Source organism: Miscanthus floridulus, chromosome 13 (genome assembly GCF_019320115.1).
Source record: "Miscanthus floridulus cultivar M001 chromosome 13, ASM1932011v1, whole genome shotgun sequence".
NCBI classification, from domain to species: domain Eukaryota; kingdom Viridiplantae; phylum Streptophyta; class Magnoliopsida; order Poales; family Poaceae; genus Miscanthus; species Miscanthus floridulus.
This window is the reverse complement of record NC_089592.1, coordinates 75313702-75438498: the sequence shown is the minus strand read 5'-3', so window position 1 is coordinate 75438498 and position 124797 is coordinate 75313702. Positions and strand designations below refer to the sequence as shown.

The window sequence follows — 124797 nt, the reverse complement described above, 5'->3', positions numbered from 1 at the left end:
GGCGAAAGTGATCAAGAAGTTCAAGGCGCGCGCGGAGGCGGAGAGCAGCAAGAAGCTACGCGAGCTGCGGACTGATCACGACGGCGAATTAACTTCGGTGCAATTTGCTACGTACTGCGCGGATCAGGGCATGGTGCGACACCGCGCCGTGCCGTACTCGCCACAACAGAATGGCATGGTGGAGCAGCAGAACCAAACGGTGGTCGGCATGGCTCGATCCATGATGAAGGCTAAGAAGATGCCGGTGGAGTTCTGGGGAGAGGCGGTGACCACGGTGATGTTTATCCTCAACCGCGCGCCCACCAAGGCCCTAAAGGGCAAGACGCCGTTCGAGGCTTAGCATGGACGCAAGCCAAATGTGTCCTTCCTCAGGACATTTGGCTGCGTCGGCCATGTGAAGAACACCAAGCCTCACCTCGGCAAGCTGGAAGACAGGAGCACACCGATGGTGCTCCTGGGCTACGAGAAGGGCAGCAAGACCTATCGGCTTTATGATCCCAAGAGAGGAAATGTGGTGATCACTAGGGATGTGGTGTTCGATGAGAAGACGGCCTAGGACTGGGACAGTCCGAGCATGGGGGAAGCTAGTGGCTTCACCAGCACCTTCATCGTCGAGCGCATGATCATTCACGGTGGTGGAGACGTTGGAGAGGAGGTGCCGACCACTCCAGCAACAGAGCCAAGCACTCCTAGGGTAGTGCCGAGCAATGCAGAGGGGGTGTCGAGCACTTCAGCAGCAGTGCAGAGTGCTACAGCAGTGGAATCGACCACTCCAGGAGTGGTGTCGACCGTTCCAGCAGTGGATCCAACCACTCCAACAATGGTGCCGAGCGGTCCAGCAGCGATGCAGACCACTCCGGCAGTGGTGGCGAGCGGTCTAGCAGCGATGCCGACCACTCCGGTAGAATAGGGAAGCCAGGGACCACCGATCGAGTTCACCTCCCCTCCAAGCGACATCAGCGAGTCCGTGGATGCCTTCCATGACGGCAAGGAGGTCCGGTTCCACAGGCTGGACAACATCGTCGGCAATGCAGGGGCCACAGGCCTGGTGAGTTAGCTGCTCAATGATCCAGAGCTGCTCCTTGTTAGTGTCGAGGAGCCACCGACGTTCGCAGTGGCTGAACGCGACGCCAATTGACGACGGGCGATGTTGGAAGAGATGAAGGTAGATCCACCAGTGGGCTGCAGGCCGATCGGCTTGAAATGGGTCTACAAGGTGAAGCGGGATGAGCATGGTGCCATTATCAAGTACAAGGCTTGCCTCGTCGCTCGTGGCTTCCTGCAGCGTGAGGGCATCGACTTCGAGAAAGTCTTTGCTCCGATGGCGCGAATAGAGTCCGTTCGCTTGCTGTTGGCCATGGCAGTAGCGAAGGATTGGCGTGTCCACCACCTCGACATCAAGTCTGCGTTCCTCAATGGCGAGCTCGCGGAGACAGTCCTCGTCAAGCAAGCTCCAGGCTTCGCCGTCAAGGGTGCTGAGCACATGGTGCTCAAGCTGCGCAAGGCACTCTACGGGCTACGGCAGGCCCCTCAGGCGTGGAACACCGAGCTTGGGTTCACTTGCTGTGCTACAGAGCACGCATTCTACACGCAACGGCGGGGAAGCAGGAGCTCATCGTCGGCGTGTACGGGGATGACTTAATCATCACGGGACCACGAGCAGAGGACATCGACGGTGTAGGGGACCGTGACGCCTAAGAGAGGGGGGGGGGTGAATTAGGCAACTTAAAAATCTAACTCTAAACTATGGCATCTTTTTCTAACCCTAGCAAAACCTATGCAATAGATAAACTATCTAAATGTGCAACTACGGTATTTCTAGTGTGTTGCTATCTCTACCGCAAGAAGGAGTAATACAATCAATGTAAATGTGGAAGCTAAAGAGCAAGGTAGACATATGCAAACTCCCATCGACGACTCTGGTATTTTTACCGAGGTATTGAGAAGCGCGCAAGCTTCCCCCTAGTCCTCGTTAGAACCCCTTGTAAGGAACCCCTCACAAGGGCCAAGCTCCTGGTCGGGTAACTCCGTGGATAGCCTTAGGCCTTCCCCACGCACAAGTAGGTCTCCGACGTGCCTTTCGGCAAGCCTCTCCCGGATGCTCCCCGCCGTCTTCACTCTCAAGCTTCTAGCCGAAACGCCGCAGGCCTTGTTCCCTCTGGTACACGGTGGAGGCCACACCACAAACGCGGTTGGTGTGATCTCGCAAGACTACAAGCCCCTCCGATATACAACAAAGGTGCGCGCAAGCACCGAGTGGTAAGAGGTATGCAAACCTCACTAAACACTAGGCCTAAACCTAGAGTAAGCGCATAAGCGATGGTCTAATCAACCTAAACACTTTGCAAAGCGCCTATGCTAATCACCTAATGAGTCACTAAGCACTATGCAAGTGGAGATTACTAAAATGGTGAGTCAACATCCTTGGTATGTTTTCTTAGCTCCACTCACTTCAAATGGCCAGTTGGAGGGTCTATTTATAAGCCCCACTGAGAAAGTAGCCATTGGGGATGAAATCCCGCTTTTCTGCTACTGACCGGATGCTGATCACGTCCTGACTAGACGCTTTTGGTCGTCTCGACCATTAGAGCCACGATCAACTGATCGGACGCTGCCAGCGTCCGGTCACATTCCACCAGACGCGTCCGGTCGCAATTTCGCCGCTCTGGAACCTTTCTGTACTCAATCGGACACTGCTGTTCTACGTCCGATCGATTTGTTGCCAGCGTCCGGTCAATGCTGAATGTGTTGCTGGGATGATGAACAGTGCCATTGGTGCGTTTGGTCATTTTACTTATTCAGCGTCCGGTCGCTGCTGCTGATGCCTGCTGTAGCCGAGTCACTGATTGCAACATTCGGTCGATCACCTTCCAGCGTCCGGTCATCTCTGGAGCTCGTATCTTCGCGATCTTACATCCGGCTTAGTTCATATCTTCATGCTTGGACTTTGCTTGATATCTTGAGTCTTCTCTTGTGCTTCTAGGGTCTAGCTTAAGGTGTTGATCATCGGATCATCACGTCGCCTTCGTCCAAGTCACGTCTTGCACCATATTGAACTACAAAATAATCACTTGCAAATTCATTAGTCTAATTTGGTTGTGTTGGTCATCAAACACTAAAATCCAAAGTAAATGGGCCTAGGGTCCATTTTCCTTACAATCTCCTCATTTTTTGTGATTGATGGCAACACGACCAAAGCAAGCAAATAATAGAATTTTAAAATTTGAAAAAACTACCTACTTGCTAGGATGCAATGCAAGGGGCAAGGTTATATGATGCTGAAAGATACTACTTATAAAACTAAAAGATACCACATAAAAACTTATCTTGTCCTTACAAATATCCCCATGTGGCATTATGGATTTAAGCCTTGTTTTCTACAATTTTCCCATTACATAGACTAATCCATAATCCACTATCATCCCTTTGTCGGACCATTACCACTTGTAGACTATTACCACTTATAATACTTGCTTTTGGTCCTCTAAATTCTCTTCCGTTGGAATCAAACACCAAAAAGGAAGACATTAGTAGCACAAGGGGGGTCAAACTTTGTGATCCTTTATGTAGAGTGCAATATGTCGCAAAATTTGACTCTCACATTAAATAGATTAAGCTCCCCCCTAAATATATGCATACATATGGTAGAAGGCAAAGCATATGCATAAATGTCAAATTATTGCTCAAGAGAATTTAATCTATATAATGCATGAAGAAAACATATAAATACTAAAATGAAATTAACATGATGATATCGGTTTAGAAATACCACATGTGGAAACCAATTTGATTTCTACCACTTGCAATAGATGGTGGATATTTGAAGTATGATGCTTAATTCTGGGGACTCCATTTTCCTTGCAATGAGACTACTACACATATGATAAGCTTGAAAAGGTATTAGTCTCAAAGCATCCAACTTGTAGAGTATCCTCCCCCTAAATTTGTGCACACAAGTATGGAATACTTATAGAAAACATGCACATTGATTTTAGAATAAAAAATGCCACTTGAAAGATGATATTACATGAATGTGAGAGTCATTTTCGAAGGCGATATTTGGGAGAAATTATCTATAATTTGGACTTTGGCACATATTGGATAAATAATCAAAAGACAAGCTATGTGTCGTGCTCCTAAATAATTTTAAACCATGTAGGGTTGCTCCAAGGGATAAGAATGAAACCGAGCAAGCCTACCATAAGATATACCTAGTGTATGCATGACAAAAGATATAAGCATACAAATGTAAACCTAGGCATGAAGAGTAACTAGATGCTTAAAGATGCCACTTGAAGGAGATTAAATCTAGTATCACTTGAAGCAAATTGAATCTAGTTACCTAACATGGGAAGGGGAATTCGGGTCCATAGTATTCACTAACCCACTTGGCAATGATTTTGTCCATCATGATGCATCCCATGAAATGCATCCATACTTTGCCAAGTCTCCAAATTCCTCGAAGTCCATCGGACTTCTCACTTTCCTTTCGGGATCCAAACCTTCTTGGTGCTCTTTATGTTGGAAATGATCTCCTTTGGCACCCAAAAGCATTTGATCCTATTGTTGGCTTGCTTGTTCACCTTGATGGCCACCACCTTGTTATTTTTCTTCTTCTTCAAGAGATAAGGTGTGGAGGCTTTCTTGTCCACCTTGTTGGTGTAGGTGTTGGAGAGCTTGCTTGCTTGCTTTTTCTCTTTCTTTTTCGCTCCTCCCCCATTTTTCACCTTGCACTCATAGGACTTGTGACCTTCGTTGTGACACATGTAGCAAACCACGGTTTGTCCTTCATCAAGCTTCTTCACTCCCTTGATGGTGTTATTTTGATGAAGTTGGGCTTGCTTCGTCTTGCCTTTCTCTTGAGTCAAGTCCTTGGTGAGGCGAGCTACTTCTTGCTTGAGTTGCTCATTCTCCTCTGCAACCTCTTGTGTGCGTGTATCTACAATAACTTTCTTAACACAAACTTGGTTGCACAAAGATGAGTCTAAACATAAATCATTACAAGAAGTACATGCATCCTTTTTAGACATGTTAAAGATAGAACTTTTCCTTTTAGATGCCTTGGTGGTGGTTGTACTAACGGCTTCAAGATTAGCAACTTTATTAATTAGCTCATCACAATGTTTGCACATGATTTCCATTTTAGCAAGCAAACTTTTATAAGCATCTTGTGAGCTAGCTAACTTTTCTTTTAATTTTTCATTTTTCTTTATAAGTTATTCATCATTGATTGTGCATGCATTTGTTGTTGCACTAGCCTCAAGTTGCTCAATTTTAGTAGATAGTTCAACATTGAGATTATTAAAGTTCTCATATTGTTCGAGCAAAGTTTTTTATGCTTCTTGTGAACTATCTAGCTTTTCTTTTAATTTTTCGAGCTTCTTTTGTTGACTAGTGCAAACGTTAGCATAATTAAGATTTTGTTGCACAATTTCATCATAAGAAGGCATTTCATCATCACTATCACTCTTACTAGAAGATGAGCTTTCGTTACCTCATGCCATAAGGCATATACGAGAAGAGCTTGATGATGAGTGCTTGCGCTCTCGCCTCTTGTGATGGTGTTCTTCTTCACTTAAAGAATCATCCCATAACCTTATTAATGTGAGGGCTTGGTTCTTGCATGCCTTCTTCTTTGTCTTGGGTGTGGCTTTTTTGGACAAACATCCATAAAGTGCCCCAACTCGCCGTATCCATAGCATCCTCTCTTTCTTTGCTAATTTTTTTGATAGGTGAAAATGATATCTTGGATTTGGATAGGCACACCCTTGACATTGAGCCTTTGGATCATCTTCTCCACTTTGTTGATTAGTTTGATTGATTCTTCATCAAGGTCGGAGGTGGAGGAGAAAGATTGATCATCTTCACTTGAATCTTCAACATCATCCTCATCTTCTTCTTTATCTTCACTTGAGGAGCTTGAGCTTGAGCTTGTCTCAACTTGCTTGCCCTTCATCTTATTTTTCTCGCTACATATGAGAGCTTTACCTTTGCTCAATGAAGAGGCTTTGTCTTGACCCATCTTACATGACATTTCAAATGCCACTATCTTGCCAATGACTATGCCCAGGGTCATGGTGCTCAGGTTCTTCATGTTGTGAAGGATGGTGATGATGCTTGCATAGTTCTTTTGTGGTAGCACGGAGATTATCTTCCTCACGATGTCCGCATCATCTAGCTTTGTTAATCCTATTGAATGGAGCCCATTGATAATTAGATTCAAAAGAGAATACATATCACGAACAAGCTCATCATCATTCATTGTAAAGGAATCATAATTTTGTTTAGCTAGACAATATTTTTTGCTCACAGACATTAGATGTGCCGTCATGGAGCTCTTGAAGTTTTAACCAAATTTCATGTGCCATATTGAAAGTGAACACTTGGTTAAACACATCCATACTAAATGATTCAAACAAGGAACTTTTAGCTCTAGCATTGAAATGAATTTTTTTTCTTCACTCTTCGTGGGTTTAGCGAAATTCTTAATGAGTTTCATTCCGTCACGAGTGACTCTCCAAACACCCAAATCAACCGCCTTAAGGTGGCAAGCTATTCTAGCTTTATAATAGGGGAAGTTAGTGCCATCAAAGTATGGAGGCCTAGAGGTATCCATCCCAACCACTCTAAAAAGCGTCGACTCAACGACGGTGAAGCCAAAAGTTTAAATTGAGCCAACCTGGCTCTGATACCACTTGTAGGAGACCGTGACGCCTAAGAGGGGAAGTGAATTAGATAACTTAAAAATCAAACTCTAAACTATGGCCTCTTTTTCTAATCCTAGCAAAACCTATACAATAGATAAACTATCTAAATGTGCAACTACAATTTTGCTAGTGTGTTGCTATCTCTACCGCAAGGAGTAATACAATCAATATAAATGCGGAAGCTAAAGAACAAGGTAAAGATATGCAAACTCACATCAATGACTCTGGTATTTTTACTGAGGTGTCGAGAAGCACACAAGCTTCCCCCTAGTCCTTGTTGGAGTCCCTCGTAAGGGCCAAGCTTCTGGTCGGGTAATTTCGTGGATAGCCGCAGGCCTTCCCCACGCGCAAGTGGGTCTCCGACGTGCCTTCCGGCAAGCCTCTCCTGGATGCTCCCCACCGTCTTCACTATCAAGCTTCTAGCCAAAACGTCGTGGGCCTTGTTTCCTCTGGTACACGGTGGCGGCCACACCACAAACGCGGTTGGTGTGATCTCGCAAGACTACAAGCCCCTCCGATATACAACAAAGGTGCACGCAAGCACCGAGTGGTAAGAGGTATGCAAACCTCACTAAACACTAGGCCTAAACCTAGAGTAAGCGCATAAGCGGTGGTCTAATCAACCTAAGCACTTCACAAAGCACCTATGCTAATCACCTAATGAATCACTAAGCACTATACAAGTGGAGATTACTAAAATAATGTGTCAACACCCTTGGTATGTTTTCTCAGCTCCACTCACTTCAAATGGTCGGTTGGGGGGTCTATTTATAAGCCCTAGTGAGAAAGTAGCCATTGGGGATGAAATCTCGTTTTTCTGCTACTGACCGAATGCTGATCACGTCCTGACCGGACGTGTCCGGTCGTCCCAACCGTTAGAGCCGTGATCAACTGATTGGATGCTGCCAGTGTCCGGTCACATTCCACCAGACATGTCTAGTCATAATTTTACCGCTCTGGAACCTTTCTGTACTCGATCAGACGCTGTTATTTTGCGTCCGATCGATTTGCCGCTAGCGTCCGGTCAATGTTGAATGTGTTGTCGGGATGATGAACAATGACATTGATGCGTCCGGTCATTTTACTTGTTCAGCGTTCGGTCACCGCTGCTGACGCCTGCTGTAGCCGAGTCACTGATCGAAGCATCCGGCCGATCACCTTCCAGCGTCCGGTCATCTCTGTGAGCTCGTATCTTCACGATCTTGCATCCGGCTTGGTTCCTATCTTCATGCTTAGACTTTGCTTGATATCTTGAGTCTTCTCTTGTGCTTCTAGGGTCTAGCTTAAGGTGTTGATCATCGGATCATCACGTCGCCTTCATCCAAGTCACGTCTTGCACCCTATTGAACTACAAAATAACCACTTGTAAATTCATTAGTCCAATTTGATTGTGTTGGTCATCAAACACCAAAATCTAAAGTAAATAGGCCTAGGATCCATTTTCCTTACAAACGGTTTCAAGCGTGAGATGGTAGCTCATTTCAAGATGAGCGATCTCGACGTGCTCTCCTACTACCTCGGCATTGAGGTGTGGCAGGGGAAGCAGAGCATCTCCCTGGGTTAGCGTGCCTACGTGGAGAAGCTACTAGAGCACGGCGGCATGGCGGAGTGCAAGCCGTGCGCAACTCCGATGGAGGAGCAGCTGAAGCTGAGCAAGCACAACACTGCTACAAAGGTGGACGTGATGTGCTATCGAGTATCATTGGTGGGCCACGCTACCTCACTCATACCCGACCGGACATTGCGTTTGTGGTTTGGTACGTCAGCCGTTTCATGGAGGACCCACGCGAAGATCACTGGTCAACAGTGAAAAGGTTGCTGTGCTACGTCAAGGGGATGCTCAATCAAGCGATCATCTTCCGCAAGAGTGGCAACAAGGGAGGGTTGCGGCTCACGGTGTTCAATGAGGCACCCCAAGGCAAAGGAAGGTGAGCCAGAGCTCACTGTTTTCAGCGATGCGGACATGGGCGACGGAGCACCTCTAACGTGCTTGTCTTCTTTGGAGCGGCCCCCATTGTTTGGCAGTTGCTGAAGCAAAAGATCATGCGCTATCGATGTGTGAGGCGGAGTTTGTCATAGCTGAAAGCATCTAGGCCCCTAGTTAGGTTTCGATGATTAATGATAATACGTGATTACTATGACTAACGTGTGTTTTGCAGAGGCAATTAAGTTAGGTCATGGTAATGGAGATTGATTGGGCAATCATGGTTGTCATGCCCCTACAATGAAAATCGTTTCAGTTTTCAAAGGATGGCCGACAAGGTCAAGGATGGACTAGTTCTAAGTGTCGTTTAGAGTTAGAGAGACACTTAGAGTAGTTTAGGACTTTGTTTTTTTTTCCTTTGTCTATACTATTAAGGGGGGTATAGATGGGTAGCTTAACCTAGGTGAGTCTAGTGGGTTAGGTGTGGTGCATACTTGCTAAATCTAGCACTAGGTAGCTCCTAAAAAGCCCTTAGATCAATTAGAGCGAACTTCATTCACATATGATTACGAGTTGGAAGTAAATGGAGGGTCAATGCTGACCGGACGCTGGTTTCGGTATGACCGAACGCTAGCGTAGAGTTTGGTTAGTTCATTTGATCAAGGTGAAATCATCTGGCGCGACCGGACGCTGAGAGGTGAGTGATCGGACGCTGGGTGCCAGCGTCCGGTCGACTCTAGTAAGGTTCTAGAGTCCGATCAGTGCTAACCAAACGCTGTCCAGCGTTCGGTTACAACTTAAACACTAGGTTTCGGAGAGAACTGACCTGAGCGTCCGGTCAACTTGACTGGAGCGTCCGGTCACCCCGTAGAGGCACATAGCTGTTCGTTTTGAATACGGCTGTATAAATACTTTCTCCATTCGTGTGAGAGGGTACTTTTGCTCATTCCAACAACTGAGAAACACCCTTGAGAGTGCCAAGAAGAGTAAGATCCTAATGAGGTGATTGAGATTTGATAATCTAAGAGTGAGCCCTCATTAGTGAAAGCAAGAGTAGCAAAGTGTGCATTCACCCTTCTTATTAGGCTTGTCATGGTCAAGTGAGAGTTCGTGCTTATTACTCTTGGTGATCGCCATCACCTAGATGGCTTGGTGGTGATTAGGAGCTTGGTAATCATCCGACAGAGCTTGTGAATGATCCAACTCAAGTTGTGAGCGGTTGTGGGCGATTCACCGCGATAGAGTGTCAAAGAATCAACCCATAGAGAGCACTTGATCCTTACGCAGATCAAGGGGGAGCTACACCCATGTGCGGATGCTCCAACGAGGACTAGTGGGGAGTAACGACTCTCTGATACCTCGAAAAATATCGCCGCGTTCCTCCTTCTCTCTTTACTTTGAGCATTTACTTTAAGCAATTCAATTCTTGTCTTTATATTCATAGAATTACCATGCTAGAGTAGAATTGGAACTTAGGTTGTAAGACTTTTTGTGCGGTAGGACATTAAAAATATTTTCTAGGCACAAGGGGTGAAGTTGGGCTAACCATAAGGTTTAATTATTGCAAAGAAATTTAGAATTAGCCTAATTCACCGCCCCTCTTGGGCATCTTGATCCTTTCAGCAGCGGCCACGGTGGTGTGCCAGTCTGTCTGGCTGCACCGGCTGCTGGGCGAGCTGACCGGCGAGGAAGCTCACCCGCCAGCTTTGATGGTGGACAACCAGCCCGCCATCGCCCTCGCTAAGAACCCTGCCCTCTACGACCAGAGCAAGCACATCGACATCAAGTTTCACTTCCTCCGGGACTGCATCGATGGAGGACAGATCATCATCGAGTTTGTTAAGACCGGCAGATAGCTCGCTGACATCCCCACCAAGTCACTCGGACACCTACAGTTCATGAAGCTGAGGAAGATGATTGGTATGGATGAGGTCAAGGCATCGGGCTAGCAGCAGGATTATGGAAAAAATTGTTAGACATAATCTGGTGCTCCCCATTCTCTCCTTGGTTGGAGACTGGTCAGCTCGACCGACCACTCCCTGTTGGGAGTTGGGACTGATCGGCTCTGCCGACCCGTTCCTGTAGCTATAGCAGTATTGTAATAGGCCACCTCTAGTATATTAGTTGGTAGCTATTACATCAGCCATGTCTTGGTAGTGGGCTGAGGTAAGCTTTGTACTGTTAGAAGTAGTTGGTATACCCTGTACCTTAGGAGTAGGTAGTTGGTGTACCCTGTACCTTAGGAGTAGGTAGTTGGTGTACTCTTGTATTTAGGAGTAGGTAGTTGGCCAACAACTATGTACCCGGTAGAGATACAACTAGAATTGTATATATTTCATTCATAGGGTAATTGAATACTTAATTCAGTTGCCATAAACCAAAGGGCAAAGCTTCGGCTAAAGTTGGTGCTCGTGCTAAGTGTGTGTACTGTTTTTAATCTCTTCTTCTACCTTTAGTCATAATTTATGAGTATGTGTGCTGGTAAACTAGCTGCTTAGACGTGCAGGACATGGATCAATAGCCCCTTCGTGCCTTGTGAATTCGTAACGGCCTTGGTTTCTCCTGGCATTTCATCGAAGTTGGAAGAGAAACGTCAGCATTACGTGACTATAAACGTACGCCGTACGGATGGTTGGTTCACTGAACCCTTCTTTAAGGTCTTGCATCTTTGTCAAGGACATGGACGACAACGGAATAGGGACACCTTTGGCCTCTGAACGTTCATTTAATGGAAACTGGACTGATATGCGACTGCTTAAGCTTAGGGCGCGTTTAGTTCCGAAAATTTTTGGCTTTTAGCTAATGTAGCACTTTCGTTTGTATTTGACAAAAATTATTCAATTATGGACTATTTAGGCTTAAAAGATTCGTCTCACGATTTCTCGGCCAACTGTGTAGTTAGTTTTTTTTTCGTCTACATTTAGTACTCCTTGCACGTGCCGCAAGATTCGATGTGACGGGGAATTTTGAAAATTTTTGGTTTTTAGGTTGGAATTAAACGGGGCCTTACCCAAGAATAAACTAGACGTTGGCTTATACCTCGCTAAAAATCAGTACACATTATGCACATCAAAATTCAGAGCCTGTGCGATGAGTCTGATGTTGGAAGGACGGTGAGTTGACTGTTGGAAGGATGTCGAGTCACTAACATAACATGTTCTGAACTCTGTAATTGCTCCACAGTTGCCAGGGACAGCAACAGGGAGACATCAGAGATATACCTCGCTGCTGCACTGCTCAAAGCACAGCCTTGCACAGAAAATAGGCTATTTTATTCACTGCAACCTGCTGAGCATGACCCCGCGTGTCACATACGTAATACCGTTCATAGGATGCCTTGCATGATTCGAGCATTTGTATCTAGTTCTTCAGCTTCTCATACCGAGAAACATTAGGCTTCTACCAATACAAACCCCTTACTTTTAAGGGCAAGGTATCACTATTCTAGGGTCTAAATATGCCCCAAGCCTATCTCTTTTTTCACAATCTTATTCGTGTAAGTACTGTATCTATTTTCTATACTAGGAGCTGTGCAGTGCGCTCAAACTTACAGTCTGTCTTCCTCCTTATTTTGATTGGCAGTCTTTCCCCGATCTTTAGAAGTTTGATCCATTTGAGGCGTGGAACATTGAATTGTTGACTGAGTTCGAGCTGCACATGCCAAAGTCTTGGTAGTCCAGCAGCCAGTCTGTTGTTCCATCCCATGGCAACATCCCCTCGACATTGCCAAGTTCATCGTTACTGCTCATAAAATTCAGCCATGGCTCATCCATCGACAGGTCTGTCTCTGACAGCCAATTCACCAGCAGTTCAGGGTCTTGATCACAGCCGTTGGTGCCTGACTTTGGCCAGCTGGACTGCTCCGATGAATCAGTGGACAGCGGAACCTCCCTATGGCTGTCATCCTTCAAGCTCAGCTCCTCTCTGAAGTCGCTGGATTTAGCAGATTCATCTGTAACTGTGGACTGTGAGGAAGCTGCCTTGGAATTGGCTAGAGGCTGGTGCGTGGCCGGGTCGATGCCCATCTTGATGAGCTTCTTCTTGATGTGCGTGTTCCAGTGGTTCTTGATCTCATTGTCTGTTCTCCCAGGTAACTTGGCAGCAATCTTGGACCATCTGCATAGGTTTAAGTCATTAGGAGCGCACAAAGCGGTTGTAATATTTTGTTTCTGGGGAACGAAGCACATGAGCAGAAAGGAGCAGCTAACCCTTTTTACTAAGGTTTCAGCCAGCTGAATTTGAAGCAATTGCATAAATTTACAAAGTTTCATTATTTCCACAATTGTGTGCTTCATGGTTTAGAACTGGAGTTTGTGCTACAAGTGAAGAGGTTGAGAATGACCTGAGCGCGAGTGGTCCTATTACTACTGGCCTTCAATTCTAGTGTGCTCTTTAACTCACATGCAGGCATGAAGTCCACATCGGTGTATCAGTAATAACTATCAATTCAAAGTGCAACAACTAAGAAAAGGTAGCCATTATATTTTGTTGTTTTTTAGATAACTTGCCATTTGCAAGAGCACTGAAAGCATGAAACAACAAAGAGGTTACTGCAGAGTGCTAAACTAGGGACAAGGTAAAAAATTATACCATTTATAGGGTTATAATATGTAAGGTGCAATAAACTCAATAACCATGAAAACCACTTTTCAAACTCTAGGTAAACTTGATTAACTGATCCTGGTATTGCAGGATTTATTTCTTTCTCAAAACTATACATTTCGATTGAACTTGGCCTTTGTGGATAGATGTGGAGCACGAGGGGGTTTGACAACAATACCACGTGCATGTAACTTTGTTACTATTAATTGCACGAATTCAGTTGGTTCTAAACTTTGTGGCATCATTTTACAGTAAGAAGCAGCTAGCGCTGCTACACTTCGTGTAGACTTACAACACATATAAGAATAAGCTAGCTACTCTTAGCCAAGTATTCCATCAACATGTTCTGCAGTTTCCTTGGCACTTCAAAGCTTAACCAGGGGAATATTCACCCATGCCAAGGAACCGATGCAAATATAGCTTATTCTACCATAGCACAATAAAGAAGATGGATTAACATACAAAATGGAGTATATGCATCCATGCACACTTGTTATATATACCATGCAAGCTAGTATACCTATTTCCGAGCTTGGCATGGAGGTCAATGACGAGCTGTTCCTCGGCAGTGCTGAGGAGGCCACGCTTGAGGTCAGGGCGGAGGTAGTTAGTCCACCGCAGACGGCAACTCTTGCCACAACGAAGCAGCCCTGCCAGTTTAGGCACTGCCCGCCAGCAGCATCGACCATGTGTCAGGATGAAGCTAATGAGCTTCTTGTCCTCCTCCGCTGTCCAAGGCCCTCGCTTCACCCCCTGCTTGTCACAGCATGGCTGTCTCCCCATTGATCAATTTACTATGAGCTGGCAGCTTGTACTAGATTACACACTAAGTGAACAAGGCTATCAGTAAGCTTCTATTGCATTTTATATATGCTGTGAGCCACCAAACTCCGCAGACAAACATCAGACAAAAGGGCTGTGAAAGCTCCATTGCAACTGCAATGGATGTCTGCCTGCATATATGTATATCTCCGTGCAATTTCACTAAAAAAATGTCCTGTGCTTTCCATGCTTTTCTATTTGCTGATGTAGAAAGCGATGGTGATTTGGTTACTTTAGAGTAATCTGGAAGTAAGAGTTTAAGTCTGACCTATAAACTGTACCATGTTAAGCCCTTGTTAAAAGACAGTTACCAATCGCACTGCAGCATCATGGGGTACTACTACTAGAGTCGATAATCTAAAATGAGATGTGTCAACATCCTTGACCAAGCTGATTATTGTACTTCAATATTCCAATATGGTACAGAGTGATAATATGATCTTAATTAACTAGCATACTGAAATGAACAACACCCTATTTGCAGATAGATTAGCTCAAATTTTTAGTTAGCTATCCTTTTCTAAACACGGCAATTTGTTTGCAAATGATGCAACAGGAACTAAAGTATGATTATCTCTAAGTATTGATGCTTCCATTCCCACAGGGGTATATAAATGTGTGCCGCCCCAGTTGCCATCTTAAGCAACTATATCTCACCAACCATTTTATCATTGGTGGTGCACTGTAACAAATAAAACCATGAGGAACAACTAGCATATGCTCTGCAAGCTGCATATCTAACATATATGCATGGGCCAATGATGACATTGTGCACCATGATGTAAATGTTGCATTCTAATTTGTGAGAAAGCTGAGACATTCAGACAGTCAGCATCCTAGCTCACTGAGACTGGTGATATCAACATGATGATCAACAGGTGAGCTTAGCCTCTGAAGAGTTTGATTTACATATCGAGCTAGTACAACAGATGAGAAAAGACAGCAATTAATTAATTAGACATAGAAATCGGTGCATCGCCTTGGTTCTTTTCTTTAATGCAAAGACGTGCAGCTCAGTTTCATTTCATGTTTGCTAAAAAAAAGCACAAAGCTTACTTTTGCTAATAAAAAAGCTCAGTTGCAAAGATGAAACTCTAATTCTGTAAGCAAAATGGTTATTCTGCAACTAGATGCAAAGAAAGGATAAGAATTAGAGTTTCTTAATCCACCGAACTCCCAAGAAAGTGAATATGAGAAAGGATCCATCTTACAACTTACTTTAGCTTAGAAATGACAACAAGGGACAGCTTAAGAATTTGTGGGTATTCAAGACATCTGCCGACATGAGGAAGAAATGACTGCACTCTGACGCTCTGTAACCACAAAAATAATGTCAACTCAGTTATACATATCTGGAGTGTTGATATAAGAAGGAGCATCATCAATCAATCAACAGACAAACGTTTTGCTATTCAGATACTGTGCTGGGGAGCTAGGCAACAATGGACATATATTTTGGACAACTAAAGCCTACAGGGGCTAATTTATGCCGTGTCTGCAAGAAAAATGCTAGTAACTGCTGATAGAATAGCAGCAATCTTCTGATACACAATGCTAACTCATTCTTTTGCTGAATCTGCATATGCAACAAACTTCAATCTGTGAAAGGCTGTGCGCTAAAACTAGAGCATCTTATTATTTAAATAAATAAGTATAACACAAAAAGATAGAAACTTTAGCAGATTATTCTAGACAAACACAATTCAATCCATGGAAGCTAATGTGTATCTCAGGTATTCTGCCACAAAAGAGACTAAGAGAGACTTTGGGTTGAAAAAATGATTTATCTCATTTCATCTAGAATATAGGCATCTTGTATAAAAAAAATAAGAGAAAAAATGTCCATGCAAACAAAATGGCCACACCATAACAATTGCATCTGTTAAATTGTTACTCTCAGAGTTTGTGCACTGTTGCTATCCCAGGTAGTGATGTGTGTTCTGTGCTGAAAAGTAAAAGAAGTAAACAGAAGTTTCTTTTCAAAGAGAAGTGGCAGATGAAAACAATATGTTCCTAGGTCATAGGTCTATTCCATCCAACCTTCCAATATTTATGCAATAAGCTATAAGTTGTGATGTGCATTTCCAGGAGACATCTAATGCGGATCATACACTAGCTATCATGACAAATACTATCATTTTGTTATTAAAACACAATATGAAAACTTCTAAAACAACTGTAAATGTAGTACTCAGAGATCTACCATCATACGAATTTTCAGTTTCACATTGCAATTCAGTTGAGTAGAGAAAAAACCAAGGAGAAAAGTGTGTCAATCCTAAGTCCTAACTTCTGTTTGTAGCCTTTTCTTCTATTTATTTGCTAACATAGATCTCACTCCCCTTAGAATTCATCAATAGATGGTGGTTAATTACATCAAGACAGCCACTTGCTTAATAACATTTGGCGGCAGTTTGTATATGCTCCTGAATGATTCCCTACACTTTTCCTAGCAAAAAGACTTGGTCTTCCTGAATCTTCTGCAAACATGATTACTGCTCACATTACGAAGAAGGCTAACTTTAGGAGATGACATTAGAAGAGAATGGGCCAGGTATCGCTACATCCCATCAGACTAATTCACTGAATGACAGCCTGGATTACCAACCTTCCAGCTACAAAACGGTGCAACTGATGTAGATTGACAAGAAAAAAGCCTTGACTAGGAGGAGACATTCTAAATATTTAGGCCTTGAAATATGATCTCCTAGACACTTTAATTTTGAATTATCCGGTCCTCAGTACCACATCCCACAAGCTTTTAGCACAAGGGTTGAAAATTGACCAGGCTTCCAAAAAAGATTGCACCTACCTCTTCAAAGAGAGACCAATTTTAAAACTTGCTAGTAAATGTAGCTTCTCTGAGCCTCCATTATTGGTTACCCAATTTTGCAGATAGCTAACGAGTAAGGTATTCCATTTGAAGAATTCAATGGAGCCGGCTATACTGACGTCTTCATGAAGAATGGATACCGACAACATCTGGTCACAATATTTGAGTTGGAATGTTCCTGTCATGCATTCATTCGTGCAGTATTTGAGGAAGCAACTGGTACAGTGGTATTACATGCTTTGATTCAATCTCCCATCTGAATGCAGCACATGCTGGATTATCTGAGCACAGAGGTACAGGTTTTGCAATGAATCAGCAGCACCACCAAAGGGTCAGGACCGTCCTATTACCTACTGGATCACTCTCTGTTACCAAATGCCATGACTTTGAGCAAGCTAGTCCGAACGAACTCTCATTCCAAAACGTGGTACGTACAACCCTTTTGCAGAACAAACACCTGACATGTCAGGACGTTGTTTTAACCACAGCAACAGATAAAAGATGGGGATCCCCCAGCTGACACCTCTGAGCGTAAAAGATGCGGATCCCCCAGCTAAGCATTGCAGGGGATTTTGGATCAAAAGCCACCGTACACCCAAAAAAGCACAAGGAAGGCGCACATGACCTCAATTCGCAGCGATTACCGTGTCGGCCATACACGAACTGCGGAAGCGGAACTCCTATGGATCACCGACCCTTCTGCTAGGCATGACATCAGGTCTCGCTCGTCCCCACGAAGATTTGCAAGGACTCGAAAAAGCTAGGCTGGATATCGCAGCCCGCAATCGTGTGGCTGCAAGTAAATCCGGCGAGGAGACACAGAATCTTACGAAGGAACTCACATTGACGACACGGCGCGGGGAGACGGTGACCTCGCACCCTTCCCCCAATCCCCATCTTGCACGGAGCCACGGACGGCCTCAGGTGAGTGGGACCCGGGTGCACGGACTGTACCGACCCCGCCTTCTGGTTCCTGCTCACTCCGATGGCGATGCCCGGAGGCCGCGGAGGGCAGCCGAGCGGCGGCCGGCCAGGGGGAGGGAGGATTCCGTGGGTCCCATCCCATGGCAACGGGAGATGCGACAGATGGACGTCTCCTGCGATTGGAGAGGAATCGCTACGGCCCAGCCCAGATACCAGCGACTTGGGCCTTGGCAAATTGCAGAGCCGACGTCGAATATTGGAGGAACCATCAGTACAGCCCAGCGTTGGGTTAGTAGCAGCATGACCCGATCGGCCGACGGACTCCCAGCCCATCCGTCCCAGATCGCACGCGTCCAGCCCAGCGTGAGACTGGCCCGCCCGGCCGCCGAGTAGAGCACCAGCTCGGCCGGCACCGCACGCGGCACGAGCACGACTCCAGCCGATGGGAAATCGACGGATTTGCGCTGTTTTCTTCGTGCCCTGCGCCGCGTCCACCCCGAGCAGCACGGCGGGCGTTTGCGCGTCCCGCGTTCCCGACTCCCGTTCGCCGTGCCGTGGCCCTGTTTACACGAGATCGCAGTCGCACGGCAGCGCGGGAAGAATTCCGCGCCGTGCGCGGGGCGGCGGTCCCAGCTCAGGACGGTCGCCGTCTTCCGCGTGGATCGTGCCGTGCAACGGTGCAAGTCGTCGTCGTTGTCTTCGTGGTGGCGCCCATCTTCCACTGTCCACTCCACGAGGCGCATTAACACCCCGCACCGAATCAACACACGGGTAGGTGCCCTACCCACATCGGCTCGAGATCGCCACTGCTCGCTGGCTTGCACGCCGCCTGTCCTCGAACCAAACCACAACGCTGTCTGTGTGCTCGGTCTGTCCCACGGCTTCCACGAGACCACGACGACGTGTCGCAAGGATCGAGAGAGCAACCTCAAGCAGCCGTCGAGCAATGCCCATGAGATCGATTGTTTAGGCATTAGGGCACGTACAACGCGCTGCGGAAGGCCGTCTGTATAACGCTGATTTTGCAGATATACCATCCATACGACCAGCGGCGGATCCACAGGGGGCTGGGGGGCTCCAGCCTCCCTAATTTTTGATTTCAAGCCTAATCACTGTAGCAAAAGCTTGATTTCACCATTAAATTTTCATGCAAATCAACATCTCCATTGTTTTAGCCCCCCTTATCCCGCATCGTGCATCCGCCACTGCATACGACGTATTCAATATGGAGAGAGAGCGTGTCCGTCGTCTCACGAGACAGACGCCGTCTCGTGCTCCAGGCAAATCGACGGCTTCGTCTACCGCTGTACCAGCCGATGGTAGCGAGCGACTCCATGGCTGGATCGAGTGTGCGAGGCATGTTGTATATGCACTGTATTGTTTATGAATGAATGCAACTCTGTCACTGAATATCTCATTTGTATAAAAAATAAAATAATTTACGAAGACCTTAAATAGGTTCAAACAGAATCCATCATATTATATTATAATATATAAATATACTATATATATTGATGCTTCCAAAAAAAATGTTATAACCATGATCATCTTATTATTTTTCGTTTGATCTATTTTGTATCGATAAGCATCACAATGGTTTACACCAATAATATTCACACTCGATCTTAACTACATGCCAGCATTAGATAAACAATAGACAGCCAAACAGACAACCCGTTGTACACTCGATCTATTTAGCCGTCTGTTTGTCATGTGACATCATCATACAAACAGCACCCTGCCTGTAGGTTGTACATGCCCTTATCGACGACGGCTAATAATTATCTCTTCTGAATCCGCTGCGTACAGATAATAGATTAGTTAATTGTTAGCTGGAACTCTAGATAACAATTATATCCCACTAGTTATATCAAATATAATAACAGCGTGGAGAAATAACAACTATCTCATCAATTAGTTATGTATCAAGCACCCTCCTAGCTAATACTAATACTAGTAGCTAGTTAATTGTTCGCCGGCTAATATAGCTAACTACTAATGTATCAGCCAATAGATCAAACAGGGCCTTAGGTGTCGCTGATAATTGGCTTCCTATTTTTAACCTTGGACCATAATCTGACACGCGTATCAGAAGCCATTTTTCTAAGCATTTCTCCTTGAGTTATGCCAATTGGCGTGTCTATAAAACACTTAACGAAGAAGCAAAAGATTACAGGAAAATTATCCATTTTTTCTAGTCTTCTTTAAATTTAATAAATACTACATGGAGCACAAAAAAATTAGCCCGTATTTAGTTACCAGGCCAAATTCCAAAAAAGTGCTACAGTACCCATCACATCGAATCTTGCGATACGTGCATGGAGCATTAAATGTAGACGAAAAAAAACTAATTACATAGTTTGATTGAAAATCGTGAGACGAATATTTTAAACCTAATTAAACCATGATTAAACACGAATTACCAAATATAAACAAAAGTGCTACAATAGCCTAAAATCCAAAATTCACCCGACTTAACACCCAGCTGCCAAAGGGGCGCGGGCCCACAGGCGCAGACCATGAACGCCACGAATCGAAACAGCTGCAACAACCCGACCGGACCCGTCCATAACTCCACCACCCCCTCCGCCTCGCCCGTCCCAGGCCCCACCCCAGCTCAGGTCCTCAGACTCCTCACGCCGCGCACGAGCCGGAGCCGCCGAGGGCGCGCCCATCCGGACCCAGACAGAGCTCGCCTGCGCCTCCACCGATCGGCAAGCGGGGGGAGATGAGGGGTTCGTCGCGGAGGCCGGTGGCCGTGGTGATGGCCTGGGTGCGGCGCCAGCCGCCCAAGGTCAAGGCCTTCCTCGCCGTCGTCGCGGGGATGGCCGCGCTCGTCTTCATCCGCTTCATCGTCCACGACCACGACAACCTCTTCGTCGCCGCCGAGGCCGCGCACGCACTCGGGATCGCCGTGCTCATCTACAAGCTCACCAAGGAGAAGACCTGCGCCGGTTCGTCCCCCCGGTTCCGCCACCCCCTTCCCTCTTACCTTACTGCTAAGAAATTGCATCCCGGCGGCGCTATCTGCTCGATCCGTTGGGCTCGCTGATTTTCGATCCAGATTGCTGAAGTCATGCGTTTGTTTTTCCTTTCCTCGCGTCTATGGACTACGGTGACCGAGCATCCGGTGGTCCTCCGTTTATCAGTACTAAAGCATAGTCTCGTATTTAGTGCGAGTCGTGTTGCCTGTTTCGGTGGATTTTGTGTGGATTTCGGCCTGATTCGTTCAAGGCAGTAGATAATTTCTCTGCTGTTTCGCTTAGGGTGTATGCATCGACAGGTCACGCTCGAGGTAATTGTTAATTTCTTAAACTGAATACTGCATGCGACTTGTGCTGTGGTGGGCACTGCAGTGGAAGGAGTTTGGTATGTGCTTGCTTTCTGGGGAGGATGTTTTTTTATGGCGGTATTCACTGGGTGAGCGTTCATTCTAACTGTTCCATGGTGGGTGAGCCCAAGAGGAGGGTACGAGCTTGTGCCTGCTTGATGCAATGGGTTCCTTTGCTTAAAGTCAACCATGTTCGTCTGTTCAGGAGTTGTTTGGTTTTTGGAACCACCTCGTTCTAGATGAGGCAACGTCGATCCCATGATTTTTGTGGAATGACCCCGGCACCCCGCTCCTCATCCTCTTACTAATTCTGAGAGATGAGGCTGTGATGAATCAAACCATTACATTCCACAAACCAAACAAAAAGGTGATGAGTTAGAAGTAATGGACCCCTTTTCCAACCAAATTAGTAGCCGATTCGGGCTACTTATACTTTGTTTCCAATTATGGAAATGCAATAGCATTATTGGATTTGTATGGCATATGGTTGGGAAATTCTGTGACCTGCTCTTGTCTGTGCAAATTTGGGAAGAAGCATCAGCTAGGAGGATGCCACCATCATCCCCTGGTCCACTCATGCAGAGAGTGTGGTGGCTTTAATTTCTTTTGGTACCTACATTTGTCTCATTTATGGGATTGTGGCGTTCAACACCTTTCCTGATTCACTTTTCGAAAGGATTATGTGCCTAAATGCTTTGTTAATGCAAAATCAAGGATTCATTCAGGTGTGTAAGTCTAGAAATCGTGGCATATAAAAGTAGGCAATGGACAATATTAGTGGTATGGTCATACACATCATCATCATCATCATCTTGTAATTACTATATTACTTTGTATATAATGGTTGTCCTGCCGTAACAATATGTGGATGGCCTAAGAATCTATCTCCTTACATACTTTTGACATTTATGTTTAGACAAAAGACTAGATTTGAGAATATGCACTAAACTGGCATATATCAATTTATGTTGAAAATTGGTCATAAGCTCGATATTTTTATTAGTTTGTTTTCATGGTTCATGATGTTTAAATTTCTACTCATACTCTAATTCTGTACAAATTATGTATCTCTTTCAGGATTGTCACTCAAGTCTCAGGATTTGACCGCATTATTTCTGGCTGTTAGGTTGTATTGTAGTTTTGTTATGGAGTATGACATCCATACAATTCTGGATACAGCTACACTTGCAGCTACTCTTTTTGTTATTTACATGATTCGGTTCAAACTGAGGTCAACATATATGCTGGACAAAGACAACTTTGCCTTGTACTATGTGGTAAGAACAATATTAATCTCTTAACTTCAAAGCAATGAGCATCTAGGGACCTTATACTATCTTTTGCTCTGTACAGCATAACCTGTATTGTGAATATGGATCCAGAAGTTGTAGTTTCAAAATGGCTATGTGTTGTTTCACACTGCTCTGCTTGACCCAGACTTTGTACCACCAGCAAGAGCATTTCTGGTTATATACTTTAGTCCGACATGATCAATATCGCTGCTTTGATTATATAACTTGTAGAAAGAATTTTACCTCAGATCAGAAATTGCATCTGTGCCGGCTATTTTTTGGGCATTTTACCGTTTGCCTTTTTTTCTTGAAAGGAAAATGGCAAGGGAGGCCCCTGATGTGTTGTCTAAGTGTCTCCTATGGGCCACACATAGTATCTAACTACATTTCCTTTCCAGGTATTGCCTTGTGCTGTGCTAGCGCTACTTGTTCATCCTTCAACATCGCACAACATAGTGAACAGAATCTGCTGGGCCTTCTGTGTTTATTTGGAAGCAGTTTCAGTGCTGCCCCAGTTGCACTTGATGCAAAACACCAAGGTAAATATCTAAGCATGCATGGCGTTTGAAACAATATCCAAATATCCAATAACTGTATTTATCTGATATTGTATTTCTATTCTTTTCTGCAGATTGTTGAGCCATTCACAGCTCATTATGTGTTTGCACTGGGTGTTGCAAGGTTTCTTAGCTGTGCACACTGGGTCCTTCAGGTTCTTTTCTTTCTGTCTCCCTTCCCTTTATATTTTCTTTTAAAAGAACTACCATGCTAGTTTCATCCTTTCTTACCAAAGAGTCAATTGGCCATCTATTTCTGAGGCCTAATGTTAGTAGAGTATGAACAAATGTCTTCCCCATCAATTAGACTATGGACCATATTGTTGCAGGACTTCCAAGATATCCTAGGCTAAAAATACAGTATGGAAGCACAATTATACAAAACAGTTCAGCACATCATAGGGTATAGACGAGCAGTGATTAATGAAACAGCAAAGCATTCTTTTTTAATATAGGTGTGATTTCCTTGTTATTGATATCATCACCTGTGTGTCCAATGCAAAATATGCTGGGAAGTACTATACTTTGTTCTACCTCATCCCATGACGTATGGTATTTTTCTCAGTATCCGCGGTTTCAGCTGAAATTTGTTACCTAGTATTTTACTGGGCGTTGGGTCCTTATTACTAGTATAAATTTAGGTTCGAAGAATGCTTGGATTGACATTCCTTATGAATATTTATGTACAGTATCTCCAGTTCAAGCTCTACTACTTCCTCCATTCCAAATTATAGGATGTTTTGGCTTTTCTAGATATATATAGCTTTTTCTATGCACTATATCTAGATACATAGCAAAAACAGAGCCAAAACGTCTTATAATTTGGAATAGAGGGAGTAGGAAACTTGTGGTGTTCATGAATGGAGGAACTATCCTCCTTACACGTGTTTTTTAGATGAATCATGAATGAAAACTTTAATTTGTGTTTTTGCAGAGTTCAAGTTTTTTCTGAGTTCAGTCCATCTGATATCAGTTTCGATTACTCTGCTTTGTAGGTTTTGGATACCCGCGGCCGTTTGTTGACTGCTCTGGGCTATGGTTTGTGGCCTTCAATGGTGCTTCTCTCCGAAATTGTTCAGACATTCATCCTTGCAGATTTCTGCTACTACTATGTGAAGAGGTACATATGGTCTACTATTTCTTATCACTTGCGCGAAAGCATTGAGCCATTGACTAACAACCTACTTCTGGTGGCACACGCAGTGTTTTTGGTGGGCAACTGGTGCTGCGGCTTCCGTCCGGGGTGGTGTGAAAACTGCAGCGAGATAGAAAAGCACACCGTTCGTTTCTTCTCTCTTCATCATACAAAGCAACCGTCACTATGCTCCCAGTGCCCAAACTTTTCAATCCTGAAGTGAATTAGCGGAGCCCTGTTCGCTCTAACTTTTTTTTAAGTTGTAAACTGTTTACGTGAAAGCTGTACCGATACCGTGAAATGTAGGCTGTCCATCTGACTTTTTCGTCCAGGCTAGAGTTGAAGCACGTAGGTGCTTCCACACCCGACATGTCGCATTTGCAGAATAGAGGCCAGATTCTCCCATTTCAATGACTTTCGTTCTCGGTTTTCTGGGTGTTGTAGAAATAGGCGGGGTGAGTAGCAGTTATGGGTGTGTTTGGTTTCATGCCTTTCTTCTAGCCTGGCTAGCTTAAGCCTACCTCTAGCAAGTCAAGATGGACTTGTTTGGTTGCATACACAGCTAAGCGTGGCTAGTAAACTAGTGTGTTTGGTCGGTTGGTCTGGCATGGATAGAGCTACCTTTTCTTTGTGCAGGGGAACTTCACCGCTTTGAGGCAATTCCTCGAACACCTGATGAGCAGGTCCATGGCCATCGCAGGCAGCACAACCTGGACGACGACCGGTGCTGCTGCGGGATCATCCATGACTGGACCGCCGGGACACATGCTATCTGCTGGTGCTATCAACTATCAAGCTCCCACTCGATGCAACGCCTGGAACGTTTCCAGGCTTCAGCATGTACAGAACGCAGGATATGCAACAGATCCGATTTGACAATCCAAGAATTGGAAGAAGTCTACAGAGATACACAATCAAAATCTGAATTGCCAACGGAAAGCAGATACTATGATTTGTTTTGGGGCGTCTTAAATTGGACGTTAAGAATTCAGACCACGGGAGTTCAGAGTATTACAGAGAAACTGAAATTGCTTTCGAAAAATAAGAAGACAGGAATTGCAATACTCGTGCTTCTAATTGCACATTGGGATGTGACAATTTTGAGGCGTCGTCAAACCTTGCGGAGCAGAAGCGAGGGACTGGTGATCCAGGAGGTGGAAGATCTTGAGGCACAGCTGTCTAGGCAACCCATCCATGACTGGACCGCCGGGAGGAGCCGCAGCCGCGCGTCATGCTCCCCATCCCCGAGCACGTGCTCTGGTTCTTCATGCCGCTGTGCCGGAAGGTTAGGCCGCGGTCGCCGTTGTTCCGCTCGCCCAACAGCACATCGACTTCCCCCTCCCCATCCCCGAGCTCGTGCTCTAGCATTCTAGCGGGCGGACCGCCGGCGAGCTCTAGCATGGCGCCCCGCAAGGGTGGGGGCAAGCATGGTGGTGCGCCGGAGGGAGGGAAGACGACTCGGAATCGGGAGTAGTGTTTCGAGGGGCGGGAGGTGCTCAGGTGGCGGGAGCAGGGGACGGGTGCGGGCGTTGGCGGTGAGCGCACTCGTCAACGTTGAGTTCGCCGCCACAACGCAGGCTTTCTCGGCCCGAGTTCCTGCCACATCGGGCGTTGAGGCGAATGTGGCACAGATGCTGGCTCGGGCTAGGCTCCACAGGAACGACTAGATCGGGCGTTCTTCCAGGGCGAGGCTACGGTGGTACGGTTGGCCAGAGTTAGGCAGGCTTTAGCCCACCCACAAGCAACTAATGTCCGAGACTGAAAATGCTGTTAGCTGATTTATTATAAGATAAAAATAATATTTGTTGGCTAAAAAAGTACAACTTATAAGCCAAACAAACATGGCATAAATAGACAAAAAATGGCTCCAGAGAACAGGCGGGTAGGCTGTCCGCACCGCACAGCTCCAAACTGCCCTGAACTGCAAATATGTAGTCTAGACCCCCGCACCGCACAACTCTATTTGCTCCACAATCCTTTCGTTCGCTACAGGGAATCTGCAAACCCAGCGTCCGTCCTCTCCACCGCAGCAACCGCTCCTCTCGCGGCAGCCCTGCGAAGTGTCCACATCTTCCCCGATGGCAGCCTGGGGAAGCCGGCGGTCTCCCTCAAATCCGAGGGCATTGGGGACAAAGGGGAGGAGGAGGCAGTGCCCGCCGGAGAGTGCAGGGGCGGGTCATCAAAGGGGTCCAGGAAGCGTCACTCACCCTGTCGTCGACGGCGGAGAGAGTTGAGGCGGGCGCGGACGGACTCGGAGGAGAGCTCTATAGTGCGGTCGCCCATTCGCCATCGACGGAGAAGGTAATCCCTATCCCTATAGTCTGTGCAGCCTCTAGATATGGAGGCGCTCGCCCGCCGTGGCCGCTGCGACCCGCCGCAGTGGCCCCGCCGGCCCCGCCGCGATCGGCTTGCCGTCCCCGCTGCGAGCCGCCACACTCGCCCCCAGCACCGCCATGGCGCTCGGGCTCCAACACTGCCACCTCGCTCGCCCCCGGCACGTCTGTGTGATACTTTCTCCATGTATTCAGCCTCAGAACATGGGAGTTTGGATTCTTGGGGAATTAAATTGGCCATGTTCTGATGAGCAGCAAATCGGTAATTTAGATATTTCATCCCACGGGAGTTCTAATCCCAAGTCGAATTTTAAATGGTTTGCCATCAATTCGGTTGATTCTGGTCTAGTGCTAAGTAATTCTTCTTCTAGTTATCTGAAACATCATAAGCTTTGATGGATTTTGTTCCTCTTGCTTGTAACATTTATTTGTATAAAATTGTTCCATGATATGCTTATAGATTTAGAATCTTGCAGTCTTTTCTTCATGTTTTAAAATAGAGCAAGAGTTCTACCATTCATTAAGATAAAGGGAGCAAAGATGCTATGCTAATTTAGAAATGCTAGGACCAGCACACCCGCTGCTTAAAGAATTTGGATGTTCTTCTGCTATACTCATTGTACCATTTACTTCATGTTATTGCAGGATGAATCATAATAATTGTGATGAAGCTGGTGATGACATTACCAGTTTCGACCGGGGTCTTCCAATGCCTGGCTTCTATGGAGGGTGGAACCCAGGGCTGCAACCATCTGCTCAGCAGCACCCATTTTTCCAGGGAGGGTGGACCGCAGCTCTGAACCGAGGGTTCATGCCACTCCCAACTCCAGCATCATCTCATGCACCCCATGCTCAAAATCAGCCTATCACTGCAACGGTCGAGAGTGTTGAACAAGCAGTAATGAAAGAGAGTCAGGGTGATGGGGAAGGAGCATCGGTGGTAGTTAGTCGACGACGCAAGGTCGTACCTAGTCGTTGCAAGTTATCCAACTTCTCCCCAAAAGAAGACGTGTTCCTTGTGAAGTCATGGTTGGAAATTAGTTGTGACCCGAATGAGGGGTTCTAGGCTAGGATTACAAGCGAGTACAATAAAAAGAGGGGTTCCTTTCCTAAGAGAAGTTTTAGATCGCTGCAGAGTCGTTGGGAAACTATCAAGGCTGAAGCGAGTAAATTTGCAGGGCGCATGGCAAATGTTCTTCAAGACAATCCGAGTGGGATGAGTGATGCAGATAAGGTGAGGGAGACAATCTGTTATTGGTATTTGGTTTCAACTACAGTTTGCTTTATAATTCTAACATTGTGTACCCTTTTTGTAGACCTCTTTAGCTCTAGCTAACTTTGCAGACATCGAACCATACCTGTTTTTTACATGCATTGCTGGGATTTGCTAAAGGACGAGCCTAAGTGGATGGAGCTCAACATCAGAGAGGCACGACCTGGAGACAACGATGCAATAGCCGATCACATTCCCACAGCCGCCACCAACATCGATCATGACCCAGAGACACCGTCTTCTCAGTACTCAGGGAGCAAGAGGCCTATGGGGGGGATGCAGCTAAAAGAGAAGCTAAGAAATCAGCTTCTTCCTCCCCGTTAGATTCATCTCAGTATGTTTCAAAGTTGCAGTCGATACAAAAGATTTCAATATGGCAAGAAGAAAATGCAAAGAAAGGCTCTCGCTATGAGCAAATGGTAGCAATCGAGTCATAGAGGTACGATGAGGTGCACCAACACAATCACCACATGGTAGCAATTGAGGAAGAGAAACTGTGGATCATGCGTAACAAAGATGACATACTACAAACACACGAGGAAGAGCGCATCCTCAGGATTGATCTGGACAAGTGTGCTCCACGCCTCCGCAAGTACTATGAAAAGAAACAACAAGAGATACTAAAGAACATTGGTGCCGATGTAGACGACAGTGTAGACCCTTAAACTACTGTTGTAATGTGTTGCATTGAGGATTGTCCTAGTTGAGGCTACCTTGCAGTGGTTGTGTTGTACTACTAATAATTGTGAACCCATGTTGTTGTGATGTACCGAGTTGCTCTTTGCTAATTGAAAGGATCTAACAATGCCTAGAGGGGGGTGAATAGGCGTATCTAAAAATTAACTGCAAATGCTAAGTTCAAATTTGTCAGTCAATGTCGGAAGTTCCGATAGTTTGGGTCGGAACTCCCGACGTCGTTAGAAGTCCTGACGCCTACGTGAACTACAAAAGTAGTGCCAAATTTAACTTTGCGGATAAATAATCTTACAACACCACTTTCTAGTGGTTTGGTGAAGATGTTGGCTCACTCCCTTGATGCCGAAATGCCTCTAAACCATAGATCGAGTCCAAACCCTAAAATGAAGTTTGGGAGAGAGAGACAAGCAAATACAAGTAATCTCGAGCAAACACAACAGCAAGCACACGGGACACAAAGATTTATCCTGAGGTTCGGCAACCCCACAAAGGAGCTCCTACGTCCTCATTGTTGAGGTGACCACAAAGGTCGGAGTCTCTTTCACCTCCTTGCCTCTCTCAAAGCAACCACAAAGGTCACTTGAGCTTTCCACTAAGAAATCAAGGGTAATACAAACTTCCCAAGACTCTTCCACAAGATGGAAGCTCTTAGGCAACGCCTAGCCGGCTAGGGGCAAAGCCCCAAGAGTAATAGACATAAATCCAACTGGCTTGACGAAGAAATCAAGTGCTCAAGCTTGCCAAAGTGATTCTCTCACTTAACCCACTCTCCTTTCACTCAAAACCCTAGGGGAATCGAAGATTGGAGCAAAGGAGGGAGGAGAGATGTGCCTTTGTTGCTTGGGAGCTGTTGAACATGAAGGTTGGTGAGCTGTGAATAAGTCTGTAATGGTTAGAAGTGAAGAGAGGGCTATTTATACTCATAGTAGAAATCTAACTATTTAGATCTACGTCGGAAGTTCTGACGTAGATCTCGGGACTTCCGACCTTAATAGAAACACTGTTCATGTAGGGTCAAAGTCCGCACGAGCAAGTCAAGGTCGGAACTCCCGACAAACGTCAAGACTTTTGATGTGTGTAGACAGCCAACCAGTAAAACCCTAGGTGTCAGGACTTTTGACGGGCGCAGACAGTCGGCCAGCAAAACCCCAGGTGTCGGGACTCCCGACTTGGGTTGGGACTTCCGACTGTCGGGAATTTCGGCTCACGTTGGGAGTTCCAACAGACACAGTCACTGTGCAGGCTAAATGACAGGGCGTCAGGACTTCCGACATGAGTCGTGACTTTCGACGATCGGGAGTTCCGGCTTACGTTGGGACTTCCGACACCAACAGTCACTAAAAAATATTCTATGTGCTCGTGGAGTGCTAGAGTGTCTCTCTTTTGATTTTATTTTTATGCTTGAGCACTCTATCTTCCTTAGACCGACTAAGTTTGCATCCCTCTTTATAGTGCGGCGGATCCTAAACTCAAAAACAAAAATAAAACCTTTGGAGAGCGCTTTGAGTTCGTCCGCCTTTACAACTTCAAGAATTGAGGGATACCATTTCATCTTTATCAACTCTTTGAATCTTTTATGGGACTAATAGTTGTGACATATCTCATTAAGATCACATCAGTCCCTAATTTGGATGTCATCAATACACCAAAACCCACATAGGGGGCAAATGCACTTTCAGTCTCCCACTTTTTGGTAATTGATGACAACCAACTTAGGCTTTTATAAGAATGAAAGAATTTAAAGCTTTTGAAGCCCAAAATTTATGAAGAGCTCCCCCTTGATGTATGCATGAATTTAAATTTCAATTAGAATCATCTATACATGATTTGCATACATCAAGACAAAAGCTTCCCCTAAATTTTGCAATCCGTGGGGTGCAACAAGTGTGTGTGAACAAATATATATCCATGAAAAGAGATGCAATATGACATGTTATTTCACACAACAAATAAAAGAGAATATGATGGCCATGATTTCAAAGTAGAAACTTGAAGCAACACATGGCCATCCAAAATACATCCACCATCACAAGTAGAGACAAGCACAAGCTAATAAGGTAGATAGATAACCATTACTTGTCCTATAATCATGCATCACAAACACATATATATAGTTGTCCATCACATACTAGCCACCACACGACATAGTTCATACAAGCTAAAGGTTTTAAAGTCTCAAAACTAAATAACCAACTAACTTATTACAAGATAAATCAAAGCCTAACACTCCCCCTTTGTCAACAAGTGCCAAAAGGGGTAGGCCGTGTGAACAACCGACTACTCATCCTCGTAGTCCTCATCATCATCTTGGTCACCATTATCACCACCATCGTTGTTGTCGTCATCCTCCTCCTCCATTTAGTCCTCATCTTATCAGTAGCCTTGCTCTTGCCATGAGGGCGAGAAGCAGCCTCATCCTCATATGTCGCACAAGCCTCATCATAGAGTGGCAAAGGATCACGGGGAGGCACAAACGGCGGTGGAGGAGAAGACACAATACATGTCTACTGTTCCAAATGATAGAGTCTCTCTTGCATATCATGCTCATGTTGAGCACTAGCACAACATTATCCAAACATGTAGGTCATGAGGAACTTGAACTTGTTGGGCTTCTTACTAGAGGAGGAAGAAGAGAGTGGCTCGGCACTAGAAGAGTGAGCAACAGTAGCAGGTGGTGAAGCACCACGACGAGAGCGAGAACCCAAAGCACCTTTGCCTTTGGCTGGGGCTTCAGTAGCTTTCTTCCTCAGTTCTTTTGCAGTTGTGATAGATGTCTTGTTGGAGATCTTGAGGAGATTGTGCTGAGTATCTCTAGGGAACCAAATGTTGGACACTTGCTCAATCACATGCATGATGTAGGGGGCATAGGGAAGATGCCTCATAGGATCCTCAATAGCATAATGTATCTTGTTCCAAATGTATCGGCTGATGGAAAATAGCTGAAAATCATCACCAAAGCAATGAAGCACCTTCTGAGAATCATCACGAAGGAAAGTGGAGTCATCTCGCTTCGGATACAAGATCTATCGCAGAATGTTATTGAGGACATAATAGTAGGGCTTTAGATACACAGTCTATTCATCAGCTAGATGTCCATCAAGATACATATGCTGGTACTCCTCCAAAGCCACATCCTCGTACTCAGTGAGTTCAGGTGCAGTGTAGTCGGCATGACTTAAACTAAGAAGGTAAGAGAAAGTAATGAAATCCACCTTATAGTGCTTGCCTTCAGTGGTTCAATGGAGAATATCAATGGCACTAGTCGGGTCTCTCTTATGGTGATAGGAAGCATAAAACTGACAGATAATCTCATTGTTCCAATGCTTCCTAAATTCCAGCAAGTAGGATAGCCCCATTGAGCGTATATCATGAACCATCTACTCCAGCTCAGGCTCCTTGAACAAACCAAGAGAATAGGCATTAATGCATTTCATCTGAAGAACCGGTGTCTCCCTCTTCTTCAGAAACTTCCGATAGATGATGGAATCATAAAAATCAAAGTGAAACAGGTGCCAGAAGCGATACTCAAGCCGGAGATCCTTCTCTTCCTCAGCATAAAGATTTCTGCCTCTCATGGACCTGATGTCCCTAACCCGATGATGGTAGTCAACTAGTAGAGGAGGTGTCCATCCACCAGCAGATTAGGAGCCAGGGCAGGCTCTCGCATGATTGGCAAAACTCCCAGGAAAGGAACAAGCTTGATGAAACCCAGGCCACGAGTCAGGGTGCGAATAGGTGGAGCAGCAATTATGCGGCCAGCACGCTTAAGAGCTTCTTCTTCTGCATCAACAATAGGAACATCCCCAACAGAGGCATGAGTAGGAGGAGGAGCAACAGCAGAAGATCCTCGATCATCACGGTGATGGGCAGCACGGGAACCACCAGCACCAACATGTGGACATGCCGCTTTGGTGCGGCCAGATAGCCTAGGGACAGCAGCATGTTCTTGATTCTTCTTAGACCTCTTCTCCTTGCGACGTGAGGGACTGCCACCATCCATGGCTGTGAAAAATATGAAGGGGAACTAAGAAATAAGACAATAAGAAGCGAACGAATATCGAGAAGTGAAGAACCATGAATGGAGTGGTGACCATTGGGTCGGGAGTCCCGATCGAAGTCGGGAGTTCCGATAGCTGGGAGTTCCGACGATCGGAACCTCTGACGGTCGTCGGGACTTCTGACGCACATGGTGACGATCCCATTCATGGGGCTTCAAATCATGACACACATTCATACAAGGAGGATAGAGGAGTAGAGAGGGAGAAAGAATAGAGGCAAATCGCAAGGTACATTGTCATTAGGGTTAAGGCGGCATGGTAGTACCTTGAACGAGGAAAGGAGATGGAGGAAAACGAAATCCATAGGCCATGAACAAATCGACGAGCACTAGCACCTCCATGAATAGAATCTCCACCACCGAGTCGAGGAAGAAGACCAAAACATGGGTGATGGAAAGGGGGCAGAGAGAATGGGAGTGCCGGTAGGACCCCCGGTGGTGCAACCGGAAGGGATGGGGGCCAGAGCTCCCGATGGCCCAGAGCAGGCCAGAGCCACGGGCGGGGCACGACGCGGCAGCGCGAGGAGGAGCGAGGGTGGCATGAGGGGCGGCATGAGGAGAGGGATGTGGGGCGACGGGAGTGTGGGGAGGAAGAGAATAACCGCAGTAATATGGGCCATGCCGGTTATAAATGAGATTTTAACCTAGATCCAACGACGCGGTGCGGTCAAAATGAACAACCTAGATCTACGCCAGGACTCCCGACGTTGGGCCGGGACTTCCAATGGTTGGGAGTTCTGGCGCGAGCCATGACTTTCGATCGTTGGGAGTTCCGACCTATGTTGGGACTTCTAACATAGGGAAACTGAAAAACACCTAAACTTGAACTCACTATACCATGTGGGTCAAAAATATGATGGACGCTAATATTTTCACAAGTGACTAGATTTCATACAACCAACACAAAGCAATAGTCACTCATGAAAATTATAAAATAGATTTTGAGAGTGTCACACAATATTTTCTTAATTCTTTTCTCCTAACTAGATCAAACAAAGTGTGTGCAAGACATCAAGCCACGTTACGAGAATCAATGATATTTTTCAGTCCTCAAAGCACGAAATCTTGACTCATCTAGGGGCTTTGAAGATATCAGCTAGTTGCTTTTTCGGTGCTCATATGGTGAATGGCGATATCTCCTTTGGCTTCATGGTCTCTCAAAAAGTGATGCTGGATGCCTATGTGCTTTGTTCGAGAGTGGTTTATAAGGTTGTTGGCCAACTTAATGGCACTCTCATTGTCACACAAAAGTGGAATCTTGATTAACTCACATCCAAAGTCCTTGAGGGTTTGCTTCATCCAAAGTAGTTAGGCACAGCAAGCACTAGCTGCCATATACTCGGCTTCGGCGGTGGACAAAGCAACGGAGTTTTGCTTCTTAGAACTCCAAGACACCAAAGATCAGCCAATAAATTGGCAAGTCCCAGTAGTACTCTTTCGGGTTACTTTGCAATCGGTATAATCCAAATCGGAATAGCCAAGTAACTCAAAAGTGAAGCCCTTAGGATACAACAAGCCAAGATTAGGAGTGTGCACTAAATACCAAAAAATTCTCTTAATGGCCATCAAATGACATTCTTTTGGATTAGCTTGAAATCTTGCACATATGCACACGCTAAGCATAATATTGGGCCTAGATGCATAAAGGTAAAGAAGGGATCCAATCATGGAGCGATATACCTTTTAATCGATGTCCTTTCCTCCTTGATCAAGGTTAAGATGTCCATTGGTTGGCATTGGTGTCTTGATGGGCTTGGCCTTGTCCATGTTAAACTTCTTCAACATGTCGTTGGTGTACTTGGTTTGACTTATGAACGTGCCATCCTTGAGTTGCTTGATTTGAAATCCAAGGAAGAATTTCAACTCTCCCATCATGGACATCTCGAACCTATTTGTCATAATCCTACTAAATTTCTCACAAAAAGCCACATTAGTACTACCAAATATTATGTCATCGACATATATTTGGCAAATAAAGATATCATTATTGACTTTGCGAGTAAACAAAGTAGCATCGACCTTTCCTATCTCAAAACCTTGTTTGAGTAGGAAATCATTCAAGTAATCATACCAAGCTCTAAGGGCTTGTTTGAGCCCATAGAGCGCCTTGTCAAGCTTGTAGACATGGTTTGGATACTTGGGGTCTTCAAAGCCCGGTGGTTGCTCTAGATACACCAACTCGGATAGGGGGGCATTGAGAAATGCACTCTTCACGTCCATTTGATATAGCTTGAAATCATGATGAGCGGCATAGGCAAGTAGAATACGAATTGATTCTAGCCTAGCCACTAGTGCATAGGTCTCCCCAAAATCCAAGCCTTTAATTTGAGTGAATCCTTGAGCCACCAACCTTGCCTTGTTCCTTGTTATCACACCATGCTCATCTTGCTTGTTGTAGAAGACCCACTTGGTTCCAATCATATTTTGCTTGGGCCTTTCCACCAAGGACCAAACTTCATTTTGAGTGAAGTTGTTCAACTCCTCTTGCATGGCTATCATCCAATCTAGATCATCAAGTGCCTCTTCCACCCTACGAGGTTCCAAAGGAGAAATAAAAGAGTAATGTTCACAAAAACTTGCTAAACGAGAACATGTAGTTACCCCTCGTCGAATGCTCCCCAATATGTTATTAACGGGATGATCCCATTGAATGGATTGATGCACTCTAGGATGTGACACTTGAGTTGATCTTTGGATGGGGCCATCATCGTCATCATCATGGTCATGATCGATTGGAGGATCACAACCATGAGCTTGTGGAGGGTTGACTTCACTTCTTTCTTCATTGTTGAGTTGAGGTTGAGCTTGCTCATTGTTGACACCATCTTCATGAGAATGACCTTGTGCTTCATTTGATCTCCCATCTTGATTATTTCTTGTTGCGGAAGCTTCACCATGTTTATTGGATGAAACATGATGAATGATTGGATCAAGATCAATATGCACAACATGGTCTTCATCTTCGTCTTCGACGGGCTTTACTTCACCAATGGCAAGCTTTTTTATTGCTTTGTGTGGAGCTTCTTCATTACCTACAATCTCAACATTGACTTGCTCCTTTGAGAGCCGTCGGTTTCATCAAAAGTCACGTCTACCCTGATTTCAATTAAACCGGTGGTTTTATTGAAAACACGATATCTATGTTCGTTAGTACCATAACCAAGCATGAAACCTTCATCAACCTTTGGTGCAAACTTAGAGCTTTTGGATTTCTTGTTAAGTATGAAACACTTGGATCTAAAAACTCTAAAGTAGTGCACCTTAGGCTTTTTACCGGTTAGAAGTTCGTAGGCGGTCTTTTCTCTTTTCTTGTGAAGATATAAGCGGTTGATGGCTTGACATGCCGTGTTGACTGCTTCCGCCCAATAGTTGGTTGAAGTCTTGTACTCATCCAACATTGCTCTTACGACTTCTATGAGCATTCGGTTCTTCCTCTCCACAACACCATTTTGTTGTAGAGTGTATGGAACCAAAAACTCATGCTTGATTCCTTCTTCATCAAGAAACTCTTCAATATTGGTATTCTTGAACTCCGTCTCATTGTCACTTCTAACTCTCTTGATTTTGACATCAAACTCATTTTGGGCTCTTCTTGCAAACTTCTTAAAGATACCTTGGACTTCACTATTTTCACTCAAAAAGAATACCCAAGTAAAGCGAGAATAATCATCAACAATTACAAAACCATATTTGTTACCACCATTACTTATATAAGCGATGGGTCCAAATATGTCCATGTGAAGCAACTCTAATGGCCTTTCGGTTGTCATAACATTCTTGACGAGATGTTTAGCTCCAACTTGTTTTCCCGCTTGGCATGTACTACAAATCCTATCTTTCTCAAAAGAAACATTTGTTAGTCCAAGGATGTGTTTGGCTTTTTGAAGTTTGGCCAAGTTCCTCATCCCAACATGGGCAAGTTGGCGATCCCATAACCAACCCATGCTATATTTTTTTCTATTAAGCAAGTCTTAGGATTTACTCTATTTGATGTGAAATCAACTAGATAGAGTTTCCCTTTTAAATGACTTGTAAATGCAATAGAGGAATCCTCCCTTCTATAGACTTCCACACACTTATCCATAAAGAGACAATTATAACCCATCTCATAAAGTTGTGAGACGGATAATAAATTGTATCTCAACGAATTCACAAGTAAAACATTTAAAATGGAATTATCATTTGATATAGCAATTTTACCCAAACCAAGAACTTCTCCTTTTCTATTGTCACCAAACACAATATTCCCACTTTAATCATGACTTGGTTGGAATAACGTGAACATGTCCTTCTCTCTGGTCATATGATTGGTGCATCCACTATCCAACACCCAACTTGTTCCACCGGAGGAATATTCCTACAAAGATAAATCAAGCTTTTGTTTTAGGTACCCAAAAGGATTTGGGTCCTAGGGGGTTAGTCACATAAAACTTGGGCACCCAAACACTCCTCATAATTTTCTTCCTCTTTTGGGCACCAACATACTTAACCATAATCTTTCCATTCTTGCCCCCAACAACACATATAGTCACTAGCATAGCACCGTGGAAGTGGTGCTTGTGGCTTGGGGGCCTCGGATTGCTTCATCTTGATTGTCCTATCACTTGTAGGTTGGATCTTTGGAATGTAGACCTTGTTGTTGGCCTTGCATATAAGCTCATCAAGAGCAACGCCCTTGTTGAACTTCACACAAGGCACACCATTGATTATGAATCTCCTTGTCTTTCTTCTCTAACTCAACAAGGTTAGTTGTATATGTATTCACATCAATTTTATAGCATCTTTCACAACCATTACTAGTGGAGACATTAGAGTCTTTGGTTGCCTTAGGAGAAGTTGAAGTGCTAGCCCAAAGAGTACTAAGTTTAGCTCAAGATTTTGGTATTTTTCTTCCAAGCTTGTGAGGCTTTCTTGAGCTATACTCTTCTCATTCTTGAGGCTAGCTACTTGATCATTAACCGAGGAATGTTCCTTAGTCAATTTCTCAATTGAGTCATTGGCTAAAGACAATTCTACGGTTAACTTCTGAACCTTCATCTTTTCCTCGGCGATAGATGCTTCAAGTGCAAGATTTTTCTCTCTTGAGTGATTATATCTCCTTGCATCTCTAAGCATCTATCCCTCTTCTCTAATTTTTTCATTAGCGTTTTTATTTTAGTGAAGGCCTTTTTACCAAAAAAATTCTTTATCATGGTTGCTTCAATTTCTTCTATGTTCTCATCACAACTATCATACTTATCACTAGAGGGATCGGGTGTAACATGTACCTTCTCCCCTTTAGCCATGAGGCAAGTTGGAGTGTAGTAGTCATTGTCGATGAGGTTGGAGAAGAGCTTCGGTGGTGAAGATAGGTTGGGGAAGAGTTTTGGTGGTAAAGTTGAGTTGAGGAAGATCATGGTCGGTGAAGAAGAATGGTGGATGGCAATGTTTGTGGCTCCCTTCTTCTCATCATCACTTGAGTCACTATCATTTGACTCCCACTCTTCCTCAAGATGAGCTTCACCTCTCTTCTTGCCTTTGTTCTTCTTGTCTTCATCTTTGTCGTGCTTGTGCTTCTTCTTCTCATTAGGACAATCGGCTATGAAATGACCGGTTTGACCACATCCATAGCAAAACCTCTTTTTGAATCTTCTCTTTCCATCACCATAAGTCTTATAGTTGCTCTTCTTCTTCATAAACTTTCTAAGATTTCTAATCACAAATGCAACCTCCGCATCAAAATCTTCTTCTCCACTTGAGGAATCATCCTTCACTTTCTTCTTCTTCTCTTGACTTAAACCTTGACCTTCATATTGTTGAGTTGCTTTAAGGCCCGCACTCTTGTTGTATCCCATTGCATTAGTATTTTGATTGTGAGCATTGATTGCATCTTCATCTCGACACTCATGATTCTTGAGTTTTGAAAGAACTTCTTGGGGTGTCATCTCATCATAACCAGGCCTTTCCATGATCATGGACGCTAGCATGTTGTTCTTGGCTCTATAGGTTCTCAACATCTTTCTAGCAACCTTGTTGTCATCCCATCTGGTGCTTCCAAGAGCTCTTATGCGATTGACCAATGACATAAGCCTATCAAACATGGATTGTGTTGTTTCATTTTGCAAGAACACAAATATTTCCAATTCACCTTGAAGTAACTCAATGTTGCCTTTTCTCACACTTCTATCTCCTTCAAATGACACTTTCAAAGTATCCCAAATTTGTTTTGCACTCTCTATTCCATTCACTTTTCTAAACTCATCCAGAGCTAGGCTTGACACAAGCAATGCTACAGCTTGTGCATTTTGATGGAGATTGTGCACTTCTTTCGGAGTTATCTCTCTATCTTCATCGATAGGAATCATCACACCAACATCCACAACTTCCCAAAGTTTTGTGGCAATGAGATGCATCTTCATCTTGTAAGACCAATCAGTGTATCTTGTTCCATCAAAGTGAGGTGGCTTGCCAATGTTGATGGAAGGAGTACATAGAGGTGAACCTTTAATGAGTTGTCCATAGTCAAAGCTCATGTTTGAATATATTCTCTTTCCATGAGCATGCTCACCAGCTCCAATATCACTAGCGACATTTTTGTTTGCTTCATTCTTGTCACTTGTTGTATCATTCTTACCACTTATTGCATCATCAACCTTCTTGCTCAATTCTTCCTTCATCTTGATCATCTCATCTTCATCTTCTTCATTTCATCTTGGAAGAACTTAACTTGAGTAGCCATCAACTCTTTAGCTATTTTCTTGGTCATCTCGGCGGCAATAGCTTGCATCTTGTCGGACTTCGGCATTGTTTCTTCTCACACGGTGAAGCGCTAAAAGAAGACCTTGCTCTGATACTAATTGAAAGGATCTAATAATGCATAAAGGGGGGTGAATAGGTGTATCTAAAAATTAACTACAAATACTAAGTTCAAATTTGTCAGTCAATGTCGAAAGTCCCAACATTTTGGGTTGGAACTCCTGACGTCGTCAGAAGTTCCAGCACAAACGCTAGAAAATCCTGACGCCTACATGAACTACAAAAGCAGTGCCAAATTTAACTTTGCGGATAAATAATCTTACAACACCACCTTCTAGTGGTTTGGTGAAGATGTTGGCTCACTCCCTTGACACCAAAATGCCTCCAAACCATAGATCGAGTCCAAACCCTAAAATGAAGTTCGGGAGAGAGAGACAAGCAAATACAAGTAATCTTGAGTAAACACAACAACAAGCACACGGGATACAAAGATTTATCCTGAGGTTCGGCAATTCCACAAAAGAGCTCCTACGTCCTCATTGTTGAGGTGACCACAAAGGTCAGAGTCTCTTTCACCTCCTTACCTCTCTCAAAGCAACCACAAAGGTCACTTGAGCTTTTCACTAAGAAATCAAGGGTAATACAAACTTTCCAAGACTCTTCCACAAGATGGAAGCTCTTGGTCAACGCCTAGCCGACTAGGGGCAAAGCCCCAAGAGTAATAGATGCAAATCCAACCGGCTTGACGAAGAAACCAAGTGCTCAAGCTTGTCAAAGTGATTCTCTCACTTAATCCACTCTCCTTTCACTCAAAACCCTAGGGGAATCGAAGAGTGGAGCAAAGGAGGGAGGAGAGATGTGCCTTTGTTGCTTGAGAGCTATTGAACACGAAGGTTGGTGAGTTGTGAATAAGTTCGTAATGGTTAGAAGTGAAGAGAGGGCTATTTATACTCATAGTAGAAATCTAACTATTTAGATCTACGTTGGAAGTTCCGACGCAGATCTCAGGACTTCCGACCTTAACAGAAAACACTGTTCACACAGGGTCAAAGTCCGCATGAGCAAGTCAATGTCGGAACTCCCAACAAACGTCGGGACTTCCGACTATCAGGACTCCCGACGTACGTTGGGACTTCCGACATGCGCAGACAGCCAACCAGCAAAACCCCAGGTGTCGGGACTCCCGACATGGGTTGGGACTTCCGACTATCGGGAGTTGCAAAGTACGTTGGGACTTTCGACAGGCGCAGACAGCGGCCAGCAAACCCCCAGGTGTCGGGACTCCCGACTTGGGTCGGGACTTCCGACTCACGTCGGGACTTTCGACGGCCACTGTCATTGCGCAGGCTAAGTGATAGGGCGTCAGGACTTCTGGCATGAGTCGTGACTTCCGACGGTCGGGAGTTTCAGCTTACGTCGTGACTTCCGACACCAACAGTCACTGAAAAATATTCTACGTGCTCGTGGAGTGCTAGAGTGTCTCTCTTTTGATTTTATTTTTATGCTTGAGCACTCTATCTTCCTTAGACCAACTAAGTTTGCATCCCTCTTTATAGTGCGACGGATCCTAAATTCAAAAACAAAAATAAAACCTTTGGAGAGCGCTTTGAGTTCGTTCACCTTTACAACTTTAAGAATTGAGGGATACCATTTCATCTTTATCAACTCTTTGAATCTTTCATAGGACTAATAGCTGCGACATATCTCATTAAGATCACATTAGTCCCTAATTTGGATGTCATCAATACACCAAAACCCACATAGGGGGCAAATGCACTTTCACTAATTGAACTCATGTTTTAGTACTGTGTTGCATTGAGGATTGTTGCAGTTAAGGCTAGCTTGTGTCTGTGTTGTATGGACTTGTTGTCGTGATAATAAGCTCCATACATAACATGATTACAATATTTATGACTCCCTACATAACAGGATTTCAATGTTCATGACTCCACACATAACAGGATTACAATATTTATGACTCCAAAAGAACCATATGCAGGTAGAGTAGCCACTTGTGCTGGACCATCTTAGAACCTAGATTAGGATGAACCATGCAACATCCATTGGTGTTCGATAAGATCCATCTGTAACTGGCTATGGATGGTGGTATTCTTCAACTTATGATGTTTATTAATATACTCCACTCTCTTGGGTTATGGTCTGGTATGGAGTAGCAGGAACCCCAACATTGTCATAGTCCGTGTTCTCCGCAAGTTTCCCTTCATCCTCGATAATCATATTATGCATAAGTATGCACGCTGTCATAATATCCCTAATCTGTTCACGATTCCAACCAGATGCAGGGCCTCGAACAATAGCCCACCTAGACTGAAGGACACCAAAAGCGCGCTCGATATCTTTACGAACTTTTTCCTGCTCCTTAGCAAAGTGTGCTGCCTTCATATCTAGGGGATGGGAAATGGTCTTCACAAAAGCCGGGCAATTGGGGTATATACCATCAATAAGATAATAACCCATGTCATACGTGTGACCATTAACGGTGAATGATATCGGAGCTGCTTGGCCTTTCAAATATGTGGAGAAGACGGATGACTTTTGAAGGACATTAATATCATTGCAGCTGCCTGGCATGCCAAAATAGGCATGCCATATCCAAAGGTCATGCGAAGCTACCGCCTCAAGTATCATGGATGGATGCTTCCCACGCTTTGTGAACATGCCTTTATATGCTGAGGGGCAATTGCGCCACTCCCAGTGCATACAATCAATGCTTCCAACATTCCCGGAAATCCACGTTGCTCTCCAATTCTGAGAAGCTGTGCTACATCTTTCGCGTTCGGAGTGCGTAGGTAGTACTCCCCGAATACAGAAATGATAGCCCGACAAAAATGGTGGAGAGCCTTACGAGCAGTTGACTCACCAATACGGACATACTCATCTACAACATCAGTAGGTAGACCATTTGCAAGAATGCGAATAGCAGCAACTGCCTTTTGCAAACCACTGAGCCCAAGACGGCCAATGGCATCCTCCTTTTGCTTGAAGTAGGAGTCTGCACCTTCAATCGCTTCGACAAGGCGCTCAAACACATGGACGCGCATTCGAAACCTACACACAAAGATAAGGTCTATCAATGTACTGCAAAGTAACACATGACGGAATCCATGACTACCAGATTATAGAAACACACCGTCGACGGAACTGGAACGCCGAGTAAACAGGATTGGGACCAAAGTAGTCAGCACGGATCCTCGCATCCCCGACCGCATGATCCCTCTGTCGTATCTGCTTTGGTGGACCATCGGAACGACGTCTACGACGAGAGGGTCCAACATTCTCGAGCTCGAACGACTCCAGTACCTCCAAGTCATCGTCATCAACAATCAAATGAAAATCATCTTCGTCCTCCTCTTCCTCTATCACCCACGTTCTACACATGGAAGAACCAAAGCAGCCTGCCATGGCCGTGGAGGGAACAAGCGACGGGGGTGGACAGAACAAGACCTCGATGGAGTGGAGGGAACAGGCGACGAACCCTAGCACTCTAGCAGCCAGCCATGCCGAGATCAAATCTGGCTATTTGGGCTGCCAGGTGGGGCATATGATAGCTCAAATGGATGCTTCTAGGCCATGGCCACTCGTAGCTACAAGGAATCGACGAGGAGCTCATCGGACAGGAAGGAGACGGCGGCACAGTCCACGCTCAGTGGCGGCAGCGGCAGGTTCGTTTGTTCGTTGAGTTGGGGATCGAAATACAGGCGGCTGGCGGCAGGGCCGATGGGCCATGCCCTGTTTACAGGCTGCTTTAGCGGAGGAGCGGTGCGCTTAGCCTAAGGGTTGAGCACCTGCCCAAATACACCCTATGGCTCCAGATGTCTGGATGGATGCTTTGCTTCCGCATCATAATTGGTTCTTGGCTCTGGACTCTGCCGGAATGTGAAGCTGCAAGTTCAGCGATGCTTACGATTTGGGGCCTGAGATGACTTATTTCCTCCATCATTTGGGCACCGGCTGGTTGGAGCCGATCTGTTATCGGCGTACAAGCGCATAGCGTAAGCAGAGGTTATCAACCCAGTGCCTGCACCTTCAGACGCCTCAAGAATATCCATGGCGCATCCGTGCAAGAAACCAGTTGGCGCTCGCATGCTGATGCCGGGCCCGTGCAGGCATGGTCTACCTGCCGTGAGCCCACGGCCTGCTGCTCGCTAACTTCGCCGGCAAGGTAGAAGTCGACCACAAGTTTCAAACTTTCAATTGAACTTGTCTTCCGTTGTGCTCCATTCCGTGACCGTCACCTATTCGATGCGTATTCTGACTAGGTGGACCCTCTGTGGCCGACATGAAGGGCCCACCACCCACCGTTATATGAAACGCTGCAACACGCCACGCATCACAGGCGGTGTGCCGTTGTCTTCGTCTCTCGTTCTCAACCGGATCCTCCCTGTTTTAAATCGGAACGCGACACCACAATCCCACCGGCCACAACCCAGATCACGCCGCCGCCACCGCGCTGCTCGCCGCTTTCCCAACGTTTTAACCCCCACGCGCAGACCGAAGCACACGACACCGCCTCCCATCTCCTCCGTCGCTCTCGAATCCCACCGCCGTGCTCAGCGCGATGGACGGCTCATCCAAGCGGATCGGCGGTGGCGGCGCCGACAAGCCCAGCCCCGACCACGACCAGAACCAGAACGCCAGCCCCAACGTCCCGGCGTCCGCCGCTGGAGACGACGGCGCCTCGGCCTCTGCTGCTGCTGCTGCGGCGTCGGCGGCCGCGCCGCCCGCCAATGGGAGGCGGCCGTTCACTAGCCTCAGCCAGGAGGAGGCCGACCTCGCCCTCGCCCGCGTCCTCCAGGAGCAGGTAAGTGCCGGAGATCTTGCGGGGTCGGTTGCGCCCGAATCGGTCCCCATGGGGGTAGCCGGGTAGGGGCTTGCTACGAGACTTCGCCGCTGATTCCTCGTGCTTTCTGCAGGAGCGGGCGTACATGATGCTGACCGGCGGCGAGTACGCGATCTCGGACGCCGGGAGCTACGACTACGACGAGGAGGAGGGGGAAGATGACGATGGGAGCGACTACGAGGAGGAAGGGGAGGCGCTCGACGAGGACGAGCAGGTTGGGGACGCGGAGGCGGAGGGGGGCGAGGAGGGCCTCGACCTGGACCCTTCGCAGTACGAGGACGACGAGGCCTTCGCGCGCGCCCTGCAGGACGCCGGGGAGCGCGACGTCGCCGACAGGCTCATGGCGCTCGTTGGGATCGGTGATTGTGAGTATACAGACTGATGTCGAAATTTTTTTTGACCGAATACTGATGTCGAAATTCAGTCACCTTTGATCTTCTTTTCCCCTTTTTGTATGATGCTTAATCTGCCGCTGTGTACCAGGGCGAGCCATGGAGCAGGATGATGCTGGGGACGAGGAGGAGGATGAAGATGATGGGGTTCATACACAGGTGACATTTTCTATCTAATTCAGTTCACGAACAGGACGAATCAGATTATGTACCTTCGGATAGTTTCATAAAGAATTCCTAAGATTATTAGTAGTAATAATACAAATGCATGATTATTAGTGGTGATAATACAAGCACATGAACTGTTTAAGCTAGTGAAATTTCTTGGAGCTCAATACGGTGGTAGTACATCATAATCTTGAGGTGTAAGTCGTTTTGGCTTTTATATATGCATAGCTTTTGTTATGTATCTAGATATACATTATGTATATAGATATAAAGTAAAAACTATGTATTAAAAAAACACAACTTACAATTTGGAATGGAGGGTGTAGAATTTTAATCGAATGTACTAAAAACAGTTTAATTCGGAATGAGAATTTTCATGTTACTATTGATGATTGGTTGTTGAGAAGCAATCATGTAACTGCTTCCATTTGAAATCTCATATTGAAAACAATTTCTTTTATTTGGAAATGGTTCTTATTTTGTTGATAATATTGATTGAAAATCTCCTTGGAATAAAGCTGGTATCTGATATTTAATTGTTATGTTATTTTGAACTTTAGGATGCATGGGAAGATGTTGATCCAGATGAATACTCTTATGAGGCAAGTTATCTTTATTGAAGAGAATAGGATGTTTTGTGTATTTTTTCTACTTTCCGTGTAAACCTGGAACCTGAAAGATGTGTAATTAAACATTCATGAATCTGGTGATTTCAGGAGCTAATTGCATTGGGTGAAGTTGTCGGTACAGAAAGCAAAGGCCTTGCTGCTGATACAATTGCTTCATTACCTTCGGTAACTTACCAGGCACAAGACAAGCAAGATGGCAACATGGAACAGTATGAACATCATTTTCTTATGCTTTGTCCCTAAAAATGCTATCTGTGTGCAGAGTGTTATCCTGATTTATCAAACTCATTTGCAGATGTGTTATTTGTCGTGTGGAGTTTGACGAAGGCGAGTCATTAGTTGCACTTCCTTGCAAACATCCCTACCATTCTGAGTGCATAAACCAGTGGCTGCAGTTAAACAAGGTATAAGCACCACCATATATTTTCTGAAATCCTTCTCTAAATATGATGTTTAAGCTTTCCCGGAAACATCGGATTTTGGAATGGTTTTACGATTCTATCCTTTTATTAAGATACACCATTTAGCATGATAAAACAATCAAGAACAGCGTTACTCTGAACGCAACTTGGACATACAATTGAATAATGGATAAGTGTCTGAACTGCATGAATTTGACATATATCCTTTGACCGTGTCAGGTATGCCCGATGTGCAGTGCTGAAGTTTCCACATCTGTGAACAATGTGAACAAGCAGGCATGACTATTCAATTGGAAGAAAATAGCGGCGGCTTGATATTTATCTGCCATTGGTGAAATAAAAGCAGCGGCAACTGTTGAATTGTTCAGATAAGCAAGGGAAATGGATGGGTCTTTTTCCCTGGTTTCTTCAGTTCAACAGGCTTAGTCTCCCTGTACCTGCTGCTTATTTTTATGGCCACGCCGCTGGTTATTTATGCATTCCATTAGACGCTGATGATTCATTCGTGATTCATTGCTTGTAGATGTAAAATAACAATCATACCAATAGACAATAGCCATTGTTTTAATATTTATCTGATCTTTTCATGTTTAAAATGGTGGCATTTTTGTTCCTTTTTTTTTTTGATACGGGGCATTTTTGTTCCTGAAGATGTTGCTTGTGTTCAAATGAGTTGAGTTGACTCAGGTCAGCACTGATGCGTAAGGGGCCTGATTGGTTCGCATCCAAAATTTGCCATATGCCAAAGATTTGGTAAGCTATGATTTTGGCTAGTATTTGGTTTGCTACCAAAACTTGTCTAACTCTAATATTTGGCTTGCCAAATCTATGGCAATTTTTTTGCCCAATTTTTTGCTTGCCAAATCTTTGGCATAGCAAATTTTGGAAGTCAGCAGTGCCGATCACCCATTGAAACGGGCAGGAATCCATGAGTCAAAAGAACAGTGGTATGCTGGGGTCTGCGGAATTGTCTCTGCCGGATACTGAAATTGTTTAGTAGGTACCACAGAAGTTTCTGGAAAAATCTTACTGTATACAGTAAATGGGCTTACAGTCAAGCCTGTTTGGGGAGACTTACTGTAGGTACCACAGAAGTTTCTGGAAAAATCTTACAGTATACAGTAAATGGGCTTACAGTCAAGCCTGTTTGGGTAGACTCACTGTATATTATACAGTAAGATTAACTTTAGAACACGGGAATTTCATAAAAATTGTGTAGAAAATTTAAAACAAACACAGGAAATATAAGAACTCCTTCCTTCCAAATGGTGCATAAACGAGCTCACAACCAAGTACTGATAAACCAGAGCAAAAAAAGATACAAACATATGGCCATCATTCAGTGCAGGGCCTGATGTGTTTAAAGAAGTGGAGGACACGGAAGAAATAGTAACATAGTTTACTCTACTCAAGCTGTTGAGTGTTCTGAACAAAATTCTGACAGCACAGACTTGACATTCAGATACAAGCAGCACATGACCATGGTGATGGGCAAACAACATCACAGGTAAATTAGCACAAAGCAACAGTTGTCAACATGATGTAATTGTTAAATTGCACAGCAGATACAAATTCAGGACCAATGGTAACACAAAGCTTATTTGCTGAAACTGAACAGCTTGGATATTAGCGCATCCTAGGCTCAGAAGAGCAGAACAAAATAACAGGTTTGATTGAACTTATAAATTACCGTAAGTACTTCTGTCTGCGAAACATTTCCAAAGCATAGATCAGGACATGTCTGCGAAACATTTCCAAAGCATAGATCAGGACAGGTAAAAAGGCCTGCATCTTACTGAAAGTTTCTGAATTACAGGATGAAGTCAAATTCAATTTACCACAAATTGGACGTTCAAAAACATGATCAGCAGCATTAGAAATTTTACAAATCGTGTCTGTCCACAGTTCAGCAAATTTCATAAATAACCACAAAATCTAGAACAACCATATCAAAACAGAACAATCTAAACAGAAACCACAATGGCTCTTGGCTGGCTGCATGCCTGTATTGATGTTCAACTTAAACAGAGTACCAACAGTGACATAACATATCACAAACAATATTCTAACCTGCAATCGTGGCTGCAAGATGGGTAGTTCAGGAAAGAAAGGGGTCCATCAGGAAACCTCAAATACACCCGAAAACATAAGAGCTACTACAGTCTATAGTACTACTGCTGCAATCACCACATGATTACCACAGAGACAACGCAAATCATTAAGCAATCCATCAAATATGAACTGACAGCGAAGTCAACATAGTACAAAACTAACCTACAAAAAGGATAAGAATTAAGTAATGGTAATAAACCAAAAAAGATACAAAGATATGACCATCACGGCACCATACACCAAAAAAAACTCATGCTGAGAAACACTGCAACTTGCGCAAGCGCTTCACAGCAGATGAAGGCTGCTTCTTCAAGACCTTCTTTGCAGATTTTGCCTTTGGCTTAGGGCGCGTTTAGTTCCCAAATTTTTTTTGGGGTCGGCTACTGTTTGGCCACTGTAGCACTTTCGTTTGTATTTGGTAATTAGTATTTAATTATGGACTAATTAGGTTCGAAAGTTTCTTCTCGCGATTTCTCACCTAACTGTGCAATTAGTTTTTTTTTCATCTACATTTAGTACTCCATGCATATGCCGCAAGATTCGATGTAACATTTTGGGGTGAAAATTTTTGGGAACTAACGGACCCTTAGCCTTCTTCAATGGCGTCGGTGCTATGGGCCCTGGCCAAACGCCCTTTTTCAGTGCGCTTCCTCTTGGAGGAGCTGAAGGTGGCAGCCTCAAACACTGCGGTGTCAAGGATTGTGAGGTTTCCAAACTAAATTATTCTTCATCGAGAACCTCACCTTCTTACCACTCTTCTCTCCTATCTGCCTGTTCGTTTGGTTGATAAGTCATGGTTGAAAGTACTATTGACTGATTTGTTATGAGAGAAAAATACTGTTCGTTGACTAAAAAAGTACGACTTATAAGCCAAGCGAACAAGGCGATTACCTTCGCTGCCATCATCCCCATGAGAAGCTTCAGACAGCCTATCAGCAGATCTTGAACGCTTCCTCTTTGTTGTGACTTTCCCACTAACGGCTGTCACTGGTGAAGCGCTTGAGCTGCTGCCCCCTTTGCCATACCAGCTTCTGCTGCAGCCGCTGCAGCCGTCTCAAACTGCTTCTGCGGATTGGACTTTAACGCCTCATCAAATGTCATGCCATCAATACCATCACCCATCGTACTCTTCTCAGTGGCGTTCCCTTGATCGACAACCTCCACCTTCCTCTTTTTCTTCTTCTTCTCTTTCTTCTCCTTCTTGTTTTGCTTTACCTTCTTCTCAGGCTTCGAAACCTTGGCCTCCTCCATCTCACCTTCAGCAAGTGCAGCCTTCTTGGCTTTCTTCTTCTTCTTCTTTTGTGCCTTTTCCTCGCCCGCATTTGGCGGCACTGGCACCTCGGTAGCCTCAGACTTCGGCACAGGGATCTCAAGACCAGATCGCTGCAAACCCTTCTTCACAAATGCATCCCTCGACCCAAAGACCACCTTCTGTTCGATTGCACCGTCTCTGCCTTTGCCCTTTGCACCAATATCCAGGAACCTCTTACTGAATCCAAACAGCAATCCAACTTTCCCGAGCTTCTCCTCGACTGCCGCTCTCCAGTAACCACCACCCGATCCGTCGACTTCTCCAACACAGGGAAGAACGGAGCCAGCAAGGCGTCCATCATCTCCAGGCTCACGGGGAGCACAGCACAGGCAAGAGCTCGTAGTACACATACATACTCGTGGGAGTCTTTGATCTACAGAACAGGACCCAGCATATCACTGCTGCGCGCGACACACGAGTTTGGGTCCGCCGGGGCCGTGCCGCTGTCGGCGCGGATCCTTTCCCACGCAATTCCTGTGTGTACACGCTCGGAAAGCGGCTTTTGCTCTGCATGGACAAAAGCCAACTCTTGGCGTGTGGTACGGTGCCATGGTCGGCGGCGAACCGTCGGTTACCAGCAGCACCAAATTTCACCGGAACAGGGTGGCGGTGGATGTGGACATTGCAAGTCCGCCCGTCTGGCACGAAGCACCGGCCGTAGCGCAGGACTGCAGCGGAAAGCGGATGTCAATGGCTTGACAGCGAGGTACAGTGGTAGGCAAAGCGCCGTTGCTCTCCTCAGCCGCGAAAGAGTCAAGAACCGACCAGTCAGTCCCAACTCGCAAGTCTCAACCGTCGTGCGGCGCCAAGAGGCGAACGCAAACACAGGTCGGCCGGGCGCCAACGGGGCAAACCCGCAGGAATCCGAATCAAAACACAGGTGCTCCCATCAATCAGAATCAGGGGGGGCAACTGGGCGGACGAGAAATCCGCGGGCGCCGGACAGCGACGCGCCCCCAGGTCCGGGTGCGCCGCCCACCGTGGCGCGGGCGTGTCCCCCAAGCACAGGACGACGCTGACGCGCATCCACCTCCTCTATTCTTATCTCCAACCTGTCGAAAATCAGCTATAAGACGCGCGGGCGGGCCACGGACGCCAACCGCCTGTGACAACTTCCCCCATTCCTGTCTCCTCAGATCTTTGGATTCTCCGTCCCTCCGTCTGATGATCTCTGCGCCTCTGCGGGTGTCGGCGCCGAAGGCTGCCATCGGGGGCTCGTTGTTCCTGTTCGGCGGCGCGTCCTCCGTCGAGTCCAAGTCCAAGCCCAGCAAGACCAAGATCCGGTGCGCCGCGGCGCCGGCGGTGGGGAGAGGGGGCGCCGCCGCCGCCACGCTGTACGAGGTGCTGGGCCTGCGCGCCGGCGCGACGGGCCGGGAGATCAAGGCCGCGTACCGCCGCCTGGCGCGGGAGCGGCACCCGGACGTGGCGCCCGCGCCCGGCGCCGCCGCGGAGTTCGTCAGGCTCCACGACGCCTACGCCACGCTCTCCGACCCGGACACCCGCGCGCGCTACGACCTCGGCGCTGTGGCCGCGGTGGCCGTGGCGCAGCGACCTTGGAGCGGCGGCGGCGTCTACGGCCGGCCCCGCCGCACATGGGAGACGGACCAGTGCTGGTAGCAGAGACACGGGCCCGAGCCCCCACGCTGTTCTTGTCTGTCTGTAGAGTAGTTAGACCTTCCCTGCCGCCAGCCATGGGGCCATGGCGGCTCACCTTGGATTTTTTTTTGTATTAGTGGCCGCGTGATTTCGTTTTCCTTCTTCTACCTGCACTTGACCTATGTAAATACTACTTGGCGAGAGGTTTGAAGGAAGTAGCCCTGCCTCTGTTAAATCTACTGTGCAGTTCCAAATTTCCGGCGACCCTTTTCATTCTCTGGATGGCCAAAAGGGTCCAGGAAATGTCGTGCTTCAGTCTAGTTCATCCGATGCCAGCGAGCTCGAAGGCACGAACGTTGACCGCAAGTGCAAGAAGAGCGTGAATGTTCCATGCCAAGCATAGCAAGTTGGAAGTTGGAACTAGGAGTGGCGCCTGGCTGTGCGCCTGTGCCGGTGTATGCGGTTTGCCTCTTGTCCGGAAGGTCAAGCATGCCAATTGGCAATGGCAAGCGAGAGCTGAGCTTCCCCATCTTCTCACCTTACGTGACGTAAAACTCTCGTTTTCATCACGTTGGCCTAACACATGGTTTCAGGCTTTCAGCACTCAGCAGTGATGGACTCACGTTGGATGCCTGAGCAGTCGTTCAACAAGCTGGCTGGTTTTTAGAAGTCATCGGTGCGTGAATGCAGAGCCTCCTTGGTTGTAAGCCAATTTTTTGGGCGAGTTCAAAAGATTTGACGTGCAATTGGCTTGGTGTCAAAACATTGGCAATACCTTCCAAAATTTTGGCAAAATAATATTTTTATCTCTTGTTCGTAGCAAACCAAGTACTGCCTTACCAAAATATTGATTTACCCTAATATTTTTTTTTTGAAACTCGGCTCTCTGGCCTTTTAATTAACTTCCAGCCCAGCTGAAACGTGGGCAATATGGCTAGTTACAAGAACAGGAATGGGATACTCCCAAATTTCCTCCCATCCTGGAATTTGATTCAAGCCTAGAGCTGCTACCTCGTGCGTAGACGAGTTGCAAAGCCTTGAAGCATGAAAACTATCAAACTGGATAAAATGTTCCCTTACTAACGAACGGACATCCTTGAAGATGACACCCGAAGGAGCTTGGTCCATCTCCGAGGAAAGCACAGCCTTCTGGAGCAGCAGCGTGTCAGTCTCCAAAATTACACGAGAAATAACATGATTCATAGCCGTTTCAAGATCCTTCCAACATGTAAGCGCTTCCGCCATTAAAGCAGCATACACTTCATTTAGATGACCGGCACCTGCAAGCACACGGTCCCCAGTAGAATCACGGACAATGAAGCCCCAGCCCCCCTGCTTAGTTGCCTGAACAAATGCACCATCAGTGTTGATTTTCAGCACACCATCAGGAGGAGGCAGCCAGGAAGTCATCCTTCTATTTGATCTGTTCGCTTGGATTTTCGGCTCCCGTTGGACTGCATTCGCTAGATAACACATTGCTCTAGTCACTACTGAAATTGGTTCCGGATTTTCCCGCGCATTCACTTTATTACGGGCTGTCCACCATCTCCATAGCAAGATTAGAATTAAGTTGCACTTGTCTTCTGGAATTTGTAGAACTCTCTCAACATGGGCGGATACAGAGGGTATTCCCCGTATTCCCAGGAATACCCAACTATTTTAGCACACTTCTATGTATATATGTGTATATACTTGTATATGTATATGTATAATGCTATATTTTGTAGTATTTTCACTCATTGAAGCCCAAAACAGTAAAAAACAGCCTCTCAAATTGGCTCATATTTTGTAGTATTTTCACTCATTGCAGTTAAAAACAACTGATTTTTTTTATTGACGTGGAAGTAGGAATACCTAAGTTTGGAATCCTGGCTCCGCCACTGTCTCTCAACCATATCACGGGCAGATTGCATTTGTAAGAGCTCACATCTTTCATTTTCTAGATTCAGCTCTTGCCAACATTTACGGACAGCTTTGGATTTTAGAAAGCAATGCCCCCATATTCATCAAATCGCTTACACACTGGGCAGATAGTATCTGTTGGCACACTCCTTCTTCGTATATTCATCTTCAGAGCCAAACTGTTGTGAGATAAACGCCAGACAAATTGTTTTACCTTAGGTGGGTAGGTCAGCTTCCATATCTTCTTCCACTTGAAGCTAATCGGGCTATCAGAGCTTGAACCCGAGGACTCCGCCGTTGTCTTCATGCATCACGTTCTCGCTGGTCATCCAGTACATGATAAGCCGATCGAACTGAAAAGATGCCCTTTGAATCAAAATGCCATGCCACATAGTCATCATGACCCTCCCTCACAGGAATCAACATGATTTCCTTCACGTCCTCCTCCCAAAAAATATAATTAAGCAGCTGCACATCCCAACTGCCTGTGACAGGGTCAATAAGCTCTGAAACTTTAGACAACTCTTCGCAGACAGACGAAAGGGTTCGTCCAGGCAAGTGCGAAGACGCAAGGCCACTTCCTAGATTGCACCGCGGAGTCGGTATTGGTTGTTTTTCATTTATGTAATTTTGAAACGTGAGTTCTTTTGTTAGGATAGTTCAGCTACGTCTGTTTTGTCAAACTCCTTCGGCGCTCGATAGATGCGCGTTGTTTGTAAGTTCAAACTCTTCTTTTTAATACAATGATACGTAAATCTTTTGTGTATTCGAGAAAAAAAAAACTTTAGACAAAAGTGTCGCCCCTCTTGGTGTAATAAGCTGACGTATAACATCTCTCGGTAACCAGGGATCCTCCCAAATCCGAATCTGTTCCCCATCTCCTACTCTCCAAATAATACCATTCATCAACGCTTTGATTCCTCGGACTATGCTTCTCCATGAGTAGGATATACCTGGACCTTCACCAGCCTCCATAAGTCTCCCATTCGGACGATACTTAGCCATCAATCAAGGAGTCGTCACCAATCTCCAAGCCTGTCCAGCCAACATAGCAAGGTTAAATAGATGGAGGTCACGGTACCCCAATCCTCCCTTCTCCTTTCGGCTACACAATGTATCCCATGAGAGCCAATGCATTTTATTCTCTTTGTATTGCTGGGCCCACCAGAACCGATTGATCATTTTATTGATGTCATCGCACAGGGATTTAGTAACATCGCATCTAATATTGGTATACCCATATTTTGACTTCTCTTAAAATTGGCATAGCAAAGATTGGTGTTCAACCAATCAGGCCTGTAGTTGCGGCTTGGTAGCAGGTGATGTTAGACAGGCTTAGAAGAAGTTACTGGGCTCTACGTTGGCCCAACAATAGACGCAACGGATTAGCCCGCGAAATCATATGACTCCTCCCTTTGCTCCGCACCGCACGTGGCACGCCCAGCTCGCCCTTTCCCTGCCGCCGGTGCCACTCCTTTCCAAAAAACACCTGACCTAGTTTTTTTTAGTTAAATACATGAGTGTAGGGTCGAGATGATGGACTAGAGAGGATGAATAGTCCTTTTTAAAATTAATCATGTTGGCTAACTGTAACAAATGCGGAATTAAAACTATCGGTCTAGCCAAGACTACACCCCTCTATCTAAGTTATCAAGCACCTTAAATGGATCCTAATAAGACAACAAAGGTGCCGGGCTAGCTAGAGCTCACCTAACCTATTCTAGGAGCAAGATCACATAAACCTATGCCACTAATACTTCAAGTACGGAGGAACTCCTACACAACTAGTAAGCAAAAGCACAAAGCTCCTAAGCTCACTAGCAATGCTCAATAACAAGACAACTAATGTCAAATTAGAGAGAAAACTAAGCAATGTGACTAACAAGGTTACTAAAACCAAATTAGCCACGTAAGGTAGCTGCTTCTATGCTAAACAAGTAAGAAGGTAACTAGCGAGCTACACAAGCTAACTTATTACAAGAGCAACTACACAAGCGTAGTGTATAAGAAAGTAATTGCAAGCTTGTGTAAAGAAGATGCAAACCAACATGAAGACAATGATGACACGGTAATTTTTATCCCGAGGTTCATGTGCTTACTAACATGCTAGTCCTGTTGTGTCGACCGCTCACTTGGTGGTTCGGCGGCTAATTAGCATCACCTGCCAAGCCCACACATTGGGCACCGCAAGAACCTACCCTAAAAGTGAGGGTAGCTCAATGACACGCTCTATTAGAGTTGCTCTTCGCGGCTCCCACGGGGCGAGCACAACACCCCTCACAATCACTTCTCCGGAGCACCGCATAAGCTTCTTGCGTGCTTCGATGGAGACCACCACCAAGCCGTCTAGGAGGTGGTAACCTCCAAAAGTAACAAGCACCACCGACTTGCAACACAATCACCTAGTGCCACTCAATGCAATCGCACTAGAATTGCTCACTCACTCGATCGGATGATCACTATCAAGCACAAGTGAGTTAGAGGGCTCCCAAACACACCCACATAAAGCCACCAAAGCTTAAGGATGCTCAGCAACCGGCCATGGCCGGCCAACACTTGGTTTTATAGCCCCCACAAGAAAAGAGCCGTTGTACCTTTTCACTAGGCACAACACGCAGCGACCAGACACGCATGTCCAATCGACCAAATGCGCCAGGCTCTGCGTTCGATCACTCCTGGCTGTCCACGTGTCCCTGCCATTCAATGTCGAGCATTCGATCCCAACGGTCGGTAGCCGTGCGTTAACGATCAAGTGATGACCGGACACGTCGAGCCCTGACCTGACGCTGCCGTGCTGCGTCAGATCACGCGTTGCGAGCACTCGGCCAGCAACTGACCGGACGCGCCACCACGACACAACCTGACACTCCACCGCCAGAGTCTGGTCGTTTCTAGAGAGCTCCCCGAGCCACTGTTTTGCGACCGGACGCGTCAGGTGAGTCACGATCGGACGCACCACCTGAGTCTGGTCCTTCATAGCCTACCACGTGTAAACGCCACGCCCGTGCCACTACATCAGCGTACATCACCACCAATCGGGCGTGGCCTGTTGACGGTAGTTATCATCCATCATAAAACCATCAACTTAACTTGAATAAATGCATAAACATGATCACCAACATAGATTTATGGGTTTAAACTGATAATTTCCACAAGTTTTGGTGAATCTGCGTTTTTAGCAGGGTTTATCCAGAAAACTAACAAGAGGGATCAAATCGTCAAATAAAAACACGCTTATCCACAGCGAAAACTACCTCAGAATGTTCCAAAAGACTCGGGAAGACACCATACCGAAGCGGAGGCCAAGGCACTAACATGTGGGGCCGGTCGGCCCTACCTGTAAGTCACCCGACCCCCTAGGCCCACATGTTAGTCCCTCATTCGAATGTCGGTTCTTCACCGCCTCCTAGGTTGCATCAACGTCGTTCTTTAAGTCGGTTTGATCCAAGTGCTCACGTTGGACGCTTTGGCCTATATAACCAGCCCCTGCCCCCCCCCTCTGGAGCACGCTGCCATAAGTCAAGATCGGACCAGAAATTAAGGTTTCCAGAGAGAAGAGAATATAGCTCTAATTCTTCGAGTTTCTAGTATAGGCTAGCTAGCAAGGTTCAAGTAGAGTGTGTGCTATTGCTCAGGATTCTGTATCTGTCGTCTGGAGACTGGTATAGCCATCAAGAGAATAGAATCTCCTGCTTAGCCATACAACATTTTATGAGCCTCTATTTCTATCTCTGTAATACCATGAACAGGACAAAGCTTATTATGTACCTTCGGATAGTTTCATAAAGAAATATTAAAATTATAGCTAGTAATAATACAAACACTGGAACTGTTTAAGGTAGTGAAATATACACCATTTCTCGGTGCTCTGAATTAATACAGTGGTAGTGTGTACTCTTGATGATAAGAAATGGAATTTTAATTAATTTACTAAAAACAGTTGAATTGGAAGTGAGGATTATCATGTTTCTCTTGATGATTGGCTATTGAGAAGCAATCATATAGCTGCTTCCATCTGAAATGCATATTGAGAACAAATTATTCTATTTGGAAACGGTCCTTATTTTTTCTTGGTATATTTATTGAAAAATCTCTTTGGAATAAATATGGTATCTGACATTTAATTATTATGTTATTTTGAACTTTAGGATGCATGGGAAGATGTTGACCCTGATGAATACTCTTATGAGGCAAGTTATTTTTGTTGAAGAAGAGAACATGATGTTTTGTGCATTTTCTTTCTACTTTCCGTGTAACGCTAGAACCTGGATGGTGTGTTATTTAACTTTCATGGATGTGGTGATCTCAGGAGCTAATTGCATTGGGTGAAGTTGTCTGTACGGAAAGCAAAGGCCTTGCTGCTGATACTATTGGCTCATTACCTTCGGTAACTTACCAGGCACAAGACAAGCAAGATGGCAACATGGAACAGTATGAACACCATTTTGTTATGCTTTGTCCCTAAAGATGTTATCTGTGTGCAGAGTCATATCCTAATCAATCAAACTCATTTGCAGATGTGTTATTTGATTTGACCAGGGGGAGAGATGTCCCTTTGATTTTCATCTTAAGAAGTTGGTGCCGTGACTCGAACCCGGGCTGGCTCAACCAACCGCTTATATGGCGTGTTGTGCTGACCAGTTGTACCATGAGAGTGTTGGCTATATGTGTTTTTTGCACTACTACAGATAAGCTTTGTAGGGGCGGCTCATGGACATTTGTAGGGGTGGTTTGGCTAGCCGCCCCTACCAAAGCGTGGCTACAAATCGCCGATTTGTAGGGACGGTTCCCAGATCGTCCCTACAAATCGATTTATAGAGGCGGCTGGTGTTTCTCTACAAAATCAATTTATAGGGGCGGCTATAGTACCAACCGCCTCTATAATACCTGTTTGTAGGGGCGATTCAGTCTAGAATCGCCCCTACAGTACATTTTTCCACAAAAAAAATTCAAATTTATAATTTAAATTCGACCAGAACACACATATATATGTATATATAATTCAAATCTGACCACAAGCACAAGAGCACAAGGTGTTGGTACTGAGGATTTCTACCTAAGTGAACGTTACAAGTATGTGTACAAACATATAAGCTAATGAGGATCGTCGATATGTATATGTCTTGACACATGCTGCAACTCCTCTGTGTGTACGGTGTGCCAAGAAGTGTGCCACTACTCAATGTAGTGATTGCATCTAACACCCCCTAGAGCATTAGACTTTCAGACTGCAATATATTATTTTTCTTAAAATCAAATAACCGTTTTGACTAATGCTGCAAACTCAGGTTACATACTGAAATTAAACACATAGAGGACTCTGTAGCAGCTACTACAAATCAACTTATATCTTAGTTACTAATGCACATATGTAGTAAAAAATTCAGAGGCAGTGACATTGTTTGGAGGCCCAACACTAAAGACAGTAGTTGAGCATCAAAAATTTGAGATATCTAAGAAGTCAATTGAGCTTACCTTCACTGTTATTGGCTTACTATTTTCCATTCAAATAGGGTCTTGACTCCTAAAGACAGTGGTTCACTAGAAGTTTGGAGCATCCCCTAGACCCTAATGATGTATTGATGCCCCCCATCAATATTAAGAGCTTGTGATCTAAGTAAAATATTGTAAGAAAATCTTAGAACAAGAGGTAATAAATGTTATAAGAGATATTATTATTCAAATCATGACTTGCTAAATATACAAATTAGTATAATTCAGATCAAGACTTGCTAAAAATTCAGATTGCAGCCTAATATATGAGATAATATATATAAGTCAGATCAAACATGCTGAAAATTCAGACTGCAACTGAAACAATAAGAAAGTACTTGTTGTTACTTTAGCATAAAATAGAAAATCATAGGGACAACATCAAATTGTTAACTAGCAGAACAAGCAGTGTCAACTAGCAAAATAATTACACTTATTAATCATGTTTTGGACCTCTATCAATCATGTTTCTTCCAAGACTTAAAAATACACTTATCGAACTGGTATATTGATTCTTCCAGAATCCTAGTACACTAGAATTTGTCATGCCAAGGTACAAAGTCAAAAGAAATTTAGGTATCTGAATATAAGGGTTTTCCATAGTGAAAAGTTTTCAAAAAAAAGTGAAAAGTTGATAATGACTTTGAAACAAAATGGCATGTTTTACGAGCACAACCACAGTTAGTCATTTACTATTATTAAATACATTGTTTGTGAATAGCACATACACATACAGATAGTTTCTGAACAGCTAGATTCTGAACATTGCCAAATTCTAATAATCTTATTCAAGTTTCCAAAATTTTAATGATCTTATTAGTGGCTGATACCTCTTTCTGTTGCCATAGATATTTGCATGCATCTGTAATCTTGTTCTTGCTAAAATTTTAAAGAAACAAAGCTACCACGCACATAGTGATGCAATCCATTTATTAAAGATAGCAGCACCAACTATCACTTCATATGAGATTCTAGAGCAAATATAAAATTTGAGATGCAGATCCATAGCCAGCAGGAGATTTGTTCACAGAGCCACTAATATTTCATAGTGAAGCTTTATATATGCTCTAAAATAAAAGTCCGGGGCTGTCATAAGCTAACAACCTAGAGCTGTTATGACAAAAGCTTAAATTTTTCTCCAAACTATCTCATGAAAAAACAAGCTTAAAATTTTAACTAGCAAAAGAGAGAGGCATCCAGCGTTGGAACAACAGGCCATACTGCAGAGCTCGGGCTTACAAGCTCAGGCTTGCAAAGAAGAGGAATAAATAAGATCCTTGCCTAACGAGCTCCGGCTTGCAGAAGATCAATGGTGGCCTCATCCTTCATCTATCTCAGCTCCTACAACAGAAATAAGAACTCAGCTTTGAGCTTCAATCAACACACATAGTGACAGACAATACAAAACTATCAAGTAAACCAATTACCAACACTTGATATACATGTTCAGTCAAGTTTTATGCGCTGGTTTTATTTCAAAAACCATCGGGTTACCAGCAGGAACTAAAAAGATAAGTTATCAAACATAGATTTTTTAGCTTCAGAATAGAGAATAATTTAGAGAAGCATAAAATGTACTATTAGCAAGATGCATGTAACCCAGTAGGATGTATGTAACCCTGTGGTGATGCTCCATGTTGACTATTATACATGACAGGCTGGGCGCCATATGGTGGTGGGAACTGCAATTGAATCTGACTATAATGTATTGCTCATTTAAAATCAAAGTTTGACTAATGAAGTACAAACTTCTGAAAAGAATGACTCAAACCAGTTACACTTCATTAATGCTCAAACAATTAAATGGTACAAATATATCATGAGAGGCCTTTCAGAAAACAAAATAGATGCAAGTCTACTCGTTTCATGGAATATTGTATATCTGTTTGTAAAATCGTCATCTTACAGATATGACTATTGTTCACAAAACTTTCTATTCTACTTAATATTGTAATCAATTCAGGAAATAAGAGAGACCAATTCAGAAATCTTAGATTGGAGAGAAAAATAACAATAAGAATTACTACAAATGGGTAGTCGTGTCGTCGTGGGTAGTGGTGGCCGTCGCCGCCGTGGCCTCGTCCTCCTCAGAGATCGAACCACCAGCTCCTTCCTGAGCGCCTCCTGATGGGCCTACGCTGCCACATCCCGCGATGCTGCCGCATCTCGAACCGGCGCCACTGCCAGATCCTAGACCGGCAGCGCTGCCGCATCTCATGGCTGCGCGCCTTTCGAGCCACGTCACTGCTGCCTCCTTGGCCCTCGTGGAAACTACAGCCACCGCATCCCGACCTATGCTGTCTGCCGCTGCTCAGACCCGCGCCATTGACGCATCTCGAGCCCACGCCTCAGCATCCCAAGCCCGCCCGTGGCCGCCTCTTGGGCCCGCGCCGGATCCGGGACCCTCCTCACCGGATCGAGCTCTTTCTTGTAGAATCGAGCTCCTCCATGAGGAAGAGAGCACCGGCCACCAGGTGGGAGGGCTATGGAGAGGGAGCAGGAGAGAGCGAACAGAAGAGGGGGTGCGGAGGGAGCGACGGCTCGATAGATTGTTCGTGTGTGTTGTGACCTAGGATTGCCTAGGTGGGAGGGATAGGGGGGCCGACTGTGCTCTAGAATATATACTCAGAGTCATTTGTAGGGGCGGCTCTAAAGACCGGCCGCACCTACAAATGCATTTGTAGGGGCGGTTTCTGATTCAGCCGCCCCTACAAATATTTTCGCATATTTTTAAATATTACTTCTGCATATTTTTTATAAATATGTAAATGTATATATAAATGTATAAATGTAATAAAAAATAATTTGCTACATTTTCCTGTACACATAAAAAATTACTTGCTTATATGTATATATAATGATACATTTTATTTTATAAAATAAAAAAAATATATTTAAAAACTTTAAAATTTTAATTTGTGAACTTCGAATTGAATTTTAAGATAAAAAATAATTTAAAATGAAAATATTGTAAACATGAAAGTTGTAGAACTCATCAAGATGTACAACTTATATTTTAGTCATCTTTTTATTTGACAAAATTTGAAAAATTCAAATTTTGAATTTCAATAAATGGCAACTTCAAACAAGATTTTGAAAACTTAAAAGATTTCAAATAAGAAAGTCATGAACATAAAAGTTGTTGAACACATCACTATCTACAACTTTTATTTTGATCAGCTTTTCATTTGATAAAATTTGCATAGTTCAAAATTTGAAATTCAATAAATGGCAACTTCAAACAAGATTTTGAAACCTTAAATAATTTCGAATAAGAAAGTTATGAACATAAAATTTGTTGAACACATCACTATCTACAACTTTTATTTTGATCATATTTTCATTTGACAAAATTTGAACAGTTCAAATTTTGAATTTCAATAAATGGCTACTTCAAACAAGATTTTGATACCATAAATGATTTCAACTACAAAAGTCGTGAACATAAAAGTTATTGAACTCATCACTATCTATAACTTTTATTTTGGTCACTTCTTTATCTGACAAAGTGTTAGTAAATATTGTTCACAAATTCATATATCACTTATAGTTTCATGAACTATATGAGAGATACGTTGATTTGTAAATAATGTTTACTATCACTTTGTCAGATTAAGAAATAACCAAAATAAAAGTTGTAGATCTTGATGAGTTATACATCTTTGGTATTCATAACTTTTTTAGCTGAAATCATTTGGTGTTTCAAAATCTTATTAGAACTTGTCATTTTTTTAAATTTAAAAATTTGAATTACTCAAACTTTGTCAAACAAAAAGAATGACCAAATCAACACAGTAACTTGATAGGGCATGATTTTAGAAAATTTTAGAAAAAAATCATCATATTTGGAGTTAGTATGAGGAAGAAAGACTAGTTACAAATTTTTACCCAGAGATTAAAAAGAAAAATCATAACTGTTCGTGATGATCAATGATGAACAAGTGTGATTTCTCTTTTTAATCTGTGGCTGAAACTTGTAACTAGTTTTTCTCTCTCGTACTAACTCTAAATGTGATGGTTTTTTTGTAAAATTTTCTAAAATCACGCTCTATCATTTTAGTCTGGTCATCTATTTTTGTCACTAATTTTAGACAATTCAAATTTTGAATTTTAGAAAATAACAACTTTAAACCTGATTTTCAACCACTAAATGATTTCAGCTGTAATGATGATGAATATAAAAGTTGTTGAACACATCACTATCTATAACTTTTATTTTGGTCATCTTTTCATTTGGCAAAATTTGAATATTTCAAATTTTGAATTTCAATAAATGACAACTTTAAACAAGATTTTGAAACCTTAAATAATTTCAACTACAAAAGTCGTGAACATAAAAGTTGTTGAACTCATCACTGTCTACAACTTTTATTTTGATCACTTCTTCTTTTGACAGAGTGTTAGTAAACATTGTTCACAAATTCATATATCACTCATAGTTTCATGAACCATATGAGAGACATGTTGATTTATGAATAATGTTTACTATCACTTCATCAGATGAAGAAATAACCAAAATAAAAGTTGTAGACCTTTATGAGTTATACATCTTTGGTATTCATTACTTTTTTAGCTAAAATAATTTGGTGTTTCAAAATCTTGTTAGAACTTGTAATTTTTTTAAATTTAAAAATTTAAATTGTTCAAACTTTGTCAAACGAAAAGAATGATCAAATCAATATAGTAATTTGATAGGGTATGATTTTAGAAAATTTTAGAAAAAAATCATCACAGTTGGAGTTAGTATGATGGAGAAAGACTTTACAAATTTTACCTAGAGATTAAAAAGAAAAATCATAACTGTTTATGATGTTCAATGATGAACAAATGTGATTCGTAGGGCGGCTGGTAATTGAGCCGCCATTACAAATCGCAACACCGGGGGCGGCTGGTGAGTGAGCCGCCCATACAAATCGACTCATTTATAGGGGCGGCTCGTATCATTAGCCGTCCCTATTGTGCTATTTGTAAGGGCGACTGGTCTCGTAGGTTCTGAACATGTCCACTGTAGGAGCAGCTCCATCACCAGCCGCCCCTAAAAAAAATTATCCCGTTGCTATAAACTTTTTTTTTTAGTAGTGTTGTCATGTGGAGTTTGACGAAGGCGATTCATTAGCTGCACTTCCTTGCAAACAGGCTTAGTCCCCCCTGTACCTGCTGCTATTTTTTATGGCCATGCCTATGCATTTCATTACACGCTGACGATTCATTCGTGATTCGTTGCTTGTAGATGTAAAACAACAATAATAGCCAATAACCATTGTTTTAATATTTGTCCGATCTCTTCATGTTTAAAAGGGTCGTTTTTTTTGAGACGGGGCATTTTTGTTCCTGAAGGTGATGCGTGTTCTTGAGTTGACATGAGTTGTGTACTGATGCGTAAGATGGCCATCGAAACGGGCAGGAATCCGTGAGTCAAAAGAAGAACAGTGGTATGCTGGGTCTGCGGAATCTTTGTTTCTGCCGGATACTGAAATTGGTTAGGTACCATAGATAGATGTGTGTACCTACACAAAGTATTTTTTTTTTGGAAACCGGAGCTTCGTATATTAGCCATAAACAAGATTACAATCATCGTCTAAGATATTCCTAAGACCAGGTGGGGTTATAAGCCACTCCTCCACCAGGTTGTCACAGGAAACTAGACGAGCACACTCATGAGCTAATCACTGGATCTTTGCCGAGTGCGTAGAGGTTTGCCGAGTGGCAAAACTCGGGCACTCGACAAAGAGCCACTTTACCGAGAGCCAAACCCAGCACTCGGCAAAGAACGCTTTGCCGAGTGCCTGACTCTTGGCAAACTCAGGCACTCGGCAAAGAAGTTCTTTGCCGAGTGCCGGCCTCTCGGTAAACATGGGCACTCGGCAAAGAGTGCCAGGGGGCAAAGGGCATCCATAGCCGTCACCTTTGCCGAGTGCCGGCCGTTAGGCACTCGGCAAAGAGCTGCCACGTGGCCGGCTCAGGGGCCACCAGGCCGGCTCGCCTTTGCCGAGTGCCACGTGGTCGGCACTCGGCAAAGGACTTCTTTGCCGAGTGTCAGCCCTAGCACTCGGCAAAAAAAATTATTTTTTTATTTTGGCCGCCAATTTTGTTGTGAAGCATTCCTACAGTACCATGATCAATATGTTCAAATTTGACACATTTTTAGTACATTTTGCTATATTTTTTCACTTTATTTCGATTTGTTGAATTTTTTCGGAAAATATAGGTTTGAACTGCGGGTGCATCGAATATTCGATTTGAATGATTCAAAAAATGACATTCTTGTTTTTGAGTGTAAAGTTAGGCCAAATCCATGAACTGACCCAAAATTTCGATCAACGTGCGCATGGGGCAACGCCACCATCTTCCGTGCGGGCGGTTTTTTAATTCTAAAAAATGCAAACGAATTCCGAAAGTCGCGAAACTTGTCGAGATGTCATGATATCGTATGCGTATGCTGTGGTAAAAATTTGAAAAAGTTTTGAGCACGTTGCACGTACGATGTTCACAAACCAGTACATCTCCACATATGATATCAGAGGTAAGTTCTCAAAGAGCTTGTTACATACGCCATCACTATCCTCCACCTATCGATCCGACCCCCTTGTCTCTTGTTTTTTCAGGGAATTTATTAATGAATACTGGAGAGGGAATAGGGCTCCTTCCCCTCAAGAAGAAGACCATCTTCTCAAATATGGTGTGCCCGATTTTATTTTCTGGTTCTGTATGAAGGTACCATCCAACTTACCTCGTTCCAACTTTGAGATTCCACTTTGCTCCTAGGAGCGAGTAATGTAACGATCTACCTGGCCTCACCTTGCAGGCCCGCACGGATGCAGAAATGAGGGATGAATTGAAACTGGTTGGCAGGGGCTTCTCCCATAGGGTCAAGTCATTCACCGTTTATGATGCGAATGGCTATCGCTTTCGCACGAGAAGCTACGAGGAGAGTCGGCCCAACCGAAGCACCACGTGCACCGGAGTTCGTACGCCCAGCACCGATGAGCACGACTATTACGGCATAGTCGAAGAAATATACGAGCTCAACTTTGAGGGTCCCAAAGCTCTTAATCCAGTGGTTTTCAAATGCCATTGGTTCGATCCTGAAGTCACGAGAAGAGCCCCTGAGATTGGGCAAGTCAAAATTCGACAGGATTCCGTCTATAAAGGAGACGATGTCTATATTGTGGCTCAATAGGCCAGGCAAGTTTATTATCTCCCATGGGCGTGCCAAAAAGACGAGAAGCTTACGGGTTGGTACCTTGTGCACTTGGTATCACCGCGTGGTAAAGCGCCTGTCCCAAATGATGATGATTACAACTTTGACCCAAAGATAGATAGCGGAGAGTTCTATCAACCTGAGGGGCTAGAAGGGAGTTTGGAGATAGACATAACTTCGCTGATGGGCATGGAAGTAGACAATGACATCGATGAGGACGAGGGTGATGAGGTGCAGAATGCCAAGGACTTAAGAATGCTTGAGCGATGGAGGATGGAGCGTGATCGAGCTGTTGAGGACGATGTAGATGATGAGGACGATGTAGATGATGAGGATGATGGAGATGATGCCGTTCGTGGATATGATGAGGACTTATACGAGCTCGACAATATTGATAGTAATGACGACAATAGTGATAGTGATAGTGATGATGATGACGACACGCCAGTCACTGCCGTTCGTGGAGATAATTTCTAATTCATGTAATAATATATTGTTATTATTATTACCTTGCAATTATGTTTCGTTCATTTTGCATCTCTTTACAAGTACTTCTCGTTTATTTGTGAACAAGGGTTTAATCTTTGTCATTGCAGGCACTCGAAAAAATGCCGAGCGAAAGGCGGCAGCAACGACAGGGGATCACCTCGGTCTACCAGAGGGACCGCTCACCCACCGCCGATGAGGAGCCGCTGTCGGTGGAGCCATCGACGAGCAGGGAGAGGAGGCCCCGCGGACGTCGCTCAGCGACGAGGAGGCTGGAGTTGCCTCCCAACCCGACGCCCCAACAGGGGGTGACGACGACGACGATCGGCAGTTCCTCTTCCTCATCGAACTCGGACCACGGGGGCGAGGCGACACCAGGGGAGACGCCTTCCTCAGGTTCGAGCAAGGTCTACTCGCGTGGGCCCTCGTCCCTCCCTTCAGCGCCGCTCGCGCCTTCCCGCCGCCCGGTGATTCGACCCTACGGTGACAAGTAAGTAACCATTGATGTTTTCACTACTTGTTCATATGACATGTTAAAAATCGTACTTCAGACTAACAATTCTTCTTAATGACTGGTGCAGTAACTAGATGATTGTGAGCGGAGGGGGCAATGCACGCCATGTCAATGGCATCTAGAGCCTCCTGCTTCGGAAGCACTACCCTGGCAGGGTCACCCACGCCGGGGTGACAGGGCCACCCTGGTCATGGGAGCACTTCGCCAGCGTCATGGACCCCGACCACGGCACCCTTGCGACGAGGATCAAGAGGGAGTTCTGGGTGAGTCTTCATCGCACCGCATTGCTCAGTACTACGCATTCGTTAGACGTTCTTGAAATAATGAAATGATACATGATGTCTGTATGCAGGACTACATCACGTGCAAGGATGGGAAACAGGCCGAGGCGGCGCGAGTGCAGGACAAGGTCTGCAGAGAGCGACTCAAGGACCTGTACCACGAGGGGCATATCTAGTGCATCATCACCTACAACGCCGACGTGCTTGGCCGGGTGGTGAGGAAGAGGGAAGCCAGGCAGATGATGCTCCAGAGGGAGACCGACCTCACCAGGGAGCAGTACCTCTAGGTAAGTAGAAAACATTCATTCTGATTCCTTCCATGAAAAATAAGTAGGCTTCAATTCATCTTCTGACATGTCAAATACTTGATGTCATGCAAATGTGTCCTGCTTGGTGCTCCAAGTACAAAGACTGCTGGGTGGACATCGTGAACAAGTGGGTCTCGGAGGACACGTACACTCAGCGTAGAAGCCGTCGGAGGTGCCGCCTAGAGATGCAAGGGCCGTCACACCACCAAGGGAACCGGCCCCTCCTAGTCTACATGGAAAGATGGGTACGCTTCTGTTGATCTATTTATTTATTTATTCTAGCGCTCAATTGTCATTACTTGTAATCATCTTTGTGTTTTCCTCGCAATCCCAGTCGCATGGTGGCCAGGAAATCAACGAGCTCATGGGGTATGCCCTAGCTCATAAGGGCCCAGCGACAGCTGCGGACAACGTCTACAACCCAGAGGATGGGGCCGACGCGTACACCAACACGAGCGTCTACCCCAAGCTTGCCGAGTACACCTTGGCGGCTCGCACGCGCCATGGGGAGGACTTCGATCCGGCCACCCAGCCCCTAGATACGGACCTCGTGATGAGGTTGGGAGGAGAGAAGCAACACGGCCGGTACTGGATGGCCAACAACGCAATCGAGTCGTCCTCTGTTCGTAGACTGAGCCAGATTCGACAAACCAGCACGAGCTCCTCCGACATCCCCATAGCACCTCGGCAGCCGAGCTCCACGCAGATGATGGCGGCATTTCAGGTAAGTACAATTTTATTCGTCGTTCACTGGTTTTACACATGTACCTGGCCTTTGCATTGTTTAAACCTTGTGGGTGTAATATGTTAGGCCCAGCTGGCAGAGTTGCAGGCCCAGCAGATGGCCCAGGCGGAGGCCCATCAGCGGTAGCTGGAGGCTGTCCAACAGCAGTCGACGCATCAGCTGGAGGCTGTCCAGCAGCACTCGACGCGTCAGCTGCAGGACGTGTCGACCTATTTTTAGGGCCTTCAGATCCCGGGTTTGGTCTTGCCTCCGTTGCCTCCCTCGCTGTTCGCTCCACCCCCTCCTCCTAGTCCTACAGGGACTCTGGTGAGTATATATGGTTGTTTATTGCTTTAGCTTGTGCGGCCATCCTACAGGTACTAATGAGATCGCTTCTCCTTTGTGTAGGCACAGTCGGCGGGTTCGAACCCGACTCCTCCTGGTGGCCCTTCTCCACAGCACGGGTGGCCGGTTGGCACGGTTGGCCCGACTCCACAGTACACGTGGCCAGGTGGCGTTCCTCCGTCTACGCAGCACGGGTACTTCGGGTGGACAGGCGGCCATCTTCCGCCGCCCGGGTGGACGTTCCAGGGTGGCCCTCCGCAGCAAGGGTGGCCTTCGTGGCCATCTGGGAGCTCTTCACACTCTGGGGGCCATGGGGACCAAGGGACGCAGTAGGTACCTCTCATTTCGCTTTTGGACTTGTGATGGTTATGTTGGACTAGTGATGGATTGGCTTCTGTGAGGGTTATGTTGGACTTATGTTGGATTAGTGATGGATTTGTATGGATGTACTTGTGATGGATGGATGGATTTGTTACGGATGAACTTGTGGATGGATTTGTGTTGAATTGTATGGATGGAATGTGATATATATGTGATATATGTGATATTGTATGGATTTGTGTTGAATATATGTGATATTGCATGGATGGAATGTGAAAAAAACTGAAAAAAAAAATTTACCCAGATTTGCCGAGTGCAAACACTCGGCAAAGCTAGGGAAGTTTTTCCCAGCGCAACAGCTTTGCCGAGTGCTGACACGGCACTCGGCAAAGTGACCATAAGTTTGCCGAGTGTTAGCACTCGGCAAAGATTGTTTCCAAAAAAAATTACTTTGCCGAGTGCCTGTCAGAGCGGCACTCGGCAAATATTATTTTTTTAAAAAATTAAAAACTCTTTGTCGAGTGCCTACCACGTCAGCACTCGGCAAAGAAACCGGCAGATGACGGTGGACGTTAACTTTGCCGAGTGCTGACATGGCACTCGGCAAAGGCTTTGCCGAGTGCCCGACAGGTGGCACTCGGCAAAGAATTCGTTGCTGACGAATTTTTTTAGAGTGCTCTTTGCCGAGTGCGGCACTTGGCAAAGCCTTTACCGAGTGTAAAGCGGGCTTTGCTGAGTGTGGCCTGCACTCGGCAAAGAACCAGAATCCTGTAGTGAATCTATTACATTTCTGACTAATGAAAACCAAATCAAGAGCTTCGAAGCTCTGGCTGAGATCTTCCATCTGTTGCAAAATGGGATTAATCTCAGATTTCTGGCATGTGCCGTTCGTCCATAGATTTGTGTACCTACACAAAAGTTGAAACACGAATAAGGTTTAGGGTGTGTTTGGTTAGGCTATGGTTTTTGGAAAAGCTGCTGTGAGCTTTGGGCTTTTGAAAAGCTGTTATGACTTATGTGCTTTTGAAAAATCTCAAAGCCCTTTGGTTGCACAACCGTAGCTTTTGGAAAAGCAACTGTCCCCGGGTTCCACATGTCAGCCAACCCCACTTGTCACTCTCTCACTCCCTCGTCTTCTCCAACCTCACGTCCATGGCACCATCGGGAGGGGCTGCAGGGGCCAGGTCGCCATCGGAAGGGACCGCGCCATCGCCGTAGGGAGTGGGAGGGGCCGCGCCGCCGCCGTAGGGAGGGGGCAAGGCCCGCGCCGCCGCCGGTGCCGAAGTAGGTGCCACGCCCGCCTCTAGCCGCTGGGACAGGGGCCCATGCCGCCACCGGGCTTTGGAGCAGGTGGCGCCATCAGGCTCAGAGCAGGTGATGCCACCGTCCGTCGAGGCAAGAGCCCGCGCGCGGATGGAGAGGAGAAAGCCGACGGGGACGGCGGAGCTCACATTCGTGGTCGAAAGGGAGGGCGGAGCTCGAATCCGACCACATTTGCTGCCGGAGCTCGAGCAGGAGGTCGCAGAGTGGAGTGCAACCGCCGGGGCCTGTTTCCTCTGCTGGGATGGAGCCCACGCCCTCTGCTGCTGCTCGCTCCAGGAGGGGTGGGGGCTCACTGGAGGTGGGGAGGCCGGCCTCCGAAGATATCGCTTGTCGGAGTGGGGAGGGGGGCTCGCCGGAGTGGGGAGAGGGCTCGTCGGAGTTGGGAGGATGCGCCGCATGAGCCGCGAGGCTAACGGGCGGACGCGACTTCTCTGTTTCCTCTGGCAAAAAGTCTATACGACCCCATGAGGTATCCATGGTGGTCTACATAACCCTCTAACTATAAAACCAGGTATCGTGCACCCTAAACTTTAGAAAACCGGGCAAAAAACCCCTAGGTGTTATTGAAAGGTGGTTTTGCTTATGTGTCAATCCATGCTGGCTAGCTTCAACCATGTGGCATCTAGGACCCACCTGTCAGCTTCACTGGGTGAGGTTAGCCCAAGGATGAAATATATTAGTGCAGCCCCACGTCCCCGACGATGACCTCCTGCTCCTGGTGCTCGCTAGCTGCCGAAGCACCACCGCCGGGCGCGCGTACGCACAGCTGTGTCCCCGCCGCAGCACCACCGCCGGCTGCGCGCACGCACAGATGTGTCTCCGCCGCTCGCGCTTGCTGTCATATCGTGGACGCCTCACCTCCCGAGTCCCGATTGACGCTCCGCTCACGCCTCGCGCCCATGAGTTATGGTCTAGGTCCAGGAGCCGAAAGCCCAGAAGCGATGTGGTGGAGATTTGCATGGATGCATGCATCGTGGAGCTTCAAGCTGTGGTCGATGGACGTGCATGGTTTGTTATCTCAGATAATCAGAATGTAGATGCATTAGTTTAGGTGTTGCGTGGTCACCTGTTGTCCGGTTCTTGCGGCAGGTTGTGCATGTCCTAGAACATCGAGGAAATCTAGCTAGCGCCTATGTGTATAGGCCTGCATGTACTCATCGTTTGGAAAATTGAGAGAAATCGAGACAAGAGGCCTGGGGAGATGCATACCGCCAGCCACATCTGCTCGGGCTCCGCCGCCCGGTCCTCCGCTTGCTCTAGCAGGAGCGGCACTAATCTGGACGCGGCTCCTCTCCTCCGTCGCGTAGGTAGCGCTCACGGCCACGCTCATCTGCGGCGCTGGCGCCCCCGCTGCCGTCGTCGTTCCGGATGCCGCTCAGGCGTCACGTTCGTCCGTCCTCCTCCGGCCACGCTGGTGAGGCGTCCGTTGCAACAGTTGGTGCCCTGGAGAAGGAGGCCGAGGAACTGGAGACCGAGGTGAATAAGCTCATCTCGGGTCCCTCGCGGCGGGGAGCGCTGGAGTCAGAGAAGGAAGCCTTCAGTGCTGATATTCTCAAGTTTGAGGCAGTACGTGGTGGATGCTTGGAAAACTAAGATCAACGAAAAGGAACAGACGTTGGGGAATTTGGAGAAAGAGTTGGAGGCAAAAGTATTGGACACCCAGCGCTCTGCTGCTGAAGTTCAGGATCTATTGAAACAAGTGGATGCTCAGCCGGTGAATGCGAGGGGTATGGATAGAATGCGTAGGGAGATGCAGGCGATTGAAGATGATATTGCCAACGCCGAGAAGGGGAAAGCCGCACTGGAGGATAAGGTCTGGGAAGTTGAAGCTAAGCTGGTTACCAAGCTTGAGGAGCTTGAGAAGCTTGCTGAGCAGTGCAACCAGGCCCTCAAAAAGTACGAACCTGTTGCACAGTTGCAGCATCTCCTATATTTTCTTAATTTTATTTCTCTCCATTCTAATAGAAATTGTCTGTAGCTACACCTAGGAACCAATGCTAACCATACCATTCTTATTTACCTATTGATTGTTGATTCCTTTGTTTTGGTAAAAATAAGCCTTTCTGTTCTGATAAAGAAAATTATATATAATCATTCATTTGAATATTTTTGTAGTCAAGTGCCATGCTCAAATCATTTTGCTCTGTATAGATCTTTAGGCCTTATATAGTTGTGGTTCTAAAAATTAATTAATTTTCTTAATTGTTTTTTTTTTTGTTTCAGATATGTTTTGTTTCGGTTCTATTTGTGCTCATCATAGTTTACATTGTTACTCCTGTTGTTGGCATGCCCCTTTATTTGTGCTCATTGTGGTTCTGTATGACTTATATAAATTAGTGTAGGTTAGGTTGTTATCGTTCACTTGTATTTATGGATCTGAAATTTCATGAGTGGTTTTATTACACATTTGAATGCCTGATTTTTCAGTTATCCTTGAGTTTCGATTGGTTTCAATTTACAGTGCTACTATCTATCTGCAATCAACAAAATATCAAATGCATGAAAGATTAATCAGCTTGGTCTTATGACTTTGGTGTTGATCTATTTTGATGTTTTTTCTCATCACCATGAATGGTATATAAATCAGAGAACCACAAAGAACTTAAAATCAAAACCATTGTAAAGAAAGTCAATGCACAATGTGAAAAGTAATTTATGTACAAACTATGTTATTCTATTATATATTTTCTTAAAAATATTTAATGCCTGGTCCTTAAGACCTCAACAAATTGAATAATGCGGACTGGACATGGACATTAGTGATAGGATAATTTTGCTAGACGAATAAATTGAACTTGCTGGAATATGTGCCAAACGGTGAATACTGTAATTTTTTACGTTGAAAAATCGATTGTGAAGTCCAACGATTAGTTTCCAAGAATTTTTTGGGGAAAAAACATTTCACTAAACTTTTGGGGCCTTTGAATAGCCAGCTGACATCATGTTCTGTTTGCTGTTGTTGTGTTTACTGTTTACTAAACAGAAAGGCAAACAAAGGTTGAAATGTTATTTTTTTAACTGTGGTTCTGTTGTTTGTATCTGCTCTACTAGCTCCTTTTGTTAGTTCTGTTTGTATTATGTGCTCATTTTTAAACTTCTGGGCCACTTTTCAGGTTGAAACCTACTGTTGATTTTCAGTACATGATAAATTCAAAAGGATCTTCTCCTGCTGAGATGCTTGGTACTGGTTACAAAACAGTACTAAAACCTGCACTTGTGGCTCATGTTGAGGAGAACAAGAGGAGTTGTCTCTCAAATCTTGAAAACCTAAATGATCTACAGAAGCAGCTGCATGGAAATGTTAAGGTTCTAGAGGAGGAAAGGAATAATATTTCCAGTCTCTACGCAAACAATGACGAGGTCAGTCCATCTTTCCAAGCCCTAAATTACATTTTATAGCCTGCAGAGTAAATGTGATCTGATTATTTTGTCCTTCCTCTTTTATTTGTTATGCTTATTCTGAAATTACTTTGCACTATTGGCCAAATAATAGAACCTGTCGGTGCAGAAAGAGACCAACACGTAAATATTTGTAGTTTTACCGTACGTTGTGATCGGATGTGGCCTAGCACTCAATGACACAGGGTTTATACTAGTTCAGGCAACGTGCCCTACATCCAGTTTGAGTCGGTCGGTGACTTTATTCCTGAGCCCAGATGCTTGGAGTTTGCTGTGAGGTTACAAACGAAAGGGAGTAAGTTGTGGGGGTGCAAGAGGTCCGGTCGGACTCTGGTCTGAAGGACCGAGAGTGACAGGAGCTCCGCTATGTGTTAAGTGTTCGAGCGTGCGCTCTGTGTAGCTTTAGAGTGTCTAAAGCTAGCAGAGGGTGAATCAATGTGAGTCTCCAATCGATCGAGAGTCGTCCTTGTTTGGGAGAGAGCGCATCCCCTTTTATAGACGAAGGGGACGGTCTTACAAGCGAGAAAGAGTACGTATGCTACTAAGTCTTGTTGCCCAAGCCGTCGGGTACAAGATGATTGTAGGCGCCCATAGTACTGTTGATGTCAGACGCATGTGGGAGGTTTTCACCGTGGTCACCAGGTACGGTAAATGCCGGCGCCCACAACACTGTGGATGCCCAGATGCATGTGGGAGGCCTTACCGCGTTTGCCTGTTATGGGAATTAATGGCGCCCGCAACACTATAGGGTAAATGTCGGCGCCCTCAATACTGTTGGGGTCCTGACATGCCTGGAAGGTTGCAGGGTGCCCTTCTGCCATGCCCTGTTGGTACTGTCCTGCAGGTATACAAGGTACGGTCCTCGGTATTGCTGTTGACTTGAGCGTCCTGCTTTACTTGCTCCACCCGTTTCCTGGTCCTCACCAAGCGGGCGTCCCTGGTCGGTTGGTCCCAGTCGGCTCCGACTGCGCCAGTCGGAGAAGAGCTGTAAGCTGAGGTTCGGCGCATCCCCGGTCGAAGACGCGGGTCGGAGTCAGAAGCGGCGTTTGGCTAGGCCTTCTGGTCGGAGAGACGGGCCGGAGTCGGAAGCGAGGCCTTCTGATCGGAGAGGCGGGCCGGAGTCGGAAGCGAGCGTTGTTCCTCCTTGGCCAGGCCTTCTGGTCGGAGAGGCGGATCGCTCTTCTGGCCTGTCGTTCAGGTAGTTTTGGGCCGGCCCAGGAGTTACGCGTTGTTCGCGACGTCGTCTGCTAGGCCGAGCCTTTGCTGGGAAGCCGGTCCATGAGGGACCCCGGGTACAGAACCCATCACATTTTTGGAAAGAGCTGTGCTACAATTTACTGTATATGTTTAATGGGTACGACCAGACTATTAAAAACATCACCAGGGAATTGCTAGAGTTCCCAGTTTTTTTTTAAAAAAAAATAAAAATCGGTTACTTGAGCTACACATTTTAGGTGATCAATGTTTTCTAGTGATATTGTGATGATATATCAATAAGACAATTTGTCAGATGTTGATGTAGTTTCTAGAGTCAGTTGGTTCAACTTGATAAAGCTTTACTGCTGGTCCTTTTAGTAATTTATTAGCTGGATTAACCAGTAATCAAGCCTTTTTGAGCTGATATTTATTAAAATCAGGAAGAGTAGTGTTTTTTTTCTAAATGGGCTGTGCCCTGGGCATATTCGCACATCAAATTTGTGGCAAAAAGGCCCAAGTATTTGAATTCGACTAATAATGATTAATTGGCGCCGTTATTGGAAATTGCAGTTTGGATTTTAGGTCATGGATTATACTTTGATGTGTTGTGATTTGACTTGAGGGTTATCTAATCTATTGCTTTTCTAATGCTATGCCTTTTGATTAGAGAAGCGAGACAGTGGGCATAATGCAATCATCTATTTTAGGCAGATGTTCGACCCTCCTTTTATCTCATTTTATATTTACGCATGAAACTTATGGTGAAGTTAGCACGAAGAATGCCTTCGATTAATGAAAGTTAATTTGTGCTGTTAATAAATCAGATTTTGGATTTATGTCATGGATTATACTGGTATATGTTGTGATTAGACTTGAGAGCTACTAAATCAAACTTCTCTAACTTTGACCAGGTTTATAGCTCTGCAACATGAGATTTGTTTCATTACATTTTCCATGAAATGTCTTTGTGTCTTTATTTGAATTTGTAGATGTTAACATATTTTTCTAAAAACTCGTTCATAGTTGGAGAAGTTTGATATAAGACAACGCCGAAGTGAACTCGTGGATGCTCTCCAACCTTCATCTGAGTTTAGGACTTCTATGTATGTGGAGTTGCAAGTATCTTGAAAACAATATCGAATTTAGAGCTGCAATAAAACAATGAATATGCCGATCAGTCAAGTGTTGGAACAGTTATCAAATATTTGAAATTAGATTCTTTCCCCCCTATGTAGGAGCATTCAATTGATTTATTATTCCGGTTTGCATCTTTTTTGGGGTGTTAATGAATTTCTTGTCCCACTCTCTTTTCATGGTGATTCTAGAGTCTAAACAATTATCGATATGCACAAGTGCTTGGCCTGACTTTTACCATACAGCTCAAGTTTGTCTGGATTCTTACAGAATAATTATTGCAAAATAATAAAGTCGACACCTAGGGCCAGCCAGCCGCAGCAGCCGAACACTCCCTAGATGGTTGCTCGTTTGAATTCACTGGATCGTGAAATTATAAATGATGACTCAAGATTCACATCTGAAGCTGGACAAATGAAAGATGAGTTGGAGCAAAAGAAGAATAGTTTGATTTCTCTTGAAAAGCGGGCAGATGATTTTTTTAAGGTACTTCTGACCTTTTGTTTTGTTAATACTTAAAACACATTCCTTTATAAGTTTAGCACATTAGAGTAAGACAATTCAAACGAAATTTGATTTGATAGATATCGGAGAAGAGGCTCCAAGATGCAACACATAAAGTTGAAGAAGAAACTCAGGCGGCTGCTAGGAACCTGCTGGAGCTTCTTGATGGCATGGCTGAACATAAAGAGTTCATTGAAACAACAATTGCTCAGAGGAGGACGACCTCTATGAAACTGCAGATTACATCCAGCCAGCCTGTTGGGCTGACGTCATCACCTTTTAGAGATGCAACCGAGCAGCAAATAGATGTCCCAAGAACTTTGATCCCTAGCAGGAACCAGCACTGGCGCAGCCGCCACATCTGTACAAAGCCTTTCTGATTCGATTCTGATGCAGTTTGTGCTTAGTTTTCTGTACAACTTGCGTCTACTAGCTACAGCTAGTTCCGTCGAAGTGATCGTTCAAGGTGAGCAACGAGAGCTGTTTGTGTATGTAGTTACCTGCTGCTTTTCTCCAGCTCAAGCATGCGTCGTGCATCTCGAAACCCGACGGTTCAGGCACAGAACGTGATGATATTCAAGTGGGGCATAAACAAACCCAGCAACTCAACGTGATGATGATGGGGCCTTCGATAAGTACCAGACGACCTTTGCAGCACCACTGTCTGCCTTCAAGCGTGAAGCCATTAGGACGCTGTTGTCTGTCAGAGATCGGCCTGGGGGAGTCGGTCCTCGTCGAAGGGTTCGAGTTGGATGCCCTATGACGGAGACGGTCCTCCCCGTGACTCCCCTCCTTTGGCTGGTTGATGTCGCTTTGATGTTTTTTTATGCCATCCGGAAACATTTTTTTTATATGGATTGTGTGCAGGTTTAATGGCCGTGCACGTCGCTGTGTGGTGAGAGGATTTGTGGCACAAGAGCGCGTCTCTCTGGTGAGGTCGCTTCCCAGGAAGAACATGTGATGTCGTCGTGGATGCGCTGAATGAAATGATCTCTAATCCCACTCCCAGCGCCCTGTTCTTGATGAGAAGACATGCGTCTCACTGACACAACAATCCGAAATTTTGGTCAGCCAATCTGCCCAAAAATCCCCTGCCGAGACCAGGGAACCCCTTCCTAGCGAAATTGGACTTTTGGTCAACCAAAGATCCAGGCTCCAGACGATGTCAAACAAAGCGTGAGGACTTTTTTTTTTTTTTTGACAACAAACATATTATTATTCAACAGCATCTAGCTGTAAGTAAAGAAACAGAGTTGATGCGCATAGACTGCAGTGCAACCAACAGTGGGCACTGATGTACATGAGATGTGTTTGAACAAACACAAGAGGACAGGTTGGAGGACTGAAAGTCCTGAAGAGCCTGTCTAGCTAAAATATCAGCCGTTTGATTTAGACTTCTTCTGATCTTGAATATCTTTGTGCTTCTTTGTTGCGAGCAATTGAAGAAGTGTTGTGTGAGATGCTTGATTCTCCAATCTGGAGGGTTGGAGTGATCTGTAGAATTAAGAAAGTGTACCAGCTCCTGGTTGTCAGATAAGAAGTTCATGTGTTGAAGATTGAGGCGCTTGGATATGTCAGCAGCAAGAGCCAGAGCTGCTGCCTCTGCCATCAGCACGGAATAGGATGCTGCCATGACTGCCTTGATGTAGATGTGCTGTGGCGGATGCACCTGAGTGTTTACGACGAAAACACCTAGTCCAGCGTTTTTAATCATCATAGAGGCTTGATCAGGCACCGTTGATGCATCAGTATAACATCTGGGTCCTGTCAACAATGCCGGAAAGTGTAGTATGTATCTTTCCTGTGGTGTTAGCCTTGACCTGTGCGCCTGGACTGTTGTTGGGCTATTTCCTGCAAAGAGAGGACTTTATACCTTGGAATGGAGTGGCTTGGTTAAAGGGTCATTGATGCAACAAAGCGTGAGGACTGACCTCGTTCTTTCTTCCTCTCGCACGCGGCATGTTGGTACAGTACAGGTGACACTCCCGTTGCACTGCCAAAGCGTGCGTGACATGGGGTTTCACGAGGCCATCCATCTGATCTGATGCTCCTGCATTGCATTCGGGCCGTCTGTGCTTGATCCAGCGGCCTCTAATCCAACGCCGCCGGAGGATACGAACGGAACAAACTGGCTGGCGCGCGCGCCCCCCCTTCCCATTCCCCGCCTCTTCCCCTCCATTCCATGGTCGCAACTCGCAATGGCACGACCTCGCCATATTGGGCAGCAGGCCAGCCGGCTCGCTTCCACCCTTCCTCTTCCGTTCCAAATTTAGCTCGTCACCTCCGGCATCGCCGTTCTCGTGTTCCCCTTCCTGCCGCCGCCGGACGACGACAGCTGGCCGGCGGGCCGGCCGCGACGCCGCGCCGAGGGCTCCTCCAGCCTCGTTCTTCCTCGCTCGCACGCGGCATTGTCCGACCGATCGATCCCTTCCACTGAACTGAACGTGAACGGCGGGGGCTCTCGCGGATGGACGACCTGAAGGCGAGCCTTGCGCGGCCGATCCAGCTCGCGGAGCAGGTGATCAAGTGGGCGGACGAGGCGCAGACGTGCCGGCAGGAGTGCCAGGACCTCAAGGCCAAGCTGGAGCGCCTCTCCACGCTGCTCCGGCAGGCGGCGCGCGCCGACCTCTACGAGCGCCCCGAGCGCCGCATCCTCAAGGACACCGACAAGGCGCTCGACAAAGCCGCCGCGCTGCTGCGGCCACGGCTTCGTCCGCCGCGTCTTCACCATCATCCCCGCGGGGTCCTTCAAGAAGGCCTCCTACCTGCTCGACAACTCCCTCGGGGACCTCACCTGGATCCTCCGCGTCTCCAACTACGCCGCCTCCGACGAGGACGAGGAGGACGACCACATCGGCCTGCCCCCCATCGCGCAGAACGAGCCCATCCTCTTCCTCATCTGGGAGCAGATCGCCGTGCTGCAGTCCGGCGGGCTCGAGGCCCGCGCCGACGCCGCCGCCAGCGTTGTCTCCCTCGCGCGCGACAACGACCGCTACGGCAGGCTCATCATCGAGGAGGACGGCGTCCCGCCGCTGCTGCGGCTCATCAAGGAAGGACGCGCCGACGCGCAGGAGAGCGCCGCCCTCGCAATCGGGCTCCTCGGCCGCGACCCCGAGTGCGTGGACCTCATGATCCTCGCCGGGGTCTGCACCTCCTTCGTCAAGATCCTCAAGGACGCGCCCATGAAGGTGCAGGGGATGGTGGCGTGGGCGGTCTCCGAGCTCGCCGCCAACCACCCCAAATGCCAGGACGCGTTCCTCCAGCACAACGTCATTCGCCTCCTCGTCTCCCACCTCGCCTTCGAGACGGTGCAGGAGCACTCCAAGTACGCCGTCGCCTCCAAGATGTCCATCCACTCCGTGCTCATGGACAAGAAGAGCAACGACAGCTCACAGGACCCCTCGGGCAGCGGGGAGCAAGCCGCCACCGCCACTGCCGCCGCCGCCGTGGCCGCGGCGAAACCAACCGTGGGCGGTGGCGGGACGACAGGCGCCAGTAGTTCTTTGAGCGCGACGGTTCCCGGTCCCAGTGCCAGACCCGTCGGCATGGCCGGGATGAGGCTACACAACGCGTCCATGTCCGCCACGAGCACGCGGGGGAGGGAGTACGAGGACCCGGAGATCAAGGCCTACCTGAAAGCGCACGCCGCCCGGGCGCTGTGCACGCTGGCCACAGGCAACCCGACCATCTGCAAGAACATCACGGAGTCGAGGGCGCTGCTCTGCTTCTCGATCCTCCTCGAGAAGGCCACGGGCGACGTGCAGTACAACTCGGCGATAGCGCTCCTGGAGATCTGCCTCGTGGCCGAGCAGAACGCCGAGCTCCGGCGGTCGGCGTTCAAGCCGACCTCCCCCCTCGGCCCGCGCCGTGGTGGACCAGCTCCTCCGCGTCGTGGAGAAAGCCGACTACGACGACCTCCTCATCCCCTGCATCACGTGCCTGGGGTGCCTGTCGAGGACGTTCCGGGCGACGGAGACCCGGGTCATCGGCCCGCTCGTCAGGCTCCTCGACGAGCGGGACGCCGACGTGAGCATGGAGGCCGCGGCGGCGCTGGCCAAGTTCGCGTGCATGGACAACTACCTGCACGTGGACCACTGCAAGTCCATCATCGCCCACGGCGGCGCCAAGCACCTGGTGCAGCTCGTCTACTTCGGCGAGCAGGTGGTCCAGACGGCGGCGCTCGTCCTCGTCTGCTACCTCGCGCACAACGTCCCCGACAGCGAGGACCTCGCGCAGGCCGAGATTTTGACGGTGCTCGACTGGGCGTGGAAGCAAGGATACATGTCACAGGATATGGGGAAAAAGTCGTACTTAACCCACATCTTTCGTACATGGTCTACTTCACCCTCAATTATGAAATCGTCTGTTTTACCCCATGAACTTTTCAAAACCGTTTATTTTACCCCTAGGCGGTTGCTGGCAGCGGTTTTGCTACAGTAACAACGGTTTGATACAGTACGGTGGTTTTGTTACAGTGCCGGTCGATTTGAATTTTCTTTTTTTTTTTATTTTCGGTGAATCTTTGAAAAATCACAGTAAATCATAGAAAAATCATAAAATAAAAAATCTAATTTTGTTGGACTCCACATGAGTAGATCTACATAGTGAATATATAATACAGTATGTTTTAGTACAATTTTTTTACTGTAGCCTTAGATTAATTGAAAAATCTAATTTTGTCTGTAATTAATTGGAATAATTCATAGCTGCAGCTTCTATGGTCCAATTGTGGTGAAATTTTTATGGTACGCTAATTATTGTATGCTTGAACTATAGTAAAAATTTTGTACTCATTGGACTATGTATAACTTAGTTATAGATAAATTCTAATTAATTACAGACAAAATTGGATTTTCTAATTAATCTAAAGCTAAAAAAAAATTGTACTAAAGCATACCGTATTATATATTCACTGTGTAGATCTACTCATGTGGAGTCCAATAAAATTATATTTTTCATTTTATGATTTTTCAAAAATTCACCGAAAATATAAAAAAAAGAAAATTCAAAACACCGGAACTGTAGCAAAACCACAGTTACTGTAGCAACCGCTGTCAAAAACCGCCCGGAGGGTAAAATAGACGATTTTGGAAAGTTCAGGAAGTAAAACAGACGGTTTTATAGTTGGGGAGTGAAGTAGACAAGTATAAAAGATGGTGGTTAAATAGACTTTTTTCTAGGATCCGGTGATCGAGGGCTTGCTGCCCGAGGCCAAGATTAGGATGGAGCTCTACCAGTCCAGAATAGGATACTATTGATCAAACGCTGCTGTTAACTTGTGTTATTACATGGGGGGAAAACAGAAACAGAAGGATGGCTGCCGCTTCACCCTCACATCAACTGACTAATGTATATAGATCATTCAGGTAACTTTATTCTATGTTCATTCAGAGGAAAAAAACATAGGTGAAAGTTTTTGAAGTAATCCGTGTCGTTTTCATGTTTGGTTGGGACCTAGGTTCTTGATACTGGAGGCGATCGTAAAGTTTTGTTTTGTGGATATAATATATCATCAGAAGGTTTTGTTTATAGGTTTTTCTAAACCTGTATCTCATTTGGTGGTGAACGATGTTGTATAACCCTTCTTAGGGGAGATACTTAGCCCTTAATAGTGGAGGCAAAAGTCAGTAATTTTTTTGTTTGAGGATTTCAGCATCCGCTTTAATTCTTAACTGTATCTTATTTGGTGACTAGGCAGACTAGCACGGCTACATTTTGGGGCAGATCAGCTTATTGTACTCTCTCTTGTCGCTTGACCTTGGTCAATATTGATGTATATTAGGTTTTACTCATTTACGGAAAAAGAATTTCTTTGACTTGAATCACGTGGTTTCTTTGCCGCCTCTTAGGAATCCATCCATGTACTGTGCGAATGCAGGAACTTGTACCATATACAGCGCTAAATTCTTTGATATCTGTTGGACAAAAGGAAATTGTATCTTCATTTGTTAATTGGGAAATATCAATAGTCCATTTACTACTTGTCGGTGTTTCGAACCGCTGCCTAATAAACTTGTGTTTGTGTGTCTGATTCGGATGGTGTACTCAGAAGACATAAGGGGTTCGGACGGAATATCCCTACGTCCAGTGTGAAGCTGCTCATGTTACCGGCACTTGTTTGTAGTAGGGGTTACAAACGGACGAAAGAGGGAGAAGGTCCCAAGTGTGACAAAACCGCCCAATTTATACAAGATCAAGTACGGCTGTCCCCGTTTAACATGTTGACGTGCGCATACTTTCACTTACATAAACCCAGTAGTCCGCCGAGTGTCACGAAGGACCTCGGTAAATCAATATTATAACCAAGATCGCATGATACAGTAAATACACATAACATATACAGAGTTACAGTAAAAATAATATTATAAATGGGTTCACAAATAATAGTACAAGTTTGTGTTTCAAAACCGATTAAGGGAAAACAACATAGCTTTCAAATGATTACATTAATATAAGTTTCAAATACATTGCTAGCATAAGTGACATCCTCCAACAAAAGCATATAGATGAGAAATAAATATAAAGTCACTGAGCCCACCGGCGGTTAGCCACCATCCTCAGCAGGTCGAAAACTTCACCTGCAATATGGTGGGATAAACCTTGAGTACTCGAATGTACTCAGCTAGACTTACCCGTCATAAACCAGAAATAAAATGACTCCAAGGATCATGCAAGGCTTTATAAGTAGAGCTAGCTTGACAACATTTTGCATAAAAAGCCACTAATTCAGCTATACATTTTATAATTCGGTCATTAAGTTAATTACAGCTATTCATCTCTACATTAGCAACTAACCTGTGTCAAACTTGTGGCATATCATTTAGTAACATGCAATAGTAACCATAGCCGGTGTAATAATTCCATGTTCATCATAACCATCATATTCTATAATTCAATTACTACGATGCTGGGGCTAGTCGAATTTCTCACTATCCGGGAGAGACGACGATTCGAATCGATTTCAACCAGCTGGGAATTTATTCCAAACACAAATCTAGGTCTACCAGCCATGGTAGCCTTAGGTCACCTTTGATAAGGTCCACATTTCACGAGTTCGACCAGCTCCGCACAATCAGGGACGACCAGTTGCTAGGACGATCAGGACTACCCTACCCTTGGGCTCACGTCTAGCTTCGCGCACATCCTTACTACCATCCAGAGTGCGCACTCTAACAGAACGGGGCCTGGCCTGAGTTGAGCTACTCGGCTTCATGGTCAGAACGAGTTATCCGGCCAGCTAAGTGAGAGGCATGCGTTCAATCTCGATAGAAGTGCCAACAACGGTACAGTCCTTAATCGACACAGACGGAATAAAACACGCACACAAGACCTCCATGTCCTGCTGTCTCTCAATCACCAAATCCCATCCGGTCTCCGTTTATTCATCATCACATGGTTATTTTCCACGATAGCAAATATAGCCAACCATATTTTGGTATACACCTATATTTCCAAGGTGACAGGAAATCATTCGACGTCTACCGGTCTAAGCATTGCTAAGCATATATTCGATCCTAGACCTACATAGGGTTCAAGGTATATTTCTGGACAATAAAATTATATGCATCAAGTGGTTCCCATCAACTCTTATAACCTAATGCATCAAACATAAATGACTCAAGTGATATTTGTAAAAACAAAGGAGGCTTAGAATGCTCCGGGGCTTGCCTGGGATCCAAGACTAGGTTAGTGTTTGTTAGACGACACTCGCTTGATGAGCATCTCCTATCTTAACACTTGCTTAGTCCTTCTGTCTTCTGGATGGATTCACCAAACTCCATCTTCAGGTTTGGCTCCAATATCACGTCCTTCACGTGGTGAATCTAGCATGCCTAGAAGAGATAAAAAAATACAGATGTATGAATGCATGGAAAACAACTCATGATGCACTGCAACAGGCATACAAAGACAAGGACAAGGTAACATCATATTGACTTAAGCACTAGAGAGCAAGCCATTTAACTAATTATTGCACAGGCTTATCATAGTAAGATAGCTAGAAAATAACACCAAGCATTCACCAATGAGGCACTCAAATTAAGCTACTTTAAGGAATCATCTAGCACAAACTAATCATAGTAATCATACAATCAAGATCAAGCATAAGCAATCAACTTCAAGTATATGCACAAAATCTGGATAGCAACATAGTAGCCATATAAGCCTCCAAAAAGGGTGATCCTAGACTTTCTGGAAAGCTAATAAAATTATCTAAAACTTTGTTATTAACACCAAAAGCTGATTCAACAAATATCTAGGTCAAAATCCATCATGAAACAGAGCTTATACAACTAAGGATAGAAAACTGATAGTAACTTCAGAAATGCATATCTCAAGTTATATGCATCCAACAAGCATGATCATTAGCTTTATAAAAAGCTTATTAAATTATCTAAAACTTTATTATTATAATCTTAATATGATTCTACATCTAACAAGGTTAAACAACATCAAGAAGACATCTCTGTCCAGATTTGGACAGAACCTGCCATTCCACTTTGAATAGCTATAACTGGAGTTCTAGACCACTAAAAGCAGTGATCGTAGACATTTTGGAAATATTAACAAAAGAACTACAACTCTCCTATTATTACTAATACATGATTCTATGTTTAAATATGCCAAATAATATAATCATTCAGATATGTTCAGAGCATAAGCAAAAGCTGATAGCAAACTTGTAAAATCTATAACTCCTAAACCAGCAGGCCTAAAATCATGAAATTTTAGAACAAGCAAGATAAGGAAATTATCTACAACTTTTGTATTCACCATATTTACAGAAAACATAATTTGATTGACAAAGTTATCATCAAAATAGAGAATGCACATGCAGCCATTTCAGAATGTAACAATTTGATGTTTCACTTATTTTGCTAACAAAGAGCATGCACACATGAGCCATTCAAGAACTTTAACCACAACTAATATACTTAGCAACACTTTATTGAACACCAATCACTCAAAGCATCACCGGATACAATTACAAGCTTTATCTACAATTATGCATTTATTAATCCTTTCTCCTAATAAACATATATATATATATATATATATATATATATATATATATATATATATATATATATATATATATATGAGAACAACTAGTTTGGGGTAGAGACATTTATGAGTGCTATATGTTATCAAAATATGGCTACTGTATAAATTTCACATGCTCAGATTTTATAATTTAATTATTATGAAAAAGACAAATTGTTATTGCAAGAAAACATGTAAAAGCAAGATAAATCTAAAAATCATCATTTTCTATAAATATATAGCCATATTATGGTTTCTCAGGTCAAAATATCACCATGCAAGGGCAAGGGAACCAAATTTCATATTTTTGCATTTATAAATTATTTATAAACCATTAAAAACTATTTATCAAGCATTAATCAAGTTAAATTCATAACTCAGTCATACATGCACTAAAAATTATGAAATTTTAACCAGAGCTCACACATGCTATAAGTATACTAGCATAAATTTTTTAGGTCATTTGGAGCAGTACAACAGTAGATATGATGATATCAAGCAAAGTAAGCTAGAATTAACCATTAATCATGATTAAATCAAAACATCATAAAAACAATGATCAAACAACATGTTTAATATTTTTCTTAGTTAGAACATACCAAAACAAGACTCCCAAAACTAGAATCACATTTTTAGGACATTCCTACCACGAGATATGCATCTGACAAACTTAAAAGGATTTCTAAAGCACTTTATAAGAATAAATAGACACAACAGAAACTTTCTACTAACACATATCATATTATGACTCTAATGCGTAGATCTACTCACAAGGATTCCAAAAAGTCCTCATTTGCTATTGTACAATTTTTCTATGATTTATTATGATTTTCCAAATTTTCAGCCATAAAAGAAAAAACAAACTTGCACCGAGAACCCTGAACTTCCACGAAAATAAATTCCAGCAAAACAGTCCTTCCAGCCACTATTCACATGAGTCATGACTCTATAGAAAACCCCTTCCTTTTCTTCGAATTTGAGCGCGATGTCCTTCGCCTTTTCTTCACGAGACAAAGCAGGGGACGGCTTGGGGTCAGCCGGCCTTGGCCAGCAGGGGCCGGCAGCGGTGGGGAATGGTGGGGGAGTGCCAGGGGGTAGCACACACCTATAGGTGGCCTCGGCCTGGCCTAAGGCGGTATGCAACACCACGTCATGAGCAGCAGTGGCTCTAAGCCATTGGGTCCGGCGCTGGTGAGGAAAACGGCGGCGATGGCAGCTGGGGACGGCGAGGTTGACTAGGAAAGGTGTAGTGTAGTGGCCAACTCGATCAGAGGAGGGAGGAGGAAGGACCGGTGGTGGAGGAGGGGCTCTGCCACGGTGGCCATGGTGGGCACGCCCGCGCTCACGAGCAGAGCGATGGTAAGGGAACCAAGTACGAGAGACAGAGTGAGAGAAAGAGAATGAGAGAGAGAGCGAGTGAGAGGAGGGCGTCGGGTCTCTGTTTTCTCGAGCAGGGAGGCAAGGTGGTGCACATGTGAGGGCGCGAGGGAGCCACATGGCCTACAGCACCTGCGCGTGGTCGAATGACAGCGCTGCTCCTAAAGCTTTTTCAAATCGGTTCAAAAACCAACTGAATCCCTAAATTTCTCCTCTCTCTAACTCTCGATTTTGTGCTATAGCGGATCAAACTTTCTTACTATGAGTTGTAGAGCTATATGTGGCGAACAACTTTGCTTAAAGGATCCAAGTGAGATTCGGCTCGGTTTGAGAGATCCAGAGCTCTAAAGATGAGTAAACGAAACTAAAAACGAGTTCTAAACATTCAAACCAAAGTGCAGTTTTTAGAGCCAATATTCAATTTTGGGATTGAAGTTTGAAGGTGCAAACGTGATCCAAACTTGATGAGACTTATTTTGTTGTTTCCTTCACAAAGTGTACTTCAACTCATATTAAGGGATCTAGTTGAGCTGTCACATGAATTTAGAGGATAAAAATGTCACAATCTTGTCAACTTCTAGCTGTTAATAAGGGACTTGGAAATATTTCATAGGGTCAAAATAGCACTGTATTCAAACTTAAGACCCCTGGTTGAACCACTTAGGAGTTGAAATAGGTCTTGGTCCAAAAATAAAGTTTGTTATACTCCACTCAAGCTTCAACTTTTATTTAAGGTACAACTCCATGCAAGCACTCTAGATAGTTGGTCAACATAGGTCAAAACCATATCATAAAAAGGACAATTTTAGCCATTCCCACACTTAGAAGCATTTTCTTGATATTTGCTCAACACGAACCTTTCATAATTTTTGTTCATGAGTTTAATTAGAGTTGTTTGAGCAAGGTTGCAAGGTTTGGTCGACATCCCATGTTTCCATTTGCTAAATGAAGCAAATTAAGCAAAAATGTAACTTATCATTTCATATGACTTTTTGGCTCCAAACTTTATGAAACTTTTCTACTAGTCAAGATGGATGCATGTTGATGTAATGTACATGAAATAAGCATGTTTAACATTACTTATGCCTAATCTTAACCAGAGTTCACATGTAAGCAAAGGCATGTTGTCCAAGTTCAAGTTGGGACTCAATTTCATAGATTGGACCTCAACACCTTCATCATCACTTTAAAATTATGAACTAGAGCTCTTGATTACCACTAAACTTGTTATGTTGGAGCTCAAACTCACTGCTTAACTAGTGACAAACACATGGGGTGTTACACCAAGTCTCTAATGGAAGGGTCGAATGGAGTTGAGTCTAGTTGAACTTGTTCAACCATTCAGCGTTGAGCCGTGCCTTCATGGGGCGTCCTGCTTCCCCTTTTATAGTTGAAGGGGAAGGCACAAGTTACATGAGAGAAAGAGAGAAAAGTGAGGAGGAGGAAGGCCTCTAGGGTTGTGGCACCCTTCATCTTCTTTACATGGGTCCCATCGGTCCTACTGATGATGACGGGGGTGGCTTCATGTCGTGACCCTGTTCATCACTGGTACTATACGTGGGCGTTGTTAGCCGATCGTGGTGCTCTATTCCATCCTAGCGGGCGACATGGTTAGCAAATACCTTAGTCAGAAGTCATATAGGGATTAGGTAGCCTAGCGCCGGCACGCCCGACACTGTTGGTGATGTGAGTCCTAAGGTATGACCCATCGTGGCCGTGGGTCACGTCAAGACATGCCTACTTCCTTTCTGGTGTCAAAAGTTTGACCCTAGGCTCATAATCTTAGACCCATTGTGGTTGGAGGTGGTACGGACCCCATCAGGTGAGGCGGAAGCCCCCTTCGAGGGATCTGGTGAGGTGAAGTCTGCACCCAAGGGTTCAGGCGAGATGGAGCCCGCACCCTTGGGGTTAGACGTGAGAGAGCCCGTGCCCTTAGGGTTGGGCGTGACGGAGCTTGCACCCTCGGGGTCAGGTGACATGAAGCCCGCACCCTTAGGGTTGAGCGTGACAGAGCCCGCGGCCTTGGGGTCGGCTGACATGGAGCCCGCACCCTCGGGGTCGAGCGAGATGGAGCCCATACCTTTAAGGTCGGGCGTGACGGAGCCCACGCCCTCAGGGTTGGGAGACACGGAGCCCGCACCCTTGGGGTCGGGCGAGATGGAGCCCGTACCTTTGGGGTTAGGCGAGATCAAAATACACTATTAACCATCTAGGCGAGTTAGCGTTCGTGTCCATCAGCTTCCTTCTTTGAGGTATCCCTAATACTGATACCCCATAGTAGCCCTCGAGCCCATGGAGGAGTAGGATACTTCTTCGAAGGCTTTTTTAGACGGAAGGATTCTGAGGGTCTTGATCTCCCTTTATGAGCCGTAGGATGTCTTGGTAGGGTCATGATTCCTTTCTACCACATTCAGACTCTTCGAGAGCATGCAGCTGTGGGATTTAGGGGGTCAGAAAAGATCCCTCTTGATTTTGATTCCTCCCTAGGACCCGATCGATCTGTCATTGATATGCAACCGCATACTCGGTGTTCTCATGAGTCCAACTTCCCTCGAGCCCTCGCTCATAGCAGGGGTCTAGTTGAGGGGTCAACTCATCTTGTGGTCATCCTCCCTCAAGCATTTTTTTGATAAAAATAGATGGGCTGAGCCGTGCCATGTTTTCCTCGATGGACAAATCATGGTGCTCAGTCAGCTATTAATGGGTTAGTCTGAGTGGGGCCCTAGCTTCCCATTTGTGGGGGCTCAGCATGGGTCAGCTAGTGACCAACTCTAGATTCCTAATAGCCAATCTATATAGTTCTCGGGTCTATTCGATTGGTCCCAAGGGCTCATTGTCTTTATTCAAGGAAAAAAATGGACCATGCTCCAGCCAAGACTCGAATGTGGGTCGGGATGCCCGTGGTGCTCATGCACTCGATTGCTAGCCACTAGCGGGCCCATCCTTAACCACCCCTCACTCTAAAGGTGTGCTGGAGCAGTTGTGAACCCATTGATGGGACAACCTTCAAACTCTTGGGCCTTAATGGGTTGTGGGAGAATTTTTAGCTCCATATCCCTTTTTACCTGTTGTGGTTTTCAACCCATTGAGGGGGTGAACCGTTGTCCAGCACACCCTTCGAGGAGCGGCCAGGGGTGGCGTGTGCACAATTTTTGGAAAGGTGATGTGACAAGGCACGATAGGCGTGTCAATCTAGGCGGACGGTTCGTCCCTCGCTCCACCTTCCCTTATAAATAGCGACCTTTCCCTTCACCTCTTGGTATGCTTAACCATAGCCTCTCCTTCTCCGCTTCTTTGCTGCCAGTGCTTTAGATCTCTTTGCCCTCGCTCCTGCGCCGCCAGCGAAATCCTTGTTCCTCGCCCTTGCTTCCCATGGAGTCGTGGTATTGCTTCGACATCACCATGCGTGCATGGAGGGACTTGTCAAGCATGACCTTCTCCGTAGGAGGACCAACATTGTGGAGTGGCTCGTGCCCGGTCATGAGGAGATGTCGGCACCACCTAACGGCTACGTCATGCCCTTCGCGTCCTTCCATGAGTGTGGAGTCATGATTCCTCCCTACCCGTTCTTCTAGGGGCTACAACACCATTACTAGATCAAGTTGAAGCATCTGAATCTCAATGGGATCCAACACATCGCAGCCTTCATTGTGCTGTGCAAGGGATATCTAGGGATCAAGCCCCACTTTGAGCCATGGAGGTATTTCTTCTCTGTCTCCCTGCTCAAGAAGAGATATAGAGCTGAGGACTTGCTGGTGCTGATGGGATACATGGGCATCCTCCTCCAGGGGCAGTGGTCTGCCGAGTATATGCCCTACTAGCTATCAAGGTCCAACAAGGGATGGCATGCACTTTGGTTCTATGTGAAGAACAACACCGCCGCCCCCTTGCCAGACTTCACCGGATGCCTCATCGAAGTGGCACTATAGGTGTGGTCGTGGGGACCTCCCTAGAAGGAAAAGAAGAGGATGTGCAATATCCTTAATGCCATCATGTTCCTAAAGAGCCATGGCCTTCGTGGGGCCATTGTCATCAGGGCGTATCACACGAGGAGGGTGGCGCTGCTTATGGCGCGCGCCCTCCTACTATACGGGATGCACCCAATGCATAGCTCGATGGGACTGTGCTCACCTAGGGACCGCTCCACAATAGCGAGGCTGCACAATGCATCAAGGAGGCAACAAAGGAGTCCAACACTGTGTTCCTAATCGTAGGACATCCTACGATGCGCCCAGACTTGGGCTTCATCGAGCTAATGGCGGGGTTGGGCTTTTGGGCCTCCATCGCTCCACTACTAGAGCACATGGCCATGAGGGCAGTGAATGGTGCCACAAATGAGAAAAGGAAGAAGGAGAAGGATGACAAGAAGGTGAAGCGGCAGGCAAAGGAGCGGGCGAAGCTAAACCGAGAAAGGCGGCAACATGGCTTAGAGGAGGAGGAAGAAGAAAAAGAAGGAGACAGCTCTAGGTCACCCATCTAATGGGATGAGCTGGGAGGAGGAGATGAGGACCTATCTCTGCCGTAGGTGGGGGGCTTTCCCATGGCATGCCCCCGAGCAGGAGGGGGAGGACATGCCCCCAAAGCTGGCAGAATCAAGCCATCTAGGTCCATCCAGGAATTCCTTGGCATCCCTGGAGCCAGCGGGAACTTGCCGCTCTGCTTCAACCAGACCCTCCGAGCAGAGGGAGGGCTTGAAGTGGCAATGCACTGACAAGGCGTAGCCAGGGTCAGGCAGACCGACCCCAAAATGTCATCGTCCGGTGGCATCGAGGTGAGTTAAGAGTTTTTTTGTCCTTTCGTTCTAACAAATTTTTACCATAAACTGACCATCATGTCCTTCGCAGCATTGGAGGATGCAGGACTCTCCTTAGGCTTACGCCGAAGAAGAGCCTCGCCCTCTGGCAGACACGTCAGGAGCCGACTGGCGTTACGCCAGAGGCGAGCAAGAGTGGCACCGGGGCAGCCACAGTGTCAACTAGAGGGGCGTAGCCGGTGGCTGCATCCATGGGAGAGCAGACAGAGAGGGTGTGTCTAGGACACCCATGGCAAATGTGGCATAGCCGGGTGTGGCCGCAACGTCACAGGCAGAAATGACATAGCCAGAGCTGTCATCCATGTAGGTGGACGCGACGTCACATGCGGAAATTGCATAGCCGAAGCCATCATTCGTGTAGGTGGCCACCTCTATGGCGGGGTGGATGGAGAAGGACGCATCTGAGCTATTTGTGGTGGATGTGTCGTGGTCAGGTGCGGCCACAACATCACAGGCAGAGATGGTGCAACTAGAGCCATCGTCCATGTAGGTGGCCACGTCTGTGGTGGGGCGAATGGAAGAGGGCATACCTGAGGCATCTATAGCGGATGTGGTGATGGGGTAGGCCTCCATGTCCACCTCACTCTACCACCAAAGGGGCCATTCTAGAGGTGTTGCTGTCGCAAGTGGGGTTGGCGACGCTTGGGATCGGCGTAGAGCCATCCTGATCTGTGGTCTGGATGGGCGGTGACCCACATGCATGGGGAGGATCCTAGATCCAGTGGGTAGGCTGGCGGGACCCAAGGGTGATACTTTTTTCCCTTGATGACACCACGGAGGAGAGGGGATAGGTGAGCGTCCACACAGAGGTTGGGACCATGGTTCACGCTCTAACCATCGTGCTGAGCTCGTTGCACGACATTGTCGCCTCAGTTGGCCAGGCATGATGTGACCATGTTTCTGACTCTCATTCTCCCTTTCTAGGCCTCTAAGTCTTGTCCTTTCTGTAGTCTTTTATGGTCCCTAGCCGAGAAAAGTCCCAATTCTTTCATCACGAGAAGGATGTTTGGGACCGCCTCATCAAAGAGACGGGCAGAGTGAGGGGTCGCCACATAGCACGCCATTGCCCATCAGGAGGTGGTTGAGCTTACCCCCACCGCCTAGGAGCTAGCTGACCTCCAAGTTTGGGAGAAGGATGCTTGCGAGGAGGCCTGCGAGGCTGAGGAGAAGCTCGCAACCTTGATTGAGAGGATGCACGTGGACGCCACAGAGTCTAAGCAGCTATGAAAGGAGCAGGATGAGTTGCTCCAGGCCATAGAGGGGTTCCGCATGGAGTGTGACTTGGCTCGCCAAGAGTGTGCTGGCACCAATAGTGGATTGACCTCCTCAAGGGTGAGCTTGAGGAGGAGAAGGACCTGAAGGTTGTGGCTGAGGACATGTACGCTAGGCTCACCACAGAGGTCGGTCAGCGCTAGGAAGAGGTTCGGTGCCTGGAGGCTGAGGTGACATGGTAGCATGATGAGGTACGTAAGCTTCGGGCGTATATGAACGGTAAGCCTCTAGTTTCCCTTGTTGTCTTTCTCCCTAGAATATGTGGTAGTCCTTTTGACATGGTCGGTATGTGACTTGGATAGGTCTCAACAATAAGGTTGGGGCACAGGTGACAAAGAGCCATGGCCTAGAGAAGGAGCTCAGCGAGGTGAAGGCCTCGCTCCTGAAGGAGAGCGATGAGCATGATACCCTATGCATCACCATCTAGCTAGTCTAGGATGACCTTGAGCTAGCCCCAAAGCAGGAGACGAACTCGCTCACAGTCCATGCCATCTGAATTATGGATCGAGCACATGAGATCATGAGGCACGCGCTTCACTTCAGCGTTCATCGGTCGTTTGCGATTTCTCGTTCTCATTATGAGAACATTGATCTACCGACGATGAGTCTAGGCTTTGTGCCCGGCTACACTGAGGCTAAGCTAGAGGAGATTGAGGAGACGGTGGCCCCCTAGCACAGGATCTAGCTATAAAGTGTGGCAGAACCTGCTAAGTTATAGGGCCCACATGCACTTGTCACTGTCCGATGACCTTTGACATTTATGCATATGTTTCCAATAACTTAAAAAGACTATTGGGTGTCCTCGGGGAACCCCGAATCATCCACGATTTCCGAGTAGGATCACGTTACAGAGTCATTGCAGTATTACAACATTTATTCAAATATCAAAACCAGAGTAAAAACAGCAGAAGTTTTACGATAACATAGTTTACAAACCAGTTGATTCAAACCTTACAAACTAAGTTCGATAATTATTACAAACCATAGTAGTAGTGGAGTGGCATAATTAATATATACATAACACACAAAATAAACATCCTGCCCAAGGATCACACATTTACTTCTCATCGTCTGAACAAACAATAGTCATGCAGCATGATCCAAAACAGATCTGCTCATGAGGCTCATCTGCAACAAGGGTCAACGAACCCTAAGTACAAAAGTACTCAACAAGTCTTAACCGAAATATTAACTGATAAACTTAGGAATGCAGGCTTAGGGATTCAAGGTGTGGCTTTAACAATGATCAAGGTTCTTTTGCGTAAAAGCTCTTTTAACAACATTCTTTATATAGAAAACTTCATAAGAATTATATACAAAGCTGACACAATCCGCGCTGAGATCATGAAACTTCATATCTAACACCTTCACAAGCCTTATTCGAGTTCCAGTTATTAGTACTACGATGATAAACAGTGAGTTGAGTCTCCATAACCGAGGAGCAACGACGATTCGAACCGATTAAAAACCCAGCTGGGGATTCCAGACCACACGACATATGCAGGTCCCCGACCTACATATACCAACCTACCCTTGGATCCTCTAAAACAAGAATGGGTCCACGCCACCTGAGAATATAGTACTCCACCAATCCAGCCCAGTGCCACGTGGGTACACGCTATTCCTGCCATCTCTCCACTCCTAGTGCACGAGTAGCCATTCTCATAATAGAATTGCCAAGTCCAGGCTTACCAGAGTATGTGGTTAGTACTACAAATTCTCACCTTATGCAATTCAACAACGGACGTGCCTTAATCGACACAAGCGGAAAGAACCCGCTCATAAGACCTCCATGTCTGGTGGCTCACACACACCGAGTCCGCTCGGTCTAGATTTATTACTCCACATTCCCATATCACATGCTAACATAATTAACCAATGTTCCATTTAAAACTTGCAGGTGGCAGGTAGTCACCCGACTTTCATCGTTCTACGCATAGCTAAGCAAAACTAGGCATATATGAGTTTAAAACTGGTAATATGGTAAATATGGAATAACAAGGGTGGTAATGCACCAATTAGGCTCTTACTTAACTCCTAATCACTTAATGTAGTAACGGAAAGCAAAAGCGAAATTAATTTGTAAAACACAAGGTAGGGCTGTATGCATCCGGGCTTGCCTTCGTTGACGGAAAAATCCGGCTCCTGCGACGTTTCACAAGTATTTGATCCGACCATGACAAACGGATTAACCTCCTCAACAACTTGATTAACTACCACGTGTTCACCTTTGTTCACTACATGGAATAACAATGACATGTTTAACATGATGCGGAATACAAAACATGATGCTCGATGATGGATGCAAAAATTAACAATTTGAATACAACTTTCCTTCGCGGTACAGTTGCAAGTCAAACAAACTAAATCTTTTTCATAACACATACATCAACTGCCAAGGATCATTATCAACAAATGACCTAAGGTCATCACTCAATCCAAAATTACAAACAAAACCTAGATCATTAAAGGTTACTATTTGCTTTTATGAATTAATTATTTAATTCAAAATTATGAAATAAATCAACTTATTCTAATTGAGCTCAAAATTTTAGTAAATGTTCATTACATGATAACTAAGTGGCAAAACAAATTTCATAATTTTTGGACAAGTAAATAAGCCTAGAAAAATCATGGAAATCCATTTATTAATAAATTGAGCAATTTTTATCACATTCAAAAAGTACTAAAAAATATTATTTCATATTTTTCTTAAATACTTTACATCACAGAGAAGTCACACAAAAATTTTCATAATTTTTGGAGCTCTAAATAAATCTACACAAAAATAACAAAAAAGACACTATTCGTTCAAATCTGAAAATAGAAAAATCCATTTGAACGTTGAGTCACTAACATGGTGACCCCACCTGCCATCCCCTTCCTCCCGCTTTGACTACGGCGATGATGGCGCTGACCGGCGATATCTCGACGACGGCGAGATCAACGGCGACGGCGAATGCACTAACATGATCACTACATCACAGCGCACCGATTTGTGGCACAAACGTGACCAATTACTGCCTAGACCACGCACTACGCCGGCCATGGCGGCTGCGGTGGCATGGCGACACAATGCCGGTGAAACAAAGCCGAAAACGGGGAAACAGAGGGCATGGGAAGGTCCAGTAGCTCACCACGAACACGTTGGAGCAAAGAACGAGACCGGATAAGCTACGATGACACGGGTCGACGTTGACAGCGGTCACAGCGGAGCGATCTTCGACGACGGTGATGCTCCGGTAGCTGTGGTGGTCAAAATGAGAAATCAATGGGTCACAAAGCACTACATCATTGCGGCGAAGCCGAAGCAAGACTCAGCAAGGACAGAGACTCACCGTAGCGCGCTGGCCATGGCGACGCGGGCTCGACAGCGGGGTTGCCGGCCGTGGAGAAGAAACACGATGAGTGGCGGTTCCCAGCGAAATTAAGCTGAATTGATGGGTTGGCTGAGTGTGTAAGGATAAGGCGGAGCTAATGGATGCTTTGCTGCAATGGCAGAGGCACTGGTTCGACGATGAGGGCTCACCGGAGATGATCGGCAACGTCGGGAAAAACAGAGGGCGAAGGAAGAACAACGACGACGGCGTCGGAGCTTTATAGGGCGGCCAAGGAAGCAAGGAGAAGCCACGGCGACGCCTTTCCCATGCCAGCGTGAAGCCAAGGCTGCCACGCGCGCGCCTGGAACACCGAAGACGGTCGCCGGCTATGTAGCTTCAGCGGTGAACACTGTTCACAATATTTACAAGTTTGCCATTTGCTAAAATTCACAAATTACTCTCAAATTTTCATAACAACTCAAAAATCTCCAAAAACAAAAGTTGTTCAAAATCAAAAGTTCTACAACTTTGCTTTTAAAACTATCTTCTAATTCGGTCTAGATTTTGAAATGATCTTTTAAATTCAAATAGGGGATATTTAACGAATTACGCCTTTTTGAATTACTCAAAATTTTTCTAAACAACTTGAAAAACTTCAAAAATAAACTTTGCTTAACATGCCAAGCTCTACACTTTTGCTTTTGGGCCCAACCCCAAAATATGCTTAGATTTTGAAATGGATTTTCAGGGTAGGATTTAAATGTTGAAAAGCGGGGTTTTCTCGAAAATTCAAAACCCAAACAAACTTTGAACTTGAGTCAAACAATACAATTCAACACTCAATACACAAATGTAAACTTGTTTTAGTAAATGCATATCAAAGTTTTCACCAAATGCCAAATGCTTTGCAATGCATATGATGACATGTTAGATTTTAATATTTAAACATCCGAGGTGTTACATAAAGATCAAGGACGAAGTCATCCGCCCAAGGGGTTAGTTAGTTGGATGAGTCGGACGGTGAACTTGTAATAAATGGACAAGTTTTTAACTTTTGTTTTGGACAAATAGACTTTTGGTCCTTCTCTTTTTTATGTACAACAAGGTTGATGTGATCTGACCCCTTCTGATGTTAAGGTTGTAAAGCTCGAGGTGCGAGCGAAAAAACTATGATCACGCTAGTGAGCAAAAACATCATAGCCGCTGGGGTGTAGGTTTCTTGTGGTCCGACCAGTTTTACTCAGCATTTGTTTCTATAACTCTTGCTTCTAGATCTCAATGTAAGGAGGGGTCAGGCACAAAGAATGTTTCTGAGTAGATATATTCTTATCAGCCCCTGAGTGAGGCCCAACCCTCGAGTGTTCACGCTGGATGTCTCGGCTCCCTACTCATTGTATGCCCTGACCCTCAGCACTCCGTAATCAAGGTCAGTCGGGAGGAGTGCTTCGAAACCGTAGACCATGAAAAAAGGTGTGTAGCCAGTCACCTAGCTAGGGGTCATCCTCAAGCTCTAGAGTACCATGGGAAGCTCTACAGCCCTACATCCATTGAATTTGTTCAGTCAGTTGAAGATTCAAGGCTTGAGGCCTTATAGGACCATGCCATTTGCATGATCGACCTACCCATTTGTGCGAGGGTGCGCCACAATGGCCCAGTTTATGCGGATGTGGCAGTCATCACAAAATTGGAGGAATTTTTTCTTGATGAACTGTGTGCCGTTGTCTGTGATGATAGAGTTTGGGACTCCAAAGCAGTGGGTGATGTCAAGGAAGAATTGCACAGCCTACTCGGATTTGATCACAGAAATCAACCGAGCCTCTATCCACTTCGTGAACTTGTCTATGGTGACAATCAAATGCATGTAGTCCTCGGGCACCCTTTTGAGGGGTCCGACCAGATCAAGCCCCTAGACCATGAACAACCACGTGATGAGGATCATCTGGAGCGCCTAGGCCAGTAGGCGGGTTTGACGAGCATAGTACTGACATCCTTCGCAAGTATGCATGGTCTGCTCAGTGTCAGCCACCACGGTTGGCCAGTAGAAGCCCTATCAGAACACGTTCACGACTAGGGTCCTAGGTGCGACATGATGTCCATAGACCCCGCCATGGATATCTCTTAGTAGTAGCTTCCCTTGTTTGATGGGGATGCAGCGCTATAGGATCTTGGTATAGCTTCGCTTATAGAGTTCCCCCTCAATAATGACAAAGGATATGGCGCAACGTGCGAGCCATCGAGCCTCCATTTTGTTAGTCGAGAGCACGTCACGGAGGAGGTAATCAAGATAAGGTGTCCCCAGTCAGTTAGAGGGTCAGGATTTGTCACTAGGTCTTCGTCAAGGTCCATGACTTTGAGGTTGGAAGGAGCCAATGGTCGGTCAGCCTTCGATCCTAGGGTAGGTGGCCCATCACCGGTCTATTCCAGCTCCTCATAGCGGACCGAGGGTTTGTACTGATCGCTAGCGATGATGCTAGTTGGGACCGGCTCTTAGCTAGATGCCATTTTTGCTAGCGTGTTGGCCACCTCGTTGAGTCATCTCGGGATGTGGTTGAGTTCAAGGCCATCAAACTTGTTCTCTAGCTGGTGGACTTCTTGGCAATATGCAGCCATCTTGGTGCTATGGCAGCTTGACTCCTTCATGACTTGATCGATGACTAGCTGTGAGTCACCCTAGATGTCAAGCCGTCGGATGCCTAACTCAACTATGATGCATAGGCCATTGATGAGTGCCTCATATTCGGCCACATTGTTGGAGGTAGAGAAGTGAATGCAAACTATGTACCTCATGCGCACTCCAAGGGGTGAAACAAAGACTAGCTCCACACTGGTGCCTTTCTTCATCAACGATCCATCGAAGTACATCATTCATTACTCTTGATCGATGGCTGTTGATGGCATTTGGATCTCGGTCCATTCTACAACAAAATTGTCCAGCACCTAGGACTTGATGGCCATTCGAGGGGCATATGAAATGCCCCGACCCATCAGCTCAAGTGCCCACTTCACGATTCTCCCTGTGGCATCTTGGTTTTGGATGACCTCACCAAAAGGGAATGATGTCATGACCATCATTGAGTGTGACTCGAAGTAGTGACGCAGCTTCCTCTTGGCGATCAGGACGGCGTACAAGAGCTTCTAGATTTGGGGGTAGCGAGTCTTGGAATTGGATAAGACTTCACTAATGAAGTATACGGGATGCAACACCTTGAGGACATGTCCCTCTTCTTCCCATTCTACCACTAGGGTGACGCTGACCACTTACGTGATGACCACAATATAAAGCAGAAGTGGTTCCCCATCGGTCGGCGGGACTAGAATCGGGGCTCTCATCAGGACTTCCTTGCCCTTGTTAAGTGTCTCCTGAGCCTCGAGCATCCATGCAAATTGGTCAGTTTCCTTCAGAAGTAGGTATAAGAGGAGGCCTCAATCGCCAAGGCATGAGATAAAATGGCTGAGTGTGGCGAGATACCCCAAAACTCGCTGTACTCCCTTTAGATTCTAAATCAGGCCCATCTCCATGATGGCTGAAATCTTCTTCGGGTTGGCTTCGATGCTACTCTAGGAGATGATGAACGCAAGCAGCATACCCCTCGGGACCCCAAAAACACATTTCTCAGGGTTGAGTTTGATGTTGTTTGCTCGGAGTTTCACAAAGGTTTGCTCTAGGACTGGTACAAGCTAGTTAGCCTATTTGGTCTTGACCACGATGTCATCTACATAAGCCTCAATGGTTCGCCCGATGATGTCCCTAAAACACTTGAGCATACAATGCTGGTATGTAGCCCCTATATTTTTAGACCAAACAACATCGTGACATAGCAGAATGATCCAAATGGGGTGATGAAAGAAGTCACAAGATGATCGGATTCTTTCATCGTGATCTGATGGTACCCAATGTACGCATCAAGAAAGCAGAGGGTTTCACACCTTGAGGTCAAGTCGACTACTTAATCTGTATGTGGCAAAGGAAATGGATCCTTTGGACATGCCTTGTTGAGACTCATATAGTCAACACACATTCTCCATTTCCTATTCTTTTCTCGTACGAGGACGGGATTGGCTAACCACTCAAGATGATACACTTCCTTGATGAATCCGGCCGCCAAAAGCTTCATGATCTCCTCGCCAATGGCCCTGTGCTTCTCCTTGTCTAAGCAACATAGGCATTATTTCATTAGCTTGGAGCCTAGCCTAATCCTCAAGGCGTGCTCAGCAACTTCCCTCGAAATGCCTAGTATGTTTGAGGGTTTCCATGCGAAGATATCTTTATTGGAGCAGAGGAAGTCGATGAGCACACTTTCCTATTTGGAGGAAAGCATGGGTCTGATGCACACCACTTTGTCCTCAGAGTTGCTGGGGTCTATGAGGACCTCCTTGATGCCCTCCATGGGCTCAAAAGATTTGGCCAACTGCTTGGAGTCAGATGCTTCCTCGGCGGTCCCCTCCTTGGTAACAATGAGCTCCTCAGAGGTGATAATCATGGAGGCGTGCTCACAACACTCAACCTCGCACTCATAAGCACGTTGGAAGGAGGTGCCAATGGTGATGACCCCATGTGGGCCTGGCATCTTGAGCTTCAGGTAAGTGTAGTTGGGGACGGCCATGAACTTCATGTAGCACGGTCGTCCTAGGATGACGTGGTAGGTTTCGTGGAACCCAACCACCTCAAATATGAGGGTCTCCATCCTATAGTTGACCGGATCCCTGAAGGTGATGGGTAGGTCGATCTGCCTAAGTGGTATGGCTTGTTGAACTGGCACAATGCCATGGAAAGGCACCTCGGTCGGTCGGACACACGACCAGTCCATGTCCATGGCATCAAGCGTCTCGGCATACATGATGTTGAGGTCGCTGCCTCCATCCATCAGCAACTTGGTGAGCCGCTTTGTGCCAATGATTAGGTCGCCCATTAGTAGGTACCATCCTAGCTATAGGATGCTCTCTAGGTGGTCGAATCGGTCAAAGGTGATGGCAGACTCTGACCACTGTAGTGAAGATGGCATGGCGGGCTTGGCCGCATAGACCTCATGACGTGCGAGCTTTTGACGGTGCTTGGAGTCGTAAGCCACCACCCCACCATAGATCATGAGGTAGCCATTTGGTGTCAGGAAGCTACCATCCTTCCCCTTGACATCATCTGCTGCCAGCTCAGGCTTCTTCCCCTGGTCCCCCTTTTTGGAGCCACCAGATAGGAAATGCTTCATGAGCGCGCAGTCCTTGTACAAGTGCTTGACGGGGAAGGTGTGTTCGAGCACAACACTTCGAGTAGCTTCTCAAAGTGGTTGGGAGCACCCTCGATGGGCCCCTGGCCACCTTTCTGCTCGGCAACAAGCATGAGTGAGCCCTTGTGTCACTGCTTATTCTTCTTCTTGTTTGGGCGGTTAGAGGTGCCCTCATCGGTGTCCTCGTCCCACTTCGCTTTGCCCTTGGGGTTGTCAAAAATTGCTCTGACTGCCTCCTCACCTGAGGCATGGTTGGTCACATTGTCAAGGAGCTCCTTAGTGGTCTAAGGTCCCTTGTGTCCTAGCTTGTGGACTAGGGACTCGTAGGTGGTCCCAGACTAGAGAAGCATCGGATGTACTCACAAAGATTTTCCTGGCCTTCTGTCGATAATTCTTCAGATCCTAGAGGTTCTCAGGGCACATGTAGGTGCCCTAGAAGTTTTCCACAAAGATCTCCTTCAGGTTCGCCCAACTTTGAATTCAGGTTGGTGGAAGATGCTCCAACCATGTTCGTGCCGAATTCGCTAGGAACAAGGGGAGGTTGTGGATAATGAAGTAATCACTATCCACATCAGCGGCTTGACAAGCAAGCTGGTAATCCTCGAGCCACAGGCTAGGGTTTATTTCCCTAGAGTATTTCAGGATGTTGGTCGGTGGTTGATACCGTGGTGGGAAAGGCACGTTGAGGATGTGCCGGTCGATAGCATGGGGCCCCACAGATCGAGGCTCAGGCTCTAGTCCTCGCCGCTGTCGTAGTGTCCACCGCGACGAGGGTGGTAGCCATGGCTAGGCTCGTCTCTCTTGTCCCCCTGTCCATGCCTATGGTTGTCTATGGTGTTACGTGCATCACGGTTGGGGCTGAGACGCTCATGCATCGGGACCATGGTAAGACCCCCGCCATTACATGGTGCCTGGTGGATGGATACATCATAGCCATGTCGTCCTAAAGACATGCGCTAACTGGCATCAAGCTCACATCGCTGAGACAACGTGCTTTCCGCCTGCTGCACCACCATGTGCTCAAGCAGCGTGCAGATCTTCTGATGGGCCCAATGGTCTTTGGGTGTCGTGGGCTCTAGGAGCCCTCAGAGCAAGGCCACCATGATAGCTATGTTTTGGCTTGCCCATGCAAAGTGTGGGAGGCCTCTATCATCCTCGATGATCCTCCAGTTTATGTCACGGGTGATGGCACATGCACGGCTACCGTCTCTATGGTGTTCGATCTCACGCTTGAGCTCCACATTCTTCTACTATAGCTAGAGTCACGCATCCTCGATATCCTTATGTTGTGCCCTTAGCTTCTCTACCCACAGGTGAAGTGGGGCCCCTGCATCTCCCTCAACATCATTATCGGGGTCATTCATAGGAGTAGCCGTCCCTTGCGAATGCTTTTGATGCACCCCTCGGGGGTGCCTGCCATGAAGCATTCTCGCGAGGGGTGATGGCTTCCCCTACTGGAGTCAAAGTTGGAGATTGTCTCTGAATCTCCCTTGAGAAGGTCATGGAAAGATTCAACGACATAGTCCATCATACCCATGAATTCATCGTCCATGGGCGACGGGTGCATGCATTGCGCCGCGAGGTGACCAATGGTCCTTGCAGCATTGCATAGACCGAACAGGAATGCTGTCAGGGTGCTCTGGGTGAGGTATTCTAGGGAGAGCAGTTCCCCTCTGTTAAGGTGTGTCATGATGTTAGCGAACGAGAAGGTGAGGTAGCGCAGGTCCTCTTGAGAAGTTTGGGGTCCTAGGAAGGCGTCGAGCTGGTGCTCTAGGCTCCCGTAATTGAAGCCGAGGAGCTAGTCGCTCCTGGATGCACGGTCCTCCAGGGTGTGTAGCTATAGCTATTTGAGGGCCACGATGGTTGTGTCGAGGTTGGTGGAGCCTAGAAGTTGGATGTGGGTGGGAGCCCGCACCAGCTCTCCCTCCATGGTGATGAAGAAATCTAGGCTCCCGAAGCGCATGTGCGCGCCCGAGACCTAGCTAACACCGTGGCTTGCCATCCATGGCCTATTGTGGATGACAAGACACACAAAAGGCCCCTACCTAGTGCGCCAACTATTAGTGTTTTGAACTGCTGGCTAGTAAATTTATGTTTGCGCATCTAGCCCGGATGGTGTGCTCCAAGGAAACAAGGGTTTATACTGGTTCGGGCGGAATGTCGCTACATCTAGTTTGAGGTTGCTCATGTTATTGGTATTGTTTATAGTAGGGGTTACAAATGGGCAAGAGAGAGAGAAGGTCCCAAGTCTCTGATGGAAGGATCAAATGGAGTTGAGTCTAGTTAAACTCTATCCCTCTTGTGGGGCATCCTGCTTTCCCTTTTATAGGTGAAGGGGAAGACGCATGTTACATGAGAGAAAGAGAGAGAGAGAGAGAAAGAGAGCTCGCATCATCCTTCATCCCCCCTCCATGGGTCCCATTGGTCCTATAGAAGATGATGGGTATGGCTCCATGTCATGACCCTATTCGCCATTGGCGCTACACGCGGGCGTCGTCAGCAGGTTGTGGCGGCCCATTCCATCCCGGTGGCAGCATGGTCAACAAGTACCCTAACGGAAGTCATATGGGGGTTAGGTAGCATAGTGTTGGCCTACTCGATGTTGTCAGCGACGTGAGCTCCCAAGTATGGCTCATTGTGGCCATGGGTCACGTTAAGACGTGCCTACTCCCTTTCTGGTGTCAGAAGTTTCACCTCGGGTCTGTACTCTTATACTCGTAGTTGTTGGAGACAGTGCAGGTCCCTATGGGGCCTATGCTCCCACCCAAGACTGAATCTATTCCCTTAGGGTCGGGCGAGGTGGAATCCCCCCTTGAGGGGTTGAGTGAGGTGAGCTCCCCCTCGAGGGGTCAGACAAGATAGAGCCCACGCCTTCAAGGTCAGACGAGATGGAGCCCGTGCCCTCAGGGTCGGATGAGATGGAGCCCATGCCCTTGGGGTCGGATGAGATAGAGTTCGCACCCTTAGGGTTGGACGAGATGGGGCCCACGCCCTCATGGTCGGGCGAGTAAGTTGTTCGTGGCCATTAGCCTTCTTCTTCTAGGTATCCCTAATATCGATACTCAACACTTGGCAAGTCATTTTTTTATTGGTGCAAAATAGATGTAACACCCTTGGTGTTATGATCTTGTTTAGCACCGCGATTTAGGCCTAAGAAAAATTTTCGAAACAATTTTTGTCGGATTTTAAAATTTTAAAAACCAACTTTTCACGTCAACGGTAAAAATCGAGAATTATATTTTAAAATGTTGTTGTGGCGATTTGTTTTGTGCAAAAGAATTACATAATGCTTTAATATTTTGTTCCATGGCATGATACGAGTATGAGCTATAACATCTGATATTTTTATGTGAACAGCAGTCGCACCGAGCATTCAAGCATGCAGCAGGTCTTTTTTCTTTTCCCCGCTCTATCTCACGCGCTTGCTTTTTCAAATGCCTCTTGTCTGGTCTCTTTACCTACCTTGCGCGGTCTCATCCTTGCCTTGCCTCTTTCTGCTGTCAATCGGTGCTTGTGTTGTGCGGTCTTTTCCACAGTCACGTTGCGCCTATGATGAGGCCAAGCCATGCCAGACCTGTCCCTCTCTCCCTCCCTTTTTCTCCTAGCTTCCGTGTACGCTGAGGCCGAGCTATAGTCTACCTCTGCTTGTCCTTACTGCCTACCTTGTTGTTTCTGTCGGACTTGGCCAAACTTTCCATTGTTTCCTCCTTTCTTCTTCTTTCTTTGCTGGCCATGTTGAGACTCATGCCGCATCATGCGAACGTCATGCCACCTGCTACGGCCTTGGCCTCGTCCTCCGTTGTCTCCGTCTATCCTCTAGCATGCGTAGGATGTTTCCTCCTCCCTTTTCTTTCCTGCTGTCGTAGGGAGGCGACCTAGCTCCTACTCGCTTGCTCTCTCGCTCGGCCTTCTCCTCTGCTTGTGCGTGTTAGTGCCGGTGCAGTGCCGCCGTGCTGCACATGCCCCATGGCTATGCCGGTCCTACAGTTTTCCTACCCTGTGTTGCCTCGCAGCGCCCTACCGTGGCTGGTCTGCTGCCGCCGAGCAGCACCAAAGCTAAAGCCCCATCACCGCCGTTGCCTGAGCCACGTCATTGGTTCATCCATCCTCCTCACTCACAGTGCAGCTGGCTGTTGTGCCCTGCCTGGGACCCGCACTGCTCCTTCCTTCTCCACGCTAGGCCTACATCTTCCCCGTGCATGCTCTGACCCCATGTAGATCTGCTGCTCCTCCTACTGAACCGCAACGCTGGACCATGGCCGCCTAGACTGCGCCCATCATCGTCGTTCTCTCCCCCCTACACGAGCGCTGCTCCTCCTCACCATGTGTGTGGTCGTTCACTGCTCGCACCAGCGGTCGCTCTCGTCGCCCGATCTACAACCGCCCAAGCCTAGAGTACCGCCCGTGGTCCTACGTTGGACTGCATTAGCAAGGCTACCCTTGCCAGTTGCTGTGCCACACCCACCCATCGGTGCACCATGTCTGCCCACGCTGCTCTACCTTCGATCGTGCCACCACCACCCGTGCCGTCCTGGAGCTCTGCCTCCATGGTACTGTCTAGCTAGGTGCGCATCAGGTCCTCAAGTGCCTAGGCGTTTGCACCTCGCCTCCCCAGCCCCCTCCATCACCGCAGCGTCACTGCCACCAGCCGTGTTCGCCAGCAGCCGGCAGCTGCCGTGGCTAGGCCACCACGGACTACTGTGCACCAGATTAGGGCAAGACATGGGTGCAGTCGGTCATCGCCCTACCATGCGACTGGCCAGCTCGCCCTCACCGCCGTCGAAGCTTGCACGGGCTGGTGGATTGCTTCATGCTCTATTTTTGTGAAGAGGAGAAGGTGAGGAAACGCAAATAGAGAGTTTTATGGTGTCCATTTCGCAAAAATGCTAGACTCATAGGTTTGCAATTAAGGGCTTCGTTAATTTGAGGAAAGTACAGGGGTTGTTTTGCAAATGTGCCACACCTAGGCTGGCCTACGTTGCTGCTTGGGCCACTGGCGCTGCTGGGCCGGTCGCCCCGCATTAGGCCACCACCTGCCCCACTAGGCCGACCTATGGCCTACGCCTGGGCCGGCCGTATGCCGCTCCCGCTAGGCAGAGTAGGTGATCACTGGCCCATTTATTTTTCTAAAGCAAATTCTAAATTGGCGTATAAGGCAAATTTGTAAAATCAATATAAATCTGTGTAGTGGTCCAAAAATTAGGAAACTAATTTTATTAGGTTTCTAAAATTAGGATCTACCTATTAGTATATTTTGTTCATATAGTGTGATAATATTCTTGGAAGCTATATAATTAATTTGAGGTACTTAATATTGTAAAAATATAAACTTGAAGGAATTGTTGTGATAAATTGGTAATAGTGTTGGATCTAAAATTTTTACAGTAGGCTCCTAGCAATATTAGGTACTCACTGTAATTTTTGTAGCTCCAGAATAATTAGTTTACTAGATAGATAATGATGCCCTATTTCGAAAAATGATTAAATCGATAGAATGAAATAAAGAAACAACTTGAGTTTGTATAACTAAAATATTTGTTGAGAAATAACACCTTATTCGACAATATGGATACATAGATAAGTACGGTTATCGTTAGAACTAGCTCATTAACTTGAGAGGCATAAATCATATTGTACGAATCACAGTTGTAGTTGATTAATTACTTCTTTCATTGCATCGCATTGCATATCATATAGGTATGATGATGGATCAATGGATCAGTTGAAGGATGATTAGGAATCCAAAGATGGTGTAATGGTATTCTCTCTAGGAGATGATGCAATGGGCTTTCTATCCATTGATGGTGGATGAGCTGAAGATGCAAATACTAACTTTTGGTTATATATCTTACCCAGGCAAGCCCCGGTGCATAACCCCTACTTTTCTGCGGTTTAAATTATATTTGTGCATTAAGTTTTAAGGAGTTGAATGAAACCCACTTGCATATATATCTTTATCCTATGAGTCTTACTAGTATGATAGGATTGTGTAGAATGCTATGCAACAGGACTCTGGTAGAAGTCGAGTGATTACCTGTCACTCACGAGATATAGGAAATATATTACTATATTATTATAACTAGAAAATATAAAAATGGTGGAAAGGAAAATGGTGACCGGGTAGGGATATGGTTTGGGTATTGGTGGGTGTAAGAGGTTGTGTTGCCATGGACGCGGGGCATGGCTTGGTTACACTTCTTTCCCTGTCTATGTCGGTTAAGGACCGGTCGTTGCATAAGGCATCGTGGGCAAGTCACAGATTTATTATCCCGAGCACATACTTGTGTATGGGCGCTTGGAAGGCTTGTTGCTCTCTTATTGTGGGTTTTGGCTCTTTTCGGACCGACTATCAGGGTTTCTTTTTGGTGGAGGAGGTCCTTACACCGCACTGAGTCCGGGACTCAAGGGCGTGGGCTTGGAGTCCTAGTTTAGACGGGGACCTAGGACCCTAGGATAGGAGGGTGATGGGTTAGTCCTGCTTGTGCCCAGAGTACAAGCGGGGCGTGTGTTTTCGGGGTACCCAGCTGGGGGCATTGATTCGTGAATCGCCGGGCGATCCGGTATGACTTGTTTCGTGTGTAGCACCATAGTAAGAACTAAAAGATGAAAGATGGAAAGAAAAGGAATTCTGATTGCTTACCACTTGCTTGAAAGTTGTATAGGTGCTTACATAGAATGGTCAGTTAATGAACCAATGTGGCTATTAATAAAAATCGAATATAAGGACGCACGCTTAGTAATGCTTCCTGCAAATGCAATAAACCCACAAGCTAGATAGCCTTACATATCCTTAGAGTCTTTTCTTTCCTCCTATCGGGTAAGTCTTGCTGAGTACAATTAGGTACTCAGGGTTTTATTCTCCCTGTTGCAGGTGATAGGTGGATGCTAGAGCTAACCCTTGTCTGTGGATACTTCCTCGTGGGCTCAGCGAGGATTCTTTTACGCTGTGATCATAGTTTTTATTTATAACTCTGACTAAATGTTTTTATGAATGAAAGTATTATAATCTATTGTCATAGTTTATATATCAATGCTTCATCCTTTCATGAATAGGTATTCATTTCCGCTATAATTCTGATCACATGTTTATATTCCGCTGTTAAATTAAATTATTCATAACTCTAATAATATGATTACATTCTATTGTTAAATAATAAATGTTATACTCTGATGTTGTATTAAAAGTGATGTAAGAAATGGTTAAGAATGATGTAAGCTTTATTCTCTCATTTGTGATCTTGATGGCAAAAATGTGGATTTTTGGGTTCTCCCATGGGGTGTGCCCGACGAAACCGAGTAATTTAGTGTTCTCCTTTAGGTGCTTAGTGTCTAATGGAAGACAAGCACTTCTAGGAGGCATTAGATTAGGCGGTTCTGCCACAGATGGTATCAGAGCGCAAATAAGGAAATAAAGTTTTAAAAACCTTTTCTAAGCAAAAATTTGACAACCTATTTTTGCAAAAAGTTAGGACGTTTTATGCGAAGTTATATAAGTAGTCCTATTACTATGGTTATGTATCCAGGATAGATGGCACTCTGCTAACTTAAGTAGGCTTAATCAATTTTTTCTGCAGGTACACTGACTCGAGCATAGTCCGATAGTATCGACTAGCTACAGGGAGAGAACGATGTGCCAAAAATTTGAGAACGGTTGCCCTATATGTTGGCAACAATGAAAGGACATATAGGACGTGCATTTATGCATATCCTACTTGTGTATTGTAGTACTCGTATTACTTGCAAATACGCCATCCATAGTTGTCACACGTGTTGTTTTGTGCACGACTACCTCGTTCCTGTTCTAGAGTTAGGTATGCACTGTGGCTTCGTGCTCCATGTTCACCCATGGTTCACGCCTGTTGTGACCCATGTCTCCCCGTACCTCTTTTCTACACTCTTGTTGGACCCTTGACCTATAGTCGTACTAGTCAGTAATGACATCGCACGTCGCTCACCTCGAACGCGTAGAATTTGGTCGATTCGTCGTAGTGATCCCACGTGGGAACCCTGGTGGGCCATGCCAGGACCACTAAACGCTCTACCTTTATAAGCAGAGCCTGGCTTAGCCCTTGGTACCACCACTCGGTGCACTTTAGCTCACTTAGCTTTTCCTTTGAGCTAGCTTTTCGCTCAAGCTTCCTCACCACCATCGCCAGAGATGGCGGGAGCCTGGGTTAGTAGTTATTGCCTGAACATTGAGGGTTTTCCTAAAATTCTGCATGCCACCCTGCAAAAGCTTGGAGTCAAAGATCATCCTAAGTATGAGGGTCATGAGTATGAGGAGCATGGCACTGACTGGTGTGAGGTTACCATCTACATCGGGTAGAGTGAAGAGTTCCCCAACCTCACCGAAGCCTGGAGTGTGACCGTAACTGAGTTTAGCTTCACCGACACCTACCAGGTTATGGCCTGCAAAGCCTTATGGTACCTATGCTAGATCTATGAAGAGCCTATTACCCGTACTCCCATGCGGTTCTTTCCACCTTTGGATAGGAATCAGCGGGCATGGAGGGCTCGCATGGAAGCTTTACAAGGGCAGGATGTGCAAGAGGACAGTCCTACCGTGGTGCAGTTGACCATGTACCTGCTTGCTCTAGATGAGCAGTATGATTGTCAAGCCTTGGAGCTAAGGGCGTGCCTTCGATGCATTGAGGAAGCCGAGATCTTCAACCAGATGCTCTAGGTGTAGTTCGCCAAAGCACATGCCAGTGCTACAGCTGCTGAGAGATAGGAGACTACCATGTCGAAAGCCCTGAAGGAGGCTAAAGATTGGCATATCCATCAGCTAGGTGAGGTCTATCTGTTCACTAGGGCCAAGCGGAGGACGTTGGTTGATGAAAGGCAGGATGCCCCTATCTTGGAGGGGATCCCTATCCACCCACCTAAAAGAAGGAGAACCGGCAATGCAAAACTGCTAGCACCTCCACCTTTGGAAGTGTTAGAAGCAGAACCCTTGGTTCCTCTCACTCAGCCTTTGCCATGAGAAGATGCAAATCCATAGCCAATGCGGAAGAAGAATCCATTGAGCCCAAGAAGGAAGATGCATGGTCCCAAGTAGATTAGTTGCCTAGGATGCTATACCTGTAGTAGTAGTGCTTGTCATTGTTGTCCTTTGGTATTGTACTCTTGCCGTTGTTGTCGTCCGTAGTTGTTGAGATCGTCCGACGTAGGGAAGGTTAATGCTGTGTCATGGATGGGAGTATGAATGCCTGTACGATGTACCTATATAAGACTGTTGGAATATGCATTGTGTTATTTCACTGTGTTTATTGTGTCCATCTACTTTAAGACTCATTAGACGTGCTCCAAGTTTTCAAGGGCGATGTTAAGTGAGTTACAAGAGAAGTTACCATCTAGATATCAGCAAATCTACCGTGATTGGATAACATAGGACACTATATCAACTAATTGTGGATGTCCTAGCGAAACACTTGAATCTCTTTAAATCAAATCCACTTTGGATTTGAATTCCTTGTTCCTTGTTGCTAAAGGAACCCTTGTTTGAATCTTCCCTTGCAATACTCCTCTTATTCTGTGGTCTATGACCCCACCGCCTTCATGGGATGTAACTTGGTAGTAGTTGCCTGGTTAATAGCTTATGGTGCCATGATGAAACTGAGGGCTCCCTGTGGAACAACTGCCACATGTGACGCTGCTCGGCACGTGCTGGTATCGAGGTTGTTAACCAAGTACCTTTACCAAGTTACACCACCATACCACTTTTGCTACAAATAATTTCCTTGGAAATTGTTTAGGTGTTCAAATGGGAAATCCACAATAGGTTGATGACATAGTGTTCTCTCAAGGTAAGAAAAGCAAGAGGAGGTGGTTTTGGAGGAAGAACATATGACATGGTCTTAGTCTATAGGAAAGACGGATGTGGACAAGGAAAGGAAAGGCGAATAGTAAGAAAAGTTAGTCGTGGATAGTCGGGAGTGATTGTAAAAGCCTGAGTAGATGTCATGTCCTAAGCCCTGTGTTTAGTTGACCGTGCTACGCATGCTAGGTCATTTCGCTGCGTGCCTTGCGAACGCTATTTGTATCGGGCATTTAGCACCCTGTTTTCACATGGACGCGACATCGTGTCGCACTCGTCGTCTTTGTGCATTGTGTGTTTCTCCTTTTCCCAGCACCCGGTCGGCTCATGACTCTCACGCCTTATCCCTCATACTAGACCCCCCCTTTTCCCTCTCCTTTCTTTCTTCTTTTGGGGACACGACCGCCTGCACGCCTCACTCGTCGAGCGCACCCTCTTATCTCCCCTCCTTTATTTCCCTTCCATTCACTTGTGCAGGAAGCACACGATGTCCAACCTTGTCTCCATAGCATGACCCGTCTGTGTACCCTATCCATGTTGCCTCCACTTCTAGTGTTGCGCTCCACCTCCATTCGCCACTATAAGATCCCCTTGGTCCTTGCTCTTCTTCTTCTTCTTCTTCTTCCCATTCCCTCGCATTCGAGGCAGAGTTACAAAATCCAGTTGCCATCGTAAAGCTTGGTTCGTCAGCCTGAGGTGATGGTGTAATCTGAGGAGAAGAAAGGATCTGGTTCATCGAAGAAGTTCAAGTTCCCTTAGGGTAGTCAATCTGAGGATTCACGATGTTTTACTTCTCAGTCGACTGTTTCTGGATCTGTTGGTGCTACGCCATGTTTTGGATAATCATTATCTTGTTGTTTCTCCATTGCCCTCGTCTATCTCGACTTCTGATTAAGTCTTGGTTCTACCAGGTTGCTCTTAACCATGTATCCCTAGATCCCCATGTGGTTAGTATTCGAAGTCGTGTAATCTTTCATGTAATCCCAGATCTACAAAATGTAATTGCGTTTTCCCCTTTTTGGGTTCTACCTTCGAATCTCGAGATGAGATTTTTTAGGGGGGTTGATTGTAACACCCCTGGTGTTACGATCTTGTTTTGCACCATGATTTAGGCCTATGAAAATTTTTCAAAACAATTTTTCTTAGATTTTAAAATTTTAAAAACTAGCTTTTCGCGTCAGCGGTAAAAATTTGGAATTATATTTTAAAATGTTCTTGTGGTGATTTGTTTTGTGCAAAAGAATTACATAACGCTTTCATATTTTGTTCCATGGCGTGGTATGAGTATGAGTTATCGCATCCGATATTTTTATGTGAACGGCAGTCGCACCGAGCATTCAAGCATGCAATAGGTCCTTTTTCTCTTCCCCGCCCTATCTCGTGCGCCTGCTTTTTCAAATGCCTCTTGTCTGGTCTCTTTGCCTACCTTGCGCGGTCTCATCCTTGCCTTGCCTCTCTCTACTGTCTGTCGGTGCATGTGTTGTGTGGTCTTTTTCGTAGTCGCATCGCACCTATGACGAGGCCAAGCCATGCCAGACCTATCCCTCTCTCCCTCCCTTTTTCTCCTTCCTTCCATGTACGCCGAGGCCGAGCTATAGTCTACCTCTGCTTGTCCTTGCTGCCTGCCTTATTGTTTCTGTCAGACTCGGCCAAACTTTCCGTTGTTTCCTCCTTTCTTCTTCTTTCTCTGCTGGCCGTGTCGAGACTCATGCCGCATCGTGCGAATGTCACGCCACCAGCTACGGCCTTGGCTTCATCCTTCCTTGTCTCTGTCCGTCCTCTGGCATGTGTAGGACATTTCCTCCTCCCTTTTCTTTTATGCTGCCATAGGGAGGCGACCCAGCTCCTACTCGCTTGCTCTCTCGCTCGACCTTCTCCTCTTCTGGTGCGCGTCAGTGCTGGTGCTATGCCGCCGTGCTGCGTGTGCCCTATGGCTACACCGGTCCTGCAGTTTTCCTACCCCATGTTGCCTCATAGTGCCCTGTCATGGCCAATCCGCTGCTGCCGAGCCACACCAAAGCCGAAGCCCCATCACCGCCATTGCCCGAGCCACATCGTCAGTTCGTCCGTCCTCCTCGCTCGAAGCGCTCCTGGCTACCGTGACCCGCCTAGGACCCGCGCCGCTCCTTCCTTCTCCATGCTGGGCCTGCATCTTCCTCGCGCGTGCCTTGGCCCCATGCAGACCTGCTGCTCCTCCTGTCGAACCGTAACGCTGGACTACGGCCGCCTTGACTGCGCCCGCCGTCGTCGGTCTCTCCCCCCTTCACGAGCGCTCCTCCTCCTCACCATATGCGTGGTCGTTCGCTGCTCGCACCTACGGCCGCTCCCGCCGCCCATGCCGCAACCGCCCGAGCCTAGAGTACCACCCATGATTCCACGCTGGACCGCATCAGCAAGGCTGCCCTCACCAGTTGCCATGCCGCACCCACCCGCCGGTGCATCATGTCTGCTCGTGCTGCTCCACCTTCGACCACGCCACCACCACCCGTGCCATCCTAGAGCCACCGTTGCCCTGTGCGCCATCCGCCTGGCTCGTCCCGCTGCTGCTGCCGTCGTGGGCTCCGCCTCCATGGTACCGTCCAACCGGGTGCACATCAGGTCCGCCAGTGCCTAGGCATTTGCACCTCGCCTCCTGGGTCCCCTACATCGCTGTAGCACCGCTGTCGCCTGCCGTGTCCGCTGGCAGCCGCCAGCTGCCATGGCTAGGCCACCACGAACTACTATGGACCGAATTAGGGCTAGACGTGGGTGCAGTCGGTCACTGCCCTACCGTGTGGCCGACCAGCTTGCCCTCACCGCCGTCAAACCATGCACGGGTCGGTGGATTGCTTCGTGCTCTGTTTTTGTGAAGAGGAGAAGGTGAGAAGGTGAGGAAACGCAAATAGAGAGTTTTACGGTGTCCATTTTGCAAAAAGACTAGACTCATAGGTTTGTAATTAAGGGCTTCGTTAATTTGAGGAAAGTATTGGGGCTATTTTGCAAATGTGTCGCATCTGGGCTGGCCTGCATTGCCGCCTGGGCCACTGGCGCTGCTGGGTCGATCGCCCCATGTTGGGCCACCGCCTACCCCGCTGGGCCGGCCTATGACCTAGGCCTAGGCCGGCCGTATGCCGCTCCCATTGGGCCAAGTAGGTGATCGCTGGCCCATTTATTTTTCTAAAGCAAAATCTAAATTCGCGCATAAGGCAAATTTGTAAAATCAATATAAATCTGTGTAGTGGTCCAAAAAACAGGGAACTAATTTTATTAGGTTTCTAAAATCAGGATCTACCTGTTAGTATATTTTGATCACATAGTGTGATAATATTCTTGGAAGCTATATAATTAATTTAAGGTACTTAATATTGTAAAAATATAAACTTAAAGGAATTGTTGTGATAAATTGGTAATAGTGTTGGATCTAAAATTTTCACAGTAGGCTCCTAGCAATATTAGGTATTCACTGTAATTTTTGTAGCTCTGGAATAATTAGTTTACTAGATAGATAATGATGCCCTATTTTGAATAGTGATTAAATCAATAGAATGAAATAAAGAAACAACTTGTGTTTGTATAACTAAAATATTTGTTGAGAAATAACACCTTATTCGACAATATTGATACATAGATAAGTACGGTTGTCGTTAGAACTAGCTCATTAACTTGAGAGGCGTAAATCATATTGTACGAATCACGGTTGTAGTTGATTAATTACTTCTTTCATTGCATCGCATTGCATATCATATATGTACGATGATGGATCAACAGATCAATTGAAGGATGATTGAGAATCCGAAGATGGTGTAATGGTATTCTCTCCAGGAGATGATGCAATGGGCTTTCTATCCATTGATGGTGGATGAGCTGAAGATGCAAATACTAACTTTTGGTTATATATCTTACCCAGGCAGGCCCCGGTGCATAACCCCTACTTTTCTGCAGTTTAAATTATATTTGTGCATTAAGTTTTGAGGAGTTGAATGAAACCCACTTGCATATATATCTTTATCCTATGAGTCTTACTAGTATGATAGGATCATATAGAATTGTATGCTACAGGACTCCGGTAGAAGTCGAGTGATTGCCTGTCACTCGCGAGATATAGGAAATATGTTACTGTATTATTATCACTAGAAAATAAAAAATGGTGGAAAGGAAAAATAGTGATCGGGCAGAGATATGGTTTGGGTATTGGTGGGTGTAAGAGGTTATGTCACCATGGACGCGGGGCATGGCTTGGTTATACTGATTTCCCTGTCTGTGTCGGTTAAGGACCGGTCGTTGCATAAGGCATCGTGGGCAAGTCATAGATTTATTATCCCGAGCACATACTTGTGTATGGACGCTTAGAAGGCTTGTTGCTCTCTTGTAGTGGGTTTCAGCTCTTTCCAGACCAACTGTTAGGGTTTCTTTTTGGTGGAGCAGGTCCTTGCACCGCCCTAAGTCTGGGACTCAGGGGCGCGGGGGCTTGGAGTCCTAGTTTAGATGGGGACCTAGGATCCTAGGACAGGAGGGTGATGGGTTGGTCCTGCTTGTGCTCGAGGTACAAGTGGGGCATGTGTTTTCGGGGTACCCAGTTGGGGCATTGATTCGCGAATCGTCGGGCGATTCGGTATGGCTTGTTTTGTGTCTAGCACCATAATAAGAACTGAAAGATGAAAGATGGAAAGAAAAGGAATTCTGATTGCTTACCACCTGCTTGAAAGTAGTACAGGTGCTTACATAGAATGGCTAGTAAATGAACCAATGCGGCTATTAATAAAAATCGAATATAAGGACGCACGCTTAGTAATGCTTCCTACAAATGCAATAAACCCACAAGTTAGATAGTCTTGCATATCCTTGGAGTCTTTTCTTTTCTCCTGTCGGGTAAGTCTTGCTGAGTACAATTGAGTACTCAGGGTTTTATTCCCCCTGTTGCAGGTGACAGGTGCATGTTAGAGCTAACCCTTGTCTGTGGATACCTCCTGGTGGGCTCAGCGAGGATTCCTTTACGCTGCGGTCGTAGTTTTTATTTATAACTCTGACTAAATGTTTTTATGAATGAAAGTATTATAATCTATTGTCATAGTTTATATATCAATGCTTCATCCTTTCACGAATAGGTATTTATTTCTGCTATAATTCTGATCACATGTTTATATTCCGCTATTAAATTAAATTATTCATAACTCTGATAATGTGATTACATTCCGCTGTTAAATAATAAATGTTATACTCTGATGTTGTATTAAAAGTGATGTAAGAAATGGTTAAGAATGATGTAAGCTTTATTCTCTCATTTGTGATCCTGATGACAAAAATATGGATTTTTGGGTTCTCCCACGGGGTGTGCCCAACAGAACCGAGTAATTTAGTGTTCTCCTTTGGATGCTTATGTGTCTAATGGAAGACAAGCACTCCTGGGAGACATTAGATTAGACAGTTTTGCCACAATAGAAGCAAGTAAAATAAAAGAATACACACATGGAAGTCCTCATCGTCAAGGATGCGAGGAGAGAAATATATTTCCAAAATGCAGCAATTTCACAAGATTCATCCAACAATTTTATAGGAATCAGTTTAATTTCACAGGAAACACGTAGAAACCATGTCCTACTTCTTATTCTTTCCCACATTCTTTCACCTCTAGATTGGCCGATTGATACACGTCCGTATATTTCTGCGCGATCGTGCCTATTTTTCCAAGTGCGGAAAGATTGGAAACTGAGATTAAGAGTTGTTGGAGAGCACGTTGTCAATCTTGCTAAAAAAATCAAGATTGGGAGTGGATTTTGGAAACTCTTGAAGATGCTCTTAAAATCCAAAAATACAAAGGAGAACCAGCTAGCACAGTGCTTAACCAAAACTCCAAAGAGAAGAAACCTACCGGTTACAACATATTAGGCCACGTTAAAATTACATCCTGTCAATCATGTCTGATTCTCTAGAAAATCTTGACAAACATTTTATCCATTTTTGTATTTTTGTCCCATAGAGGGTAACACTATGGTTCTAATGAAATTGATCTTATGTCAAAGGAATTTATATTTATTTTTTTATGGATCTTCAAAAGATATTGAATGCACAAGTACATTTACTTGGGCTATTAGCTTGTACCGTAGTCTGAACCAGCAACACCTTGGCGGCTTGGCGTTAATGTATTGCACGCCGACGTAGATGCTCTCGGCGTGATTGAACGCCGAGACTCGGCCGGACCGACATGCTGGCGCTTACGTAGCAAATTTAGCATTAAATCATGGAGCGCTGAGCCACGTATCTTGGTGTAAAGTTATTGTACGCCGAACTTTGGTCTATTAACAGAAAACATTTTATGGAGGGTTTATTTATAAAAATAAGTTTTTAGAAAGGACTAAATGCAAATTTTTCTCCTCCCTGGGATGCCTCCTCTTTCCGCCCTCGCCGACATGGCGCTGACACGACACGACGCACGCGGCATCTTACTCACAGCCAGACAAGAGACGGCGCATCGTCGATCGCTCCGTCAGTTGTCGCCGGCTGAAACATACTGTGCGTACCGCCTTGACCTAGGCACCCAGCACGAGCAGGCTAGGAGAGCCCCGACGAGAGGCTTCGCCGGCCGGTGACACTGGTCGGCATGAGTCCAGCCAGGTCTAGCAGCAACCGTCGATCGGCACGGCACATCGCGTCATCGCCAATGGTGGAGTCTAGAGTGGAAGTGGAGGACGACACATGCTGAGGCCAGAAGGCAGCAGGCCACCAGCCATGCGTTTCTTTTCTTTTCTTTTCCACGTGTTTTTCCCTTTTCATTAGAAAGGAAAGGGGAGGATAGGGCAAAGGAGAGGAGCAGTCAGGCCGATCAGGTCGGGCCACCGCGTATTGGGAAGAGTAGTGAGGCGACGGCAGCTACTGCTGCTCGTGCTACGGAAAGATGATCGTGACTGCCTTTCCACGGCGGCCTCCTCGCCCAGTCGTCCTCGAGTCCTCGTGTTGCCACTCCTGACTCCCACTCCGGCAGGCGCCACACGTCACTACCAGATTTAGCTTCTTTGCCGAGTGCCTCAGGCACTCGGCAAAGGTTGATATACACTCGGCAAAGCCTTTGCCGAGTGTTACACTCGGCAAAGGGTGCTCGGTAAATAGTTTATCGGCAAAGACTTCTTTGCCGAGTGCACTTTATCGGGCACTCGGCAAAGCCTTTGCCAAGTGCTAATCTGACACTCGGCAAAGAAAAGTCGATGTGACGGCGAGCGCCACCATGATGGCAGCTTTGCCGAGTGTCAAGGTCAAGCACTCGGCAAAGGTCGCCGCTTTGCCGAGCGCCGTTGACTCAGACACTCGGCAAAGGTGGCCGCTGTACCGAGTGCCACCGGCAAGACACTCGGTAAATAGGCGACCTTTGCCGAGTGCCTTGCACGTGGCACTCGGCAAATCTATGATTTTTGTCGAGTGCAATGGCCTTTGCACTCAACAAAGCATGTTCCCAGGTAGCCACTTTGCCGAGTGTCATGGCCATTGCACTCGGCAAAGTGACTAAAAATAGCCTTTGTTATTTGTTTTTTACATCCCATCCAAACAAACAGAATATATATATAACAAACATCACCAACATCACATATATATCATCAACAGCACATATATATCACCAACACCACATATATATCACAAATGTCACATATATATCACAAACGTCACATGTCTCACAATATAACACAAATAAGTTCACAAGTAATCCAAGTGCTCTATCATCTACAACCACAATTGCAAATAGAAGTACCATTAACAACCACAAGTATCATCATCAAGATGGCCAATGAGACTGATTTGATGAAGGATTTGCTGAAGCATGAGGATCGTTCGATGCCGCCTATTGATTCTGCACAAAGGAGAAGAGATTGCATGTGTGAGACAAGATAAATATATACCATACATGAATAAAACTTTCATACTCCACTAGGTTTGACCATAAGCATGAACATACAAACTAAAACATTTATACTCACAGGAGTAGAATAGTGAGGAGGTGGAGGTGGAGCGAATAGCGAAGGTGGCGGAACTACACCCGTAGCAGCGCCAAGACTTTGCATGTACTGAAGAATGTCCGCCATCCTCCGCTGCTCGGCCTCCCGCTCGGCCTCCACCCTCTCCATCTTCGCATGCATCTGCTCCTGTATCCTCCTCTCTTGTTCCAGCTGGGCCTACAATATATTCACCCCAATGTTATAATAATGCAAAGGAAAGGTATGAAAAAACCAATGAACGATGAATAAACCAGGAATAACCTCGAGTGCCTCTACCCGGTGGTGTGAAGTGTCCTGCTGAGGTCATATAGCCGGGCTCGTGCTCGTGTTTCTTGCTCGAATTTGGGAGAGACTAGGAGTAGCGGACGAGTCAATTGCGCCGTCGCCAATCCAGACCGCCTATGCTTCTTGCCTCCTCCCACCCTCATGACGACTTCTCCATCAAGGTCCTCAGTGCTTGGATCATACTCTGGCCCATGGACCTCCCTTACCAACGATGTGTACTCACTAAGGCGGTTGTGGATGGTCACATTGCTGTACGCCTCGGGCCCATCCTCTGGGTTGTAGTCGACATCGGACGTCGCCTTGCCCTTGTGGGCCATAGCAAATGCCTTGAAGATGGAGCAAGGCTGGCCACCATGTGACGTCAACTACGAGAAAAATAGCAAGATGATTAGAAATCATGCAGAATTGAGCGTTAGAATAAATAAATAAATTCGCGTACCCATGTTTCTGCATATCCGCTGAGGCCTTCTCCATGTCTTGCCATGACTAGGAGGCTTCATATGTTAGTTTGGTCTATCGCATAACATTGCCAGATCCACTCTAGCCTTAACATTGTCCTTTGACTTGTTAGGAATGTCCATGATTGTTGCCCAAAGTGCCTCGGTGATATTCTTTTCAGTGTGTATTACATCAATGTTGTGTGAAAGGAGAAGGTCATCAAAATAGGGGAGCCGAGTCAAGCCCGACTTATGAGTCCACATATATTGCTCACCATATCCCACAAAACCACCTTCTAGATTGACCACAAGACCATCTATCTATTCACGAATCACAGCACCAGTCATTATCGGTGGTGCAGGGTCTGTCACTACGACACCTTTCGTAAAGTTCTTGATGTCACGTCTGAATGCATGGTCAAGAGGGAGGAATTGCCGATGTTTGTCGAACGATGAATACTTGCCACCCTTCTGCAACCAAATGAACCTCATGCCTTCCTTTCATACTAGGCACGAGAACTTCACGTGAACACACCAGGCGTAGAATATCCCATACGCCAGAAAGTCATGTAGGGAGTAGTGGTACCAAACATGTATTTTGAAGTTTTTCTTTGTAGCTCGGTCGTATGTCCATACCCCTTCCTCCCAAGCACGGACCAATTCATCAATCACAGGCTCCATGAACACACCCATATTATTCCCCGGGTGTCCAGAAATTATCAACGACAAGAATACGTTCTGTTGTTGAAAGCATACGCCGGGAGAGATTAAGGGGGATAACAAACACGGGCCAACATGTGTATGGGGCATCCATCATTCCATAAGGATTGAACCTATCTATTGCCTACACAACACATACATTACGAGCCTCTTTAGCTTTCTCATGATGAATGCCATCAAAGTGGGTCCATGCTTCACCATCAGATGCATGTACCATCCTATCAGGATTGTATCGTTTGCCATTTTTATGCCATGTCATCTGTTTCATGGATTCCTCGGTCATGTATAGCCATTGGATCCTCGGTATGAATGGAAGGTGCCATAGGATTGTCATGGAAATGTCAAGCTACCTCTTCTGGCCATCATCAGAATCTACCTCTAGGAACCTAGAGGATTTACACTTTGGACAGTAGTTTGCTTCCACGTATTCTTTCCTAAATAGGACGCACCCCTTCGGGCAAGCATGTATCTGCTCATACGATATCTTAAGTGCACAAAGAAGTTTCTATGACTCGTGCATGCTCTTTGGCAGAAGGTGACCCTCCGGAAGCAGGCTGTCAATAACTGTCAACATACCATCGAAGGCATCGCGACTCAGGCTATACTGGGACTTTAACACCATTATGTGTCCAATGGCATCCAATTGAGGAACCTTTGTTTGGCCGTGAAGGGGTTTCTGTGCCGCAGCAAACATGTCGTAGAACGCCTTTACGGTTGCCTCTGGCTCCTCCTCCGTACGTCCTTCAGCGAACTGTGCCTCGTGATAGTCATTTAATATGTCTACTACCCCAGCATCAGCATCATAATCCTCGACGCATGGTCTCACCACCTCCTCTCTCATACGATCGGCTTCACCATGGTAGACCCACCGGGTATAGTCTGCCATAAATCCATTCTTCCAAAGATGTTCTCCCATGACCTTCTTCGTTTGTCTTTTCCTGTTTGCACATTTGCTGCAGGGACAACAAATTTTACTCACTCCTTTAGCAGCCACGCCAAATGTCCATTCCAAGAAAGCATTGGTCTTGTCGATCCATTCATTGGTGACCTGACCCTGACTTGCGCAGCCCGTGTACATCCACTCATGGTCCTCCATGCTCTAACATATATAGCGGCGAGTAATATAAACATCAATTGCATCTACACGACGTTCCTACTATCTAATAGGTGAGGATAGGTCATAATCCCACCTGTGGATCCATAGATGAGGTTTGTTTCCATGCTCTACTCCTATTCGAGATAGAATTTCGGCAGCACCTCCCCGCTGTTCTTCAAATACACGTCCTACCAGGGAGAGTGTGTATCCAGAGAACAACAGGGAGATAATGCCGAAACTCTGTCTCGGATCGGAGCAGACCATGTAAACTAACCCCACCTACACATCCACGGGCTATCCAAAAAACATGGACAATTCAAAACAGATATAGTTTTAGATATGGAAATATCTACATATTTCCAGCCGTATCTCTTTCGAATGGGAGACGCCTAACTGGGTTACGTGATCTACGACCATGATACGGAAAGAGGGGTTATACCTAGGGTGGCGGTGGAGTAAGGCTAGCGGGGCTGTGGTGGGTCGGTGCAGTGGCGAGGCGACGCGGTGCAGGCAGACCCGTAGCGGAGAGGAAGGCGATCGGGGTCGTCGAGGTACTCCGGCTCCGCTTAGACGGGCTCTTCTCTGCAAAAAAAAGAAACATAAAACTATCAATACAAAATTTCGGCAGCACCTCCCCTGCACGGTGAGGTTTCCAAAACTTACAAGAAAACCAACGACACGATGGCCGACATGCACATATATATGAACGGCACGATGGCCGACAAGCATAAGATTATATCCAACCACATATATATAACAATGTCACAACCACTACTACGACTCCTACGACTACCACCACTGCTACTCTACCACTACTACTACCGCAACTACTAGTAATACTACAATGACGACGAAGGTAGGGCATACCTAGTTGGCGTCATTGGGCGGCGGTGGTGAAGGGGCCAGGGCGCCGGTTGACAAGGCGACGGATGGGAAAGCTCCGGGGACGTGGCAACGGCGGTCGGGGCGCCCTCCTCCTCTCCTTCTTCTTCCTCCTCTCCTCCCTCCTCCCTCCTATTTCTCTTCCTCCTTCTTCCTCCTCTCCTCCTTTCCTCCTCCTCTCTTTCTCCTCCTCCACCGGCAGCGTGGGCGTGGGCGGTTTGCGAGCATCGTACGTGACAACTTGCGCGAAACCTTCTCAATTTTTTATCACAGCCTCCACATATGATATCATGACATCTCGACAAGTTTCAAGATTTTCGGTCTTCGTTTGCTTTTTATAAAATTTAAAAACAACTCGACCGTAAGTTCGTGGTCATATTTCGTGAATAAGATGTTCGAAATTAGTGGTATGTTCCTAGATACGGCCTCAGATTATACTAAATAACATTAATATCATTTTCCATTTATTTTTTTAATTATTCGAATAACTAGCGGTTATAATTTGAATTATCCAAGAAAATTCAATTAAATAAAATAAATGAAAGAAATATAGAAAAAATCCGAGAAATGTGCTACATTGAAACATGAAGTACCAGGTACTGTATGAGGACTGCAGAAAAAGTTTTGAGATTAAAAGTGAAAAAAAATGGTTTACCGAGTGTCAAAAAATGACACTCAACAAATCAGCGCTTTGCCGAGTGTCAAGAGAAGACACTCGGCAAAGGGTTAACGGCGGCGGCCTTTTGCCGAGTGTTCTGGTTTGCCGAGTGTCTGGTTTGTCGAGTGTCGGGCACTCGGTAAATCTGGTCTTTGCCGAGTGTTATTGTTTGTCGAGTGCTCGGCACTCGGCAAACTACCTCTTTGCCGAGTGCTAGTTGTTTGCTCAGCATTTTTTTTCTGGTACTCGGTAAATAGCCTCTTTGTCGAATATCTGATTAAAAAACACACAGTAAAGTAAGAGACACTCGATAAAAAAAAGCCGTCTCCGATAGTGCGTGTCCCGTCGCAGACACGAACCATCATCGGTCGGCCGGTTTGCTTACGTGCGAAGAATCGGCCTGAATACCTACGCGTACCGCACGTGGATTCCCAGCCTTTGTCGCTGTCGCGTGCCTGGCCCTTGGATCGCCGATCGGACCGCTAGCGGCCGGCCAGGCGAGTGAGCGGGAGGGCACCGCGCCGCGCGCCCCACTTCCACGTTCGGAGCACGGACGGACTCGCGAACGTGGTGCCAACCGAGTCAACTATGCATATGCCGATATGCGTCGCGGACTCGCGGCGCGGCCTTTCGTTCATCCAAGTACAAAACCGCCCAATGAGACAATGACGTGACGTACGCTCCCGATGCGCGACAGCGCCAGGTATTCTACGCAGAGCGGAAGCAGACAAGAGGTTGTCGTCACCAGCTACTCTACTCACCACAGTCACCAACGCCAAGCCAAACAAATTGGCATCAGGCAGCCACCGGTCCATCTGTAGCTACCGTGCTGTATTTCTCTCCCAAAATGTTTCTCAAACATGACTGACTGCATGACAGCATGAGCCACGACTAAATTTGTTTAGGGTCCATTTGGATGTTGCCATTGAATTGGGTCAATAGAATTGGATATCCGATTCAATTACATGATGAAATGGTATTGGACTATGATTCAATTTCTGTTATTTGGATGTCTTCTGAATTGGCCAGGTGGAAACTAGAACAAACACAATACCAAAAGCTGTTTGGATGTCCCTCTAACCGAAATGAAAATGAGGATCGCTCATGGAGCCGGCAGCCATCTACGAGGTCCATGCCGATTTTTTTATTTTTAACACTTTTTGTAAACTAATTTTAAATCCAACACTGTTTTTTCCCAAAACTAACACTTTTGGCCACGCCTATTGCCATGGCGCGGCGGGAGGATGATGTGGCACTTCCACGCGCCATGGCCGCTGACGTGACAAGAGCTGCCGCGCCGCCATGCATAGCGCGACATTGCCACGCCCCGGCCCACGGCGCGTCCCTTCATCAGACTGTCGTCCAATCTCCAGCGGTGGTGGCCAGCTTGCGGTAGCGTTCGAAGTTCGTCCACCAGAGAGATCGATATGGCCGACGGCGGCGTCAAGTAGCGACGTGACGATGTGTAGGTACGTGGCGACGACTACCTGTGCGGCCGGCACGTACGTACAAATAGACTACCCTTGGATGCGTCTCCATCGCCATCGAGCCAGAGATATCGCGCGCACGTCGTGTCCTGCCTGAATTTTTTTTTATTTCTAACACTTTTTATAAACTAATTTTAAATCTAACACTTTTTGTCTGTCTTGCCGTAACGATGGTCTGTTCTCCGTTCAATGTACCTTTTTCAAACTTTGTATCTCGCTTCTATGTCGTTGTACTTGTCTTATTAGATTTTATCTCTAGTTTCAATGCCGCGGCATATACTATATCCCATCTTATCGGTTTATCGTGACTTGACATAGCACTGCGTTGCTGACTCTAGTTTCGTAGCCCTGAACTATAGGCCATGCCGCTTTGCTCTGTTACGCAAGACTGGTCATACCGTCTAATCGGAACCAACTTTTTGCAGTCTGAGACGACGTGCGTGTAGATGCTGCTGTCGGTGCTGTAAACAACTACAAGTGCTGCCGCGACGTATTAAAATGAATATGAAGCAAATAAATGGAGTCCGTGCTCAAGTTGACAAGTTGCCACATAACATTTTCAT

The 124797-nt window shown here is 45.9% G+C and overlaps 6 protein-coding genes and 5 pseudogenes across 8 annotated transcripts; 5 read left to right on the top strand and 6 right to left on the bottom strand.

The window, feature by feature from the left end:
* Nucleotides 1–11764: 11764 nt before the first annotated feature.
* On the bottom strand, nt 11765–18050 carry LOC136501416 (MYB-like transcription factor ODO1). Of its 3 annotated transcripts, XM_066496937.1 has the most exons (4): nt 17731–18050; nt 15274–15368; nt 13754–14059; nt 11776–12747 (listed from the first exon to the last, which is right to left on the bottom strand). In XM_066496937.1, exons 3-4 carry the CDS (start codon nt 14014–14016, stop codon nt 12228–12230), a joined length of 783 nt encoding a protein of 260 aa, XP_066353034.1. In that variant the 5' UTR covers nt 14017–14059; nt 15274–15368; nt 17731–18050; the 3' UTR covers nt 11776–12227. The 3 variants fall into 3 exon arrangements, with proteins under 3 accessions (XP_066353036.1, XP_066353034.1, XP_066353035.1); XM_066496939.1 differs by lacking the exons at nt 13754–14059; nt 17731–18050 and adding an exon at nt 17533–17719 and having other exon boundaries at nt 11765–12747; XM_066496938.1 differs by lacking the exons at nt 15274–15368; nt 17731–18050 and having other exon boundaries at nt 13754–15266.
* A 2332-nt stretch (nt 18051–20382) lies between these two features.
* Nucleotides 20383–24614, top strand: LOC136501180 (uncharacterized). Its single transcript, XM_066496678.1, has 6 exons — nt 20383–20766; nt 22221–22420; nt 22834–22974; nt 23067–23147; nt 23988–24112; nt 24196–24614. Exons 1-6 carry the CDS (start codon nt 20541–20543, stop codon nt 24242–24244), a joined length of 822 nt encoding a protein of 273 aa, XP_066352775.1. The 5' UTR covers nt 20383–20540; the 3' UTR covers nt 24245–24614.
* A 16737-nt stretch (nt 24615–41351) lies between these two features.
* Nucleotides 41352–42290, bottom strand: LOC136500053 (protein ANTAGONIST OF LIKE HETEROCHROMATIN PROTEIN 1-like; annotated as a pseudogene).
* Nucleotides 42291–43584: 1294 nt separating this feature from the next.
* LOC136501291 (E3 ubiquitin ligase BIG BROTHER-related-like) lies at nt 43585–46303 on the top strand. Its single transcript, XM_066496794.1, has 7 exons — nt 43585–44043; nt 44156–44447; nt 44566–44633; nt 45203–45244; nt 45359–45480; nt 45567–45675; nt 45913–46303. Exons 1-7 carry the CDS (start codon nt 43801–43803, stop codon nt 45973–45975), a joined length of 939 nt encoding a protein of 312 aa, XP_066352891.1. The 5' UTR covers nt 43585–43800; the 3' UTR covers nt 45976–46303.
* A 1752-nt stretch (nt 46304–48055) lies between these two features.
* Nucleotides 48056–50143, bottom strand: LOC136500052 (uncharacterized; annotated as a pseudogene).
* A 42-nt stretch (nt 50144–50185) lies between these two features.
* Nucleotides 50186–51420, top strand: LOC136501471 (uncharacterized). Its single transcript, XM_066496994.1, has one exon. The coding sequence runs from the start codon at nt 50282–50284 to the stop codon at nt 50732–50734; it is 453 nt and encodes a 150-aa protein (XP_066353091.1). The 5' UTR covers nt 50186–50281; the 3' UTR covers nt 50735–51420.
* Nucleotides 51421–70979: 19559 nt separating this feature from the next.
* Nucleotides 70980–76128, top strand: LOC136500051 (kinetochore protein NDC80 homolog; annotated as a pseudogene).
* A 2133-nt stretch (nt 76129–78261) lies between these two features.
* On the top strand, nt 78262–81103 carry LOC136500049 (uncharacterized; annotated as a pseudogene).
* Nucleotides 81104–88018: 6915 nt separating this feature from the next.
* Nucleotides 88019–91650, bottom strand: LOC136500048 (cell wall protein IFF6-like). Its single transcript, XM_066495484.1, has 2 exons — nt 91347–91650; nt 88019–88434 (listed from the first exon to the last, which is right to left on the bottom strand). The coding sequence occupies exons 1-2, from the start codon at nt 91648–91650 to the stop codon at nt 88019–88021; spliced, it is 720 nt and encodes a 239-aa protein (XP_066351581.1).
* Nucleotides 91651–99970: 8320 nt separating this feature from the next.
* On the bottom strand, nt 99971–100579 carry LOC136500047 (uncharacterized). The gene has a single exon (XM_066495483.1). It carries the CDS (start codon nt 100577–100579, stop codon nt 99971–99973), a length of 609 nt encoding a protein of 202 aa, XP_066351580.1.
* A 17795-nt stretch (nt 100580–118374) lies between these two features.
* Nucleotides 118375–121207, bottom strand: LOC136500471 (uncharacterized; annotated as a pseudogene).
* Between the last annotated feature and the right edge of the window lie 3590 nt (nt 121208–124797).

What these genes read in the sequence shown, in the direction of transcription:
- LOC136500048 (XM_066495484.1), bottom strand. Translation starts at nt 91,650, where the DNA reads ATGGAGGCCTACCCCATCACCACATCCGCTATAGATGCCTCAGGTATG. An exon ending in TGGCTATGTCATTTCTGCCT is followed by an intron (nt 88,435 to 91,346) that starts GTGACGTTGCGG and finishes CTAACCCCAAAG; the next exon opens with GTACGGGCTCCATCTCGCCC.
- LOC136501180 (XM_066496678.1), top strand. Translation starts at nt 20,541, where the DNA reads ATGAGGGGTTCGTCGCGGAGGCCGGTGGCCGTGGTGATGGCCTGGGTG. An exon ending in GTGCACACTGGGTCCTTCAG is followed by an intron (nt 23,148 to 23,987) that starts GTTCTTTTCTTT and finishes TCTGCTTTGTAG; the next exon opens with GTTTTGGATACCCGCGGCCG. An exon ending in TGCTACTACTATGTGAAGAG is followed by an intron (nt 24,113 to 24,195) that starts GTACATATGGTC and finishes TGGCACACGCAG; the next exon opens with TGTTTTTGGTGGGCAACTGG.
- LOC136501416 (XM_066496937.1), bottom strand. Translation starts at nt 14,016, where the DNA reads ATGGGGAGACAGCCATGCTGTGACAAGCAGGGGGTGAAGCGAGGGCCT. An exon ending in CATGCCAAGCTCGGAAATAG is followed by an intron (nt 12,748 to 13,753) that starts GTATACTAGCTT and finishes AAACCTATGCAG; the next exon opens with ATGGTCCAAGATTGCTGCCA.
- LOC136500047 (XM_066495483.1), bottom strand. Translation starts at nt 100,579, where the DNA reads ATGGGCGACCTAATCATTGGCACAAAGCGGCTCACCAAGTTGCTGATG.
- LOC136501471 (XM_066496994.1), top strand. Translation starts at nt 50,282, where the DNA reads ATGATCTCTGCGCCTCTGCGGGTGTCGGCGCCGAAGGCTGCCATCGGG.
- LOC136501291 (XM_066496794.1), top strand. Translation starts at nt 43,801, where the DNA reads ATGGACGGCTCATCCAAGCGGATCGGCGGTGGCGGCGCCGACAAGCCC. An exon ending in ATGATGGGGTTCATACACAG is followed by an intron (nt 44,634 to 45,202) that starts GTGACATTTTCT and finishes TTTGAACTTTAG; the next exon opens with GATGCATGGGAAGATGTTGA. An exon ending in AGTGGCTGCAGTTAAACAAG is followed by an intron (nt 45,676 to 45,912) that starts GTATAAGCACCA and finishes TGACCGTGTCAG; the next exon opens with GTATGCCCGATGTGCAGTGC.